Consider the following 141855-nt stretch of genomic DNA (forward strand, 5'->3'; position numbering starts at 1 on the left):
TAATCTTTTCTTTCATTTACACATAAAAATGGTTTTAAAGAAGACAAATCTGACAAATACAGGACATTTCTGACTTGGTAAAAATGAGGCTGATCAGGTGTGAATGTGGAAAACTAGTTACACACTGATTGTTAACTGAAAATGAATTAATTGTTTGGAGGTTTGATGGATTTTATCAAACCAAACATCAACTGGCCCTTAAAATCCCAGTGGAGCGACCGTAGTCCTGCAGATCAGAGACGTATGAGGAGGTGATGAAGACGAGTTCTTTGACTGGTTGTAAATACTGAATAATATTGTGGTCTTTAATATTTGGCACAGATGACTCTGAAAGAAGAGCGACCAGTACGTTTAAGAGCTCAGTTTACTCCAGCTGGATGTTTGTGCGTAAAACGTGAAACCTGTTGGAGGATTTCGGTGTTCGCTGAAGGACTCTGATCATAAGACCATCTGAAAACAAACTGATCAACACTTTGATGCTACAGTCAGACTGCTGAGTACTTGTTAGAAGCTGTGAAGCCATTTTTGACCAACAAACTGCGACATATTGTCCTATGAGCAGCTGATTTACAGATATTTGAAGAAATATTCTGTGCGCCTCTAAAAATCTCCCACATCCTGTCAGGATTTCAGAATTCATCTGGAAACAGGATCCAGTGGATGACTTACTGAGATGATAAGAGTTTGATAGAGATATTAAAAGATCTGGAACTGAAGGAAAGGGTATCAGCATCAGGATATCTTCTGTATCGACTCATCCTGCAGCACTTATTGATGAATTCTGATTTGATAACTTTGGATAATTGTTGCACAGTTCGTGGATTTTGGTTTAAAAACTTTCTGAGAATTTCCCATCCCATCTGCAACCAGCTTTGTCCTGGAAACACGTGCAGATTTCCTCACTGCTGGGTTTCGCCAGCAGATTCATCAGATTTCAGAGGTGTGATTCCGGTTCTTTATGATGGTGAATGAGGACCAGAACAAGTCTGGATACGTATCTTCCTCAAGGCGAAGAACTCTGAGCAGATAATGGATTGGAAGGAACTGTGAGTATAAATGTTTGTGTTTTCCGTCAGATAAAAAACAGACATTGAGGTTTAAACAGGTCACAGATGTAAAGATGAGGATGAAAACCTAAAGCATGACTGAGAAACGTGTATTAGAAGTCAGTTCTTTAGGGGGGGTGTTCATTACGTGCAGCTGAGGGAACATTAACGTTTATGATGGGCAGTAAAATCTGTCTCTTTGGTCTTTGTCGTGTTTAATGTTACAGTTTCGCCCTCTTCCTTCAAACATTACAGCCTCAAATAAAACATCAAACTCCACCACACAGCTGGTAAGTGAGTCAGCAGCTTACGAATGGGATTTTTGAAAGGCCATAAATTACACTGAAAGCATCAGCTTTATTTTACTAAAATGTCTTAATATCTATTGCACTAAATTCAGTCTTATGCATAGTTTAACTGAGCTGTTAATTTGTAGGATCAGTCAAACACAGCTGTTATAAAAACTGTTGGCTGTGGGGGGGGCTTAACAGGATATTGGCTCATTTTTTTAATACAATGATACTAACTGGCAGTTTTTGTTAATTTTATATATATATATATAAATATATATATATATTTATATATATATATATATATATTTTAAAGGCAATTTTGTTTACAGAGCAGACTTTATTATCCATCATACTTATTATCTTTGGTTGTGTTTGGTTTTCATTCATTGTTAATGAGACAGAGTCAATTTTATTTATTGTTTTGTTATTTAAAATGTCTTTGAGTTGCAGTGTAAAATGTTGTTTAGAAATGAAAGTTTACTGACCTTTGTAAGGGTGTACGTCCATTTTTATGGTATTGTCTTTAGTTGAAAATGGTCTCAAACTGTCAACATTATCACTTTGTGCAATATTATCGTTTATCGCGATAATTTCTAAGAAAAGTTATCGTCCAGCAAAATTTGTTATCGTGACAGGCCTATTGATTGATTTGTTTTGGAGTGTTTAGTGGTTTAAGTGTGTGGTTGTTTTTGATGTTTGGAGGATTGATGTGTTTGTGTTGGACATGTTTGGTGTGAAGGGTTTATTGTGTTTACAAAGTTTGGTGGTTCTGGTGTGTTTACAGTATTTGTTGGATGGATAGTTTGGTGTGTTTAGAGCAGGGAACATTAACTCCGGTCCTTAAGGCCAGTGGTACTGTAGGTTTTAGATGTTTTCCTGCTCCAACTCACCTGATTCATATGAAATGGATCCAACAGCTTGCTGTCATGTTCTGTAAAATGACCCATTGATTCAGTCGTGTATGTTAAAACTGGGAAACATCTAAAACCTGAACCAGAGCTGCCCATCCCTGCTTAAGAGTGTCGAGGTTTAATAGTTTTGGTGTGTTCGGAGTATGTGGAGGATTTTATTTGTTGTGTTTGCGGCGTGTCTGGTTTTGTGGGCTTGGTGTATGAGCAGCATCTGCAGACGTTCCTGCTGCTGCTTTTTGTTCTGATTGAAATTCTTCGCTACGCTGCTGCTGATACAGATAAACCCTGTTCTGCTGAGTCATGGTGTCGGCTTGATGGTTGCTTTTCCGAAGATTTTTAATCCTCTTTACTTCCTTCTCTTCACGTTCTACTTCCCACTGCTGCTTTCTTTCTCTCCTTTCTTGCTCCCCATCTTTGAGTTTTCTGCCTGATCTTCTCTTCACCATTGATTAATATATTGATTGATTCTACGTTTGAACTTGATCCAGACCCGAGCAGGTAAAGCTCAGCAAGTTATTTTCTGAGATTTACGCGTTTGGATTCGTTTCACATCTGATTCAGATGTTGATTGTTCTGGTGATTGTTTTCCTCTCGTGTTGATATTTCTCAGCACACGAGTTAGCATGTAAATGTCAGTGTGTTACCACCGCGCACACACACACGTGTAGCCTGCAGCACTGCAGTTTGTTGTGTGGCTCTGTTGTCCTTCATGGAGGCTGCGATTACACACTCTGTTTTCTGATTGGACTCACTGGGGATGAAGGGATGAAGAAGAGGAGTGCAAGGAGAGTCTCCTCTCTAATGATCAGGGACTGAGTCCCCTTCGACTCCCCCATTCCACTCCAGTAATCCAACACTCTTCCTCCTCTTCCTCTGTTATCCTCCAGAGCTGCAGAGGTAAATTCAGCTGTTACTAAAAACAAAATCTGCAGAAAAACAAGCAGAAACACAGTCGGAGTGGAATCTGTATTCCAGCCAGGCTAGAGTGAAATCCAGAGCCTCATTCTTAGAAACTGTCCTAAACTCCATCCTACGAATGAAATACAGAAAGTTTGTAAGTACAGAAACAAAATATGAAGGCCAGTCAAAAAATCAACCCCATGATCGTAAAGTTCCCGGTCGTTTGCATTCACAAACACCTGATATGGTGCCAACAGAGCTCTCTGGAAATCGCTTTGCTTCTCCTTGGAGTGATGGAGAGGAAGAAAAAGTCTATTTCTGCTGAGTCTGAAGCCAAATAAACATTTGTTTAGTTCATTCATTCAAGTTCAGGTAACATTTATAATGAAAATCCATCTGAAGCTCACATGTAAACATTTACGAACAGGAGATGAATATTATTTAACAATCTAATGCATAATAAATGTGAAACTAGCAAATAAATAAATAAATGCTGCAGAGCCAAAGTTTGTTTAGAGATATTTAGTTTTTCTTTGTCTTTGTTAAATGTCCAGTATCAAACTATTAATTAATAAAAAAGTGACTGCTGCAACACACAGATGAGACGTAGCTGCAGTTGGAGGACAAAACACAAAAACCTCCACCCTTTATATAGAATTTTAATTCTTCTGTTAACCTCGGTTAGTTTTTAAATGTCTGAAGCAATGAAGGTGATTTGATTTGATGTAACTTACATATTTCCAGCATCAGTACAGGACGACCCTTTGACTTCGCTTGATGTTAAAATTGTTCAAGAGAAATAAACGTGTTTTGGTCCAGAGAAAAAAACGCATCTGGCATGTATGTCGTCTGACCTGCCTACTATTCTGATTTTCACCAGAATAGTGGTCATTATGACTTCACTGTCAGCTGTTTGATGACGAGCTCACAAACTAACTTTTGTTATTGACCAAATACTTTTTTTCCACCATAATTTGCAATTAAATTAATTAAAAATCAAACAATGTGGTTTTCTGGAGTTTTTTTTTTTTTCTCTCATTTTGTCTCATAGTAATCGCTCATCTCTTTAAGCGGGAGAACTTGAACAATTTGTGGCTGACTAAATACTTTGTTGCCCTAGTGTATATATATATATATATATATATATATATATATATATATATATATATATATATATATATATATATTATAATACACCTTAATCAACATTTTAATTTAGATTTAAAAATGTAAATGCGCTAACTTCGTCTGTAGTCCCTTGGCAGTTTAACATAAACCGCATACTTTACAATTGAAGAAATAAATAAATAGATGTACTGGGTAATATAAAAACAGCGTATTAAAGTATTGTAAAAAACATGGTAGGCTTGTTTTTCGTGAGATTCGTGAGACAAACTAAAGCATGCAGGATGCTGAGATTGCTACCTGTAAATAAATAACATCTCCCTGTTGTTCCTCTGGATTCTGGTCCTGTCTGGTCAGAGCTGTTTTGAAATTTAAAAACATTTCTAAGTAGAAGTAAAAAATGTTAAATTCCACGTGCAAATGTTCTTGTGCACAAATTATGCACATAAATGTGTATAAAAGCAGATGGCCGTGGATTCTCCGTCCTATCTGGGATTAAATCCAAAAGCTTGGACTGTAAAGTAATTTATTTCTGAATCTGTGTGTCTCTGCTGTTTTAGGGCGGCTCAGAAACTCAGTCTGTCCCGCAGGAGGAAGTCTCAACCCTGCTCCCCGCCCAGCGAGGCCCCGGGGCCCCTTCCTCCCGTGCTGTACACCGGGGGCTTCAGTGGGGCCCTGCAGCTCTCGCCGCCAGCCATCCCACCATGTCTCCTTCGAGCCGGATCAAAGGTGAAGGACACACCTGGAATGGGGAAGGTAAGATGTCGTTATGGAAGGTTTGACCGCCTTTAATGACGTTCAGCACTTTTTATCCAGCCTCATTTCTCTCTATGCTCCCAGTAAATTAGGAAACAGCTGCAGAAATTTACTGAAACATGTTCAAACATAAATAATAACTCAGAAAATGAGGCAGAATTAGTTAGTAAGGAGCTTTAAAGTGAATATTTGGTCTGAGCTTTTTTTCATTCTTCATTACAGTCTGAACCCTCTTATGGATAAATTGGGGTCCTCAATTTGATTGGGCGGGAATCCAGAAAATTTTCCACTTCTCCTTTGGTTTGGTTTGCTTTCACATTGCACCAAACGGCCTGGACATCATGCAGTTATAACATCTGCTCACCAGGGGGCGATATTCCCCAAAACAACCCCTGACAAAGAAGAAGGAAGAACATAAATCGGGTTTATCTATTGGCCAGGACCGAAAACAGTTCATTCACTGCAACTAAACAATGGAGCAACAATAACCCAGATAACAACAGATGTTTGGCCCAAATATGGCCCACATCTGCAGTTTCATTTGGCCCGCATTTAGCCTGTGTCTGCTATCTGGGGCAGTCTTGTGGTTTCTGGTTTTACTTTCGCATTTAAACCTAACATGGTTTTCACTAGAATCTGTCCTGAGTTATCTGACATATTGCGCTACATCCATTAGTTCCTCTTTTTGGTTCACTGGATGGTCCCTTTGCATTCACACTGCAAACAAACTGCACCAGGGTTCACTTGGAAGGGAACAAGATGCCTGGTTTCCAAGCAGACCTGGTTTAATTTTTTTGGTCCAGAGTGTGAATGAGCGCTCACACTGCTCCAAATGGACCGTCCTATCCTGGACCAGGATTTGTGTTAAACAGTAAAAATGGTTTGTATCTATACAGCACTTTTACTGTAGCTGGAATGATACCCAAACCGCTTTACATTTATACATCCTGTTCACTCATTCACACACTGATGGTGGAAACTGCCATGCAAGGAGCTAACCACAACCCATCAGGAGCAGTTTGAAGGTTTGGTGTCTTGCTCATGGACACCTCGACATGAGCTCGACAGGCCAAGGTTCAAACCAGCAACCCTCAGGCTACAGGACGACTACTCCGCCCACTGAGCGATGCCGCCCAATTGGCGCTCCTAAGTGGACCAAACAGCGCCAGTGTGAACAAAAAAGCACCCTAAATGCACATTTTGGGTGTATTAGACCAACCTTACTGTCATTTCTTCAAGTATTCTTCAGGAATAGTTCTCCAGACTTCTTTAAGGACTTTCCAAAGCTCTTCTTTGGATGTTTCTACCTTTTGTTCCATTCTCTGTCCAGATAATCCCACACTGCTTCAGTAATAATATTAATGAGTTTCCAGGTTCTAGTTAGGGTCCATCCCTCCATCAGACTTGTTGTCACTGATCTTCAGTCCAGTTCTTGTGTCATGTGACACACCTCAGCCTTTTCTCCCTGCTTCTCTTCCCTAAGAACGCCTTCGTAACAGCAACATTCTTCAGGACATCACTTTCAGATCCTGTTCATCTGCTGTAGATGGTTTTCCCCCCTTTGTCCTTCACAGTTTCTGGTCAGAAATGCCAAGTTTCCAGCTAACAGCTCCTGGGAATCACCTTTCTGCTGATAAAATCCTGTTTTCTGTCTGTCAAACTGTCTGATCTTTGCTGGTTTTCACAGATGAAACAGTTTTTTTAATTAGCTGTTATGAGTTGACATGCCACTGGTTCATCTCTTGGGTTTTTAGTGTCTGAATGGTTTACAGACCACAGAGGGATCAGCATCACCCTGACCTGTTTCAGACCCCACAGCAGAAGTTTTCCAAACATTTTCAGAGTGCAGGCGTTTTCATGGAAACCAGTTTATCTGTGGGGTTTAAAACAGATTTTAAGATTTTAAGTTTTATCTTCAACATTTCCAAATGAACATGGAGCTTCTCAATTCTCCAGGTTTCACAGCCACGTAAAAAAAAACAAAAACAAAACAAAGCTTTAAACTGGCCTGGAACCAGACTCCACTACACCAGATGATGATGATGATAATGATGATGGTCTCTGTGTCATATCATACATATAAAACTCTCCAGCTGTCAGGCTGAACTGGGACAGCACGAGGACGGTGATTTTATTCATCATAAAACTGTATTTAAAGTGTTAAAGATACACTGAGAAGAAACATTTAGTTTTTATTGGATCAGCTGACATGATGTGATTGTGAACGTCGTCTCTGATCCATCCATATCTGCAGCTTCCATCCTCTTCCTCCAGCAGGACGTCTGGACTGAACGCTGACAGCAAGGCCTCAGCTGGGAGGGAATCCTCCTCATCATCCGGCTGTGGCTGTCAGACGGGTTTTATTGGCGCTTGTTGGTCATAAAGTGTGAAGCGGTTAGTATTTACAGCCGGGAAACGTCCCCCTGGGACTCGCTCGTAAACCCGCTGATGGACTGTTTGCTGCCGGCAGCAGAACCTGCTCCATGTTTCATGAAGGTTTCAGAAACCAGGAAGCGGAAGCTTCTCTCCTCCTTCCACAATTCTGCCTTCCTTCACTCCTTCCTCTCTTTCTTTCTTTCTGGAATCAGATCTGCTCCTCATCCCTGTAAAGTTCTGTTGGGCAGAGTGCTTTTCCTTCCATTCACACCTGTGGTTACCATGGTAACAGCGGCTATGTTTCCTGGGCCAGTCCGGTCACACCTGATCAGAAAAATTTGCTGGACTGTGACTTTATGTGGCGTCTTGTCGTCGTGGGCTGAGATCAGCTGTTTTCTGTCGCCAGGGGCGACCAAGGAGTCAATGATTCGCTCCAACGACTCGCAGCGACACGTTTAAAAGTTGCTGTGTCTCAGATCGCGGATCAGCGCCGACTCAGCAGCTCTGTGACGAGCCAATAAAAAGTCTTTATACACACACACTCAGACACACACGCCACTGCAGGTCAGAGGTCATGGACCAGCAGCTGGAACGTCCTCCAAATAAATTTATTCTGTACACAGACAAGACCCGAACCAGGACGGGTCCACCAGGTTCTGCTTTCGTCCAAACAATCATCACATAGCTTCTTCATCATGTTTACCATCTCTGTACTGATGTGGACTTCCTGTCTGTCCCCAGGTCCGAGTCATGGTCCGGATCTGCTCTGTCCACAGCAGCGAGTCTTCAGAGTCCATGTCCTTCCTGAAGGTGGACGGCAGAAAGAAGCAGCTGACTCTGTGCGAGCCAGCGGCCAACAGACGATCATCCACCTCCGCCCCCAAAACCTTCACCTTCGACGCCATCTTCCCACAGGACGCCTCCCAGGTGGGAAAAGTTCTGCGGAACCAGTTTCCCACCTTCATCCTCAGAGGGAACGAACCAGATCTAAATGTGGTCCCGGTCCAAACCTCTGAAGGACTTAACGAACATTCTCTGGTCATCTGGTTTCAGTTTGTTGTTCAGGCTCAACCTGCAGGTGAATCTTCAGGTTCAGTCATCCAGAAGCTTTTTAACATCATTCTCTCAAGATAATGATTTAATTACAGAGATCAGCTTCATTTTGAGGTGACAACATAAAAAATAAATGGTTGCATGAATGTCTGCTCTCAGATTCTTTACATTCATACATAAAAAATAAACAACTGTAACAAGAAACAAAACAAAAAGACAAACAAAAAGTGTTCAAAGCTTCACCAATAAATAAAACAAGCTGAATGAATAAATAGATGCATAAGTTAAAAATATTCTAAAAATAAATTAAATCAATATAAATATATAATAAGCAGCAGATAAATAAATAAAAAACAGACGAATAAATGATCAGCTAATAAATAAATAAATAATGGGAAACTAAATAAATGGATGAATAGATAATAAAATGTAAATAAATACATGATAAACAGATAAAAAAATTTTAAAAATATTAATTAATGGATAAATTTATGACCGCATCATGTCATCACACAGAAACTGATCAAACTGATTCCATTAAACATTCATTTGACGTGATCATTACAGTTGATAAACCGTAAACATACGGATTCTGTAGACGCCCCACACACACCGTCACACAGCTCTGAGCTCAACCTCATCGTTCTGTCACATGATTGGTGAGTTTACACGGATCTCTCTCCTGATAGGCCGAGGTGTGTTCAGGGACGGTGGCGGAGGTCATCCAGTCGGTGGTGAACGGCGCCGACGGCTGCATCTTCTGCTTCGGACACGCCAACCTGGGTAAGAACACAGTTCACTTCCTCCTCACACACGCCCACGTTTTAAATGCCTCACGACGTCCCTGTGTTGCCTCCGCCCCCTCAGGTAAGACCTACACCCTGATTGGTCGGGACTGCTCTACCCTGAGTCTGGGCGTGGCTCCAACAGCCATCTCTTGGCTCTTTAAGCTGATCGAGGAGCGCAGAGAGAAGTCCGGAGCTCGTTTCTCCATCAGGGTGTCGGCGGTGGAGATCTCCGGTCGGGAGGAGGTGCTCACTGACCTCCTGGCACAACTCTCCTCCTCAGCTGGGGGCCACCAGGAGGCCCCCGGGCCCGCGGTGTCACTGAGGGAAGATCCTGTGTGTGGATCCCAGGTAAAGAAAAAAAACTTCCACACCCAAAGAGGAGCAAATAGATGATTTGGATTATGTGATGGAGCAAAAAAGCCTTCCTCCCCCTTCCTGCTGCCTCCTCTTCATCACTTCTCTCCAGTCCAATTAGTCCTGACCTTCCTCGTTCTTATCCAGCGTTTTATCTCTCCTGGCTGTTCCTGACACTTTCATTTCTCCTCCTGTCTCCTCACCCTTTTATCAAACCTCATTCTGTCTTATTTCAGCTTTTATCTCTTTTTCTCCCAGAGGAGCCAAGGGAAGAAGAAGAGCATCATCCTGTTGTGCCGTTGTTATCAGAACACTTTCAGTCGGGTCAAACAAGAAACCAGCTGAACTTTTTATTCCTCCTGCCTTCTGATCAGTTGCAGAACCAGACGGAGCTTCGGGCCACCAGCGCCGAGCGGGCAGCGTTCATCCTGGACGCTGCTCTGGCGGAGAGGAGCAGCACCCGGATGCCGAGCGACCAGGAGGCTCAGAGGAACTCCCACTTCCTGTTTACTCTGCACCTCTACCAGGAGCGTCCGGATAAGAGCAGCAAGGCAACAGGTGGGTGTTCGATCCAAACTGAGACATTTTACCATTTTGTGGAAAATATGAGCTGATTGTGAGTTTGATGGCAGCAACACATATACAGGTTCAGCACAATATAAAAAGTAGTTCCAGGATGATGGTGTAAAAAGTAGTTCCAGGGTGATGTTCGGCACGGTGTAAAAAGTAGTTCCAGGGTGATGTTAGGCATGGTGTAAAAACTAGTTCCAGGATGATGGTATAAAAAGTAGTTCCAGGGTGATGTTCGGCACGATATAAAAAGTAGTTCCAGGATGATGGTGTAAAAAGTAGTTCCAGGGTGATGTTCAGCACGATATAAAAAGTAGTTCCAGGATGATGGTGTAAAAAGTAGTTCCAGGGTGATGTTCAGCACGATATAAAAAGTAGTTCCAGGATGATGATGTAAAAAGTAGTTCCAGGATGATGATGTAAAAAGTAGTTCCAGGATGATGATGTAAAAAGTAGTTCCAGGGTGACGTATGGCATGGTGTAAAAAGTAGTTCCAGGATGATGATGTAAAAAGTAGTTCCAGGATGATGATGTAAAAAGTAGTTCCAGGATGATGGTATAAAAAGTAGTTCCAGGGTGATGTACGGCATGGTGTAAAAAGTAGTTCCAGGGTGATGTTCGGCATGGTGTAAAAACTAGCTTCAGGGCGATGTTCAGCACGGTATAAAAAGTAGTTCCAGGATGATGGTGTAAAAAGTAGTTCCAGGGTGACGCACTGCATGGTGTAAAAAGTAGTTCCAGGGTGATGTTCAGCACGATATAAAAAGTAGTTCCAGGATGATGATGTAAAAAGTAGTTCCAGGGTGACGTACGGCATGGTGTAAAAAGTAGTTCCAGGGTGATGTTCGGCACGGTGTAAAAAGTAGTTCCAGGGTGACGTACGGCACGGTGTAAAAAGTAGTTCCAGGGTGATGTTCGGCATGGTGTAAAAAGTAGTTCCAGGGTGATGTTCGGCATGGTGTAAAAAGTAGTTCCAGGGTGACGTACGGCACGGTGTAAAAAGTAGTTCCAGTGTGATGTTCGGCATGGTGTAAAAAGTAGTTCCAGGGTGACGTACGGCATGGTGTAAAAAGTAGTTCCAGGGTGATGTTCGGCATGGTGTAAAAAGTAGTTCCAGTGTGATGTTTGGCATGGTGTAAAAAGTAGTTCCAGGGTGACGTACGGCATGGTGTAAAAAGTAGTTCCAGGGTGATGTTCAGCATGGTGTAAAAAGTAGTTCCAGGGTGATGTTCAGCATGGTGTAAAAAGTAGTTCCAGGGTGACGTACGGCACGGTGTAAAAAGTAGTTCCAGGGTGATGTTCGGCATGGTGTAAAAAGTAGTTCCAGGGTGATGTTTGGCATGGTGTAAAAAGTAGTTCCAGGGTGACGTACGGCATGGTGTAAAAAGTAGTTCCAGGGTGATGTTCGGCGTGGTGTAAAAAGTAGTTCCAGGGTGATGTTCGGCATGGTGTAAAAAGTAGTTCCAGGGTGATGTTTGGCATGGTGTAAAAAGTAGTTCCAGGGTGACGTACGGCATGGTGTAAAAAGTAGTTCCAGGTGATGTTCGGCATGGTGTAAAAAGTAGTTCCAGGGCGATGTTCAGCACGATATAAAAAGTAGTTCCAGGGTGACATACGGCACGGTGTAAAAAGTAGTTCCAGGGTGATGTTCAGCACGGCGTAGCATCCCCTCTTCTTCTAACATCTGTCTGGAAACATCTGGGAAGTGAGGAGACCAGTTGTTTACACAATGTCCCAACTTTTTTAATTAGGATTGTCCACACAGATCATCTCATTTGTTGAAGTCATGAAGCTCTGATGATCTTCCTCACTGTCAGGTCTCGGTGGATTAAGTCAGTATCTCCACAGAGATGCTATAACCCCAAAATGAACCCAGAAAACTGCAAATTAAAGTGGAAAAAGATCTTTTTGCTTATTTGGGTTGAAATATGTCTCGTCAGCAGTGAAGAAAGCATAAAAAAATCCTGCTGCAGCCGTTGTTGATTCTCCTCTACTTTAATTTCCAAACATGTAGCTGCTAATTAGCTTCATGTGGAATCACCAGCGTAAGATCGTTTCTCCTTCGCCCACATCCACCTGCCACAGCAGACATTTCCACGGTTTTACTGCCTCTGAGTCCACGGTTAATGAGGCCTGCAGCGTTCATGCAGTCAGCAGTTCCTGAATCTTGCTGATGTGGGCGGTTCTCATGCCACGCCATCATCACTCCAAATCACTGAAACGAGACGGTGGTTAAACCCACTCTGAATTTTCACCAGAGCAGCTCAGAGACGTCCTGAGAAAATGAAAACAAACTTCACACATGAATCAGTTTGGCCCATGCTTGATCAGTCCAGATTCATTCTTTAAATCTGACTTTGATTTTTCTTCAACCAGAGATGCTTACAAGTCATAACAAGTCATTTTTACAAGTCCAAGTCAAGTCTCAAGTCACTTTTTTTTTAGTAATGAGTAATTTGCCTCGAACACACATCACAATGCATCCCTCCTCTTTATCTACATTTTCTAACAGCACCAAGCTTTAATTTATTCTGACGAACCCATTTCTTTACTGAATTCGGAAAAACCTGAAGATGCACATGGAAATTTAGTTAATATACTTCTAACATAAAAAAAGTTTTTAATGTGTATCCAAATCCATCTGGACCCACAGTTGTAAGAGAGTGTTTCAGAGCTAACGATGTAGTTTGAAGCTTTTTTAATTATTTCTGAATGAATGGCTTGTTAAGTGGCTGCTTGGAGGACCTTTTGATATGAATCAGGTGTGTTGCATCATCTAAACCCTGCAGGACACTGGCCCGAAAGGTCCGGAGTTGGTGATCCTTGCTCTAGTGCATCACAAAATCATAATAATCAAATGAAAATAAAAGGTTGAAATGACTTTATGTAGAAGGAATACAGAAAATATTATCATTGAACTTTTTACCTGCAGATTAAATAAAGATTACTAACATGACTAAACAACAGCTGTAACTCAGTAAAACCAGTTGTTTCCAGTGGGTTTGATGATGTATTGGTCCCAGTTTAACATGATCTCATTCCTCTGAACATATTCAGTGAAGTTAATCAGAGTTAACATTGTTTTAGTACAAAGGTGTAGCAAGCTAACGTTGTGGCGCTAAGCTAGTTGCTAATATAGAGGCTAACATTTGGCTTTCACATCTCCAGGTGTGGGTGGATGATGAAGGTGGATCCGGCTTTCTGGATTTTTATAACACAGGGCTGCAGTTTCTTGTAAAAACATTGTCACTTTTTTATTGATTGTGACAGAGGCCTCAATATAGCCTCCGGTGGGCCAACTCTAGGTTCGTGAGGCAGTATAACGAGTGATAAAGAACTGGCGGGAGACAGGCGACTTAAAGAGAACGCTCTATATTAATAAAGGCAAAATACAATAATATAACAATACAATTAACAAATAGTTGGCAAGAAAAAAAAGAAAGATTTCACGTGGTAACTGGTACCATCCCAGGTAGCCTGATTCACTGTATTCCGCATCCAGTCAAGTCAATGGTCCAAGTGTCTCGAGTCCAAAGAGTCCAAAAAACTCATCGGATATTTGCTCTCCGACAAGAGAAAAAAATACATATATACATATTTGTCTCGGGTGCACCCTTAGTTTTCCTATAGTCAGTGTTTGTGTGGTCCAGGAAATTCCTACCACACCGTGGATCTTGAGGGAAAGGTGGTGTCTTTCTCTTCTTGGCTCGCCATCTCCTCAAAGAGGAGAAACTCCAAAATCATAAAGTCCATCCGGATCAACACCAACAGGAAGGGGGTAAAAAACCCAGCCTGCATGACAATAAACTCCTTTATTGCTACAGCTTTGATATTCAGCACATAAAACTCACATGTGAATATGTCTACATAAAAATATGGCCATAGCTTCGTCCTCATTCCAAGTTTAACACTTTTGAACTTATGCAGCATTACAAATCTGCATAGAAGGCCTTTAACATAATGGTCTGGTAAATTTTCACTTTCACAGTGCATTAAATGGGATGTTTTAAACCCAGCCTTGTTAATTCTAATCAATTAACCAAAAAAATTATTTTCCAAGTCTTCCTGAATCATGTATTAAACTCAGTGTACAATCAAAATTAAACAGTTTTTAATCAACTGAGTTTGTTTTAACTACAAATTTTTAACATTTTCAAATCAACATACAAAACTATGTTTAACAAAATGTTTTTACAGTACACTTGTAGCTGCAACTGCACAAATAATGTTCTTTGTTTTGTTTTGTGCTGGCAGCAGCGAGCAGCACTTCACCAGTGGCCAATTCAGTGATAAAGAAAAAAAAATACTTAATCGAGAGTTTTTGCTTAAGTTGTAACATTACACTATTGCGTTAATCATAAAATATGCCCTCTTAACCTTAATTAAATAACAGTTAAATCATCCAAAACATCACGTTTTGACAACTTCATCCCTGCATGTGTGACGCACACACACCAGGGAAATGAACGTGACTGCCATGCTTGCTACTTAAGCTAGCAGCGTTAACTTCCTCTTAACTCACCAGGACGGTCAGATTTAAGAAACTCGGGACCCAACGATCCCTGGTCGTCTTGCACGTTCCCCTTTTCTCCTCCTGAACCAAATCCTCGGTTACAGGACACCCTAGTTGCCTTTTTTTCTCGACAATCAGAGTGTGCTTGCTCAAGCTCACTCGATCTGCTGCGGCCTCGTCCGTGTGAGGAGGCGGGATCTACTTCCCCATCCAATCAGATGAGAGTACCCACAGTTTTTAACCAATAAGTGAAAGAATGGCAAAAACATACTTGACAGACAGGTAAATGAGCAAATAAGAAAAATGGCTCTGTAAAACAGAGCAAATAAATGATAATGAAATGTACAAAAATAAATTCTGCAGAAAGGAAGAAAGAAAAAAAAAATCAGGAAGCTTAGTTCCTCTGGGCTACAGACTGCAAACACATCAGTGTTTATGTGATGTTATGACAGTGGAAATGCTTCCCATCAAGCAGACAGCAGATCAGGAAGAAAACACTGAAATAAAAGATTGTTCACGAGTCCAAGTCGAGTCTGAAGTCTCTGTATATCTCACTTAAATGCAACTCGAGTCCCCATCTTTGTCTTCGCCAACCTCAGAAATCTCTTAAACTTCTGGACACATAAAACTGATGGATCTGAACCCCTCAGAGCGCCACTGCATGAGCCAGCCAATCAGGACCAGTGACCAAGTAGACTCCTGATTGGTCGCTGGTTAATGTTTGTGTCTATAGTATCAGGTACTTGGGTTTTTTTATGCTTGATGAAGACTTGTTATTTGTGACTCGGATTCAGGACTTGTCTGGAAGTACTCGCAGCATCCTGTCAGATCAGTCTGGGTTGAACGAACCTCATGTGTCCTGCAGAGGAATCATCAAACCTTAAATATCACACAATCCTAAAGCTCAACAGACTTTTTTTTTATTCATATCAAGGTTTGTTTACCTGAAGTCTGTCTTGAAGTAGCCAATCAGAAGTCAGACATCAATCATGTCTGTAAACTGATCGATCAGTTTACATCAGTCCGGTCTTTGAGCAGCAGTGAGCTGTTAAACATGTAAATGGTGTTCTGTGTGTCTCAGTGTCCGGTCGAAGTCGCCTCCACCTCCTGGATCTGGGCAGCTGTGAGACGGACATCAGTAAGACCAGAGAAGGGGGCGGAGCTCAGTGTCTGTCTCTGTCTGCGCTGGGAAACGTCATCCTCGCGCTCGCCAACGGGGCCAAACATGTCCCGTACAGGTGGGAGAAGACACCAACCGGCCCATGAATCAGTCTGTTCAAACTCTGATTTTCAGCCTGTTTTGAATGAGGTCCAGATAGTTGGTCCAGAATTGTTTGTCTTTGGTAACACAGAAAAATAAAAATAAAAAATTGACTGTATGTGAATTCAGTATCACATCCTTGTAGTTTTACTCCAGGTCTCTTCAAAGGCAGGATTTCGGATGTGTGAGTATGGCTCACGTGTGGCTTGTAGTTCAAAGTAGGTTCATGAATGTCTGATGAGGAATGGTTCCTTTCTCCCAATCTGAGCCCAACTGTTGGATGGTGTAATGAAGGGTCTCTGGGGTCCTGTGGGGTTTCTCCATCCAGCTTTCTTTCCCTCTTTCTTTGGGGCTAACGAGGGTCTCTTGATGTATTATTCAGAGACAGCAGGCTCACTATGCTGCTCAGCCAATCCCTGGGTAACATCAACTGTCGAACCACCATGATCGCCCACATCTCCGACTCACCAGCCAGCTACATGGAGACGCTGACCACGCTGCAGCTGGCCTCCCGCATCCACCGCATGAGGAAGAAGAAGTCCAAAGTACTCCTCCTTTTTTCATCTTTCATTCATCCAGTTGAGGCTGAGAGTAAAGTAGAAGAGTAAAATCATAAGCTGGATCAGGACAGGAAATCCTATTGATTCAGTAATAGTGATTCAATGATTATCACAAATTCTGCAACAATAAAAAAACAGCCATCAGTATGAGACAAAAACATGATATTTGACTGTATTTTATTTTATTCCGGTGTTTTTTTCATTTAGTTTGTTTTTCTTTTTTTACTGTATTGATTTTTATTTTATTTTTTTAAAATAAATTCCAACATTAAGGGATTAATACATTCACTACTATTTATATCAAATCACACATATTTTATATATATTACATATATTTTTGCTATTATAATGACAATTGTTATTATTATCATTATTTTTATTTCTTTAGGTCAATTCTGAGTCATGATTTTGTTTTTGAACTATATGTAGAAACTTTTTTCTTCACACTAGATGTTTGCAACCAAACATGGTGAAATATGTTGAGCTAAATCCGCAAATATATGTATATGTTTAACTTTCTGCAGAAAACCTTGTGAAGACAGTGCTACGATGGCTGTGACTGGTGGAACAGACATTAAGTCAGCTTTTAAGCCGGCCATGTCCAGATCAAAATAAAGACAAAATTCTTGTCAAAATGAAAATCAAAATATAAAATAAAATGAGAAATCAATATAATGTAAAACTATTGTATTTTATATAAATGTGCATTAAGAAAGATCTTGAAATGTATTTTTATGTAAAACAAGGTGATTATCGTCCTTGAACCATAATCTAGAAAAGGTAGAAAAGCTATTGCAGCAAATATTAATTGAAATGGTTAGTAAATAATAGAGATATTAAAACAATGTTTATTATTATTATTATTATTATTATTATTATTATTTGGTTTCTGAGACTTTTGGATCCAGTGTGATTTATTTATAAAGCACCAGAAACTCAACAATGTCGACCACAGTAGTTTATATTAAAACAAAGTCCAAATATTTAAATGTATATGTGTATCTAAATGCACTAAAACACAGGTAAAAACCATATTAAATGTAAAAATGGCCAAACACCAGGGCTCGGATTACACTGGGGCTTTCGGAGGAGCCTTATTTTCACACATGCATTTATATTAGTGCACAGTCAAAAATATGGCTACTATTAAAAAAAACTACTGAATGCAGTTTGTTTAATCAGAAACAGCGACAGAGAGTTCTTTAACCACAAAAAGGAGCACAACAGGTGGTTGTGTGGATGCTCACAGCAGACAACAGACAAACAATGCTGCTGGACACGATGCTGACGGAAACCAAACCTATCATCCGTGTCGTTTTTAGGGCTCCCCTGAACATATCAGCTGAATCTCTTCCGGGGAGCTCATCTGTCATTCAGTAATTCAAACGCTGCCAAACACAAACCTTAAAAGACATAAAAGCATCAACTGATTTAGAGTTAAAACCAAAGAAAATAAAAAGGTTTTCAACATTTTCAAAGTCGAATTGATCCAGGAACATCATTGCTGATCCTGAGAAACAAACTGTAAGGTTAAAAACATCTTACAAATGATTATTGTAGCTATGTTTGATCCTTATTCCTTGTTTGGGTCAAACTGTTGGTTTATTGATCATTAAATTGACATAAATCAGCCCCATATAAAGATGCGGCTGCAGGCTGACAGACCAAATATTAGTTTGTCCATATGATGATATGTATCTAGATGAGTGAGATAAAATATAGAAACTTCAAAATATAACTAAATATGCAAAGAAAGCAGCTGATTGTGGCGTACTCACAGTTATTTTTTACTTTCTGGTTCCACAATGTAACAGTGAATGAAACGTCTCGTGGTATTTGGATTGATTTCCGGAGGCCAGGGTTATGATACAGATCAGGTCAGGGATTCCTGCAGTCATAATTCAGTGAGTCATGATATGACAGATAATCATTGATGTTGTTTCTGTGTGGGAAGAGAAGCACTCTCCCCCTTATTCATCTACTTGACAGCTTGTATTTGTATTTCAGAGACTGAAAGCTACATAAACACAGGAGTTAATTTAATCTGACTGACATTAAATTTATTCAGGTCTACTCTGCACTTTTAACCTCAGACTGTACCAAGTTCTCCAACATGGGGGTTGCCTTTTAAATCTAAGTTGTTCCCTTTTACTTGCAGTATGCCTCCAGCTCCTCTGGAGGGGAGAGTTCCTGCGAGGAAGGCCCAACCCGTCGGCCCCCTCATCTTCGGCCCTTCCACCCTCGGACTGTGGCCCTGGACCCAGACATCCCCCTACTGCTCTCCAGTGATCCAGACTATTCCTCCAGCAGCGAACAGTCCTGTGACACCGTCATCTACGTTGGGCCTGGAGGGATGGCAGTATCCGACCGAGAGCTGAGCGACAATGAGGGCCCACCTTCCTTTGTCCCCATCATCCCCTCCCTGAACAAAAAGAGGGTCAAAGAAGCACCTAGGACTGATAGCAACCACCTTAAGTGCAACACATTTGCAGAGCTGCAGGAGAGACTGGATTGCATCGATGGCAGTGAGGGCCCGTCCACATTCAACTCAGAGACTGCAGTGGCACCAGCAGTGAAGACCGGATCTGCTAAACCTGTAGAGGAGATGCTGCCATCCACACATGACAAGAACTCCTCCCAGGGCCTCTCAGAAAGTATACCAACAACATTCGCACCAGATCAGAGGGAGTTCACGCTCCACTCAGGTGGATGCCTCGAGGACTCCTCCAAAAGGACAAGTGCAGACGGGGAAAAACTCTCAGCCACCCCCATTCAGCCATGCTTGATGGGGCCCAGCTGGGCTTCCAGCCAGGACTCAGAACCTGTGGTGCGTGAGAAGGTCTACCTTAGAGAAGGTGTGCCTAGGCCTTCAGCCTCACCATCCCTACACAGGACTTCCAGGGCAGCACCTAAGCCTGAAGAGGCTCTCAGCAGGATTCCCCCAGTAGGGATGAGCTATCAAGGCCTCCCTCTTCGGCCACCTGACATGGACAGGGCCCATCATACCAGCAGGTACCCTGCTGAAGTCAGCAACCTCCGGGCAGCTCTGTTGGGAAGATGCCTGGACAGGGATTTTTTGAGGACCACCGTCACACTGCAGCAGCCTGTGGAACTGAACGGGGAGGATGAGCTCGTGTTCACTGTCGTTGAGGAGCTTCCTCACGGTCTGGTTCCAGACAACGGCCGTCCCTCCAACCTCCTCAACTTTAATGCTGACCTATCTCTGCAGGCCTTAGCCTCTGGTTCTGGTCCAGTCAGCATCATTAGCAGCATCAACGATGAGTACGATGCATACACATCACAGCATGAAGCTGAGCCACTGGAGTGGCAGCCGTCAGTCAGTTCATGGCCGGTTGAGAGTGAAGGCAGCCGTTTGACAGGCAGGCCTTTCCTGAGTGATGAGACGGTTTCTGCAGAGAGTTCGTTCATGCTGACCTCACCAAGTTTATTCCACAGGCAGCCTTTTCTGCAGCATGGCCTGAAGAGCTCATTGAATGACAGCGGCATCTGTTTCTCAGAGCTGGACAGTGACCCCGCTACCCCAAACAAACCACCTTTTACCAAGTGCCCGCCATCCCCTGACTCAACCAAAGCCTCCCCCAAATGCTCCCCTAAGGTGAGAGCTAGCACCCTTAACACTGCAGTGTCAGCACAGATTCCCCATCACTCCAGCCTTCCCTGGAAAACCAAGCCTACCTCATCTGCAGCTGTGGGCTGCAGCCGGCAAGAAGGCAGACACGAAAATACTTTGCTTCAGGGAAGCAGTTACTTTGATCCCAGAGAGGCTGAATTCCTCTCTGCAGGTAAACCACCAAGAAGTGGCACAACTATCGTTTCCTCCAAGAAGTCTGGAGGGAACAGCAACAGTGTACCTCGGCCTCCAAAGGCACAAGCCTCCTCTTCAGCTCAGAGGGTCGTGGATGGATGTGAGAAGTCCAGCAGAAGAGGAGATACTCTCATCAAGCTGCCGAGGCTCACCCGAGGAGCAACAACTCTGGGAACCATTTCCACCCCTCAGAGCTTTGAATCTAAATGGAGTCATGAAGCCCCATCAGCGATCGGCACACTGAGGTTTTCATCGCTGGGAAAAAAGTCAAATGGACAAAAGAGCAGCACAATCTCCAAGTCTGGATCTGGAAATATCTCTCCTCCATCTCCACCTGTCCGACAGTCCAGTCAAGATCTAAAGACGAGGTCTCCAAGTGCCTTAAAAACCAGCGGCGACACTGGAAAGTTTGCGTTCCCTAAAGCCTCAGCTTCAGAGGAGGAATTCGGAGTCAGGCTTAGAGCTGATTCGTTCAGCCATAGGACATCCAGTTTAAAGACCGATCACGGTTCTACTAAGACATCTTCCAGCCTGAAGTCCAGAGGGGCCAAAGCAGATTCTTCCAGGTACTATGGGAGTCTGATGTCTCTGGAGAGATGTGAAAGTCCAACTTCAGCTGGTTCCAAATCTGAGGTGTTGAAGGAGAACAGTAGTGTCGTTTCAGGCGCCAGCACCAGGGCCACTAGATTAGTACCAAGACTTGGGCTTCCAGCCTCCACCTCAGTCTTGTCCTCTCAAGTCTCTCTTTCTGGTTTTGCGACCTCCAGTAAACTGGGTCAAGTCCGAGGCAGCGGAGGTTCCCGAACAGCTGCTTTAGGTGGGATAAAGGTTCGAACAATGTCTGCAAGCAGCTCCAAGAGCCCGAGCTCTTCCCCAAAACCTCCTGATCATGCAGCTGGACGCAATGTCAGCCTGCCTCCAACTGGCAAGTCCCCTGCTCGCTCTGGAACTGGAGCCAAGACTGGGAGAGGCACCATCATGGGCACAAAGCAGGCCATCAACAGGGCAGCCAACAGCCGGGTCAGTGAGCTGGCTGCTGGGAGCCCTAGAAAGCAGCTGAGTCAGGGGTCTGGACCTGACAGCACACCACTGCCATCGCCTTATAGCAAGATTACGGCACCTCGGAGGCCACAGCGCTACAGCAGTGGGCATGGCAGCGACAACAGTAGCATCCTCAGTGGGGAGCTGCCCCCTGCCATGGGCCGCACCGCCTTGTTTTACCACAGCGGAGGCAGCAGCGGCTACGAGAGCATGATCCGAGACAGCGAGACCACCGGCAGCACCTCATCAGCCCATGACTCTATGAGTGAGAGTGGAGCATCATTGTCCAACAGAGGCAGAGTTTCCAAATCACCCAAAAAGAGAGGAAATGGTGAGTCCATATCTTAGAGGCAGAAATGTTTTTTTCAGGTTAAAATGGTGATTTCGTTGGTGGAGATGAGACATAGCTGATCAGTTTAACACTTGAAAGAGGCACTACTGAACCCCCCTCATCTATCTTGCATCTTATATGTACTCTGAGCTCCTACCACATAGTAAAAGTCAGTTCTATATTTACTCTTGTTTTATCTTTTCTTCTGTCCCTTTCTCTCTTTTTTCTCTCCTTCTCCAATAATATCCTTGTACGTTTGTTGAATTAACCACTTTGCCATTAAACTAGTCAGGAATGCGAAGGAGTTTAAAGATCAGGGTTGCATGGTGCAACTTTAACTTGGAGATTTCACTCAGGATTCAAAGCAAACGGCCTCTGCAGGTTGCCATAAGAATATCTTTCACAGTTTTTAATATCATGTCCATGCTTACATCCTCCTAGAGAGGCGTGAAGATAAACTGTAATAATGGATGCTGTCACTCTTATGCTTCTCTCAGTTATTTTGTGGAGATAAAAATGTGGATCCTGATAATGGTCTAGGAGGAAAGAACATTGAGCCACTAAAATCAACAATTGGTGCCACAGATTTCAAAAATGACTGTCCATATTAAGTTCAGTTTATTTACATAACCCCTATTCACCACAAAAGTCATCTCATAGCAGATTATAGGTCTGAATAAGTAAATAATCTATTTCTAACCCAGGTATTCCACGGTGAGGAGAGGTGCATCATGGGACATCCTTCAATAGTTTTGGCTTATATAAGCATAACTAAAGGTTTGGGTTAGGGTCCCCAAGCCAGCCCTAGCTTTATCAAAAAAACAAAAAGGTTTAAAGCAGAGATAGGCAACGTCAGACCTTGAGGGCCACAGTGTTTTAGGTTTAATATGTTTCCTTGTTTTAAAACCCCTGTTTCAGTCACCCAGTCTTTGTGCTGAACTTCACAATAAGCTGCTGAATCCATTTGATTTGAATCAGGTGTGTTGGAACAGAGAAATATCTAAAATGGCAGGACAGTTGCCCTTGAGGACAGGAGTTTCCCATCCCTGGTTTGAAGGGTTCATGAATAAACAAATCAAAGTATCATCTGCGTAACTATAAACATTTCTTCCATCCTGTCTAATAATAATACCTAATGGACTCATGTGCAACTTAAAAAGTATCTGCCCAAGTAGAGAACCCCAAGGAACTCCATGACTTACTCTGCTGTAAAAAGAAGACTCATCGTTTACATGAACAAGCTGGACTTAAACCACCTGAATCCAGTTCTTTTAATCACAATAGCATGTTCAAGCTGCTCTAGCAGAATTTTCTGATCCCCTGAGATCCAACAGGACCAGAACAGACAGGAGTCCAATATTTTGGTTGATCTTGATATCATGATTTTAATATTTTTGCAAGTGTTATCAGCCTTGCTCATCTTTTCTTTCTGGGAGTTGTGCTCAGATTGTACAGACCTCAAAGTGTTTTTGTGACACAGAGAAGCATACAGCTCTCACCACGATGAACACTGCCCTCCTGCAGTCAAAGATGATGAACAAAGTTGGTTTATAAAAGCGTCTTTTAGATATTTAAAGAGGATGAGTCTGAGCTGATGGTGAATAAAAAGTAGTTTTCTCAACTCTCAGAGCAGCGTGGGAACCCACTGTTCCTCCTCCAAGGTGAAAGCAGAGCTAAGACATTATTGTTGCTGCTCTGTTTGTAACATAAGACACAAAAACCATAAAGATGAGTTATCTGAAGGTTTAAATTAACTTTTAATAGAGCAGAGGGCTTTTTGAAAAGGTCTGAAATATGAATGAAACATCAGCTCCTCTCAGAAAGCTGGTGTGCATTTCATCTGAGCGGGTTTGTTTTAAAATGAGGTTTAATGGTTAAAGTCTGCAAATGAGTCCGAAACTAAGAGCCATGAAACACATCTTCTCTGGAAGCCAAAGAGAGAAATTAACATATTGATGACTTTTACCAGATTGTGCTGCCATATCGGTGTGATGATAGGATGAACGCTGCTCTTCACAACAATATTATGGAACCTTTGAGAATGCAAGAAATCATGGCTGCACAATGAATCCATCTGTCTGCAGAGACGTCAACGCAGGGGCAGCGTCCTCCACCTCCAGCTGATTACGATTCATGCTGCAGATCCAGGAGTGCACGTTGGATCTGTGCTCGTGTGATCCTCCTACCGTCAGATCAACTCATTTCTGCATCATGAATGTTTCATGAGGCCGATTCCCAGAGTACATATCCAATTATCACACACACACTCCCTCCTCAGTCAGGATGTTAATCTTCAATGGTATCTGTTGTGTTGCTCTTTCTTCCTCCTGGTTAGTTTGTCAGATTACACCTCCAAGCCATTTTTGGCTATTTTTTGATTATCTGATATTTTTCTAAATGTTAAAATACACAGTATAAACCAGTCTATAGGAGGTGAAGCTTTTAATCCCAGTCAGCATGCAGACATGATGTTTCCAGCCTCAACTGGCAGATTCTGAGGCTAAAATGATGTAAAATCAATGTATCAATAGATAAAGCAGCATAAAGGCCGACCAGAAGAAGAAAGCAGAATTTATTACTAATTTATTTATTACTAACAGAACTTCCAGGAGAAAAAATATTGGCATTGAAACAAACACAAAACAAAAACTAATTACTTATTTACACTTTTGTCTCATTTCCAGTTATTCCTGCTACTATTTACCTGCTATCCTCACTAAACCAACTCCAGCTCAGCTGCTTTGTGGCGCCACCGTGCATCAGAAACATCTTCTTGGCTTTATTCCAGCCATAGAGGAGCATTATTTTTCTTCTTTTCACACACACATAGAACTTTCTGCTCACTGGTTGATCTTTGGCTGCTCCTGATTGGACGTTACCGTCAATTTAGGCTCTCTGATTGGTGGAAAGTCTGACAGGAAGTGGTTTTATCATAATTTCCGGGTCAAAATAGAGGTCTTGTAGCAACATAGTAGTGATAGTAATCTTTTTTAAGATGAATTTGTGATAGGTAATGGTGCTATCATGGATCATTGTGGATTTACCACAGAGTCTCTGAATAAAACTACATTTAGCAGCTGAATTGTAAACCTCCTGGATGGGATATAAATGCCTGGAAAACTTCCGTAGATCATCTAAAGCGTTATCTATCCATCACAATTTACCCCACAGAGCTGTACACTACCATTCCTGAGAAACTGCTGACCATCTTTGCGATAGTTCTTGGAGGTGCAGGAGATCTGGTGGAGTTTTAAGGGTTAAAGCAACCACTTAAATTAAGCCAACTGCTGCCGCAGGATAAGAAATCTAGAAGTGTAAATAAAGAGGTAAATGTGTGTGAGGCTTCCCTCACTCCTGAACAAGACCCTGAGATGCCTGAACTCCTCCACTTGGGGCAGGACCTCATTTCCAACCTGTAGAGACCATGAAAATATTTAGCAACATTAAAATGCTTAAGTTCTGATCAAAGTTCACATGCTGATAGGCTTCTCTGGAAACATCTTCCACTCGAGGCTCGAATGTCAGCTTGTTTGTTTGCAACTTGCATCACAAGTTAAACTCTTTGTTCGTTACTGTGACCAGATGCAGTATTTGAGTTGCTGCTAAACACCATCAACAATCTGATAACCACAGAAGGTTTGATTCTTCCAGAAATGATCTCCTGATCAATAAATTCTTCACATTCTCCCTAACATCCAGGAAGGATGTGCTGCAGTAGTCAGTAAATGAGTCTAAGTAGGCCTCAATTAAAATATACTAAACAAGATTAAAAAATACAGGAAAAATACAGAAATATAGAAGAAAATAGAATAAAGTGAAGCGACATCAGTGCAAATTTGAGTAAACTTTTGAAATAGAGCTCACAATATTTGTTTCCAGTCGATACTTTCTGGCCCTCAATGCATTCACATAAATGGAGCGTGTTGGACATCAGGCTCCTATGATGGCACACACGTGTCACGTGAAAGCAGCGTGGAGAATTTTAGCTCGCGACTGCACCTCGTTCATTTAAAAGAGCCGTTCAAAAGAATCTATTCGTTCATGAGAGTCACATCTCTAATTGATAAGTAGTGTAATAAATAGAATAAAAATGGATTAAATGTAATTTTTGTCCCACCTTTCAAACTTCCAGTTTCCAAGTTTGATCCAACCAGCCTTTATAAACACAGGCTGGATTTTATTCACATCCTGAATCCTCCTTTTTTTCCAGGAGGCTTCCTCCGGCGGCGGCTGATCCCAGCCCCCCTTCCGGACTCTTCCTCGCTGGGAAGGAAGGTGGGGGGTCAGTGGGTGGACCTTCCCTCGCTAGGCGGCGCCCTGAAGGAGCCGTTTGAGATAAAGGTGTATGAGATCGATGACCTGGAGCGTCTGCAGAGGAGGAGGGAGGCGGTGACGGGTTCAGAGGTGAGGACATGAAATGAGATGGGTTGAGTCTGGAGAAGAAGTCTGATCTTCACCTGAGCTGAGGAGGGTTGCAGTGATGAATGAAGCAGCTTGCTCTTTATGGCCTCCGCCTCTCGATGTTAACGGCTCATTGACCCTCAGCTGCAGAGCGCTGAACAGTGTCGGCGAGGAAGCAGCTCTGATTAATTTTCACTTAGAGGAAGATGATGATGAGTGAGGCATGTTTCCAGTAAATTCTCACTCTGCTTTCTCTCTCTGTTGTTCCCCAGCAGCTGTTCCACGATGTGAAAAAAGTGAGTTCCTCCAGAAACAAATGTTCCATCCACAGAGAAAGTTTTTCAACTCAGTTTTTTTGTGTCAGAAAGCAAAAACTGAACTGTCCGACTGGAGGTTGAACATCAGAATCCTCTTGGCCGAGCTAGACATGTCATGGGAAGAGAGGGTGGGTAAGACTTTATCAGGCTAGTTCCATGTTAGGGGCTGTCTGGCTGCTGATACTGGGGCTGGGGTCTGTCTCAGTCTGATCTGTGGCCTTCCTTACAAAAACGTTGGAAATATCTCAGTTTCTATTCATTCTTATATCTTCTCATACAAACTCAGACTGGTTACAGGATATATTTCTTCATATTTTCATGTTGTAGTTACTTTAAAACCAACTAGCAGCCTTGCTAGCCTCCTGTTTAAATTAAACTGGATTATGTAGCACTAGCTTAGTTAACGCTACGTGAATTCTTAGCTTAGATTCTTATTAGAGTCACTGGGTTATGGCAGGTTGATCCCTTACTGATTAGCAATGGAGCTCAGATTAACGAACTCAGTGCTGTAGGGCTGTAGGAACACTGTTCCATAGGTGCCCAAAGCCGCATTCGTTCTCCAACAGGAGGTTAAATCCGAATGTTTAAATGTGTTAGCTGCCCAGTTATAATACATGTAACTTGGCATGGCCAACCCTCCCAGCTCCCTCCGTCTTTCCAGGCACTCCTTCCTGATACACATTATCTTCTTATTCAAAACATACAGGGAGGTAGCTTTATCTAGTTCTTAAAAAAAACTATGCTATATATACAGGAATGCTTTGAAAAAGAAATAAAATTTTTGTCATTTTGACGTGACAGAATTTATGTATTGTGCCACTGACAAGGGAAGACTTGACCAACGGTCCATCTTTTTTGGGCTGCATCAGAGCTGGTTTGAAGTTATGTTTAAAGAGGTCCGTATAATGTTTGGTTATTGATACACCCAAATAAGTAAATTTGTCTTTGCTTATCTTGATTTGGGTAAGTGTCCATTGCTCTTTGATCAGCTTTATCATTGACTGGAAAAATTTGACTTTAACTTTATAACCTGAAAATGGACCAAAATCTGTGATAATTTTCATAGCAGTTGGAATGGAATCACAGGGATCAGACAGAAAAAGGAGAAGATCGTCAGCATACAATGCAAATTTGTGTATATATCCTCCTCTGCTAATTGCTATCCTCTCTCAGTGACACAGCCAGGGGTTTAATAGCAACATCAACAAGCAAAGGAGATAGGGGGCAGCCTTCCTTGCTCCTCTTAGTACAGAAAAATACTTAGATATATTGTTTGTCCTGACTGCAGCCTGTTGACGTGTGAAAATGTGCATGTTTAAGATGAGTTAATTATCTGTGGTCCAGGACACTGAAACAAACTTCAGGGTGGTGTCCAGATCTCATCCTTTTGTCCCGGAGATGGACAATGTTAATAAGGAAGTATTTTCCTTCTAGAGCTTCACAGTTGTGGTAAAGATCCATGCCAATCAGGCTCTAAGGGTTCAACTAAACACCTAACTGGTTTATTGTTAGTTAACATACATTACGTTAAATTTCACAACACTGAGACTTTGTGAGCTGAAAACCAACAGAAGTTCAGTCAGAAACAATTCATCACTTCCTGTTTGGATTTAAACAAACGGAAACTTCAGTGGAATAAGAAAAATATTTAGTTTGATGTAAACTACATTCTTCTTACGATGCAGCCGTCATGGAAAGCATTTTACCCTTCACATGCAGTTCCTCTCATGGCCACCGGAGGTCATTGTTTTATTTATTTGTTTTCTTTTTGTTTGTTTTTGTTTGGTTGTTTTCTGTTTGTTTTTTTTCATAGTCAATCATGTCTGGAAGCATGTAGAATACAATCCTGAACACATTTTGAGGAGAAGGCCAGTCTCAATTATTCATAACTTGCATTATGTGTCAGGGCACCATTTTGTTGGTTCCCAAAACCAAATCTGACATCTATCTGCTCACGAAAAATGTACATATTTTTCCAGCATAAATTTATGTTATAATTCCTTCTGAGTTTTTTATTTCTGCATGTCTGTCGGCAAAAATGAACGAAAACTACCAAACTGAATTTTATTAAACTGAGAGAAGCTGAACAAATTTTCCTGGGATTTTCAGGAATGTTTTTATTGTTGGGATTAACTTTAATTTCTAATGTTTATCTTTGAAAATATTCAATTTATTCTTAATTCAAACTTTTTAATATGCATGCTGACAACATCAAACAGTGGGAAAGAAAAATAAATCACATTAAATAATAAATTAAATTAACATTAGATAAAATATAGATTTAATAACTAAAATAATTAAACTAATGGATCTAATAATAAATGTTCAGACATTATAGTCTCACACACACCTCATCTGGTTATTATCAGTCCATAAATTAGATGGACGGGTTTTTTTTTTGCTGCTTATTCCAGCAGAACTCAGCTCCTCATCCTCCTCTGATGACGTTTGAGAACAGAAAATTTGTCAGTAACATTTTATGGGTCATTTTCCAGCTATGAAACCTGTTCTGGATTTCTGGCCGGTGGCTCGTCTATAGTCAGAGACATAAAGGAAGAAGAGTTTCATTTATGTTTTGGGGATTTTTCAGCAGCTTCCACAAATATTTGCGTGGAAGCTGAGTGATAGGATTCCCAGGTCCAGCAGGGTGAGGGTTGTTTTCCTGATGTTTGCAGGTGACATGAATCAGGTTTATATGAATTCACTCATTTTTCTTTGTAAAGCAAAAACAAAGGAGAACAAGAACTGACCCTGCTCAGAACTGAATCCCATTTATTCCTATTTATTTAATTTTAAGGTTATTTATGGACCGGGAGGCAGAACCTGGTCAGTTTCAGCTCTTTAAAACAGAACAAATGTTCATCTTTTAGAACCAAAGACAGAAATATTTTTTATTTTTATTTGCAGTGTTTTTAAAATAAAATGTAAATGCCTCCTGGTAAAAACACTTCCACTTCCACAGCTGTACCCGTGTGAAGCAGAAAGGCTTCCTGTGATCCACCTGCTGTCCTTAATCCTCCGTCTCCGTCCTGCAGATTAACTCTGCAGATTAATGCTAATTTTATCTCTGGCTGACTCTTAATTAAATCCATCTGTGGACACAGATTGAAGTCTCAGAGCAGGTTAGAGGCCCTCGTTCCGCTCTTCGTAATCCTCCTCCTCCCTTCTTTAAATCACCCGACACTCTGCAGCTTCGCAGCACAAAGACTCTGCAAGGTTCTGGATCTGACCCGGTTTCTGTTTGGTCCACAGGGTCTGCTCTACTTCAACGCCCGGCTGAGGATGCTGGAGAGGAGGCAGCAGCAGATCAGAGAGCTGAGGAGCAAACACGAGCAGCTGAAGGTGGAGCTGGAGGAGGCCAAAAACCGGCTGATGCTCCAACCGAGCAAGTGGAGCGGAGAGTGTGAGTAGAGCCGACAGACCCGGTTTACAGCAAACCGATGCAGCTTTACAGAGTTCTGCTTCACTGATGCAGCTCCAGGAGTTGAAGCAGAAATCTTACAAACATTTCTGAATTGTTCCGTTAGTTTTTTGGTTCTTTTTACTGTATTTGGCTCAGTGGGTAGAGCGGTTGTTCCGTCGCCCAAGGGTTGCCTGTTCGATCCCGGCCTGGACAGCTCATGTCGAAGTGTCCCTGAGCAAGACACCAAACCCCTAATTGCTCCTGATGGGTCATGGTTGAGAGCCTTGCATGGCAGCTCCCACCATCAGTGTGTGAATGTGTGTGAATGGGTGAATGTGACGTACATGTAAAGAGCTTTTTAAGTACAGACCATAACCGTATTTATTTAAATTTTATGTTTAAATATTTAGTTTTATTTTTTTAATGATATGTTTTTAAAAGATGTGGACCCCAGGAAGAGTAGTCTTCACTTTGGTGAAGATTAATGGGGATCCATAATAAATTAAACTAAAATTATTTATTAATTCATTTTCTATACCGCTTAGTCCAGTTCAGGGTTGTGGGGAAGCTGGAGTCTGTCCCAGCGATTAGCAGGTGAGGGGCAGGTACACCTGGACAGGTCACCAGTCCATCAAGGACAATACAGAGAGAGAAACAACCACTCACACCCACTCGTAGGGAGAATTTCCAGCAGTTTTTCTCAGTCCTGGTCCTCAGGACCCACCGCCCTGCATGCTTTAGATGTAGCTCTAACTAACACACCTGAATGAAAAGAATGGCTCGTTAGCAGGCTGCAAAGAACTCGACGAGAACGATCATTAATCTGATCGGATAAAATAGGAACACATCCACCATCCACCTGACCACCTGACCAACAGTTTTCCACTTTGCCTCAGAACATTTTAGCCCGTCGTTAACGGAGACGAGTTTCTGAACCTGGAGACTTTCCTACAGAAATAAAGCTGCTTGGTTTGCTGAGTTTGACTCGTGTTACAGACGAGGTTCCTTCTCCCGTATTTTTTTTTTTTTTTTTTAAACGTTGCATCATCTCCTGTCTGTTTCCTCTGCCTCCAGTTGACGTGGACCAGGACCTGGACCGGGACTCCCAGGAGTACCTGGATGCTCTGGTTCAGGTGACGTCAGAGCTGGAGTTCTGTGTCAATCTCTGCAAGTCCCGTGTGATGATGGAAACCTGCTTCGACGTCGCCGTGACAACCACTGCTGCGGTGCCGGGCGGCCAGCAGAGGATGGAGGCGTGACGTCCAATTGATTCATTCATCCACCCATTAACAGAGACGTGGAAGAAGAAGCATGTTTGTGACAGACTGATGGACTCTTTCTGGATCGCCATGGAAACGGATGTTTGTTGTGTTACAGCCGAGCAACCAGCTGCTGGTCCTGATCAGGTCAGAGAAGATAAACAGGACAGAAGCTCTGGAAGTGCCTTTCTATTTATTATCTACTGAAACTTATTTATTTAAGTCTTCTTTTCCTTATTTATCATATTTATGTTTCTATGGTGCTGATCTGATTAAATTTGTTATGCAACAGGATGTAGAAGATGAGAGTTTAGAAATAAAAGAGGCTTTAGGTTTAGAGAGATCAGAGGAAACATCAGAAGAGTTGATATTGTTATTAGAATAAAACGGATGGTTTAACTGCCTTTGACACCAACACAGTTTGAGTGAGGAAGATGAAATCATCCTCGCAGTCGAACATTAAACTAATTCATTCTCATGTGATAATAAAGATGCTCCTTTAGCTGCAGAACCAGCCTGAAATCTACCTGCTTTTTAGTTTTATTCCGGTTGTATCTGAGTAATAACCTGCACACAATGCTGCTGAAATCCACCTGAAACTGCAGGAGCAACGTAAACCCGGAATCACTCCGGGGGAGTCGCCGTTAGCCGAAGGAAAACTTCAGCTTTTATTCTGTTTGGCTGCAGTTTAGTTTTAATCCGATCTGCTGCTGATCAGCTGCTATCAAACATTCACCACGTTAAAAGTTCTAATTATTGCATTTTTCTTACAAACTTTAAACACAACTAAACCCACATCAGTTTCTTTTTTTTTTTTTTTTTTTTTTTTTTTTTTACTTGTCCTGTCCAGCATCATAGCAGTAAAATGATAATCTGGTTTCTGTATCGTGCTGAACAAATTTGCTCTGCCAAGGGGAGCCCTATGGGTAAGGCTCCTCTTGATAATGTGATTAATTAATTAATTTATTTACTTTGAATCACGGAATCTATGTAATCTTGCTGGATTGCATGTTTACATTCAGCCGGAGCGAAACTGGCCTGAGCGCTCTGAGCATGCTCCAGTTCCCATCCTGGACTTTCACCCAGCAACACACGAAGAAGTCAGTACCAACAGAAAATGATTAGATTAATAAAACCAGAAAAGCGTACGTCACCTCACAGCTGGATCCAGTTTGCCACCAGATAAACGGGTTGTTTTAATATAGGAGCAAAAAAAGCTTTAACCCTGAAAACTTCAAGCCATTGTTTTGCTGTTTTTTGACCATCTGCTTTTTTTTTAATGTATAACTACATGTAGAAGCTCAACCTCTTTAATCCCAGTCAGCATCAGACATGATGTTTCCAGCCTCAGCTGTCAGATTATGAGGGTAAAATGATGTAAAATGAATGTATGAATAGATATAGCAGCATAAAGGCCGACCAGAAGAAGAAAGCAGAATTTATTACTAACAGAACTTTGTAGAAATAACACACAGATCAACAGTGACCAAGCCTTTTCTCATCTGCCAAATTCTCTCAAGTCTTTGCTTTCAGGAGAAAAAATATTGTTATTGAAACAAACACACAACAGAAACTATTTCCATGTTTCCACTTTTTCCTCATTTCCAGTTATTCCTGCTACTATTTACCTGCTATCCTCACTAAACCAACTCCAGCTCAGCTGCTTTGTGGCGCCACCGTGCATCAGAAACGTCTTCTTGGCTTTATTCCAGCCATAGAGGAGCATTATTTTTCTTCTTTTCACACACACATAGAACTTTCTGCTCACTGGTTGATCTTTGGCTGCTCCTGATTGGACGTTACCGTCAATCTAAGCTCTCTGATTGGTGGAAAGTCTGACAGGAAGTGGCTTCATCATCATGTCCAGGTCTAAATAGAGGTCTCTTAGCAACATAGTAGTGATGGTGATGTTTTTATGGTGAAATGTGATAAAAAATGCTGTTATCATGGATCATTGTGGATTTGTGGACAAGCTCTGAGCTGGAGGCTTGTGTGTGACCTGCTGTAATCCAGCTGTGCAGAAACATGTCGACTTCGGTGTGTGTGCTGCTGTAATTTGGTTCTGGCTCAGAGACAAACAGAATCGTGATCATTATTCTGATCAATTAAACCTGATCGTGAGAAGAGGATAAAAGAGAAAAGGCGGAGCTGAAGCGGGAACTTGTATTTCTTTGCACCTCTGGAAGTCGCTCTGCGTTCAAACCTCAGGCTCTTTTTAAAGTTGCTGCATGAAAACTTTTCTCCTTTTTTATGTCGTTTATTTCCGGGGTTGTTTCACAAACTTTTTTTAGTTACTGATGTGAACCTTTAATAAAAGATCCAGATGTTTGGTTTTTATTTGGTTTTGTACTGTACAGTTTTCTAATAATTTCTAAAGAGAAGTGTGTGAAACATGGAAATGTACAAGTGGGTCGCCTCGTCTCATTCGTGTCAATAAAGATCAGAGTCTGATAAAAAGTTTTTCATTTGTGTTCACAGTTTGAGTTTAACCCCATCAAACCCATTGACCTCAGAACTGATACGAACATTGGTTCAAGGAGATACAGGATATCCAGCAGATTAACTGGTGACAGGTCAGGGTGTCAGGATTGGGTATAAAAGCAGCATCCACCAAATGTTTCCTTTTTCCAGGCAGAGACACATCGTGGTTCATCAGTTTGGTCCAAACACCATCAGAAAAATCATCAATAAGTCCAACAAATATTTCTCAATATGGCAGATTGTAAAGAACTTTGCTCTTTTAGCATCTACAGAGCAGAATATTAAAAAAGACAGAAACAACTCCAGATCACCACTGGGTCCAGAACCAGAACCTGGATTACACAAGGAGGAAGACGGATATGAACTCTGGACACCAACTCATCTCAGATGGAAGAAAGACAGTGGACACATGTCCTGTGGACACATGAGTCCATGTTTCAGCTGCATGTTTTATGTGCTCGGTGTCTTCCCCAAGAACACTATCACACATAATCAGGTGAAGCCAGGAATCGATCCACTAGATAGCTGCTCTTCCTCCTGAGCTCCAACCAAGCGTAGGCGACCCAAATACCATGTAAACATGTCTGAGGCTGAGAGGACATGTCGTGAGGACGTGTCTGCGTAAAAGAGGACGTCTGGTTACTCTAAGTTTACTCAAACGGACCAAACCGCCTGGACAACATCACGCAGTTACAACAATTGTTCACTAGGGGGCGATATTCCCCAAAACAACCGAGGAGTGAAACGACTTCCTCTTCAACTTGAACTTTTCTTCATCACTTAAGTTTTCGTTCTTAAATCTGTCAGATTTTATCTGATCTTTATTCTCAAGTGAAAACTATTTTAAAATGTGTTTCCCTTGACTTCTTTCCTCATAAACTCGCTGGTTTCCAGATTGTTATTTCTTTAATGGAGCATCTTCCTCCTGTTGCAGGTGCCTCTTGCAGCCACAGATCACTTGCTGTTTGATCACAGGTCTGTTTAAAGTGGAGACAGCTGGGTTCAGCTGGAGTTCAGCTCCTCCATCAGAGCTTTGATGAGAGAATTCAGCATGGCGCTGCTTCTGGCTGCATATCATCGCTGCAGTGTTCCTCCTTTTGTATAAATTAAGATGTCGCTTCATCAGATTCATGATAAATATTCTCACAAAGAGGGAGACTTCCAAACTCTGCAGCTTTTCTCTCCTGTTTTAAAATGTTCTGCGGCAGCTTTCATGAAGACTTAGGGATGCAAAAGAGGCATAAAAAACACAAAAACGACGAAGAAATGCATCATGAAGATAAAACTGAAAGAACAACGAACCATAAAGTGAAAAATGACTCCAGAGATGAAACCAGTTCAGATGAACTCGCTGTGATTAGTTTTGACTCCTTAAATTAGTTTAAGCTAAAGATCAATGAAGTTAGATGCAGGAAAAGTACGATTTGACATTCTTTGGGTGTTACACTGCAGCAGATTATTGGACTTAACTGGTCAACATGGAGGGAAAAACACCATCATGGCTGCAGAGTCAGGAGTCTAAACTCCTCCTCCTCCTCACTCTGACTGCGTGTATGGATCTGCATCGATACATCAATAAACCAACAGCATCGATCATCCAGGACTCATCTGTTAGACGTTCTGCAGAAAGAACGTGTGGATTTGTTTCATGAGGAATAACGATGAGATCGTCAGACGTGGTTCTTATAACCAGCTTCTATAAATGTTTACTTCCTCCATCCTTTGTCGGTTTGGACCGGGTCATGTCAAAAATGTTCGGTGACCACCGAACTCTTCCTCTTCCTCGTCCTCTTCCTCCAGCCAGAGCTCCACGCTGGATTCTGTCACTGTTTGCAGAGCAGTTCCTCATGTCAAGGCTTCCAGTTCATTAATAAGGAACTGATGATGTGATGCAGGCTGCCTCGGGACCCTGTGAGTTCTTCCCTGGATGTTCTGTGTGAACGAAGCCATGAGGAAGATTAACGACTGAATGACCTTCACACACTGATGAACGCATTAACTTTATTGTCTCCTGTGTATCTACTTTCAGTTGTGGAGCAGCAGAGTGTGAAGGTCTGCAGGCTATGGCACAAATTTCCATATTCATGGAGTTAAATCGGAGCGATTAGAAGGTGGGAAGGGGTCGTTTCCATGGAAAACCTCTTCATGAGTTAGACTGGACTGATTGGGGGGTTAACTGACGCCTGCAGAGACGCTTCCAGGTAAAAGCTCAGGTTCGTCCTGCAGAGAAGAAATAATGAAGCAGGTGTGTCTGAAATTCGTCTGAGGTTTTATTTCTTTCTCTGTGAGCATCAAACACACACACTTCACACACAGATTTAAATCAGCAAAACCAGGTTTTCTCCACCAACGTCTCAGTGATTAAACTTCTAGAAGATGAAAACGTCCGCCTGTAATTCTGACTGAACATCAGCAAAGTTCAAGTTTATTCTACAGCACGTTTCTATAGCAACGACCACAGTCGCACAAACAGGCACAACAATAAAACATTTTAAATAAATACAAGAAAAACCATATTTAAAAGATAAAAACACAAATAGAATATAATACTTAAAGGTAATTAGAGTACTTGCTAGGAATGAACATCTCTACAGAGCAAAAAAAAAGTGGGTTTGAAGCAAAGTTTTAAAATCAAACTGAAAATGTTCTAACATGTTCTGGTCCACGTCTGAGGAAACTCTCACCTCTGGAGACACGAACATCTGGTCTGAGGAACCCCAGAGGCAGCTGTGAGGACCTCAGAGCTCTAATCATCTGGTGTTTCTGTTTCTCCTAATTTAATTTTTATTCATGACGTCACTTCCTGCAGAGAAGAAATAATCTGGCAGGTTTAATAAACTCATGACAACTTCAGGATTAACAGTTTTTATCTGGAATAATCAAATACAAGAAGACGAAAACAACGTGTGAGAAACAATCATGTAGAATATAAACATGATGTATAAAGAAAAATAAACATAAACATGAACATGAGCATAAACTAAGCTAAAAGCTCTAAAATGAGTTTAGAGTTTAGCTCGTGCAGCAAACCATGACTCAGCAGATCCATGAAATCATTTAATCTGCTTTAATCTCTGATGAGTTTTAACAGGAAGGGTTTGGTTTCTTGGTCCGGTCTAATTCCTGGTTCCTGTCACCTCCAGCACATTTCCTCCTCGCTGTGAATCAGGTTTGGCTCTCTCTGTTCCACCTGGTTCCACATGAACCTCACATCTGATGTTCGTTAACATTCATGGAAGAGGTGATGAGTGGTTGATCAGCTGGGACGGGGGTTCAGAAACAGTCCGAGACCTTCAGGTTGATGACCTCCTCCTACCCTGCTCAGTTTCTGATCATGAACTGAGGCAACACTTTGTTTATGAGACGTAAATGTTTTCTGGTGAGACTCTGAACAATCTTTCTATCAAGTTAAAAATCACCATTTTTACAGAGATTTGTAAAATCTGGTTTTACAAACGGCCACAAAGAGAGAGATCTTGGTGGGATCAAACACAATCACCTGCATCTAAACTTTGACTTCTTTATGACACTTCTTCACATGGATCAGGGAATGTCAGCCATTTTGTTTTGTGATGCGTCCCGTCGACGGCTGATCCAGCATCCTGCATCCTGCCTGCACTGTGAGCTCCATCCAGCCAGAACAACTCAGTCTGATCTTCACTCTTATTTTTTGCTCTATCGGCCTTTTCCTCTCTGCCGCCAGCAATGTCTTCTTGCCTTTTTTTTAGCTGAATCAATCACAGTCCTCGTTGGTAAGCCATCTGCATAAAAGTAGTGTGTTGGGGGAGAACTAAAAATTATATATATATATATATATAACAAACATCTAAATAATATATAGATAATATATAAAACATCTAAATCACTGCTTTGGAAAGTTCTTCAAGAAGTGAAGAGACAGAAAGAATAAAGCTGCTTTGACCAAATATTCTCTTTCAAGCTTCTTAGAGTTAAATAAACTCTTTTTCTGAGATATATTTATTTTTCTTTTCAGTAAATCTCTGAATATCTACAGAAAGAAACGCGGCTGGATTAAGTGATTTAACTGGACTGTATTAAACCTCATTCAAACCATCTTAAAACTGAAAATTTAATTTTAATTACGTGGTGAACAGCTGTAGAGTTGTTTGTCTGTTTGGAAGTCGTGTTCCTTCAGATTTTCCTGTTAAAGCTGCTAAAAAAGAAGCGGTTGCTGTGACTGTAATTATGACTGTTCTCCAGCAGGTGGTGCTGTTTGATTAAAAGTTCACCTGTTTGGCGCTCAGCTCAGTCAGAATCAGACCAAGAACGTTACAGCAGCATGAAAGAATAAGACAAGAATCAGAATAAAATTAAATGAATTATATGAAAACAAACTTAACAAATATCCAGATTAAAAAATAGCAAAAAAATAAAATAAATAAATAAAATAAATAGTAACACAAACATGAAACATTCATGGGTTCAGCTTCACGTCATCTGACTCCAGTTTTATCATCTGGGATGAAACGTTACTGAAGGATACGTCTTCACTGCGTTTCATGACAGTCTCACATGAACCGGTTGTGGTTGTTAGATCAGATGCGTCCTTAACCTCCTGAAAACTTTTCATTTCAACACTTTTCATCATTTTGCATATGGCCGGAGACTCATTTTGTCCTGGTAAAAAAGAGTACTATGTTTACAGTGTAAATAATACTACTGGATTCAGATCCACATGGGTTTCAGTTTCCTACATACTGAGCAGGAATTTCTCCAGTCTGTGGACTTTTCCTGGTTCCAGAGACGGAGCTGAGATCAGGTCGACAAAGTCTTAAATTTCCACTTAATGTTTGTACTTGATTTAAACTGATTAAATTAATACAAAAACATATGAAGAATACAGAAGAAAACTTGGTAATTTCCTGTTAATTTGTTCCAGTGTGTCTGTATTTGTTTATAATCTATTTCTTTAGTATAATCTGTTCTTTATTACATAATCGCTGACATTCCTTATTAAAAATGAAGTATGTTGAGTTTTTCTCCAGATCTCAGAGTGTATCTGTGTCCTTGTCTTTGACCTTTTACTGTCGCCTAACTCACTTATAAACACTGAAACTGCTTCTTTTTTTATTTTTCATCTCTGAAATGTTGCATTAATGGGGAAGATTTAGGGAATTCTTGGGTTTGTTACTTCTAGATTAGATTACTTTAATTCTGTGTTGGTTTGTTGTTCTAAAGCTTCTCTAAACAGCCTCCAACTGATGGGGAGGAGCGATCACATTTCCCCAGTCCTGCTTCTCTTATTGAGTTCCAGGGTTGAAGTTCTGCTCCTACATATAAAGCTGGTGTTGATCTCGCTACATCTCCTTGGTCCACATGGCCCAACGACAACACCCTGTTGGTTCCCGTTGAAGGCAGAACCTTCAGCTATCAGACTCCTGAGGAACCAGCTACCAGTCGTGCTCCGGATCTGGACTCTGTCTCTACTTTTAAGATGAGGCTTTTAAGGAGGTTTAGCTCAGCTGGTTCAGAGTTTACTATGTGCAGCATGTTGTTAGTTTTATTTTTTTCTACAGTTCCACTTTTAAATGGAAGCTGAGTGGTAACAGATGTGGACTTGGGTCTGGAGAACCTGGGTTCTGGCAACAGAGGTGAACCACTGTGGGCCCCTGAGCAAGGCCCTTAACCCCCCAACTTCTGCCCAGGTGCTGGAAAATGGCAGGAAATCCTACAGTTACAAGGGATGGGTTAAGATATATGCTGACAAATAAAGATTTAATTTCATTATAACATTTTAATTTGCTTATCTTTGCTTCCTTATTCATTTTATTATATTTCATTTATATTTATTTACATTTATTGTATTTATTATTTAATTCTTCTATTTTCATTGATGTGAAGCACTGAGTTGCAGTTCTGGTGCTACATAAAGAGGTCATCTCTTTTCTGCTTTCTTCTATCATTACATTTCTCTTTAATTCACTTGGACGAGTATCAACAATATAACATGAGAAAATCTTTAGATGGAATTAATTGAGATTGTTTTGTTGTTGTTTCTGGCTCAGCTGCAGAGCATCTTGACTTTTTCCATCATAAAGATTTTCCTGTTAAATTCTGAGAAAAGATCATTGTGATGCGAGAGAGCTTCTGTCATGTTGGGCTAATTTCTGAATCTTGGATGATGTTTTACAAATTAAATGTGATGACAATTTCCACCAAAAATAAATCTGTCAAAAGGAGGAAACGTTATTTTCTCCAGCTGTTTATTTGAAGCATAAACAAACCTGCTAACACACAAACTTCATCGATAAGGAAAAAGAGCAGAAGTGGCTGAAAGCTGCAGAAATGATCTGAATGTTCATGTTCCAGACAGATCACGTGATCTTCCTCAGCTGAGTTTCTAATGTTTCTAATGTTCATCCAAACCGTGATTCAGTCATTTTTCCTTCCGCCCGCTGCAGCTCAGCCTCTGGATAAAAACTTGTGTTTAACACATTCACTTCCTGTGCTGGGATTCAACCCAGCAACCCCAGACAGGAACTAACAGCGAATTTCAAGCAGCAACAAAAAGGCACCGCGGCGGGAAGAAAACGATTCGAGTTTCTCCGGTTTTCTGTCTCAGTTCCGGTGTGTTTCATTGGTCCGGCTCAAAATGAGGACAAAGGGCACCAGGGCTCCTCTAGCCTCCGCGGGGGAGGGCAACACCTCCGACAGGAACCCCTCCCTCTCCTCCCGCACCTCGAATTGCCGCACGTGGCTCCTGTTGACGCAGTAGATCCGATCCTCCAGCACCGCGCAGCGGAACGGCAGCGGGTTCTCCAGCGGGAAGAACGCGCCGCCGAGCCACACCTTCACCACCGTGTTGTACCTATACACGCTCACTCCCGCGCGCTCCCGGTCCACGTCGAAGCGGTACGCGACGCTCCGGTGCGCCACCATGTCCGTTGAGCGGCGCCGGCTCTCGTTAAATGGACACTCCTCCCATTCGTCCCGGCGGCAGTCGTAGCGCAGCAGTCGGTAGAAGAGCGAGCCACCCGACACGAACAGGTCCCCGCCGCAGGAGGTCGCCTCGTGCGCTACGGCGAAGGAACCTTTGGGCAGCGGTGCCACCTGACTCCACCTGTCTGCGCGCGGATCGTAGCGCTCCACCGTGAACAGACACTCCCCCCCGATGGCGTAGAGGTATCCGTCCATGGAGACCAGCTGGAGCTGACAGCGCGGCTGCGTTAGCGGGCGGATCTGGCTCCACAGGCCGGTCAACGGGTTGTAGCAGAACACTCGGTCCGACGCTGCGGGGCGGCCGTCTCCGTGCATCTTCATGCCCCCCGCTACAAACAGGTAGTTGTACATGGTGCACATCCCGGAGCCTTTAGCTGGAACCTCCTTTGGCAGGCTGGTCAGTACCTCCCACCGCCGCGTGTCCGGGTGGAGGTAGAACACCCGCCGCGGGGCGTTGTCCTCCGGGACGGGCAGCTGCGGGCTCTGTGGTCGGCTGCCCTCTCGGCTCCCCCCGCGGTCGTACACCTCACAGGTTTCGGACACCGCCAGCACCTTCTTCCCTTCCAACCTCTGTGCCAAGATGAGCTCCCTCTCCCCCGCCGCCAGCCGTCCGTATGCGGCGGGGGTCCGCAGCACCTCCAGGTAGTGGTCGCTCATGTAGCGGAAGATTCGCCGCTTCTCCTCCTCCGCGCCTTCGCGCTTTGCTTTTGTCAGAAGCTCGCAGCAGTTTTCTGCGCTGATCCGCTGCGACATGTCCGCAGCTGCTGATCCGAGGTTTGAACAAAGATCCCCAGAGGACAAGTCTGCCTCCTGACCCCCACCAGCCTGCATCATGGCAGGTTGCGCCGATACGGGTCCGGTCAGCGCAGATTATGCATCTGAAGATCCAGACCTCTGTCTACTCTGTCTTTTCTCGCCACAGTCGACGCCCTGTTCGCTCCTCTTTATTCCTCCTGTTGCTAGAAGTTTTTCTTCCTGTTCACGCGCAGTTCTGACCCGCCTCTCTCGGAACAATAGTCTCCTCTAGGTTCTCCATCCTCCGCCCCTCCGCCGGGCCGCGGTGATTCCTGCTGCCCAACTTTCCCGCCTGCTGACCGGCTCGATTCGCTGCGTCTTCGGGCACAAAGACAACCAGTGTCCGCTGGACTTTTCCTCTTCCCGAAGCTCCACGCTGGACTCTGTCACGCCCTGTGACACGAAGGGTCCTCCCCGGAGAACACTCTGAGGAACAATGGATCTACACAGAACCGCAGCACGGTTCCAGAACCGCCGCAGAACCGCGCTGCGGAGTCACTGTACGAGCTTCTGTTTTTTTATTGATAATTTGAATAATGTTAATTAAAAACAGTGGCAGTGGTCACGTGGCACAGAAGGTTCGATACGTCCAGAACAGATTTACAACCCAATCAGCAAACACGAGCAGAATTAAAACCTCACATGGGCTGTAAATCTCTGTGTTTAGACCCGAGAGTTCAGGAACACCTGAACCTGAAGTCTGATGGATGGCTGAGCTGTCCGTGGTTCTGATCGTGGAGCAGCTGTCCAAAAGACCTGGAAAATAAAGTGATCAGAAACTGGTCAGAAGTTTCCACATGTTCCACAACGAGCAGAACCATTAACAGGACAAACTGTGTAACAAATTTATTTATTCATACAGAACTCATGTACTCCTCCACCTCCACCCACTCCGTCCTCCGTGATGCTGATCACATCCCAGCATACAAAGAGCTCAGTCAGTGAACAACTGGCATGAAATAAATCTGAGTATTTATCCCCAAACAGAAACAACACAACTGCAGCAGAACCCAAACATCGTCCAAAAGGTGGGGAGTTTTTCAGAGATGCAACAAGAAGTTAAATCAGTCATTTGTTCATTTTTGATTTTCTTCGGCCACCTGTGGGTCATAAAGAAAGTTTTCCTTTCAGATCATTTTTATGTCAAACGCCACCGTTTTGGTTTCACGGATTTTAGTGAGAAAGGATTTCTCTTTCCAATAATCCTCTGATGCATAAATTATTAAAAAAATAAAACCACACAGTTCACATACAATATTTTACTTCTTCAAACATGATGCCTTCTTTTAGTTTGAGTCTTATTTGACTTTATTTAGTTTATTTATTTTAATTTCAATTAATGAAAGAATACATTTATTCATTATCTTGACCACTTAGTGCATTACCAGTCGCAGGTAAGCTGGAGCCCATCCCAGCATTTTAACAGGTGAGAGGCAGGTACACCAGTCTGTCGCAAGACTGAAAGAATTCATATTATATTTAAATATTTTACAAAAATATAGCTGTGAGGTAAATTGGTAATGAATGTAAGTATTAAATTTTACACAATGAATGTATTGGATGACTCACTAATGTCCAGTGAAGTGGTTAAAATGCAAATATACCATCTTCACCCATGCATGTATTTTTTTTAAGAATGAAAGGTTCATTTTTCTAAAAAGTTAACAGGACATTGGGGACAAATTTACTACCCTTTCAGGACAGAGCAGTCCCCTCCCCAAGACAGCTATAAAATATACAGATTAATGTTTTTCTTTGTGAAAACAACCAAATATCCAATTATTCACATCTTTTTATTATGAATATTTTTTTGGTAATTTGACTTGTTTTGTCCTCCAAGGACCTGAAAGTGTGGTAAAATTTAAATCTGACACTGCTAACCAGTGATGCATCAAATCAAATATATATATATATTTAACTATATTTAACCCCTTGATCTCTGACAAACAACAAACCTGTTTTCTGTGCATGAGTGAGGACAGCATATTTGCAAATTAATGACTTTATTGGACATTAGTCATCCAACTCACGGTAACCTGCTGAAGAATAATGCATGTATAAAATTTAAAATCACACATTGTCTCATTGCCTTTCTCATGAAGGGTTTTTATTCAATATTTTTAAGTTTTTGTCCCTCTGGTTCATCCTGAAGAGTCCCGAAGCTGCAGAGGTGAGTCCGTTTACTGCAGCAGGATCAATAACTTCTCTTCACTTTGTCTGATTCTGAACCAGAATGAAATGCCAATAAATCTGAGTGTAGATTTGTTCATTTGTGAATAATCAGGTTGCAGCTGCAGCTTCCTGGTGTTGCAGCTACTCTGTGACTCTGCACCGATTTCTGCTGAGATCAGCTGCTTTTTCCCATGTCTGTGGATCAGAGCGTCCTGAATCCAGAACAAACTCTCAGCATTGCCTTCATCATAGCTTCGTCATTTCCCCACATCAAGCCTTCATGTTGCAGTTTTTTCTTTTTAAGGTTTGACCTGAACAAAATCAGAAAAACAAAACAATGTTTGGTTTCCAGTCTCACTTTATTCATCTTCTTGACAATCAGCTGAGCAACCATCAGGGACTCTGAGGAAATAAAACAGCTTCTTCTGCTGCTGCTCAGTGTTTAGCTGCAGCGATGCTGCAAAGCAGAGGAGCTTTAGCCACATTACAGCATCTGTAGCCTTAGAGATTCACATTTATAGACTATAGAAACACATGAGGAAGCATGCTAAAGCTGAATTTTGTTTTTACCAAAAGGATTGCAGATTTAGCCACAGAACACGGGCAAAAATGTATGATTATCAGCAGCTGAATTATGTTATACCGAGCAACATATTAGCCCAATCTCAGCAAGCCTCTTTAATGTGGCACAAGTCTTTAATTCTCATTAAACTGAGTTATTTTACACAATTTCTAGAATTTAACAGGAAATCTTTTTATTACATAGTTCTTCTGTGTTAAACAGCAGAAAGTCGAGTCTGTGAGAACAAATCAATGGACTACATTCTTGTGAGTATTCATGGTTTTGCTGCAAAATTCAGTTGGTCAGACAGCTGTGTGTGTGTGTGTGTGTGTGTGTGTGTGTGTGTGTGTGTGTGTGTGTGTGTGTGTGTGTGTGTGTGTTTGTATACAGGATGGACAAGACATGCCTGACTTCCTGCTTCAGGTGAGAGGAGACATGCAGAAACTCTGGGTTTCTTGACAGAGTCAGTTACCATGGCAACAGGCTCAGGCTCAAGTCCAAGTTTCACTCGACTCAGGGTCAACATACTTAGTAGCTGTGTCCCAATTCAGGGCCTAGACACTTTGGACTGCTCATAATAAGTAGGCTAGGGAGGGTCGTTGCACGAACGCTCGTACCATGAGACAGCCCACCTAGCCAATGAGAATTTCCCATAGCAGCAACATAGGATGTTGAATCACTTAAAACTCAGAATTTCCAAAGTTTTGCATATCATAGGATACTGTAGTCATCGTTAACACAGGTTGAGTGGGTTTTATCTTACCTTTTTAACTAAACAATATTTTAAAGTAATACATTTAAAAAAGCTATCTGAGGCTATCTGTTATTTTCCAGCAGGTACACTCTTCATTACCCCCTTAAAGATCCACAAATATCAAATATTACATGATTTTAATGCAACCATTAAATATGTGATTTAATGTATTTGGATTTGTTAGATTTCTACTAAAGTGAGGTAAACGAGAAAGGTCATCATCTTCAGAACATCATCTTCTGCAAAATTAATTCTGGGACAAAAGAGGCCACGAAGGATCCTCCACCAGTAGCCTTCGCTACAGGCCAAACAAAGGGAAGGTTTGCAAGGTGGATTCAGAGACGCCTTCCAAATGGGTCTGTGCTTGGCATGCCACTGTGATGTATATAGCAGACGAACCTGCACTTCGAATTGCGAAGACATAACCCACTTTCTGGAACTACCCCCATGTTAGAAAGAGAGTTAGCATACGGACAAATCTGATCACTGTTGGTGTCTTGTGGTTTTGTTTTCTTTCTATGGTGGAGCTGAAGTTGGGGCTGGAAGAGTTGGAGACAGTTGTGTTGGTTAATTATGAACAATAGGTAAAATTTAATAGTTTTATAAGAAGCAAAAGTAAATTGAAGAATCAGGTGTGGCTGAAAGTTCACTGCTGCCAAACTTTGAGTGGATATGCCCCCAAAATCTCTCAGACTTTGAATGATATTTGTAAAAAATTTGTTTTAACAATAAAATCTAACCAAAAATTAGAGACAAATAAGTAAAGGTCAGTTGTTTAGCTCTAAAGTTCCTTCTTCATAAAACATCCGAGCACCATTAGCTAACATTAGGTTAGCTTGATACCTGAAAGTAGAGCGGTAACCTAGCAACAAAATCCCGGATGCGGTTTTCAACCCCAGAGTTCATTTGTACAGATTAGGTTTGTGACTTTTCACTTTTCATGTTAAGTCTGTTAGTTTAAGTTAAATGTTTGGTAGCTTGCTAGCATCTGACTAGCTGTGTGTTTGAGGAGCTATGCTAACTGCTAGCTTAGCTTGCTAAATTATATTTGATTGACATATTTTTAAGCTGGTAACTGTGAAAATTAGCAGCTGTTTAGCAATACTTTTTGGTTTTAACGTCAAATAATTCAAATGACAAACTTCTATGGAGAAACATAATATCAGGTAGTAACATGCTCATTTTCTTTAAGATTCGCTAACCAGCTGCTCAGTTCAACAGATTCAGTTAGAATCAGATGTAAATACAAATGAAACACACGAACAATCTAGAAACCCAAGTCCAAATACTAGCGGAAAGACCTCTGAATCATCTGAGACTGAAGTCAGTGATGATGAAGATTCCAGTGATGAGGAATGGCAGAAACCTTTGTCACATTCTGGAGCTGAAACCGAAGACAATGACAGTGATTGTAAGCAGAGCGGGGCACCGATGTCGGGTGAAAATAATCATACAACATGTGACACTGTAAAAATCGTCTTTAGCTGCTTTGAATGTGGAGAAGAATTTCTCTCTAAGAGGTCTCTGCAGAGACACATGAGAAGCCATCCAGGAAACAGGTCATCCAGGTGTTTGGTAAAGAAAAAGTCCTTGAAAGAAAAAGAAAAAGTCCACACAGGAGAGAAACCATTTGCTTGTGATGTTTGTGGGAAAAGGTTTACAGTACATAGTAATCTTAAAAGACACCTGAGAGTCCACACAGGAGAGAAACCGACTTGATTGTGAATTTTGGGTGAAGTTTAAATATCTGTATGGTCTTTAAGCATACAGAAAACACAGACTAAGACGTGCATAGTAGCAGATAAGTGTGAAAATTAGCTGTGAGTGTTGAACAAAAGCAGAACTGAGTGAAAACAGAGAAAAAAGCTGTCAGCATTGCGTTTTATAAGAAGTGGTGGCTTCATTGTCTTGTGGTGTTTTAGTTTCTATCAGACTACTGCCTTTTATTTTTATCCCTGCTTTGTTTAACTAAAATATTTTTTTGTAATTACACTTTATATCAGTATCTTAAAGTAGCTGTTCTTAAAATCTTTTATGATGCACTTCCAGTTTTTGTGTTGCGTTCTCTTAAAGACAGAAAATTATTTAGTCAGTTAACCTATGTTTTATCTTTTGTTTGTTCATTAGAAGAGTGATGTTTAAATAAAGAAGTTCATGAAAACAGCTCATTGATGTGGCGTCATCCTTAAATGAAAGTAGAACTTTTTAAGAGAAACTGTTTCAGAATTTGTCACTTTCTGTACGTTAGATACAGCTGTTTAAATAAACGCTCACATTTCAACTTCTGAATGGACCAAAACAAAACATACATATTTAGGAATAACCATGGAAGCTGGAGGCAGGGCAACACCGTCTCAGATCTCCGGTGTGGAGAGTTGTTTTGGAGAAATATGAAGGAAAATAACGTGATGTGTGCACGACTGTTGACTGAGTTAATCTACCAATAGTGTGAGAGGAACGCAGCTTTGCTTTCAATCAAATGCACTGATAACCAATCAGAAGTTAAGATCGGAACTTGGTCTTGGAAAATGTGTGTTTGAGAGATGCAGCTTAGATGTATGCTACACCACAGATACAGCAGAGACGTTGGTGAATAGCTGTAAACGAAGGCTTTAGTAGGTAGGTTCAGTTTATTAGTGGGATGGAAGGTAAGTTTGTGAACCCTGGTTATTATCTGTTATTTACGCCACATGTTCTCAGCTGCATGTGCATGGACACTTTTCTGTCCACATTGGGGTGGAGAACTTTGATCGTGCAGCCATGTAGAGTCAGAAATATGATAAATGAAATGTGGTTGTTTAGTTTTTAAACACTGTCCCTCACTGTTTGTAGAGGAAGTGTTCAGAGACATCAGCTGAAGTTAGCTTCTGATCTGTGACATGCTAAAATGGGGATTTTAAGGCTTTTTAGGGGACCTTCACCACATTAGACCAAGTCCTGCTGAAAAACTGTAAGACTTTGGATGTTTATATTTGAACAGAATTTTTCTACAGAGCATGAAGATTCATTAACACACAGTTTCTGATTTGTCAAAACTTTATTCCATTTATAAAAATGCAAATGTACCCTTTTAAAAAAGCATTTATGTATTGTTTGTTTGTAAACCACATTAGACCTTCAGTCAGTTCCAGAAACCAGACCTCCCTGATGTGGGTGCAGAACAAAAAATACACCCTACTCTTATTCTGAATGATATATGAAGGTGATGATAATAAAATACTTTGATAGGACTAAACTGTTGGTGAGTGGTCATGAGTTTCCTTCGTTGGAGCACAAGCTTTTCCCTGCCTCTGGCTCACACCGCCTTCGGTCTCCTTCCAGTCATGGATGAGAGCGCCCCAGAAGAGAAGACACCTACTCTGCCTCTCATTATCTGCCTTACTGTCTGGCAGTAGTGGAGAACCACTGTTTCCTTCTTATCCATCACCCTCATACCATCTGCACTGTTCCCTCTAATCACAGAACTGGCTCTAATTGGTTGGTCTTACAAGCTGTTTTGTTCTAGGTGTGTGTTTAACCTTTGTGTCCTGTTTATTTGGTGATACAGTCAAACACAAGGCACATTATTGTATGCTCATTATTTGAAGCGATGAAATAAAAAAATATAACCCAACAATCCTTACTTTTACAACTTTTTAAGGTGTAAACACTTATAAGAGAATATTTCAAGTAAATACTCATAAAATGAATAGTCATCAGAGGCACTATGTGATTACTTATATTCTGGCATGAAACAACATTACATGGCAGTAGGGATCTTTGTAGGGTCCAATATTCTTTCTTTAGGGCAAATATCTCCACATCCAGACCTCTTGGGCCAATGTTCAATTTTCAATGTGTCCCTGCTGCAACACAGCTGACTCAAATTAATGAGTCATTAGCTACGTTTACATGGAGCATTTTTAATCTGATCAAAATTACAATCAGAATAAAGATGTGTCATGTAAACATGTCAGCTGATCCGATCGGCCTTGAGAGAGGTGGTTTAAACCTTTTCATGACCGGATCAGCAGGAAAAAATAACCATGTTTACACTTGTTCCGATTGTTTCTGTGGTGTATGTTGTTTCTGCTCGTGCTTGAACCACATGGGGCTTACGTGACGTGATGAGTTTCAGGGAAGATGTGAACAATGGCAACAGCAAAACAAAACAGGACTGGCAGATACAATATTTTTCTTAGAAACTGAACAAGTATTGTGCTTTTCGGCATTCAGAAGGCTCAAAATAAAAAAACACTTGTTCTAGACACTGCGTATGTCAAAAGCAACAGTCATATTAAATCTGTCCATCACGTAAATACAACTGGTCATTTTATCTAGCGCCATGTAAACATGTCTGCTGGAATCTGTGATCAGTTTGATTTCAGTCTGATAAATGAAATATTTGTCCATCTGAACGTAGCTACTGTGCAGAACCTTATAAGCTGTTGGGCCCATTTCATTTGAGTCAAGTGTGTTGGAGCAGGGAAACACTGAAACTCTACAAAACAACTAATTTAAAGAAAAACAATAAACGGAGCCTCCAGTTATTTATTTGTGCAAGACACTTAGGGTACATTCACACCTGGATGGTCTGGGGGACGTGGTTTGAAAAAAACAATGCACTTTACTCGAGTGGACCAAACCAACAGGAAAACGTCATGTGGTTACATCAACCCTGCCAGGAAACCCAGCCAGGATGTGTTCCTTAATACACAATTATGATATCAGTCTATGACGTCATGATAATGCTGTTAGTATTAATGATGATGATGATGGGTATTTTGCCTGTTTAAAGCAAGTTGTTGAGCATTAATTTTTGTATTGTATTGATTATCTTTTATTTAATTGTAGACAAGAAGAGGCAGTGATGGCGTTGGGCAGGTAGACATCTGTCATGGACCTTAGTCTTCTCGTTGAGAGCATAGGTAATGATGACCAGCATTTCTTTAAAGCAGACCAAACAGCGCCAGTGTGAATGCACACTTAGTGAAATTTTGTAAGGCATGCTAGTTTCTAGATTCTCAGATTATATTTTTATATTTGAGTATCATCTGCATATTTGTGGTAAAAAATTGTTTTTCATGATCTTGGATGCATGTAGATATTTTATAAAAGAGGTCCCAGAAAAGATCTCTGTGAGACTCCACGTATCAATTTTGTGAACTCAGACATATGATTGCCAATAACCACAAAGTAATTTCTATCTCTTAAATATGACTTGATCCAATTTAGTGCCATGTCAGAGAGTATCCCCCATCCAAATTTTACAGTTTCCAACGTGACGCTGCAGTACAATATTTACTAAAAACAATAAAAGAGAAGCAAATTAAATGAGAAGCATTTTATGGTCTTATTGGAACTTTTTTTTACATAGTCTGAGAACCCTGATTTTTATCTTGTGATTACTGCAATTGTTTAACAGACAAGAATCAGATTCAGACTTGAGTCTCTCAGGCCTCAAGCTCAGATCCATAGATCCACCAGCTGGGTGTCCTCACATGGTGAAGGATGAGCCGGTGTCGCTGGATACGTCCACTGAGCGACGGACTGAGGACATGTAGATCTCGGAAGTGACCCTGGAGAAGCGGCGTGGGGTGATGTACTTCTTACTGACACACCACAGATCCTGGAAGATCCTCCTGAAATGGTTCCTGAACTTCACCCCGATGAAGGCGTACAGCACCGGGTTCAGGCAGCAGTGCAGATATGCCACGGACTGCATCACCGCCAGCGCCGTCTTCCAAGCATCCAAAGCTGAACAGGCATCCAACTGGAACATCTTGACTGTGTCGCATAGTAGAACCAGATTGTAGGGCAGGTGGCAGACGATGAACACCACCACCACTGCCAGCACCACCCGAACCGCTTTGTGTCGCTGGAAGTTTTTGGCTTTCATCAGGGTGACTATGATGGAGGCATAACAGAAGATCATGATGAACAGCGGCAGGAAGAAGCCAACAGCCAGCTGGGTGCTGGGGATGGCCACTTTGGCTTTCAGGGCTGTGTCCCTGTCCTCAAACCTCAGCTCACAGACATATCGTGGAGGCGAGGAAGTCTGGTCCTCATCTTCATCATCAACCATCATGAAGGGACGGAAGTGCGTTGGCTGGTAAAACTGGTAGAAGTAGAAGGTGGGGACGGACACCAGTATGGCAAAGGTCCATATGACGGCACAGATAAGGCGGCTGTATGACAGCGAGCGCAGCCTGAAGCTACGACGAGCCTGGACAATGGCGATGTAGCGATCGGTGCTGATGCAGGCGAGCAGCAACATGCCGCTGTACAGGTTCACACTGTAGGAGCCACGCAACAGCTTACAGGCCACCGGCCCCATCGACCAGGAAGACCGTTCGTTGTAGACGAGGAAAGGCAGTGCTAGCACGAACAGGAGGTCAGCAATGGCGACGTTGAGCAGATAGACATCAGTCATGGACTTAGTCTTCTTGTAGAGAGCGTAAGTGATGATCACCAGACTGTTCCCCACAAAGCCCAGGATGCAGATGATGGGGTGAACATACAGGCCGAGAGCACTGCTCACACTGTGGCTCATACTGTAAAGACAAGGAGGAACTAACTCTCCTGGGTATTCGGTATAGTTATAGTAATCGGAAAAGTCACTGTATGACGTAGAGTCATTGAGTTTTGGGTCTTGTGTTGAGTCACTCATCTTCTTTCACTGTAAAAAAAAAAAAAAAAAAAAAGGTTATTCAAATTTGTGGAGGACTCATTCGGTAGTTTGATGTTAAAGTTGTTGAAGTTTAAAGCGAAGGTTTTGCTCTTAGGAGGAAAGAGAGGAGGACGTACAGGCACTACAGATAGGAAAAATTTGGTCAAAGTTTGTTCTTATAAGGACATTCTGTAGAGAAAGAAGTTCCATTTGTAATAGGTACAGTGTTGGGACTCCTTTTTTAAAACAACACACCACATCTTTGGGACCAGTCATCCTTTCTCATGGCTTCTCAGGTACACAGATGATACCAAACTCTACCCTTCAGTCCATCAGACGACCTCACAGGCTCAGCAGGAATCTCGTCTGTCAGAGATTTCCACATGAATGAAGGTACATCACCTTAAACTAAATACCTTTCACCAAGGACTCCAGCTCTGGATGGGATGGTTTGGTAAACCCTGGTCTCTGTTGCATTTTTACAACAGTCAACAGTACATTTACCTGGTAAGCCAAGTAGTTATAGGTGTGTCGGCTACGTTAAAGCGTGATGTGATGTCCACGCATATCCTTTCATTCTTTCATTCATTCATTGTCTGTACCTTTTCATCCAATTAAGGGTCACAGGGAAGCTGGAGGAATTAACAGGGGAAAGGGTACGTCCATCGCAGGGCCAACACAGAGAGACAAACAACCATTCACACTCACACCCAGGGAGAATTTAGAGTAATCAATTAACTTAGCATGCATGTCTTTGGATGGTGGGAGGAAGCCGGAGAACCCGGAGAGAACCCACACATACACGGGGATAACATGCAAACTCCACACAGAAAGGCCACAGTTTGAACCTCCCCCAAGCCAAGGCTCGAACCAGCAACCTTCTTGCTGTGAGGCTGTGGGACTAACCACCACACCACACCACCTGTATCCACGCAAATCCTTCCTGGTATTATAACAAAGGAGATCACGGACACAAAGGAGAATGAGGGACATCCAGCAGCTTGTGATCTTTTTTCTTGCCATGTGGCTTTAAAAAAAATCCATACTAAACATGGTTTTGTTCCTGCTTTTTTTCTCATTACAGAGTCGCACGGGAAGTGACTGTTCTTTTGACCAATCAGCTGATTATTATTTGTGAAGCTCCATCTTTTAGGGTTGGATTATTGAGATTAGGACCCCTATGGAAAAGTCCAATAAAACACAAGTAGGAAGGCTCAAATATTCTGGTAGCCTTCCCAGTTTTTGCTTGTGGAAATGCAAAAAACAAAGAAAAAAAGCATACTGACCCATCCTCTACCAAACTAGACCTAATGGTGGAAACAAGGATTATGACTGAATCTGACTTAGTTTCTCACCAGCTCCTGGTACAGACCATGGTTATCTTTTACACTGAAACAACAAACTGTCCAGAGACCATCTGCTTTTCCTTTGGAGTCACTGAATAATGATGTATTGAATCAATACATGATGGTAGATTCAAAAGACTTGATAATGAACCTTAGCTCCAGATACACAGTAGAAGAGCGCACCCCCAAGTCCCCACACTGCTTCCTCATCTTAACACGTTGGTGGGATTGAAGAACGTATTCCCTCCAAAGACCCACAATGTCTTGAGTCAAGATCAGCAGCGCCCACTGTACACAGTGGTGATAGTTCACAGCATCCCCCTCCTGAGCTGCCAGATGGTGGACCAGAATATCCATTAAATCCAATAACATTTTATAAATGACTACTTACATTATTTCATCATGTAAGTAGTAATTTATAAAATGTTATTACATATAAATATTGATATTGAATAGTGAAAACTTTATGTTAATATTTTATAATAAACCTGACATTTCCCTGGAAGGACGCCATCGATGAAGCGTTTGAGCAGAAGAAGCGGCGCTAAAGCAGCTGAGGCAGAGGGCAGATGCTGGAAGGTAGGGGTGCGCCGGGTGGAGGCGGGGTGGAGCTTCGTAGCCAGCACAACAACGAAGCTCCTTAGGGAGGTCGGTGTCAGGGACAGGCTGTCACAGAGCTGGCCACCACTGCCGAGAGGACCAGCCACTGGCTGTGGCTGAAGCGCAGCGACACCACCTGGGCCACCCGGCGGACACCCGGGCTTCATCCACCTGTGGTGGGCCTGCACTGTGATAAACACCCCGTGATACTGAGGTACACAACTGAACATGGGTCCTGTTGGTGAAGTCAAGTCAGATTTATTTATAAAACACATAAAAAAAAAACTCAGTTGACCAAAGTGCTGTACAAAGCAAAGCAGATAAAATGCCCATTAAAATAAAATGAACCAATTTATCTCATAAAACAAAGAATAAGAATAAAGTAAAATTACATCAAAATGACATAAAACACATTAGAACATAAATACAATAAAAACTCAATTAAAATGCTCAAGCTGGAGGAAAAGCCAGTGAGAAAAGGTGTTTTAATAATGATTTAAAAAGAAAAAGTTCTGTCACCTTCAGCCTTATAGCAGCCGTCCGGCGAGAGTGGGCCAAACATCAATCCTTTTAATACCAATATTTTTAATCATTTTTATTTGACTAGTTTTACCCTTTTAAATTAAAACACTTTCTAAATTTTAACTATAAAACAGTTTAAAGTTTGAAATTTGATGTGAATATTTTTATTGCTAGTATAACAGGTTTCACCCTGCAGAACAAAGATGGGAACTTCACTCACTAATCTTGATATTTTATGACCGTTTCTGATGTTTTTATGACTATTTATGTCATTATAAGAGGAAAATATGGTGAAACATGGAAAAGAAAAATGTTGACATTTATTCCCACACGTCACAGGAATGTTTTCAGTCACTCCTCTGGAGATGAATTTGGATCTTTCACATGTTTATAAACAGAAATACAGTAAAGACCCTGAAACCACGACCTCATTTACAACAGAGAAAAGAAGTTTCCTGTCATAGTGCAGAAGTTTTCATTACTGATGTTTCTTCATGTGAATTTCATCGTTTTCCCACAACAACAGAGCAGCACACGGTTTGAAAATTGTCACTAAATATTAAATATGTCGTCTCAGGTGCAGCTGCACCAACATTATTAGAACCAAAGCTACAGAAGATGTTTCTCAGTGGCATTTTTCAGCCTCCACACTTTGTTCATGACAGAAATTCTGTTTCTCACTTTGACTTTCTAACAGTTTCATTGAGTCTCGATGTAAGAAGCATCAAACTCTGACATTAGAAATGTAAATGATCTGAAAGGAGCTTCTGCGTTCGAAGGTTTGGTTCTGCTGATAAACACGGTGGTGGTTTCCCATGAAGATGTGCTAGTTGTGGTCCATCAGGGGGTGAAGCTGTGACTTGAGCTCGCTCTCAGGTGTGTCTCAGAGGAAGTTTGCAGAAAAGAGGTCAGCTGACTGCAGTGACCCAGTTCATGTGTGGTTTGTTATCTTCTCACACAAATCAGAAGAACCGAAACCTCGGATGACTCAGTTTCATGATTTCACCTCAGAGATGATCACTTTTTACACACTACCTTTAATAATAAATGATGTCTTTACTAACATTTTAATAAGTAATCTGAATATTATCACATTTTTATTGCTGAATTATTTGCTTTACTAAAATAAAACGGTATTTCCAGTCTATTTTTTCTGCTACACAGCAGATGTGTTTGTTTTTCATTATTATTACATTTATTTAACTGAATTTACCATAAATAAATCCTGTTTTAGTGAAATTTTAAGATTTAACTTAAAGAACAGTGTTTTGTGCACATGACCTAACTATAAATAAAACAGTCACTTAATGAGGGCAAAGTAGTGGTGGCAGCACAGCTGGACTTTAACAAACCTCTAATAGAGGGAATCATGAAATTTTTAAATAATTAGCTAAACCTGAATGTGTGAAATGATGCAGTAACGTGGTTTGGTTCATATCTGGAACAAAGCAAGCAGGGCGTCAGAATATCATCTTTTCAGACTGGTTCCACAAGACACAGTTTTAGTCCCTTTACTTTTTTAGTTTATATTTAAATGGTTTACCAGGAAGCTGGAAAAGGGCCCCATGCAGGATGTATGCAGATGATACAGTCATTTATGTGTCTGGAAAAATAAAAACCCCCAAAACAAATATCTGCTGTGTGACATTGGCTTTGATACGTTAAAACTTTGCACAACTGTCAAAACAAACTTAATTTTTTTCAATTTAATAAGACTACGCATACATATCTCTCAAAGCAGCACAACAGTTTATGCACACAATGATATTTTCTTTCTTATCGCATTGTGTGGCCTTTCGGGATCATTTAATAACAGGTATACTGGGGGAAAAAATCAGTCAGATAGCATCACCGTTTCATCCAGTGTTTTGACAGTTTTGTTAATTTCTTGCTCATGAGACAGAATTTTAAGAGTTCAAACAATCTTGCAGCAGAAACATGATGTGAACTGGTAAACAAACAAAGAGATTAAGGTGCATTTAAATTGAAACTGACTTTTCAATGAGGGTAAATATTACTACAGAAAACATTAAAACTGACTGAACACAAGGTTTTTACCATCAAAATGTAAAACATTTAGAAACTGAAGCTCGTGTTTAATAGAAAACCAGTTTCGTTAATGGTTCAGCTGCAGAAGCTGCAGTTCTGTTTTCAGAACTGAGTTTTATGAAGCGCAGCTAAAACCGGCACACATAAAATAATAAATCAGATATTAAGATTTGACTTCTGCTTTGTTTCAGCCTGACGTGTTTCTCATGGATGTCTCGCCTCGTTTAACTTCTGCAGCTGCAGAATCCTTCAAACATGTTGAGATCTGCATCATCAGCCTCCATCTGACTCTTCTTTTGTTTGAGGATCCAACAAACTGATCCAGAACCAGTGGAGTCCATCTCATCTTAGACCAGCTGGATATTTGAGGAAAGTTCTGGAGTCTGAGAGGAGGCTTTCCTGTGTGCCCGGTCAGGACAAACCGGTTCATAAAAATAGTTTTTTGTGACGTTAAACAAGGAGAAAGTCAGGGTCAGATGTTTATGTTTCTGTCTCTCTGCAGGTGACATTTAAAATACGGGAAGTTCAAACGAGCATCAACTGAGCAGAAGTTGTGAATAAGAACATGAGGAACTTTCTTTTTTAAACATCACCTCATTTCTTCTGTCTGAAATGTCACTGTTAGCATTTAAAGGATCAGCGTGTAGAACCATTTATTTATAACTTTGGCTGAAGTTTAAAGCAGGTTTGGATTTAAGTTTTAAAAATGTAAAACTCTGGATTGAAGGAGCGGGTTCAGAGGTCAGGATGCTCACCGAGTTCAGAGCGAATGTTTTACAACCTGGAATTAAAGAGCAAGTTTGGGGGCGAGGACTAAAATCCAAAGTTAAGAAATCCGGATTGAAATGTCAGATTTAAGCAGACAGACGGACGAACGCTCAAAATTTAAACCTGGGATTTACAACCACTGATTCATTTCTAAAACCGACATTTACATTTAGTCATTTATCCAATCTGAAGTATTTTAAAGTTTGGGGGGTTTAAAGATCAGGTTTAAAATGTTTCATTTAGAGGAAAAGACATGTAAAGTGTAAACGTGTAAAATGTTTAAGAGTTCAAAGTTAAAGATTTTTACAGCTTAAATTATTTTATTTTATAATCTGAACAGTTTGTTTTATTTCATTCATTCAGAAAAAGAGACTGCAGTTTAATAAACAAATAATTATGAATATGCAAGTTTAAAGTCAGAGAATATTTCTATCTTCAGACCATTAGCAGATGATGCAGCCACATAAAAACATCATCATCATCTTCATCTGCAGCAGCAGAAAGGGGTTAAAGTGCAAAATAATAAGAAATAAAGTTCATCTCAAAATACCACAATGACCAAGATTTTAATTAGAATATTAAAATGCAAAGTGAATAATTGAATAGTGTAATTGTGAACTTGTATATCTGCAGGAGGAGTTTCATAAAATAGATTAAATCCTAAAACAAATAAACCATGTTTCTGACTCGTCCTGATGTTTGAGGCTGAATTTAACGAGTATTTCTGACGTTTCTTTGTAACGTAGACGCTGCTGCTGCAGTTTTTATCTGAAACGTGGCTTTTCTGCCATTACTCTGTGGTTTCCTGATATTTAGGAGGAATAAATGGTGTTAATTTTACAGATTAAAGAGACTCTGTAGGCGGCGCGAGGTGTTATCAGATAAATGTGGTAGATCTTATCTTCCGTCTAAGCTCAAAGTTAAAAACTAAACTCGTTCAGCTATTGAATCTGAACACAACGCAAATGTTCAAATCGGCAAAAAAAAAGGCCAGAAAAAAAAGTTTTTCTCATGCACAGTAATGAAAGAAGAAGTAACAGTGAAAGAGAAAAAGAAGAAGTGTGATCAGGAGGTTAAAGACGGTTTCATTAAACAGAGCAGACTCACCGCGCGGTGCTGGTTCTGGTCGGTGCCGGAGATGCTGAGGTGCAGGTGTTGATGCTCCACATCGATGTCACTCTGACAATCAAAGGAAATACGAGTGTGCGGTTGCGCTACTTCTAATCACGTCTTCCACTTCCTCCTCCTCTGACTTCCATCAGAAGTTCTTCAGCCTCTCAGCTTCCTCTCAGCGGGTTTTCATCAGCTGACCGAAGCCTTTTTCTCTGGTCCTCTCTGATCATTACAGCCACATCCTTCCAGCATTTCTCTGAGGATAGGGCTGGAACAGTGTGACGGCGTGTTCGTGTGCAGTCTGAACTACCAGCAGCTGTTTAACACCTGCAGTGAACGCATCATTTAACCATCCAGGGTGATTTTTCTGTGGTGTGGTGGTGAAAGAGTGTTGATGCAGCTTCTCTGCATCAGTCTGCTGCTGAGGATTCACCTCTTTGACTCAAATGTCAAAAGTCGAGTTTGTTTATGATTTTTCTGCAGTTTTAAAAGTGCAAATATACAACCAGCAACAAGTTAATGAAAACATAAAAATATAAAAACCAACAACATATTAATAAACAGAAGAAAAATTTTAAAACTAGCTCTAAATTTAGATATCAGACTGCGCTCATTCCCTAATTTCTCTGTTATCTTTTGGTGGGTCCTAAAATACTGTCATCATTAAAAGTTTCTAGTGAGTGTTCTTTGTCTTGCAGCCCCACAGAAACCAACCCAGCCAGAGGACACCCTCCAGACCCTCCCTGCTCTTTATGGGTTTTTGCAGCAATCCCAACTGAAGCCACTGAGCTGACATACAGTTCAGTAACAGTGATCCTGGAGATGCTAGGCTACTGTATTGGTAATGTGAAGGGCAACATGGAGGCACCATGGTGGAGGAGGTTGGAGGCCAAAACCAAGGCAACACAGAGGGAAGTAAGCCAACTCTCAGAACTCCAGAGAGATGCAACCAGAAAGAGCACAGCTACCTTAGAAGTTACCTGAGCCTCTGAAACTGTCAAACTATAACTCCAAGCCTTGCCCACCGGACTGAGGAGAAACAAGAGAGAAATGGAGGCCAGTTCTCCACCAACACAGTTGTAGGAGAACACCACACGAGCTAACCCACCAAGGCAGGACGCTGGAGAAAGAAGCATCACATATCAGTTAAAAGATCTAAGAGCGGACCACAGGTCTGAACCAGGTCCAGTAGCCATCACTGTGGCAGATCTCCAATAAAGAATATCAGAACTGGACAGCATCTGGCCTGTACGCCATCCACCTAAAGGTTTCCTCCAGGTATTCATCTGCTATCCTCACTAAACCAACTCCAGCTCAGCTGCTTTGTGGAGCCACCGTGCATCAGAAACGTCTTCTTGGCTTTATTCCAGCCATAGAGGAGCATTATTTTTCTTCTTTTCACACACACATAGAGCTACAGAGCTACACACAGAGCTACACACCACCATAGAAACTTGGTAAAATGATAGCGATCGGGGAGCTGGAGATCTCTGAGTTTCAGAGGTTAATCGTGAAAATTGTCCTGATACTTGTTGAAGACAAAAAAGCACACCTGGGCGACCTTCACTGAGCTTTTTATTCAGTAAGATATTTATTTTTATTTTATACATTTTCAAATAAATTAGAGGGAAAAAAATGATGGAATCTTCCTGCAGAGTTTAATGAGCTGTTGACTGACAGGAAACATGGTGGAAACAACAGGAAGGATAAAAACTCCTTCAAGAATTCAGCACAGAGAAGAAAAAGATGTCAGCTGTGTCTAACACCTGGAACAAACAAAACCGCAAGTTTGGGAAGGAAACATACCGCCGGACCAACATCAGGGTAGAAAACTCAGAACAACGCGACTGAAAACAGAAAATGTCCCAAAAAGGAGTAAAAATTCTGTCTTAGAGGTTCAGTTTACATCCATACAGACTATGGCCTTACATCTCAGCCAAATACCTTCAGGGAGCGTATTTATCAATTCAACAGCGCGTTTCTTAATCAAGAGAGGGCATTGCTCTGATCGTAGGAGTTTTTAATCAATTGCGGGTGGTGAACGCAGCACAGCGAGCTTAAAACACGCCCCCCCCTCGTCTGGACAGTTGGGTGGGCGTGTCTGTCAGTGGGGGGAGGTAACTCTTTGATTAATCTGATTGGCAGGATTTTAAGCTCAAATCTGGTGACAGCGCAGGACTTCGCTTTATTTATTTCTTCTATTCATTATGTTTTAAGAGCTTGGTGCAACTTTATTGCATCAAGGTACAGAAACATTTACAAACATGACAGTTTAAACTGAAAATAAGCGAAAATCTTATGGGACCACCAGGAAGGTTTTAAATAACAGTTTAGGAAATAAAAACAACACAGAGGTGAAGGTTAATATGTATACATCAGGACCGGGACTCTGCGTAAAAACAGAAGAAGAACAGCCAACCGTAAAGATGAGTGGGGGGCGTGTTTTAAGCTCGCTGTGCTGCGTTCACGACCCACGATTGATTAAAAACTCCTGCGATCAGAGCAATGTGCTCTCTTGATTAAGAAAAGCACGGTTGAATTGATAAATACGCTCCCTCAAGCTATTTGGTAGAGATGTAACGCCATAGCAGAGCCGAGCAGACAGACCGATCTGCGCTGGACAGCAACAAACCGTTTATAGTCTCGTTAAACTGTACAGACTAACAATGTCAGACAGAGAGGTGCACGATGGGAGTTTCAGGCTACATCCTCCATGTAGTCTGCGCCGTGACTCTGACTAAGCTGAGAGATGCTCAGGTCCTGTGTGCTTCCATCATACTGCAACAAACAAACAAACAAACAAACATCGGTTTGATGTTAAACTGACCTGAGAGCAGCTCAGACTCAGACCGCCTCCTCACCTTATCGCTGTGGTCCGGACCCTCGATAGAAACCTCCTCGATCTCCTCTCCGATGCTCAGCTCGCTCTTCGAGAGGTCCGATCGGTGGCTGGAGCCAAAACAAACTCGTTAACTCTGCAGGCGTTAAGTTGGGTCGAACAAACGTCTCGTCATCGGTCTCACCTGTTAAAGTCGTCGTCATATTCCACGTCATCATCTGTGGAAGCAAAGTTCAACACGTTACAGAGTTCTGCTGATACCCGTTCACCAGTCTGGACTTTCAGAACTCCTACCTAAATGCAGCGATCCCATCCTGTCGCTCAGAGCTCGGAAACCTTTGTCTCTTGACGCTCCTGCAGGACAGAAAGAGGAGGATGTTGAAACGGGTCGTCTGAGTCAGACCGGTGACGGCGGAACTCCCATCAGATCAAAACTCGGAGCATCTTTAATCTTTTCTCAGAATCGACATGTAAACGATAACAGCTGGTTCCCTTGCTCCAGGTTAACCGGGTCATTTCAGAACCACAGGAACAAGAAGAGAGCTAACAGATCTCTGAACGTAAACACAGCTTTAGAGGATTTATTTAGCCTGCTACAGAAACGGACCGGTTTAAAATCCCTCAGAATTCCCATGAACAGAACAATGCTGAGGGCCAATCAGATGCTAATTAGCTGCTAGGCTAATTCTGTAGCACATTTGTGCTAATGTTCATTAATGTGCAAATGTCCCTTTTTTTTTATAAATAAATGAATAAATAAAAATAAAATTCGGCCTGTGATGATGCTCCACATGTTCCAGATGTTGTCCAGAGTCAAACTGACCATTTCTGCTGTGGCTCAGTTCTGAGGCACTGCTTCCTCCTCTTCCTGGTCTCTGAGCCTCAGACGCGGATCCTGCAGGACTCCCTCTGGTTCCAGGTGTGTCCACCTTCCTGTGGACCAGAACCAGTTCTCATTAGAAGACAAACTAACCAAAGAAGCGGATCAGTGACCAGAACAACTGAACCTCCTTGTGGGTCAGACCGGTCCAGAGAAATGTAGTTAAAACACACCGTCAGAAAACCAACCAAACATCTGATCAAACCTCAAATCTGAGTCCAGAACATTAAAGAATAAAATGTTCTGGTTCAGTTTCAGATTAACTGACTAGACTGGATTATTTGATCTGAGTGGACACGACAGAAACACCTCAGGTCATGTGACCACAGAGAAGCACCAGTGGCTTCATGAAGTCTGTAAATCTGCAGCTTCTATTCACATCAACAGGCTCAGCTTCAGTTTCTGTCCCCATGGTGATAAAAATAAACTCCCATCCTCATTACTGAGCTAACAAAGTCAAATTTTAATATTAAACTGGACCCAGCGTGATAATTTCCACTCGAACATCGGCTCGGCAGAATCAGACCACCAAAAAGGAAGTAGTTATTTCAGAAGGAGGAAGTGTCTTCTGATTGGCTGAACTCTGTACACAAACATCGAGTCTGGAAGTTACCATGACCCGTAAACAAACAAAAGCACAGCAAACTTTTGAACTATGGTGTCAGATCAGATCCTGAAGGTGAACAGCAGGATAAACTCCTGGAAGCATTTCAGGATCTTTGCAGATGTTTCTGTTGGAGTTGGACCAAACATCCCACATCTGGAACGTTTAACACGGAGGATGCTTGGAGCTGTTTGTTGTTGTTGTCTCGTGGCTGAACTGTTTTTTTACGTTTTTATTTCAGAGAAACGTTTTGTTGGTTGAAACTGAACGACAGTGAAAACCTGGGCAGGAACAGACCTGCGGGAAAACCACCAGACTTCCTGGAGGTTCTGGTGCTTTTCCAGCAGATCGGAACACAAAACCTCAGTGTCAGTCACCTGATAGAAGACGTCCAGAGATAGAGACAGGAAGACCTGCAGCTCACCTGGACTCAGAGCTGAGACCGGGATCAGAGCCAGGATCATCAGCAGAAGCCAGGACAGAGAGACTGACACCAGAGAGGAGGAGGAGGAGGAAGAAGAAGAGAGGACAGAGAAGACAGAGTCAGGTCTGTTCTTATGAGGACATCCGCTGTTCTGAACTTGAACAAGCTCAGATCCATCAGATCCAGAACCTGACCTGATGGATCTGCTTCACGTCTGAGCGGTTCTGGTCTGTCCTGCTTAAGCGAACCACTTTCAGCCAAACATCATTCAAGTTTCACGGAGCTGGCGGCAGAGCGATGCATGCTGGGAAATCCAAGACAGGCAGGTGTATGTGTGTGTGTGTTACAGACTGACACACAGAAACTCCACAACATGCAGGAAGCATCAGCTGATGGATCGATGATTCGGTCAGAGAGGAGGGTCAGGTCTGGCAACCATTGCCATGATGACGATGAAGGTTCAGCCGATTATCAGTCTCGTATTAATCGGCTATCTGATGGAATGTCTCCGTTTTCGTCTGACAGGACGTCACACGACCACGATCATATGATCAGCTGATCAACATGCAGATGTGTGTTGATGAAGCTCCGCCTCCCTATGACATCACAATGACAGGAAGAAACTCACTCGCTCAGACTTCTGCCTCGTCTCATGGAGGAGACGACCGGTCCAGAGACACCGTCCTCACTCAGCTGGACCGGTCTGCAGCAGGAAGACGGGGGGGAAAAGGAAAGGACAGGCCAGATGTGGACAGGAAAGGACAAGACAGGTGTGGAAGACGTGGACAAGAAAAGACAGGTCAGGTGTGAAGGACATAAACAGACCAGGACAGGTGTGAAGGACATGGACAGGTGTGAAGGATGTGGACAGGTCAGGTATGAAGGACGTGGACAGATGTGAAGGACGTGGACAGTTCAGGTGTGAAGGACATGGATAGGTGTGAAGGACATGGACAGGTGTGAAGGACATAAACAGACCAGGACAGGTGTGAAGGATGTGGACAGGAAAGGTGTAAAGGACATGAACAGGACAGATAAGGACAGGTGTAAAGGATGTGGACAAAAAGGCATGGAGGACATTGACAGGACAGATGTGAAGGATGCGGACAGGTCAGGTGTGAAGGACGTGGACAGGTGAGGTATGAAGGACATGGACAGATGTGAAGGATGTGGACAGGTCAGGTATGAAGGACACTGACAGATGTGGAGGACGTGGACAGGTCAGGTGTGAAGGACGTGGACAGATGTGAAGGACGTGGACAGGTCAGGTGTGAATGACGTGGACAGGTCAGGTTTGAAGGACGTGGACAGGTCAGGTGTGAAGGACGTGGACAGGTCAAGTTTGAAGGATGTGGACAGTTCAGGTGTGAAGGACGTGGACAGGTCAAGTGTGAAGGACGTGGACAGTTCAGGTGTGAAGGATGTGGACAGTTCAGGTGTGAAAGATGTGGACAGTTCAGGTGTGAAGGACGTGGACAGTTCAGGTGTGAAGGATGTGGACAGGTAAAACCACAGGATAGAACCCCAGAATTTTCTTTAACTTTAGAGGACATCTCAGAAGACAAAAGCTTTGTGTCTCATTTTGTCCTCCATGTGATGGACGGACATTTGAGCATCTTCCTGTAGGATGATACTCACTCCTCGGGAACGTCCGTCCTCTCTGCGGAGTCCTTTTTTCCGACCGGACAGTTCTGACTTCAGAGGCAGCAGAGACAGAAGACAGCAGAGACACAACATTCAGGACTCATTTGGTTCCGAGTCCATTCGGGGACACATCAGAGACGTTCCTACAGAACCTCTGATCTGCTCGGGTCATGGTTCAAAGACGGAGGAAGAAACGTGAAGCTTCATCATCATCAGTTTTACTGTTAAAATCAGCTGCTTTTAAATCTGAAGGAAATTTCTCTTTTATTTTCTTAAAACTTTATCAGCACTTAGTGTCTTTGACGTGGACAGTTTAACTTTATTTAAAACGTTGGTTCTTTTCGGGCAGATTTCAGTGACTTTTTTTTGAGAATTTGTCATTTCCTTGACCTTCTCTTCAGAAATGGACTAATCTAACTTATGAAAACATTTTGTAGGAATTGGGGAAAAAATAATTTTATGACATGAAAAGGTATTTTTTATTATATTATATTATATTTTAATAATGAATCCCTGTTAAAATATCATCAGACAACATAAGGAATTTTGAAAGGGTTTAATTATTAAAATTATGTTAATATAATGATAGTACAGAATAAATAAATATTTTTATATTTTGGAAACATTTTTTTATGTTTGTTTTGTTTAAATTGTATTTTTAAGAATCTTTTAAACATTATTCTTTGTGTTTTCATTTTATTATTATATTTAATTAATACATTGTCATTATAATTTCCATTTGATGGAGAATTAATTTTTTTATTTAACCTTACTTCATTATTCTAAGAGATCATTTTTCTCACATTTATTAAATTAATTTGTCTGAATTTGATGAATAATGTTCCCATCGGAGGATGAGCAGTAATGACGGGAACACAGATCAGAGCTGAATCTTTAATCCTGGTGGATGATAGAAAGCTGACACCTGCTCAGAACACGGTAAAAAGCAGCAGCTCGGACCGGGTCGTCTTACAGAACCAACGTCTCACCCGCCATACGTCTTCTGCGGTTTGGGCAGCGGGTCATCGAAGAACGAGTCTCCCTCATCAAGGTCCTCCTCCGCCTCCAGGTCCAGGTCCAGATGCTCCTTGCTCACAGCTGAGGTGGAGGTTCTGTTGTTGGACGTCTGCTGCTGAAGGTCGTCTTTACCCAGAGAGGGCACTGGAGCTGAGTCCTGAACGGAGACAAGTTCAGGGACGAGCAGGAAAACGTGGATCAGCTGCAGATCAGCTGACTGATCATTTATCATCTGCTTCACTGTGTTCGTCAGTTCTCAGATAAAAGCTGCTGGTTTAAATCTTCACATTTTAAAAATATTTCTGCCTCTTTGGCATCATATTTATTCACTTTGTTCATTTATCATCAGTTTTCTGGAACTTTTCAGAAACGCCTCTGAGTCCGAACCTGCAGGTAAAAATGTCGGATGTTACGATCTGAGCAGCTTTTATCTGAGAATTCGCAGATCCGATGTGAAGCTCCGGCTCCGTTCAGATGGGATTTATGGTTCTGGGAGACTAACCGAACCAGGAAGTGGTTAAACCTGCTCAGAAATTAATCAAACCCCATCTGAACGTGAACAGGTGAGTTAGTGGATCAGGTGACTTTCAGGTGGAAGTTTTTCTTCCTCACAGCCGGACTGCATACCGAGTTTTTTCCACCCTGACCGACACAAGTGGTGGCATTAGAGTCAATCTGAAGTGGGTGTGGCCAATCACAGCAGAGTGGAGAACGGATCACTTCCTGTCAGAGCTCCCTCATACTTTACAGTCAGTCTGTGAGGGATGAATCAGGTTGTCATGGTAACACTTTATTCTTGATCTGGTCTTGGTCTCCTCTAACAGAACTTATGATCAACAGTCTGTGGCAGGATTTTAACATCCTGTGTCTCAGCTTCCTGTTTGGTTTGGATTTTAAAAAGTTCAAAGCTGCACCATGCTGGACCTCCTGCAGGAACCAGGAAGTAAACAGAGTACCAGGAGGACCTAGAGTACTGGCAGTTTCAGGGCGGGGCTTGGTCAAGTCTTCACAGCATCAAACATAAGCTCCCTGAAAAAGTTGCTGAGAACAAAAGAGCCAGAAACTTTGGTTTAAACTACATGTCTGGGCTCATTTTAACAAAAGTTCCTGGAACTTATACAGTTCTGAAAGGCGATGTCCGGTCTGGGTCTGTTTCTGGCTTGAGGTTCAGGTTTGTGCTGCTGACCCCGTTCATTGAGTTCCTGATTCCTGTGGAAAAGACTCAGTGGATCATAAAAGAACCCTCTAAAAGTTCCTCATCTCTCAGGAAAGTTCCAGCCGTTGATGTCCTACCGTTCTGGGTTCTTTGTGTCAAAACGAGGCAAAATGAATAGCGGTTCTACAGACTTCTGCACTCCAGATTCAGATTTCATCCCATCAACAGGAACTAGAGCTGAAGTTTAATCAGTTCTGTCTCTGAAATAAGACCTGATAGAGGAGAGACCAGAGACCAGAGACCAGATGGAAACAGATCTGACCCTCAGAGTTAGTGAACTCAGCTGCTGATCATTGTGATGTTAGCATGAAGATCCTGGTTCTGGTTACCTTCACTGCTGTCTGACTCCTCTGGCCTTTATATCTGGGAATCTGTGCAGGACAGGGACACAAACCATCAGATCTGGACCTAAAACTGATCTCAGCTCAGACCTGGACTTGAAACTGAGCCCAGATCAGATCTTTACACCGCATCTCTTCAGAGAATACTTAGTCCAGATTTCTGTCTCCACGGCAACACAGAGCGTTCTGTCTGATCTCAGCAGAGGAAGGTGATGAAGAGGAGGGGATCAGTCAGAAACCAGCTGTTTGAACAGAGCTGTAAGATGTGGCTGAACATCAGCTGATGTGGACGTCTGGAAGTTCTCCAAAAAGAACGAATCTTCCTCCAGTAAAAACCGATCTGGATGAAGTCATACTGACTTAGAGACGTTACAGAGTCTAAGCTGCTGGATCTGAACGCACCTTGCTGACAGGTGAAGCGGTGAGTTTGTCTTCAGGAAACTGGTGTTGAGGTCCGCTAACATCCGAGTCCTGAACCACCTACACACAGAACAGGACAAGGTTTCTATTCAGCAACATCCCACAGGACAGACCTCAGCATCACATCTGGACCGGAACCACCTGTTCTCCTGTTTCCGCATCAATCAGATAACCCAAAAGGAAAATCCATCCCGATTTCTTTCATCTCTAAATCTAAATCTCTTTCCTGAGGAAAACCAGCTTGTGTTTGGACTTTTTCTACAGCTGCATACTTCAACCCAACATACAGGGACTCACCACAGATCTGCACTGAGAGAAGAGACGTCTGTACATCTCCAGGAACATCTGGAAGTCCACCACTGCAGACAAACAGGAAACAGTTGGTCAGCTCAGACAGCGTCTCATCGTCTTCGAGACGAAGAGCAGCAGGTAAACATGCGGACAGGTGAGCTGCAGGTGTGAGGACGAGTCTTACGTCTGTCTGCAGCTCGTAGCTCATCGGTGATGAACCTCTCCAACATGTTCCTGCAGAAACAAACTTCAGTCAAACATCTTTTTCCTTCTCATCTTCAGAGTTTTGCTTCTGTTTGTTTGGTCAGTGCCATTTTATTTTTTCATTATCGCTGAGGAGGTTTTTGTCCTTTCAGGTCATTTTTCTTCGAATCTTTGCCGTGTTCCACTCTTACTTTAAGGTTGACCGGACACTACGGACAGATTTCCTACCATTCTGGGTCCAAAGATCTGCTTTAAAAACATTACAAATTAATATTTTCCCACTTTTTTTTGCTTAAATCTTTCAATCAACATTATTTCAAGTTACACTACAAAATCTGTGAACCCTTAAAATGTTAATCTGATTACACGTCACTGTTTATAAGAAAATAAAACACATAAAAGTGGTTATTTCAGGCTTTTTCTTTATGCTCTGTAATGATTTTGTTATGGTTCTGAGGATTTTTCTTTCTTTAAAAAAATAACTTTAGTACATTTTTGTCCTCTAAGGACCTGAAGGAGTAGTAAATTTTACATCTGAATGCATTAAAATCAGTGTATTAACTAACTTCTAGTAGATTTAACCCCTTCATGCCTGCTGTAGTAAATTTGTGACAAATCACTTCTGGCCTTGAAAAAAAAAAATAAACTAGTTTATTTATTTGCTTTAATTAATTCTCATTTCTTCATTTTTAAATAATTCATCTGCCATCTTTATTTTGCTATTCATTTATTTAAATGTATTTTTTTATTCCAGTGTTTTTCTTTGTTATTTCTTTCCAGAAAACACAGTTGATTGGCTTATACTGGTTTTCTTAACATGCAAGCACTGGTTAATACCTCAGCTATTTATGTATTAATTTTATTTTTATAACTTCATCTTTTTCTTTAAAATATTTACTCTTTATTTTAATATTTTGATATTTTGCTTATGCTGCTTCTTCATATCCAGAACTGTGCAGCACTTTGGTCAAACTGAGGTTGTTTTTAAATGTGCTTCAGAAATAAACTTGAGTGACTCTGTTCTCATCTTCAGGAAACAGTCTGGACTCAGACTCACGTCAGCTGCCATCTGTAACACAAACCAGCCGACTCCTCCGTTCTGACTGGAGTTAACGGACGGGTGAGGAGCAGTCAGAGCGCCGCTGTGTTGGATCATTTGGATTCTGAACCAGACTCGTTATCATGCACTTCTTACTTGTTTAATGTTGGAAACAAATCACTGAAGACGTTCTTTAGATCGTCTCTTCTAACTGAGCCGCTCTGGTCCTGCAGGTGGAGATTAAACTGTGATTGTGATTGGTCAAACTTGTTACCTGCCTGTATGATGTCATCAGACGTCACACTCACCTTGTCGTAGAGATCAAACCTCTTGCGGGCATGTGTGATCTGTTTCTGAGACAGTTCCTGTCATGAAAGGGACAGAAGAAGAGTCCAGTCAGAGGATGGAGGGTTTCCTGCATCAGACAGTGAAGAAGCTGAGGATTCAGGCCGGATTAAGCGTCTGGACTGATCCTTCACACCGTTTGACATTTAGCTAATTTCTCCTAGAAGGACGTTTAAACATGTTTGTGTTTTTGCTCAGAAACAGGGAGACAGATTCTGTGAATCAGAAACTGAATGAGGACCCAAACTCAATGAATGAACCAGTGTCGACACATAACAAACAACTTAGCAAAGAAGCTGCTTTAACACTAGAAGTCCCAGGAATTTTGATGTCTCCCTAAAGTCCCAGAGAAGGGTCGAAAGACCTTTAGTCCAAACTGACGACTCTGCTGGCAAAAATTAGCATCTCTTCATTTGTAAATGCAGCCATTACCTGAGGAATGCACCCATTGCATCCAGCCCCTCCTTGTTACCTTGAAACGTCTGGTAAATTCTGTGGCAGTGGGGGATGGTGGGCTGAGGGGGATAAATAGTAGCTAGCTTCACCTCGAACAAATAGAAGGAAGCAAAATGCAGAGGCGGCTTACAACTCAGCAGGCATTGGACCTGATCCTCAGCGATACAAACCCTTGTGACTCAGATGGAGAAGAGATACAAATTCAGCTGGATTCGGACTCTGACTCTGAGCAGTCTTCAGGTAAGATTTGAAACTATTATTGAACTTTTTGGTATGACAAATTTCTTTCTTTCTGCTTTGTCCTGTACTGTGAGTTGCAACACTGGAATTTCTCCATTTTGGTACAAATAAAGGATTTTTTTAATCTTATTTCCAAAACATCCTATTTTCGTCCTCTGAAATTGTGAAATTGTTTACCTTGCAGATGATGAGACTGCTCCACTGCCAGAAAAGAGGGCTCGGTTGGGAAGTGAGAGGACAGAGATGGCTAAAGATGGCACAGTGTGGCATGAAGAACAGCTGGGGACATGTCTCAATTTCACCCCAATAGAACCATACGGCACAGATGGAGAGCCAACTGCTAAGGCCAGAAGAAGTATCCGGACTCGTCTTCAAAGCTTCTTCTGTTTTATAACACTTGAAATGCTTCGTAGCATTCAAGAATGGACCATTCAGCATGCACGGCAAAAGGAGCAGGCAGATTGGTTCATGAACCTCCCAGAACTAATGGCATTTATTGCAATTATTATCTTGCGGGGGGTGAAGAAAGTTCCATCACTACGTGACAATTGGTCAGCAGAGCTGGGAAACCCACGAATCATTGCTACTATGGCCCGAAACCGCTTCCAAAACATCATGCAACACCTACGCTTTGATAACATGTTCACACGCAGTGAGCGAGTGGAGACAAATAAGTTTGCTGCAATTTCTAATCTGTGGGAATCTTTTGTCAATAACTGCATCAGATCTTATAACCCTGGTCGACACATCACTATTTATGCACAGCTTTTCCCGACAAAGACTCGCTGCAGTTTTCTGCAGTACATTGCAACAAAACCGGACAAATTTGGCATTAAGTTTTGGCTGGCTTGTGACTTGAAATCAAAGTACATTTGCAATATCCTGCCATATCTTGGCAAGGACCCCAGTCGTCCCAGTGGAGAGAGACTCTCTGAGAGTGTAGTGATGAGGCTGATGGAGCCGTTCATGGATAAGGGCAGAACTGTAACAACAGACAATTTTTTTACATCGCTGTCCCTTGCGCAACGACTGCTTAGCCGGAAAACCACCATCCTTGGCACAGTCAACAAGATTCGCCGGGAAATTCCTCAGTCAACTAGACTGAAGGACCACACTAAATTCACCACTCGAGTGTTTTCCACCACTGGTGCAACACTCACAGTATATGCGCCGAAACGGAAAAAGACTGTCTATCTTCTCAGCAGCATGCACAATGTGGTTGAGACTGAGAATACCACCAAAAGGAAGCCAAACACTGTCACACAATACAACACCACAAAGTGTGGTGTGGATGTGATGGACCAGATGGTGCGGGAGTACAGCGTGCGTGCAGGAACACGGAGATGGCCAGTCGCCGTGTTCTACAACATGATCGACATGGCGGCACGGAACGCTCATGTTCTTCATAAGGAATGCACCGGAGTGCAGGAGAGAAGAGTGGACTTCCTGGTTGAGCTCGCGAAAGAGTTGGCCAACTCTCATGTGAGTCAGAAGAAGGCACATAAGGAGCAACTGCTTCAGCAGCAACCTCCCACACCTAGCCCTGGGAAAAGGGCAAAATGTCAGGTCAACCATCGATGCAAGAACAATTGCGCAACTGTAAGATGTGTTGACTGCTACAAATACACATGTGGCAAATGCAGGATGGAGATACCATGGAAGTGCCAAGCATGTTTGGACTTAGCACAGACGGACTGCTGAAAGAGCAGAAAAGCCATTCACACAAGGGCATGCCACTGTAGCCTTGTGTAAATATTTGTGAAATTGTTTCATTACTTGCATTATTTTAACTGTTTTGTTGTTTTTTTTATGACAAAAATAAAAAGCATTGGAAAAAATTCACAGTTGTTCTTTTATATCTTTGTCATGTTGACATTTATGCCCTCTTGACTTAGACACTAATGCTTCTGGACATTTTACTCACAGACCCTGCCTGTACCACCACAATCAAAAAATGTTCATTTTAAATATTCAAAATTGTTCATTGCTTGGGCTTTTTGGACATAAGGTACATGAACATTGGGTTAGAAAGTTTGAAAAATTGGTAAAAAATTCTGAAAAATTTGTATTTTTTCATTTGTATGAAAAGAGGAGAGCTGGACCTTTTAAAGTGATTTTTAAAAAAAATATGAATTCATCATTTTGTCATATCATTCTAAATTGTTTGCTTTTTTATTGAAGGCCCACAATGATTATCTTTTTTTTTTCTTCTAAAAGCACACAAATGTGTCGAGGAGGTATATATCATATATCATATCAAATATATTTTTAATTATTTGAAATATACTAGAATGCAGGAAAACCTTTCTGAATCTGTTTGAGGTCTACTCCAATCTCATACTCAGGGGACCAAGCAGTGTCTCAAGCCAAGCTTTGGGCAAAAGTTGACAGTCCAGTTTCAAGAGTCTACAGTGTCTCCCCTAAGTATGCGCCCTCCTGGGGTGTGCCAGTAATTGACTCGTCTACAAACAAAAGAAGCTGTTCGCAGCTTAAGACAGGATTTTAGCTAAAATCCTACTGGTCAATTGACCCCTCTCTGGGACTTCTAGTGTTAAACTGGATCTTTGGGCTCTTTGTTACTAGCAGCCTGTCACAAAGACAGATTGTGTGGTGCATTTGGTCTCAGAATAATCCTGAAACCAGGACACGATGAAATCAACAGGAAACCAACGCTCCTCCTTCTTCATCTATAGACAGTCCGTGACCCAGATCACTGCGAACATGCACACACAAACACGTCACGCGTGAAGGAACACAAGCACAACGTGGGTTGAGGTTGATCTGAGTTGGCAGAACCGCCTCCAAACATGAGGTGATTAATGGACTTTTTCAGATGAAACAGAGGAAAATAAAAATGACATCAGCTGCCGTCTAATAAATATGTAAATGAAGGAGCTGCTGAATCATTCGACATGGAGCCGACCAGAGATCTGTCATGGGGAACATCAGACCTCATTCACCAGCAAAGTCATTCTTAACGAAGCCCGAACTCTGGCAGAATGTCTCAGTGAGGCGCCCCCTAACAACGGCTAATTCAGCATCCATCCTGCATCCTGTCTCTTCTCTGAGATCTTTCCAGCCAATAAAAGTTAGTCTTATTTTAACTAGTCTTATCTCTGTCTCTATTTCTTTTCCTTTCTTCCTCCATTAATGTCCTCCTGGGTTTCTTTGCTGAATCAGCCATTGTGCGCATTTAAAACAGTGTGTTGATATCCAGCTGTTCGCATGTGATGCGGTGTGCAGAAGGTGATGCAGCCTCCTGGGGAAAAAAAGTTGTAAAGTGGTTTCTCAGCATTGGAAAATTGCAGGGTAACAGCTCCAGGAACGTACATAATAAACGTCTCTGTGCCATCAAAACGAGTCAGAAACACAGAGTTTTAAAGGTCAGAGAGACGTACATACTGCAACTTTAAATTCAACCCACGATGCACTCACACTCATTAACGTGCATACTTGTACAGTCACTGTGTTGTAGCTCCAGTTTTGTTTTCAGTCATATTGTTGGTGCTGTTATTTGTGTTTTTCTTATAGGTGCTCGTCATGATTGTCTGCTTTGTTTCTTAAAGAGGCCATTAACACTACGTTCAGACTAATAATGCTCAATTTGGATTTTTTTGTGAAATCTGATTTTTTGAGAGTTCGTTCACATTTCCAATTAAATGTGACTTGTGTGTGATCTCCTGTATAAACCAAGAGTGTCCCACATGCGTAGAAGACACGACGACGTGACAGGTGAGCGTGCGTGTGACGTTTCGTGTTTACAGAGGTTAACATAGACGGTAACAGCGGAGCGTATGTTGCAGTTTTTAAGGTTATTGTCCAGCACATTTTTAATGGCATCGTTTTAGGGAGGAGATTACAAAAGAGGAGAGCCAGATTTGTGGCCATGGCATTTTGTGGAGCAGCGGCAGCAACGTCTGAACAGAGAAACGTGGGTACAAAGTCACGGCCAGGAGTGGTGGAGAGTGGTGTGAGGCCTTTACAGATAAGGAGTTTATATGATGAGCATTAATCCGACTTGTAGACTTTTTGGTGGATTTAGTTCACAGCTGTGACAAAGCACCCACATGCCAAAAATAAGCTTCTCTTGCTGAAATAATGCCACATTCTGGTTTTCATATGCTCTGAGTAATAACTGTTGTTTATGTCATAACATGTAAAATAATTACATGTTAATTTCAAACATTAATCTCTTTGCATTAAAGTGTTTATTTTGACAGCCCTAATTCAAGATTTAGAAGAAGCATTCATGTGATTTTACACATTTGTAGTGTTGGGAAATTAATTAATGCATCACAATCAAGATAATCGTAAAATCTTTTTTTTTCTTGGACAATAATCACACTAAGAAAATCTGTGATGGCGACATCTCTGATCTGAAACTGAAAAGACAAGAACGTTTCTCACGTTTGTGAATCTGACGTCACGATTTCTGAATAAATTTTCAGAAAGAATTTAGGAAGATTTTAGTGAATGAGGTCCAATGAAAGGACACGTCTGATCCAGACGTCCCACTAGGACACGGTGTCCGGACTCACCTTCGGGACGTTTCCACCTCTGTGGCCCTGCAGACACAAACACAGGCATCAGGTTGAGGTATCATCACCGGCTCAGAACCAGCCCGAGCAGAGGCGTCTCACCTCAGCAGCGTCGGACCGTTTGTCTTGCTGTCGTCCTCGCCTGACGAGCTCCAGCAGCAGCGGAGAATTCTGGTTCAGGTTCGACTCGCTCAGACCCAGCTCCCTGGAGACCAGGTCCCGGCTGTCCAGACCGTTCAGCTGCGGACGGACGAAGATGCTTTTACTCTGAAAATCATTTCCATCCATCACGTCTCTGAAGATGTTTGTAAAAGTCGGACCAGGTTTAGAAAAGACCCGCTTTGTTTGTAATTAAATGAAACTGCATGTAAGGAAACAGTCTGGGTTCTGGAAAACCTGAACCAGCAGAAAGAATAAAGACAGGATCCTGGATTAAACTGCTCCTGCTTCTGGTTTTCTCTGCAGTTAAGAGACTGAAAGCACAAAGCTCAGATCAGAGTCCCTGAACGCAACACAGCAGTCTCCACAGTGTGTCAAAAATCAGGTGACCTGGACAAAACACAAGCCACAAACCACAGAGACGGATCTCTAAGTCAGACTGTGGTCACGTGACATCTCTCGATGATCTAATCTGATCTCAGAGTCTGTTTCACCACCTCATCATGTTCTGATGCAGAAAACACACACGGATTTCCTGATGAAAGCGTCTTAACTCGGACGAGAGTCTGTTCGCCGTCTCGTCGAGGTTGGAATATTTTTAACAAGACATTTTTTTTTAGTAATCTTATTTTATTAGTGCTGAACCTGACAGAGGAGATGGAGGAAGAGAAAAAAAAAAGAAGAACAGAAAGATAAAACAGAGAGAGGCGAAGAGAAAAGGACAGAATTGAAATGTGGAAGTAAAAGTTGTCTAGGATGCCTAAATCACATCAATACAGTATTCACAAAAAAATATAAGCTGCCACAGTACTACACGATACATAAAGAAAATAAGATAATGATGGTATGAAAAAGTACAACAGTCATCAAACGTACCTGCAGAGAAACGTACCAACACACAAACATCAGCAACATCTAGGCGAAAGCAGATGGAGAGACGAGCATGTTTGTGAGCATGCACGTGTGAACGTGCACATATGAAGATGCAACCAGGATGAAATGTGTGCTAGTGAGGGGATTGTGACAACACCACATCCCGAAGCATCAGGGGGAGACAGGAAGGAGCCCGAGACCCCAAAGGCCCGGAAGGCCCACGGAGCACAGAGCCCAGGACAGCCAAAGCGGAGAGAGCAGCGGCCTCAGCCAGCCCAGAGCAAACCGGAGCCCCCCGACCGGAGCCCCCCGACCGGTGCCCCCCGACCGGTGCCCCCCGAGCGGAGCCCCCCGGGGCACCGAGCAGCAAAGGGCGACGATGAGCAGGCCCAGCGGGCACCGGGTGCTGAGGTGCGGGACGCAAAGAGAACAAGCACCCCACAGACCCAAGGACGGTCGCCGACACGTCCCGGCTGTTCCAGTCATGTGATCTGAGGTTGGAATATTTTGACCACATGCACCTTATCGTCTCTGCAGCTATGATTTTGCCTTATTATAAAGATTTATTTGATCTTAATTGCATTACTTTTTATTCATTCGCTCACTCATCCTTAGTTGTTCTTATTGTTTCTTAAGGTTATTTAATCTTCGTTTTAACTCAAGCGTTTTCCTCGTGGGGATAAAATCTATTTTGATGTGTGTGAAGGCTTGTTTTATTTTTAATTTGAATTAATTGCTTTTTTATCATGTATGCACTTCGGTTGCCTTCAGCGTTAAAGGACTTTATAAATAAAGTTTGAGTTGATTTTATTTATTGAACATGCACATTCCTTGTATATATTTTATAATGTGTACATCTCAGTGTTACTTATTATTTTGTTTTCTTACGTTATGTACATTTGTTTGCTCTTCCCGTAGTTGTCTTTGCTTTAAAGTTTATTGAACTGAATTGAATAATCTGCTGCTGTGAAAAACTTTATAAATAAAGCTTTATATTAATGTGACTCACTCCACCTGGAACTACATGATTCTCCATCAGGAAGTTCTGAAACCTTCTCAGCGAGCTCAGACAAAGAGGACGGGTGTGTCCCAAACACTCAGAAACTCACCGAGTTGATCTCCGGCTGGAACACGGCCAGACTAAAGTCCAGGTTGAAGACCTGCAGGAAGTCCACGATCAGACTGGCCACCAGCCGGCCTGCAGGGAAACATAACTGGTTCAGTTTCAGGTTTAGGAGCTGAGCTGTGACCTCTCTGTAGGCCAGTAGCACCCCTCTGTGGTGACAAACAGGAACTACAGGACCGAAGACGGAGACAAACTCACCATCCTTGGTGTCGAGACATTTCCTCAGGTTTTCATTGACGAGAGGGGTTTTGTTCTGAAGACAACAGATACTGTTAGACAGACGATGATCTGAAATGTGGATGAAAACAGAATAAGACTCACCTCCAGCCGGTCCTGGTCCTCCATGGCCAGAAACACAGCTGCCCTCATCTCTGCCTGCAGGAGACAGAAACAGAAATCCTCTCTCATCACTTCAGGTTTATAAACTTGTCGCTCTCTTCACCTTCAGCTGAGAATCAACCTGAAGTTCAAAACATTTGTTATTTTAAACAGGATGTGATGCTTCATGTTTCATCATAAGAAAAATACTTTTAGTTTCCGAAGTTCAATGCTATGAGCTTCCAGCAAGATCAGTGCGTTACTTCCTCCAGAGGGTTGGGCTGGATCAGAAACAACTAAGAAAGCACCGGAGACATGCAGTAGCCGCAGCAGCTGAGTCCAGCTCAAGATGGCTGTGTCTGCGCCCACACTGGGAACCCTTCTGCAGGTGAAGTCTAATCAGTCTTTCCTGCCCCACTCAGGCGATGAGTACAGGTCAGGAGGGGAAACACCTGCAAGGTCCCTGCTGACGATGCAGAAGGGTTTCCACTGATGCGGTTGCTCAAAGACCACCGTAGCGTAGTTCCTGCAACTGCTGCTTGTAGCAAAGCATCTCCCATGTTTGTTTCGCCCTACAAATTATTACATTGTTTTTATTTCATGAAATAAATTATTTCTTTTTTCTATTGTTTTTATTTATTTTTACCCAAATATGGAGGACTGAAACTGCCTAAATTGAAAATAAATACAGAAACATAAAAATGTCTCAACAAACTAATTAATATGCATTAATAAATAATGCAAAAAATATTGAAATATTCATTTTTCCATCAAGTAATTTACAGTAATGCCACATTCATTCATTATCTGTACCACTTAGTCCATGAGACACCAGACCGCTGGCCTGCCCTGCTGCAGCTTCTTAATCAGTCAACTAAGAGCACCAACCCTCATGACAGACAGGCTGGCCTCCTGAATAAGGTGATAGAGTCCAACCCTGAACCTTTCAAGCCTCATTACTGTGAACTGCTACAGCTGTTCCCTACTGTGTTGCAGGACCTCAACAACCCAACAGCTTTGTACTACTGCATCCTCATGATTACAGCTACACTGGCACAGATGAAATTAAGCTGATGGAGTCTATCATCCTAAATTTGATTGTTGCTCTAAAGCACCTCATCAAGGCCGATCAGGATCAAGCCAGTGAGGCTATGGAGGTGTTTATAGAGCTCATGGAGATTGAGGTGTCCATTATCATGCCTCATGTGGCGTACATTGTCCTTTCCTGCCTGGAGGTGGGCAGCAACACGGAATAGAGCGACTACTGAAAGTGCTCTCCTGCATCACTTTCCTTATCAAGCTAGAGAGTAAGACGGTGTAGTAATGCCACATGAACTGATAATTCTGTTTTAATTTTAAAATGTTTTAATTTAACTCTGTATAAACACAACTATTTATATACTTTGCCATTTGATTTTAGTTGTATTTATTTTTTAACAGATTTTTTTTAAACTTTCTTCTTTTATTTTTCTCCCTAAAATGATGTAAGTTGTGTAAGTTGCATTTCTTCCCGCTTGCATTTATTTCTCGAAGTGTATTTATTTCTGTCTACATTTGTGTATGCATTTACCCATTGTTATGTAAAGGGGGGTTAAGGCGTGTCCTGCGGTCAGGAATGTCACATTCTTATAAATCACTTGAAGGAACAACTTCCAAACTAAACTAATTTAGGCATTTTAACTCATAACACAACATTTTGGGATTTTGTATTGTAAGTAATAATCATGAAGCACATGTCTGAAAATAACAGTATCAGGTAACATCATCGTCCATCCAGTCATCCTAAACAAAAAACCGAATCTGACACCGCTGCTGAGGAAACAGCTCAGACAACGCTGCAGACAACTCGTCAGATGTCTGCATTGATGAACATGAAGTCATTCTGAAGAGCAGCATGAACCAGTAACTAACCACAACTAGCTGACACTGTTATCTCTCGGTGAGATAAACTAAACCTCTGACACTTCCACATAAAAAGTTAGCAGAAACTTCGCCATCCGTTAGCAATCAGGAGCTAAGCCATGCTAACTAAGAAGCTAACATGAACCTATCAAAGCTATTCGGAACAAAGTTCTGGCGTCGGTTCGGACCTTCAGCTTGTTAAGAACTCCGCTGTTCTCCAGGTTCTGGATCAGCAGGTCCCTCAGCTCCGTGTCGTCCTCAGCGGCTGACATGATTAGTTGAAGCTAAGATAGTAAGCTAACCTCTGCTACCAGGACAACAGACCAAAACAAACAGACCGGAAACGCTTCTTCTTCTGCTGCTGCTTCTCATCCGGGTCTTATCAGCGTGTTACCGCCATCTACAGGAGAAAAGACGGTAGTCGACGTGGAAATAAAACTGTTCTGTTTATTAATTAATTTAATTTATAACAGCGCTTTCTTTATCCACATGACGTTAATCAACACTGATTATTTTCCTCTTCAAAAACTCAAGTGTTTTTAATTCTACTACCTTTGTTCAGTTGTTTCGTCTTATTTAATCTTATCTGCCCTGAATTTGAATAAGTTGAGAAAGTACAAAAAAATCACTTAAAGAACAAGAAGCAGTTATTCTTCAATTTCCTTTGACTTTTATTTCACTGCACAGACAATGAACTTAACATTTTTCATTGTGTGTCTTTTCATCTTCATTTTTTTAAATTCATCCATTTTTAGCCAACATCGCAGACCTGCAGTGCATACCAGAAAAAGCTGGTTCAGTCAATCTTTTATCTTCAATTCCATTTCTCCTCCCAACACTATGACATTTTGAGAATGAGGAAACCAGGTGATGAAAAGTTTCAAGTGGTTTTGTCCCATTCCTAAAAACACATCTTTAGGTGTTCAGCAGGGTCAAGGTAGTTTTAAAATTCTCCAACACTCTCTAGGGACAGGTTGTGACTGCAGTATCCTCTTTTTCCTCAGTAATACTGCTATAATGAATGTGGTTCTTCATGGTCTCGTTGGATGTCTCTGAAAAAGCTGTGGGGTGCTGATGACATGCTGTAAATTCTTGGTGAACCTTTCAAAGCTGCAGAATACTGACTCAATATCAGAACTTGGTTTTTGGACGTGATGCTGATCAGTGTTTTTGTTCTTTGCTCAAGGATTAAGTTAGCAAAGTATTTAGAAAAAAGAGGCATTAATGATAAATTTAAATCAGAAAATCTTAAAAATTTGAATTTGGGGGTTCTCTCTCTCTCTCTCTCTTTGTTAAATTGTTAAATACTGGTAAATCTAAGGTCTGAGCAATCCAGTTTAATGCAGAGCATCAGATCTTCACCTCTGAGCCAAAAAGTACAAATGAATATGGAGGCCTTAAATGTGTGGACGTCCAAATACCGATAACAAGAAACCGAGAAGTCTGTGACGTCATACAACCGCCAAAAATCCAGAGAAGAGGAGGAGGAGGGCGAAGGGTGGAGGTCACAGGGATAAAAGCATAAAAAGCCGGAGAAAGGGTAATTGTGAGGGGAGAGTGAGAATAAAAGCTGGAGGAGGGACCTAAAGAGATGGATGAGGGGGAGGAGAGAGAGAGAGAGTGATTCAGAGGGAGGAGGGGGAGACAGCCAGACTGGGTGGAGGAGGAAGAGGACGACGCATAGATAGACAAACAGACTGAGGACCAGACTCCTGGAGGATCCGCCGCCGCCTCACAGCTGCTGCTGCCGCCGGATACACGCGCAGCTCACCCGGAGCCATGGCCGACGAAAGCGCCCAATTTACGGCCTGCACCGGCTCCAGCCTCCTGCAGCCGGTCAGCGAGATCACCAACCTGCCGCTGGACCAGGTAAGACTTGCCGGCGCATCTTCCCCAGCATCAGCCCGGGGCCGAGCCTCGGAGCCCGGCAGCGGCCGCTCCGGAGCTCCGTGGCGGGGACCGGATCTCCGATCCGAGGCAAGGCGGTCTGTTATGGATGGAGGCCGCGCGCAGAATCCAGGTCTGTGATGTAATGATGTTTTCTAATGACAAACAAAAAGTGTGTGCATATGTGTGGATGTGCGCGTGCGCGGCAGAGAAGACGTGCGTCTTTGTGCCGCTTCTTTGGAGGCGATAATCGGAATAAACGCGAGCATCTGACTGAAAGCAAAAGGTTTACACAACAGCGATCCGAATTCAGGAAGAGGAGGAGGAGGAAGAGCTCATCAATAATCGGACCGTTTATTATCTGACACTTGGTCCAGTCAAATGAATCTAACACGCTGAAACCGACTGGTTGGAAATTGAAAGAAATACTCGCTACAAATAAACAAAATATTTTCTGAATCTTAGCTGCTTCAGTCCTGTGGGCCCCTCCACAGGGTCAGCAGGAAGAAGCTGCAAGAGACTCATTTGATTAAATCCTCAATCTCGAGCTGCAGCATCGTGTTACTGATGTTAAACTGAGCCACATATTTACAGATCACTCAGTTTAATCAGCGCACCGATGATCAGATCATTAAATTATCTGCTGTTAGCTGATCAATCATGTGGAGGAAACTTCTGGAAACGTGCTGGCCTGTTTGCTAGAAACAGTAAAATTGCATAACTGGACATCAGAAACTCAAAGAGAAGTTGTGACACGAGGAGAAGAAAAAGAAGCTTTAAACGTTGCTTTGAGAGACAGAAAAGCAACAAATGAGCTGTTTTTTATTATCAAACAAGTGAAGCTGTTGATTATTGATTGAATTCTGATTGTCAGTAAGAATACTCTTCTCTTCTTGACTAGAGCCTCCTGTACAGGGGTCAGCATGATATACGTGCAGTACAGAAGATGTTTGCACACACTAGGAAGCAGCAATGCTAACACGTAGCATAGCAAAAAGACAGAGAAACTCAGCTAAAATACTCTACCACAAACCACACACAGTTCAAACTTCAAGCAGTTACATGGGGATGTTAGAAAACATGATAATAGCACTGTCCACTCTAGAGCTTCTGCTAATTTCTCCACACAAACAAGGAGTCACATCAAGATGTCTCATCACTGCCGACAGAGAGCTAGCAGCCTCGTGCATCATGTCTCACTTTGTGGTGAAAAGTTTGATTCCAGCTCTAAAAAAAACTCTGCTAATGTGTTTTCATCTGACTCTGCCTTTGCTTGGGATGAATCATGAAGGTCCTGCTAGTTTCCATGGAGATGAAGGAGGTTTTATAGTGAAGCATTCAATCTTCCTATCAGACTATCTTGGGCTTCTCTTCTTTCTGGGTCCTCGTGGTGTTTCTAGGGTGAATTTAGATCTCTGAATTCTCCTAAATCTGAACTGTTCAGGTTCACTTTTTAACTTTTTACTAATTTCTCATCAGATATCACTTTACTAACCTGCAAAGTACACAGTAACACATATTGTGATTCTGATACGTCTGTAGTAATACCACATACCACATTTCTTTTTAGACCTTTTACTTTATTTGTTTTGGGTATATCGTTTCAGACAGGAGAAATAGACCTCTTTTAAAAGAGGTTAATTGTGTGAGATATTTAATAAATATATTTAATAAAAACACCTCTCTGAGTAATAAAAGAAATAAAAATTATGATATATGTTGTATATTTTATATAATTTAAAAAAAAGTCTAAGACAGAAGTTTAAACTGGATCCACTTCAGGTTCCACCTCCGGATGGAGTAAATTCTTAACAGGTGATCCACCTGCAGGGTCACAGGTACTGTGCTCTGATTGGCTGAGAGCCAGGTCTGAACCTGCTCGGCTCCGGTTCTGTTTGGGCTGAAGTCCATGTGTCTGTGGTTTCTCTGCGGAGCTTCGGCTGAGTAATCGCTCAATTTACACGCCGTCCATTATTCATGACACGCACTGACACTCAGATTACAGACGCATCAGATGCTCCTGAACGCAGCGTGGAGTGTGATGGAGAGCCTCCTCAGCAGCTGGTGACTGGCGGTGTGTTCGGATGTTGTAGTAAATCTCCCACCTGCAGTCTGATCCTGATCATAGCGAAGTGAGCTGCAGTTATTGATCATGAAGGTCTGGACGATCAGGTTCCTCCCCGGTCTGGAGCACCTTGTGGACTGGACTCTTTAACGGGTCTGAAATGAGATTAAATGGTTTCTGATGTGTAACTGAGAGCATCGTGGTGAGGCACTTTGGATGAGAGCTCTGTTCATGTTTCCAGCCAGATGACGCCTCCTCCTCTTCCTCCTCCTCGTCTGGACTTCAGCTTTCGGTCTGTAAATTGATCATTTCATGCCTCCTCCTCCTCTTCCTCACACACCTGATCTGTTCCCTCTGCAGGTGAACTTCGTGGTGTGCCAGCTCTGCGCTTTGATCTCGGCCTTCTGGTTCCGGCTCTTCCTCCATCCCAGTAAAACCAGTCCCTTCATCAGGCATGTGGTGGCGACTGTGCTAGGAATATACTTCGCTCTGTTCTGCTTCGGCTGGTAAGACTGAGGAAGACTCCGATCTTCAGCGCAGGCATCAGAAATTCTCACCAGACCACAAAACAACAAACTCAGGAAAATGTCTTCTTCCTCTGAGCCTCAGAGCTTTAGAAGACTGAAACTCTTCATCTTCATCATCATAAACCCTCACACCATTCTGTTTGCATCCCCTTAACAGACAGAAGGTCCAAATTTAAGCCCATCAGCCAGAAAACTTTGGTGAAAATAAGTCATCATCCTCCTCTCTTCATTTTTATATTCTCCCTATAACCTTCTTTAACCCTTTTACACACAGTGTCCACTACAGTGAAACTTATTTAAACACTGTAAAGGATGGTATATTTGCACATTAATATCTTCATTGGACATTTGTCAGTCATTCAGCGTCCTGCCACTCTCTCAAAATAAATAAATATAAAATTTAATGTACATATATTGTAATTACCAAGTTTGCCTCGGTGATAAACAGGAAAAGGAAATGATCCAGCTATATGTTTCTAGAATAGTTATATCATGTAAAAATGGCAGAATACTATGTTTTAAATATTTTTATAGAATAACAAAAAGTTAGAATAAATGAAAAGTAAAGAAAAGCATCAGTGTGCTTGTCTGCAGAAGTAAAATTTGCAGGAATTTTTTTTATTAACAGCTTTACAGATTCTTGCTGCTTAACAGTTGTTTTGATGTCTGTCAGTCAGGATTTGGACATCACAGCACTGAAACTGTCCTCGTCAAAGTCTTAAACAACATTTAAACAACAGCCATCTAAGCACAGACAGCAGCAGAAGTCTCAGTTCTGCTTTAGACACAGTCGACCAGAATATCCTGTTAGACAGGAAGTATTTCGTACCATCTGGTAACTATAGATCTACTCAAAAAATGACGTGGAGTTCCCCAAGGCTCCATGTTGGCCCCCCTATTGTTCAGCATCTACATGCTCCCACTAGCTCAGATCATGGAAACAAACCAAATATGTGATCATAGTTATGTTGACGACACTCAGTTTTATATCACTGTCTCGCCAGGGGACTCTGGTCCCAGGCAAAGCTTGGATGTTTTAGACTTTTATTCAGCTAAATAAAGAAGCAACATTTTTTATTTTGTTTCGAACCAAAGATGAGCATCTGAACATTAGTACCCAGTTTCAGTCATGTTAAAACCAACAGCTCAATCCAAAAAATCTCATTTATCAGCTTTTTACCAGCTGAAGAATAAATCCAGAATAAGTGGCCTGATGGCTCACCGTGATTTAGAAAAAACCTCTTCAACTTCTATTGTAAGTTGTCTTAACTACTGTCACAGAGTTTACGGTACTTCTGAGATCATCTGGGCCAAGTTTTCTTTCCACCCTGAGTTCAAACTAAACATTTAGTTTTTCTGCTTTTGATATCTGGAACAAACTACCAGAAACCATGAATTCTGATCCAAACTTTAGTTCTTTTAAATCGAGTCCTAAACTTTTATTTTCAGCCGCTTTTATTTGAGAGTTTTTATTTGTGTTTTTAAGATAATATCTTGCATAATATCTTGTACAATAACAGTGATGATGATGATGATGATGATGATCCTGCAGAATATGTACCTCACTGTATATATTTTGTTAACAGTTTCTCTCTGTTTTACCTTTTTCTGTTTCTATTTTATTTCTTTTATTCTGTTTTAGTTTGCTCTAAAGCGTTTAATGATTTATGTAAAGCGAATTGTCTTATACATGAAATTTTCCTTCATCATGTAGGACTTTTTGTTTCTGTTATGTTCTGCAGGTACGCGCTTCACTTCCTGGTTCAGAGTGGACTCACCTACGGCATCATGATCCTGACCGGAGTGGAGCACATGCACAAGTGAGCTTCATATAGTTTTTACAGATCAGTGTGGAGTCTGAAGGTTTGATGGCGTCTTTGTTTGCAGGATCTGAAGGACCCATGAAAAAGAACCTCAGTTAGATCCTTTTTAATCTCCCAGGTGGACAGAAAAGGAGTTGGAACCCTAAAACATGCTGGGATGGCTTGAAAAACACACAAACAAAAAAACAATATAATTATTTTTTTCCTCTTTTCCTTCATTACGGCCATGAAGCTACAGTTCATATCACTTCATTTGTAAATATTCATTATTTTTTACATTTCAGACCTAAAACACCCCACACATGTTTGGATGGGAGCAGTTCAGAGTGATAACACTGTTATTCCAAACAGGTGGTTTGAGGACCAGAGATGTTCAGAAGATCTGTAGTTTGCCTCCAAAAGTGAGGAAATCATTGAACAATAAAACAAAGTTCCTCAAAGAAAGACCAAAGAGATTTCCATATTTCTCCCTCTACAGTCAGAATATTATTAAAGCATTCAAACAATCTGGGAGATTTTCAGTGTTTAAAGGACAAGGAAGCAAGTTCAAGCTGGACACCGTGATCTCTGATCCCTCAGATGAACCAGCATCCAGAACCATCATCATCATCAGCGGATAGAAGCTCATGAACAAGGATTACTGTGGAAACCTTCATCAAACTTTACAATATAGATGCTACTTCAGACTTTATTGAGCCAGGAGCAGCGTTGACTTCTCTGGACTCGGAGGAATCTGGGATGGACCATCACACAGTGGATACCTGGATTGTGGTCAGACAAATCAGTGTTCCAGATCTTTGTTGGAAAAATGGAGCAAAGAGGAAAAGAAATGTCCAGACTGTTCGGAAAAAGTCTAAAAGACCGGTTCTGTGATGGTGTGGGGCTGGATCAGGGTTCTGTGATGGTTAGGGGTCAGGTCAGGGTTCTGTGATGGTTAGGGGTCAGGTCAGGGTTCTGTGATGGTTAAGGGTCAGGTCTGGGTTCTGTGATGGTTAAGGGTCAGGTCTAGGTTCTGTGATGTTAGGGGTCAGGTCAGGGTTCTGTGATGGTTAAGGGTCAGGTCAGGGTTCTGTGATGGTTAAGGGTCAGGGTTCTGTGATGGTTAAGGGTCAGGGTTCTGTGGTGGTTAAGGGTCAGGGTTCTGTGATGGTTAGGGGTCAGGTCTGGGTTCTGTGATGGTTAAGGGTCAGGTCAGGGTTCTGTGATGTTTAAGGGTCAGGTCAGGGTTCTGTGATGGTTAAGGGTCAGGTCAGGGTTCTGTGATGGTTAAGGGTCAGGTCTAGGTTCTGTGATGTTAGGGGTCAGGTCAGGGTTCTGTGATGGTTAAGGGTCAGGTCAGGGTTCTGTGATGGTTAAGGGTCAGGTTACGGTTCTGTGATGGTTAGGGGTCAGGTCTGGGTTCTGTGATGGTTAAGGGTCAGGTCAGGGTTCTGTGATGGTTAAGGGTCAGGGTTCTGTGATGGTTAAGGGTCAGGGTTCTGTGATGGTTAAGGGTCAGGGTTCTGTGATGGTTAAGGGTCAGGGTTCTGTGATGGTTAAGGGTCAGGGTTCTGTGGTGGTTAAGGGTCGGGGTTCTGTGATGGTGTGGGTAGAAATGAACTACTGGAGAAATAAGGAATGTCGTTGACGGTGATGATGATGATGATGATGGTCTGACAGTCATGTCTGTGGCTTGCTGCAGGTACTGCCTCGTGGTGGCTCTCAGCTATCTGAGTCTGTGTCAGATCACCCGGGTCTACGTCTTCGACTATGGCATGTATTCTGCAGACTTCACCGGGTAAGACAGCTACACCTGAAATAGGTTTGCATCATGTTGGTGGAGTCTGACTCACTGCTGCTCTTCTCTTTCAGCCCCATGATGGTGATCACTCAGAAAATCACCAGCCTGGCGTTTGAAATCCATGACGGTAAGCTGGGACTGTAGTTTTTGGCTGGTGGAGGTTTGATGTTCAGACTTCCATTTTACTCTTAAATTTTCTGTTTTTCTGACAGGAATGGCTCGGAAGGAGGAGCACCTGACTGCAGGACAGAAGATTTTGGCCATAAGGTTTGTCTCCATGAGTTCTGGCGCAGCATCAGGAACCTGGTCTGAAGGTACAGAAGAACCAGTTTGTTCTTGTTTTCAGGCGGATGCCCAGTCTGCTCGAGTACTTTAGCTACAACTGTAACTTCATGGGGATCCTGGCTGGACCCACCTGTTCCTACAACGACTACATCGCCTTTATCGAAGGAGACCCACGCCGCCACAGAGACCAGACCACCGACGGGAAGTCAAAGAGCAAGATGAGCCAGAGCGAACCATCACCAAACGTAGGTCACATGGTTGTTTTCATGTCACTAATACAGTTAAATTCAGATCAAGCTGCAGTAATTGTTTTAACTCCAAACACCTTAGAAACAATCTGACCATGTAGTCAATCTGATGGCATCTCCCTGGCTACCTAAGTTAACTAGAACAGCTTGGAAAGAAATGATCATGTGGACCCCTTCTTACCTCTGACTTTATTAACCCTTTAACACCCAAAGTCTCATATCTGATGTAGTTTCTGAAACTTATTGCATCACTTTATGGTAAAAACCCTGTTGTAAACAATCTGATACTCATCTTCTGCCCCCTGGTGGGTACCTTTTGTACTACAATAATTCAGACATCACACAGTAATAGTGGTACGTATAAAATTTTATTTATTTATTTTTTTTTTTTTTAGTTAGTTACCTTTTGCTAATGAACCAAATAAAGACTCAGACTTGGAAGATTAAAACATTACTTTCCTCCCTGTGGAGTCCCCCTCAGCTCTTTGTTGAAAAATTAACCTGTGTAGGAGCTGCTAATTAACATCGTAGAGGATTAAAATAAAAACATATTTAACTTAGCTAAAATTACGCGGTGAGATGAGTATGTTGAGTCGTTAAGGGAGCGTTTAGCCTAGGGTTTATGACTGATGCTATAACTGGCCACCAGGGTGCACTGCAGATACAGGACTTTGGCTTGTTGACTTGCAGGTTTGTTTCCTCCCTGGATTTAGAAGGTAGAGAAAACTAAACCAGAACAAATGTGTGTCTCCTCAGATGGAAGTTGTCCGTAAAGTGGCCACCTCCTTCTTCTGCCTCCTGGTCTTCCTGTCGGTGTGTAAGGTTTTCCCCGTGGAGCGGAACATCGAGGACGACTTCATTGCCAACACACCTTTCTACGCTCAGGTGGTTTACCTGTATCTGTCCATGGTGACCACCAGACCCAAGTACTATTTTGTGTGGACGCTCGGTGGGTGACTGAAACCTTTGTCCTGTTTGTTGTTAAGACAACAGTTTGTTGATAGTTTCTAAAACTGTTAGAAAGTCTAATGAATCTCTCACCTGAATAACAGCTGATGCCATCAACAATGCTGCCGGTTTCGGCTTCAACGGCTACGACAGTAATGGTTCTCCTCGCTGGGACCTCATCTCCAACCTGAGGATCCTCAACATAGAGGTGAGAATTGCCTCTAACACCTAAACAATGTTTATTACCAGTGTAACATCTGAAACAGCAGGGAGTCTGATCAGATGTTTTCTCCAGTTTGCCACCAGCTTCAAAGTTTTCCTGGACAACTGGAACATTCAGACGGCACACTGGCTCAAAAGGTCCGTCTGAAAATTTAATCCACTCTGAATGTTAACATGTGTCATGCTGTATAGAATATCAAGCATGTTTCTGTTTGACTTCTGATCTTTGGTAAACAGGGTGTGTTATGAGCGATGTCCCTACCACCCGACAGCCGCCACCTTCATCCTGTCTGCCATGTGGCACGGAGCCTATCCAGGATACTACCTCACCTTCCTCACCGGAATCGTCATAACGCTAGCTGCTAGAGCGGTGAGCTGCCCCTGCTAGCTGTTAGCTTAGCTTACTAACAGCCACACAGTTATATCTACACACTCCTCATGTATGAGATTACCACCACTAAACGGTAAAGTAAAAAACCTTGGTCATCTCATTACAACAGCCCAGCCTGCTGCTGAGGCTTCGGTTAATGTTCTCCTGGAAAACCTCTGGTCCTCCAATCCATATGAATGTTGAGCCCTTTTCACATGAGACACGTGACATTACTGGCTTCAGAACTCAGTTAAAGCAAAGCCATTCAGCCGTTCATATGTTGGTCACTTTTTGGTTCTTGTTTCTCACTATTCCTTCAGTAATGGCTGAAAAAGTGATAGAAAAACTACGGTATGCTGGCGATGAAGTTCGGTATAACAGATTAGTAGCCATGTTTATTTCATCAATCCCATCAGAGTCCAGCTGACATGTTTACATGGACGCTGGATAAAATGATCCCATCAGTTGTGTTTGCAAGATTTAATATGATCGTAACGCTTTTGACGTGTGTGTGCATAGTAATTTGGAAGAAGATGAAGAAGGTTTGCTTTTTTTAATTTTGAACCTTTTAACTGTCGTGATGCTCAGTAATCCTCAACTTTTTTAGTTTCAACCTAAACGTATCCACCACAGGCCCGTTCTGTTTACCTGCTGCCATCTGTCCTTAAACTCAGCCCAACGTGGTTCAAGCAAGCACAGAAACAACATCCACCACAGAAACCATCAGAATGACACATGGTTATATTTTCCTGCTGATCCCATCGTGAAACGTTTAAAACCCCTATTTTGTTCGGATTGAAAATTCTTTCCAGTTGAGGTCACTTGGATCAGCTGTTGTGTTTACATGACTCATTTTTATTCTAATTCAATAAAGTGTCTATAATTCTCTACAGCTGATTTATTTATGTTAGCAGACAGTTTTGTCATAAGTCTACCTGACATGTTTCGACAGCGGTCTTCCGTCTTCATCAGTGATGTCACTGGATGGTGTGTGACATGTACAAATCAGCTGATGTTCATTGAGGCCGCACGACCCCCTGATACGGCTCATCTGAACAACAGGTTGATGCCGCCCCCTGCTGATGGCTTGCTGCTGGAGGATTTTGCTCCAGGTGTGTGAAAGCAGGAAAGCCCCCTCATCCCGGTTCATGGCTGTGTGGGTTCACTTTCTGATCTCCACTGCTTCCATGATCCAACGCTAAAGTCTGGATCAATTCTGTTCACCGCAGGATTTCTTTTCTTTTGTTTTGGTCGGCGTCTACATCCCTCCTTGTGTAACACAAGTTCCCAAAATACAGACAGCGTATAAAGTGTCCCACCAGTGACACAAACACACTGGACCACTGCTGCATTGTTTTAAAAGACGCCTATCGCTCTGTCCTTCATCTCATCCCGACCTACAGGCGGAAATTAAAAACTTCTAAAGGCCCATTTATGCTCAACGCAGAAGACAGTTTCGTCCGTCTTCTGCGTAGGTTACGCGCGTAATTTGGTCCGTTTTCAGGGAGCTGAGCTATCCGTCTCTTGAGGCAGAAAAAAAACCTGGTTTTACCCTGTAGGGGGCATTATGAGCCATTTTTGACCCACAAAATCCCATTTTTTAAATAAAAAAAAAAATTATACATTTTATCAACAGTATAGATGGTTTTCATCACATGTTGTTTACAACTGAAACAACACATTTTAGGGTGCACTAGCCCTTTAAAGACAGGTGATGAGTTTATTAAATGACACTGGGTGCGACAATCACTGAAAAAAATAAATGTGATAAAGTTTGTAACATTCAGTCCAAGTGTGGAGCTGCAGAGTGAATGTGAATGAATGAGCTCCCTTCCGATGCCTCTGCCGATGTAGACATCCCTCACACATATGGAGTGAATCTTACGTAGTAACTTAAAGAACACACACAGGAGACATGTTGCAATGAGCTCTGACTGCGACGCTCAAACAACGCGACACGTACATGCAAAGATTGTCTATTAGTGACAGACATCACACTCTAACATAAACCAATATTATTCAGTCCGAGACTCCAGCAGCAGGTGCGTTAGACTCTCAGAAACTGAATAACTACATCAGTAGTGACAGTAGGGGCAAATGCTACTTCAGGCCACTTACTATAATAGTCTGTAAGAGTTATGGCATAGCAGCATTCCCATGCAGAATGCTTAAAAGGACCTGTAATGTCAATGTCCACCTTTTCCCATGGACCATTAGGAAGATCCACAAGTATAAGTGGTGCAGGTGCAGTTTTTGCAGTTTTGTCAGTGTACTGGTTCCTGGTGGTCAGTACGCAGCATGCAGTAACTACTGAGTCTACTGCCCAAACACAAGCAAGTGCTTCACGTTCAATAGTAGAATACTTATGTTCACCAGGGGAGAGTGTCCTGGATGCAAAGGCAGCTGTTCCCTCTGTGTTGTCTTGATGGGTCTGTGTGAGTACGGCTAAGCAGGGTCATATAGTGCCAGGGCAGGACTCTCCAGTATCAGTCTTTTGATTTCAGCAAAGCTGTACTCAGTCTCAGTGGTCCAGCTGAACTTCGGGTCAGTATAGTCTTTGAGTGGCACGTAGTGGTTCAACAGCAGTAGCTAAATTAGGGATGAACATCCTGTACCCTAAAGCTAGACCAAGAAATGATCTCAAGGAGCTTGTGTCATATGGGACAGGCACATGAGCCACTGCGCTGACTCTGTCTTTGTTGGGATAGAGTCCATCTTTTGCAATGGTGTGTCCTAGGAAAGACAAAGATGCCCGACTGAACTTAAATTTACTCATATTCAGTTTGAGTCCCGCTTCATTCAAAGCATCCAGCACTCCGTAGGTTGGCAATGTGATCCTGCTGGGTGGTGCCATAGCATCAATTGGTGGTGCCAGCTTCAGTTTGTAAAGCAAGTCGGATTCCAGAAACAGTCTGGCTCGTTTTCATGTAATGGTAATGGATCATGAAGCATCTGGTCCTCCAGAAAACTCACAAGCAGCAGCAAGCTCACGTAGTGCAACCAGAAACTCATTAACTGACTCACCACGTCTCTGTGTTCTGTCAAAATTTCTGCAATCACGTTTACTTTAGGAACAAAATGCTTTATCAGTTCCTCCACCGCAGAGGCGTAAGATGTACCTGTATCCGGCAAAGTATAAAACAGTCTCTGCCCTTCAGTGCCAAGCACATGGAGAACAATGGTGTGTCCTGGCGTCATGGCCAACTGTCCCTGGTAGCACCAACAACTAGCATGTACTTCTCAAACATCTTCAACCACGTAGTGAAGACGATAGCAGGTTGGACTGGACAGGACATAAAGGTACGGAAATGGCCATCCTCGTCGCCAAAATGTGGTGTTTAGTAGCACGTGTACAAGAACTAACAGGAGACTGTTACTATGCTTCACTCCCAACTTTATTCTTCACCTCTGTCTCACAGCATGCAGTCCCCTAGCGCCCTCTGTTGGTGCTCATCTATGTAACAGAACACAGCACATGAAGATGGCATCATGCTAAATTGTAAGATACCTAAGTAACTACAGACAGTAATTGCAGTGCTTTGTCCTCACAGGTCAGACACAACGTTCGGCCATACTTCCTACAGTCCACCACCCACAAACTGGTTTATGATGTCATCACGTGGGCAGCCACTCAGATCGCCATCTGCTACACAGTGGTCCCTTTCGTCCTGTTGTCCGTGGGCCCGTCATTAAAGTTTTACAGGTCGGTATGTTTGTCACGTTTGTTTTGTGTCATTCAGGTTGAACTCTGACTCATTTAGACTTAATTCATGTTGTGTGAAACTGAAGTAATTAACTTTTAAAACTCTGCTAGATTGTCATCGCCCCAGAGAACTATTTCTTATATTGTCAACAGTTTCTCAGGAACAGTAGTGTGTAACTTTGTGGGGTAAATTGTGATGGATAGCTTACCCTTTAGGTGATCTACAGAAATTTTACAGACATTTATAAGGTTTATAATCGAGCTGCAAAATGAAGTGTTTATTCAGAGTAATCCATGAATGATCCATGATAACATTATTTACCACATTTTCATTATAAAAAAGCTCGATATCACTACTATGTTGCCAAGAGATGTCTATCTTGACCAGGAAAGGATGATGAAGCCACTTCCTGTCAAACTTTCCACCAATCAGAGAGCTTAAATTGACAGTAATGTCCAATCAGGAGCAGCCAAAGATAAACAAGTGAGAGGAAAGCTCTGTGTCTGAAAAGAAAACCAATAATGCTCTGGAATAAATGGCGCCAAAAGCAGTGGAGTGGCAGTTGGTTTTGTGAGAATAGTAGGTAAATAGTAGCATAAATGCAGCATAATAAATTATGCTGCTATATTTATTGATACGTTCATCTTACATCATTTTAGCCTCATCATCTGACAACTGAGGCTGAAAACACAATGTCTGTATGTTAATTAAAAGAGTTGATGGTCAATTCATTTCTTATCATTCAGTTGGTGGATCAATTAATTTAGGATGACCCACTCCCCACGTTCTCTCCAGGTCCTGGTGCTTCAGCCTCCACATCGGCTGCGTTCTCCTCGCTGTGATGTTACCTGTCAAACCGAGACATCTGCGCCTCAAAGACCAGAAGACCTGCCACCAAGGTCAAGTCCAGAGCCCCCTGGAGGCAGCAGACTCCACCTACAGCCAGAAGGAAAAAACTACATGAGACAGGACAAAGACTAATCCTGTACGTCACATTTCCATGGAGTTGTTTAGAAGGAGTCAAACAGGCCCAGGGACCTTATTGCTGGACTGGATTTGGATCAATACCCAAAACTGTATTATTTGGATTCAGTCGGAGATGTACATGAAAGCAGGTCGTGGGTTGTATTGTCTTTGAAAGGAAGTCCGACTGCCAGAACTATAAGCTGGAAGGTTGAAACCAACGGTCAGTGTTGGAGGACATAAATACATAATGTGAGTTTTTATGAAGCAGCTGTGTGTAATCAGCCATGGTATTAAACCAATTCTTTATTGTCACAGGAAGAAAGTATTTGAATGAATGAAGTCACAAATTTTGAGTGATACACCAAACAACTACATAAATGTAAATGAGTAGGATGAACAAAAGTCAGCCTGATTAAACCACAGCATCATAGTGTTAAAAGAAGAAGGTAGTTTTGGAGAAAGTGCCAATAATCATTTCACTCAGTCGCCTTAGTTGTTTGGATTTGTACAAGAAAAAGGAAAAAAAAAGTATTAACTATCTCAATGTGTTTACATTTGTAGATGTCAGTTTTGGTTGAAGTTGTTTCATTTCTTCCAAAACAGAGAGAAAACTTTAAGAAATGTGCTGAAACTCGAAAAAAAACTCTCAAGATGTGAACTAAAATGTTAGGATCACGTTTTATATCACATCCTTTATAAAAGGAAATTTCTTAAAGTTTACTTTTCATTCAGCTAATGGTTTAGTTTTGAAGTTTAGTAGTGAAAACAGTCGCCAACATTTTAACTACCTGTATGAACTGCCTGTATGAAAGTAAGACAGAGAAAAGAGGTCAAAATGTTTAACCATAGCTATCACAATGAAACTCACCAACTTTACTTACATTAAGACAGTTCTTTATATTGTTAGGGTTATTTCTGAAACTGTTTTACATAATGAAACTTGATTTTTACATGTACAATTAAAATCACATCCATACAGTCTCACAGTAGTTCCTGAAACTGTCACAGGAGGATTAGTTTTAACAAATAGAAAAACTGTAGTTGGATACGTCCGCCATGAAACATAACTTTTAGAAAAAATGCAGTTAACATGGATCCAGTTTTTATTTCTTAGCTGTTTCCTGTTATTCCGACCGTTGGTTGAAATTAAAACACATCTGTCTGATTTGGACATTTTCTTGCCAATAGTCTGAAATGTTATGGAAACAAAGAAGCCCCATGTCCCGCCTCAAACACTGACATCATGTTAGCTAATGGTTCAGTTTAGATAGAAACAGTTGTTAGCAAACAGTTCATCTTGGAAACTTAAACAGTCAAATTCAAACAGTTTGGATTCATTTTATCTAAGTTTAATTCAGTTAACATTGACTGTGATAAAAACTAACAAGTTCATGTTGATTAACTCAATGTAGGTTAGTTAACAGGATGACTCGGCTCAACAGATTAGCCAAAGGGAAGGCTCAGCTCTTAAAGTTAGCAACGGGAAGGCTTGGCTCAGCAGATTAGCTAGCAGGAAGGTTTGGCTTAGAAGGTTAGCTAATGGGAAGGCTTGGCTTAGCACTTTAACTAACATGAAGGCTTGGCTCAGCAGATTAGCTAGCAGGAAGGTTTGGCTCAGCAGGTTAGCTAAAGGGAAGGTTAGCAAACAGGACTCAACAGCCCTAAATATGATTTTCAGACAAGCTCGAGTTTTGGTTTAATTTAAACAGTTTAATTCAGTTTGTCTTTTAACCACTGAACACAGTTCTGTAGCCCAGTATTTTACCTTCCATAAGTAACTGCCATGTTTTGTCTTTCAAAATAAAGCTGTATGTTTTACTGTTTGCATGTCTTGTGGGTTATTTTATGACACTGGTTGGAGAGATAAGGTTGCTAATGATAATAATGGACAACCAACCAGACAACAATCCACAGGTTTGATGTGTTTGTTTGGACCACATGGTGGTAAGAAACACATGCTCCAACTGTTTGGGGAATTTTGTCGGCAGATTGCAGGTAATGTCTGTCTTGCCTTTGAGATGTTCATATAATCCATATACAAAATACAAAACCCATAAGTAAATTAAAGGTATGCTGAAGCAATATGTAAACTGAAATATTCTGTGTAATACAGAATATCTCAGTCACTCCCCTAAAATACCATTTTCTCTAACATCTTGATAAGAAAACTGCACCTTATACTTAACAAACAAGTTATAATTGAACTAATTTGTTTGCTGTAGAAAATACATCTTCTGCTCACCCTGGTGTTCCCATATTAATCCACACAATCACAGTAAGTACTGCTAGAAAAAAATATAATCCTCATCACTTCGAAAGAAATTGTGAGACACACGTATCTCCTTTCTTTAATAAGGCAAGTTCTGGTGTTTCTGTCTATCCCGTCTGTCTGCTTGTTTTGTGATGTGACTTGATCATCCCATTTTTAATCTGCATTTGAAGTAATGTGAGCAGTAGAAAAAAAAACTGATGATTTGGTTTGTCAGTTATTTTCAGTTTTGTACCAACTGGTTTCAATCAATGGGTGGAGGCGATGGACTGATACTCACTGTGGACTTTATTAAGACTTGACTTCCTGCCAATTCACTGCACTTTACACCCTCATTAACTGATATGGAGAAGATTTCTGCTGATGCTCTGCATTCTTGTTATTATCAGATAAACTAATGTTGTGGCTCTACGAAAGTTCAGCTAACTGCAGACATGAACAAATGTTACACATGAAACATCAAGACTAAACATTTTAGACAACCAGTTTTCTATGCAGATTTGGTTGAGTTAATATTAATGAATGCACTCCAATTTAATCTATGGTTGAAATAAAAACAATAAATTTAAAATATATATTTATTTAATTTATTAAGAACACAACAGCAACAGTTACTCTTGAGATGCTTGGCTATAAAATGAACAGCACAAGGAGGCTCAAGAATACATGCCAGTGATCCTAAATCCTGGTTTTAGAGTTTCCCTGCAGCTACATTTTAATTTAAGATTATATTATGGATAATAATGTGTCTGCTGATTACAGTTTAGTGCCAACACTAGAAAATATCTCTATTACCCAGAAAGAGCAGTTTTTTCACTTTACATCTGCAGTATTTTAACTATTTTTGTCATGATATTTTACTGAATGCGTTACTTTACTCAGTCTGTCTGCCTGGGGTTCAGGAGCTATTGCAGTTGGGTTTATTTTGTAACTCGCCGGAAACTGTTTTCCCTGGCTTTTAATTTTGCAGCTTAAACCGGAAAAGAAAGCCTCGTTTTGGCGCACTTGACGCAGGGCGTGTCGTGATTGGCTGCGTTGTTGTCTTGGTTGTTATTCAGATCAAAGATGGCTGCTGTTGTCGGGGATGGAGAATAAGACAGGCTGTCTTCCGAACGCAGGCCGAGGAAACGCATCGAAACTCGCTGAACAATCGACATCGAAACCCACCCGGACCGAAGCCAAACCAATTAAACTCAATCTAATTATCTTCTAAAGGTAAAATAAAAGCTGTCTTCCTCCTTTTCAGCGGTAGCATCCTTTTGCTTTCATCGATTAATTATTGATAGGCATTTGACACTTTGCCGAATCATTAAAATAAATCTGGACAAATTGCTAATGTGTCTATTTTAGTACAATACATAATATAAAACGGTAAAATGTTGGTTAAATTTCAGGTTTTCCGCATATCAGAGCCTGAAATGAAGGTTATTCCGGTTACTGCAGCCATATAACAGCGTTACTATCCTGTAATTATTTCCATCGGTTCATTAGTGACAAGGAAAACTGTTGATATTCAGTTTCATGAAGTTCGGAAAATAAACGGTGTTAAATTAATGTTAAAGTTTAAGCAGTGGTTTTAATAATGTTTGACTAGGATCCTTTAAAATGAGGACTTTTCAATGATATTACAGGTGATAAAAACAGGTGCAGCGCTGCAGAGACAGGTGGGAGGAATGAAAAGGTTTAAATATTGATTGATTGATATCTTTATATCGAACAGGTAGTTAAAACTGCGAAAGTTAAATTAAATCATACATCTGTACATTAGAGTGATTAATAGAGGTATTAATACACCAATTAAACCTCCATACAAAGCTGATTGGAAACCAGCATCTAGGATTCATGTTACCCCGCAGTTTACAAACTCGGACTTTCTCTAGCTGAGGAAAACCAGAACAGTTTTTTAAAGAACCAGTATGTACCCGGTTCCAGCTCTGGACCTGAACCAGAACTGGAAGCGTTCTGATCTGATGTGAGTCAGTTTAAAGTCACACGTTTATTTTATTTCATTTCAATACACAAACCTTCCTGCAGTCTCTCGTCTCTCTGGTGGACTGCGTGGCATGGAGGCTGTTGTCATGGCGACAGCTGCACATCTTAGCTGTCTTTGAGGAGAATGTCTTCCTTCGTGAGTGAAATGAGACGGAGCCTCTGTCAGCTCTCGGTTTGAAGTCTTATCTGTGGACAGCAGCGTCTGAACGCTGACCTGAGGTCAGTCCTAGACCTCATCTCTGAGACGTGATGGACATCAGACTTCAGTCAGACCACATTCTACTAAATCTGCAGCAGCAGGACGTAAATGTCAGGCAGATTTGGAAAAATGTGGAATAAATGATAAAACACACATTTATTTTATCATTCTATTTCTGATAATATTTATTTGACAGTTTGAACTTTCCTGCTGATTTCCTCTTTTTCTGTCCTCGTCCGTTTTCTTTTTCTGTGGTGGATTTGTGGTTTTTCCTGTGATCCTGGTCTGAAACACTTCCTCCGTCAGCAGGGGGCGCTGTGACCGACCGCAGACATGGACACCACCACGTCCATCAAGATGACCACGCTGGCCATCCAGAACCTGTTCAGCTACGTGGAGGAGGAGAACCTGGCCGCCATGAAGGCTCACCTGGACCGCTTCAAGGAGGTGGACGGACGCAGCGACGTACGTGCACTTCCTGTTTCCTGCTTCCTGTTTGTTCACTCACCGTCTCCTTGTTGTGTTCATGAATTAGATCTGTTTGCATTTATTTATTTGTTTTAGGTGTTTTTAATTTTGTTTACATCTTTATTTTGAGTTTCTCCTTGACTTGATGATACTTGTTTTATTTGTTTTAGAATTTTTAATTGTTTTTTGTTGTGTATGTTTTTTTATCTGTTGTTTTTTTATTAGTGTTAGTCAATTGTTGTTTATTGTGTTTGTTTAGTCCATCACTCTGCAGACAAACTTTTTAAACTCTTCCCGTCTGGTAGGTGCTACAAAGCATCGTACCCCAAACAGACCACCCTGATGAACAATAAGCCACGCTGATGCATAGTTTTACATACATGCACTACCTCAACCTGTAAATACGATGTTAATGTTATCTTTTTATTTATATCCATATTGCTTCTATTTTTTCTTTGCTTTTTTTTTTTATTATTTTTTTACTTTTTGTTCTGATCGTACAATGAGAGCAAAATTCCCGGAGTCAGATTCATGTTTTCTGTGTACAGACTTGACAAAATAAAATGATTCTGATTGTTATTTGTTTACGTGTCATCTGCTCGTCGTGTTTGTGAATCAGATTTAGTTCTGTTCATGTGTTTTATGCCTTGTTGTATTTCTTGTTTACATTTTTAGATTGCGTTTCTTTGTTTTCTTTTTTTGGTTTGATGCTTTTGTTTGTTTGTTTCCATGCCTCAGGCTTTTTTTACTTGTGTTTTTCGTTTACATTTTGCTTACTTTGTTTCCTCCTCTGTTTATTTGTTTCTCTGTGTTTTGCATGCAGAACGGTCAGACGCCTCTCATGCTGGCGGCGGAGCAGGGCAGTCTGGAGATCGTCCAGGAGCTCATCAGGAGAGGAGCCAACGTCAACCTGGACGATGTGGTGGGCAGAACAAGCGCTCCCTCACCCTTCATTTTGTTTGTGTTTGTGTTTGTGTGAAACAAAAAAGATTATCTCAAACAATTAAAGCTAACCTCTCTCTGCCTTCCTCACTCGGATTCTTTGGTTGCTAGGGAGACGGGCAGGGTGAGTAGCTGCTGTTTCCATGGTAACGTGGCTTCTCTGTGCGTTGGCAGGACTGCTGGTCGGCTCTAATCTCTGCTGCTAAAGAGGGTCACGTGGATGTGGTGAAGGAACTGCTGGAGAACAGCGCCTACATTGAGCACAGAGACATGGTGGGAGCAAAGGCTGATGGGAAATGTAGTTCAGTCAGTGGTTACAGCCCGTGCAGAGACAACATGCGGAATAACTGTTGTTGTTGTGTGTCAGGGCGGCTGGACGGCTCTGATGTGGGCGGCTTACAAAGGACGTGTGGAGGTATCGAAGCTGCTGCTGGAGCACGGAGCCAACCCCAACACCACCGGACAGGTAACACACACACACGCAGGAGGAGTGTGTGTTCACTGAAGGGCGCCTTATTGTTATGCTTTGTATTCTGACCTCCTCCTCCTCTTCCTCCTCCTTCACCGCAGCAGTACAGTGTGTATCCTATCATCTGGGCTGCAGGTCGAGGACATGCAGACATCGTTAAACTGCTGCTGGACAACGGCGCCAAAGTCAACTGTTCGGACAAGGTGACGCGCAACGACACAAAACAACACACACCAACATCAGACTGAGAACAACTCCACATGAAACTGGACAATTTAAAAAAACTTTATTTTACCCTGAGGGGCAGTTAATTGCACACAGTAGTTTTACTTTTCACCGTGTTTAAAGTTTAAAACAAAAACAAGAAGAAACAAGCTGAAAAGCATAAGCAGCCGTTAAAGTAGAATACACACGAAAGACACACAAAGCAAAGGTACAAAAAGGGTAAATGTAAACAGCAAATTTAATAAGATAAAATGCAACAGTAAAACAGTTTAACTTTGTATGTGGACGTCACATTTTTGGTTGTTTGAGCCATAAAACTGAATTCTGTTTAACTGGAACCTGTGTACACGAGCGTGGTCATTTACACTGCCATCTGGTGGTAACAGAAGAGATTTCTTTCAATTATATTTATATCTAGATCAAATATCTATCTGTATATGATAAAACAATAACAATAATTATTGGTTATAAAACTATACAGAGTAATGATATACAGAGTATGAAAATGTTAAGTAAACAGTTGGTTAATGATTGTACATGATTTAACATAAAGTGAAATAATCTCATAAACTGTGAAATCTGCAGAAACACTCTGTAAACTCTGTGTGTGTGTGTGTGTGTGTGTGTGTGTGTGTGTGTGTGTGTGTGTGTGTGTGTGTGTGTGTGTGTGTACAGTATGGTACCACCCCTCTGATCTGGGCCGCCAGGAAAGGACACTTTGACTGCGTGATGCACCTGCTGGAGAACGGAGCCGACGTGGACCAGGAGGGGGCGGTACGACCACACACACCGATGGTTACTGCACCATAGAACCAGAACCAGCTAGTGTGTTAGCTTCATCCAGCAGGACGTCCTAGCAGTCTGTCTGATGAAAACGACATCGACTGGACTCCTATGAAGAATCTAGACCATGACAGATTGAAACAGCCAAACACACGTAGCAGCGACGTTATAAAACACCACGATGTGTACTTCCAGGAGCAGAAACAATGCAGGATTTGTCATGAAGGGTCTTAAATCCCAACAGCTTTCACCACCCACACACCAGGAAGTTCTAGACTTCCCAGATCTTCCATGTTGCCATCTGCTTGGCCGCGTAGAAGCTGGTCTGATGCAGCAGATAGTTCCAGATGAACTGATTCAGTGATGAGTCTGTCCTGGATACCGTAGAAAGGATCTGTGACGTCACATAGATCAGCTTTTTAAGGAATCTAGAACTCATCTCACATGTAAACGGTGGAAGTCTCACATCTTCCTGAACATCAGTTATTTTGGTTTGTTTGACACCACAGGAAGTCACGATTAAACACCAACGACGACTTCTGCTACATAAAATCCAGAAGAAACAGAAAAAACAGACGAAAATCCTTAAACTGTGTTTGGTGTCCTCAGAACTCCATGACGGCTCTGATCGTAGCCGTGAAGGGCGGGTACACCGAGGTGGTGAAGGAGCTGCTGAAGAGGAACCCCAACGTCAACATGACCGACAAGGACGGAAACACGGCGCTGATGATCGCTGCCAAGGAGGGCTACACCGAGATCGTCCAGGACCTGCTGGACGCTGGGACGTACGTCAACATCCCCGACCGGGTGAGACGTCGACCAGAAAGAGTCCCGTTTCTGTCCAGCAGGGGACAACGTCCCTGAACTCTGTCCCTTGTGTTTCAGAGTGGGGACACGGTGCTGATTGGGGCGGTGAGGGGCGGCCACGTGGAGATCGTCAGAGCTCTGCTGTCAAAGTACGCCGACATCGACATCAGAGGGCAGGTGAGCTCGCGGGAGGAGACACCTTGTCTCCGTCAGCAGGTGGCGCTGTAACAGAGCTGACGCTGTTCTGTGTGGTTCTGTCTCCAGGAGAATAAGACGGCTCTGTACTGGGCTGTGGAGAAAGGAAACGCCACCATGGTGAGAGACATCCTGCAGTGTAACCCCGACACGGAGACCTGCACCAAGGTGAGACAGTTCCTGAAAAACAGCCTGAAGCAGCAGTTTTCCACAGAAACAGGAAGTGTGACGATGTGTGTGTTGTCAGGATGGAGAAACTCCTCTGATCAAAGCCACGAAGATGAGGAACATAGAGATCGTGGAGCTGATGCTTGATAAAGGAGCCAAAGTGTCGGCCGTGGACAAGGTGAGACGTACAGGGCGGGGCTTTCAGCCCTGAACGTTTCTGATTTGGTCACGATACTAAAATTTCAAACTTGCTGATACCAAGGATGTTGCTCAATACTCGATACTGTTTTCCATTCTGTTTAGGGAAAATTTTCTTTCCAAAGTCAGAACACCACAAAAACAACAATCTAAACAACAAAAATGTTAATAAATAAAAGACTAACAATGTAAAACGAGTACATTATTTTAAAGCTCTATTAGTTTATGAGTCTTCATACAGTCTCCGTGTTCTCAGGCTGTTTACTGTGGTGCAAAGTACAAAACTAAAGTAAAAACAGTTAGTGTACTTATTCACAGTACTTTAAATGAGATCATGTAAACAACAGAACAAACAAACAAGTTAAGATTATTTATTTTTAAAAACTAGATTAGATGATTAACAAACATTTAAAAAGGTTAGTCTACGGTCTACATTAGAAGGCATTAATATCTGACCGTATCTGTAAGTCATTTTCAGGCTGGTTATGGAGCAGAAGAGGTCGCGTCCTCCTGCAGCGCGAGGACGAGCCTCTGGATGGGGCGGGGCCTGTGGTAGCGCCTGAAGAGTAAACATCAGGGTTTTCAGTCAGTCTCAAAGTCTCCAGTAACACCAGAAAACTTCGCTGAGTTTGTTGCTAGTCGCTGTTTTTTTAGAGTCGATAGAGGGGTCTAAAACTCGCTAATTATAGCGACAAGTTGCTAAGATGACAACACTGTAAACAATGTGTCCTCCAGGCAGACGCGTCATCACGTCCAGGTTTCTTCTATGTGTAAAAACTTTGTAATTTCTGTTTCATGTAAAGTGAAACAGCTGCTGGAAACATGATTAGTTCAAATCAATAAAACAGGTTTGACTGTTTTTCATTGTTTTCAGTCACGTTTTAAAACCACATCTGCAGCGTTCAGACTTCTGGCAGCTTAAAAAGCTGAAAGTCAGCGAGTTTATAGAAGTTTAAAAGAAATCTTTTATTATGAGATTATTTATTCCAACAGTCCGTCGACTTCCTGCTGCTGTCTGTCCCACTCAGTCCTTGCTGTGTTTTTCCAGAGAGGCGACACGCCCCTCCACATCGCCATCCGCGGCCGGAGTCGCCGCCTGGCCGAACTCCTCCTCAGGAACCCCAAAGATGGCCGCTTGCTGTACCGCCCCAACAAGGCCGGAGAAACGCCGTACAACGTGGACTGCAGCCACCAGAAGAGCATCCTCACCCAGATCTTTGGAGCGCGTACGCTGGTTTCTTCTTCCTGGTTTCTGCCTGTTTTCTCTCCATTTCTTTCCAGATCAGCTCAGAAACTTTTAAGTCAGAAACAGAAGAACATGGCTCTGATAAATAAAACAAAAATAATCCGCTATTAGTTTACTGCTACAGTTTAAATGTATTTTTACATCTTATTACATGGAAATGGGACTGAAATAGATTAAAACAATACAAACACTTAAAAAAAAAACAAAGATACAAACAAAAAACAGATTAGAAACTATTAAACCTTTTTTTTTTTATATAAAAACATTTTTTAGCTTCAAAATGAAACCAGGATCAGTCTGTTGCCACGTTTACTCAACTTGTTAAACAAAGTAAAAACAGGAATGCAGTTTTCTTGTAGATGCCTCCCTCTCTGCTCTGCTTCAGCCCTGCCTTTGAAGCCTCTTTCTACAAACACTGGTAGCCATGGCAACTGCAGGCTTCACATTTGTCTTGTATTTAATGCCAGTGGGTTTTAATTTAATTAATGAGTTCTGATTGGAACAAGTTCTAATTGTGATTTTAAAAAAACAGATATTTTACATGAAAAGAATTAAAAAAAATATACATTTGAATCTTAAAATATAAAATATTTGAAAATATTTCATTGATTTTTTATTGTATAATGCATTTTTAAAAATCTAAAAAAATGGATAATAAACTGATTTATAAAAATACAGAATGGATTTTTAGAAGGAAAAGTTTGTTTTATCATATTTCATATACAAGACAAATGCTTTACATAAAACATGGTAGAACAGCAGCTTTTCAGTCCACGTTATTTATAGAGCATTTTAAAGACAAAACTGTTGAACAAAGCGCTGAACAATAAAACAACAAATCATTTACAAAACATGTTTATCTATAAATACACTAAAACATCAAAGAAATTATAAATATATATATTAATAATAATAAAAATATTATTGATAAGTTATGAATTATAAATATATATATAAACTATTTAAATTGCAAAATGGGTTTCTGAAAATATTAAATGGTGTTTTACAATATTAAAAAATAAATAAATACATAAAATGTTTAAATGAAACTTTTTGAAAATATTAAACTGACTTTTAACAGTAAAAATGAGGTTTTAAAAATAAGGGCCCAATTTCTAAAAGTATGACATTTTAGAAATATCTAGCAGATTTTATTTAAAACTGTTTAATTAGACTAAAACTAAAAATAAAAGAGTAAACAACCGTCTGGTAGTTAAATATGTTCAACATCAGTAAATCAGTGTGTTGCAGCTCAAAGTCGTAAAGAAAGTAAAGACTCACCTGCACCATGTGGTCAGTAAACACCTGTCCTTGGCTGTGACTCCGCCCCCTGCAGGTCACCTGTCCCCCACAGAGACAGACGGGGACATGCTGGGTTACGACCTGTACAGCTCTGCATTGGCCGACATCCTGAGCGAGCCCACCATGCAGCCCCCCATCTGCGTGGGCCTGTACGCTCAGTGGGGCAGCGGGAAGTCTTTCCTGCTGAAAAAGCTGGAAGGTGAGTCTGACACGCCGCCAGACTGAGCGCAAACTCCTGTTAACACCTGTTCACGCCCTCCTCCTCCTCCTCAGATGAGATGAAGACGTTTGCCGGGCAGCAGATCGAGCCGTTGTTTCAGTTCTCCTGGCTCGTCGTCTTCCTGTCTCTGCTCCTCTGCGGCTCCATCGCCATCGTCCTCGGCTTCACCGTCGACCCGAAACTCGCCATGGCGGTCTCCCTCAGCTTGTTGGCTCTGCTCTACCTTCTCTTCGGTGAGACGACTTTGCTTTCGCTCTTGTGGCTTGTTAAATGTTCTTGTTTGTCAGCGCTGCTGGATAAATAAAGTTACGTTCCCTCAGTGGTGGTGTACTTCGGTGGGCGTAGGGAGGGCGACAGCTGGACCTGGGCGTGGCTGCTCAGCACCCGCCTGGCCCGTCACATCGGGTATCTGGAGCTGCTGCTGAAGCTGATGTTCGTCAACCCGCCAGAGCTGCCGGAGCAGAGCACCAGAGCTCTTCCTGTCAGGTAACGCTGCAGACGATCTGCTCACCTGTGAAGACAAACCAGGGCAGATAAGATGTCACCCCCGTGTCTCCCACAGGTTCCTGTTCACAGACTACAACCGTCTGTCCAGCGTGGGAGGAGAGACATCCATGGCGGAGATGATCGCGACGCTGTCGGACGCCTGCGAGAGAGAGTTCGGCTTCCTGGCAACGCGTCTGTTCCGAGTGTTCAAGACTGAGGAGACGCAAGGTACCTCGACCTGCCACCAGGGGGCGATCCAGCTGCATGTAACTTGTTTACATAAAGTCCAATTTCATAGGGTCTAATGGTGCGTTCCAGATGTCTTGGAATTCCAAGAAAATGTGATGTCATTACCAGGTTGTTGGAAAAAATGGACGCCTCCAAAACACAACACAACATCTGTGAGCATCTACAAAGCTCTATAAAACTAGAAAATCACAAACCCGTTAAAAAATGTCACCATGAGAAAAGCAGCCGGATTTGGTGACAATGGCTAACAACGCGATCATCAATAACAACGACTTACTGCTGTTTACACTGGAAACTTAGCACACACAAAATATATTTTAAAGGATTTTAACAGAGAGAGCAGTGGTCTACAAGTGGTACTGGGCGCAGCCATCTTTAAATCTGCGATCTCAGGGTCCTCTGAAACTTACGAGTTCACTGCTTGGAAAAGCAGGATCACTTCATCGAAACTGGAACGAATAATAACTGATATGCAAATATATGCATGTGTGGTTCCTGCTGAAAGCTCATTAAAACCTTTCCAATCACGACCAAACAGTTCATTTAAGTCCCTGAAATGATTCCCCTTATCAGGACATTAGCGTTCCCACAATGGAGGTAACACAAACACATGAAATTCTGCAGTTTTTCTTCTTCTCTTTATCTCAGGTAAGAGGAAGTGGAAGAAGACGTGCTGCATCCCGTCCTTCGTCCTCTTCGTCCTGGTGCTGGCCTGCCTGATTACCGGCATGGCGCTTCTGGCCATCTTTAAGGTGGACGGCGAGAACCAGACGGTGAACGCCGTTCTGATCGCCATCGCCAGCGTGGTGGGTCTGGCCGTGCTGCTGAACTGCAAGACGTGGTGGCAGGTGACGGACTCGGTGCTGAATTCTCAGAGGAAGAGGCTGCACAGCGCCGCCAACAGGATGCACAAACTGAAGAGCGAGGGCTTCATGAAGGTGAGCGACGCTTCGAAGCGGAAGTTACAGCACATCTACAGGAAGTGAACGTTCGCCAACGTGCTGCTGGAGTTTTTTCAGCTTTTTATAATGAAACGATCTCAAAGCTGTTAGTTTCATGTATGGTTCTTCTGCAGGTGCTGAAAAACGAGGTGGAGCTGATGGCGAGGATGGCGAAGACCATCGACGGCTTCACACAGCATCAGACGCGGCTGGTGGTCGTCATTGACGGTCTGGACTCCTGCGAACAGGACAGAGTCCTGCAGATGCTCGACACGGTGAGGACGCGGGACTAAATACAGCTCTTGAATCGCTCTGTCGATTTCAGGTGAAAACAGTAAACTCATGTAGGCGTTCTGGTCCTGCAGGTCCGGGTTTTATTCTCCAAAGGTCCGTTCATCTCCATCTTTGCCAGCGACCCTCACATCATCATCAAAGCCATCAACCAGAATCTTAACAGCGTCCTCAGAGACTCCAACATCAACGGACACGACTACATGAGGAACATTGTCCACCTGCCCGTCTTCCTCAACAGCCGAGGACTCTCCAGCGCCAGGAAGATGTGTGCTGCCGCGCCGACCAACGGGGATGCCACCAACTCTGAAGGTAACCATGATGATGGTTTTCACTGTGACAGGAAAACCTGAAACTTATAAAGTCACATTTTTAAAACTATTTAATTATAATTATTATTAAGATCTGAAATGTCTACAAAGATAAACATGAAAAAGACCGACTTCTGCATGCTTCTCTATTTAAACTCTTCATCAACAAAGTAAACAAATGTGTTTTTGTGTCTCAGCGGGTTGGCACGAGGAGCTGGACAGGAAGCTGTCTCAGCACAGTTTGGGAGAATTAACGAAGTTTGGAAGCAAAACGACGCTAAATCGCCGGGTGAGGCTGGATGTGTGTTTGTGTGAAAGAAAATATTTTTGTATAATTATCTTTCTGGTCTGTAGTTCTTCCAATATTTATGGTCATGTGACCTTTGTTATGCTCAGGACACGTACCGGCGACGTCAGGTGCAGCGCTCTGTGACTCGTCAGATGTCCTTCGACCTGACGAAACTGATGGTGACGGAGGATTGGTTCAATGACATCAGCCCACAGACCATGAGGAGGCTGCTCAACATCGTCTCTGTCACCGGTGATTCCAGTCTTCATCCTCTTCGGCACCCAGTTACTCCTGGATACGTTTTAGTAGCTTTCAATCAACCCGCCTCTTCCTGTTGGTGTGTTCAGGTCGTCTACTGCGAGCCAATCAGATCAGCTTCAACTGGGACCGCCTGGCGTCATGGATCAACCTAACCGAACAGTGGCCCTACAGGACTTCCTGGCTCATCCTGTACCTGGAGGAGACCGATGGAGTTCCAGACCAGGTCACCCTCAAGACCATCTATGAGAGGTGAGACGTCACACTGGCTTGTGTCTGTAACAGATCCAGAACCGATCCACCAGCAAGTGCTCATATTTCAGAGTGTCAAAGAACATCCCGACCACCAAGGACGTGGAGCCGCTGCTGGAGATTGACGGAGATGTCCGCAGCTTTGAGGTCTTCCTGTCGTCACGGACACCGGTCCTGACAGCCAGAGACATCCGGACCTTCCTGCCCTGTACGGTCAACCTGGACCCAAAACTCAGAGAGATCATTGCAGGTAAGACAGATGGTCCCCCTGGGTCAGTGATACCACACCTGCATCTAATCCAGATGTTTTTCATCTCTGATCCAGATGTGTGTCTCTCAGATCCAGAGGTTTTAGGCTCTGATAAGATTTTTAGGCCTCAGATCCAGATGTTACTCCTCATCCAGATATTCTTCACCCAGATCCAAATGTTTCCTTCTCAAAATCAGATGGTTTTTCCCAGCTGAAAAAGTTCCTGTCTGATACAGATGTTTGTCTCAAAACCAGGTGTTTGTTTTAGATCTAGATGTTTCTGTCTGAGATCCGTTCTGTTCCAGATGTTCTTCACGCAGATCTAGAAGTTTGTCCGAAAACCAGATGCCTCTGTCTCAGATCTAGATTATTCTGTTTCAAAGCCAGATGTTTTGAAACATCTCAGTTCTAAATGTTCCTCTCTGTTCCAGATGTTTCTTGTCCCAACGTATCCAGAAATTTCTTTCTTTTTCGTCTGATCCTGATGTTTGTCTAAATTTCTCATCCAGATGTTCGTGCAGCTCGGGAGCAGATGAACATGGGCGGAGTCCCGTATCCAGCCGTCCCCCTACCTGAAGCTCAGCCCCGCCCCACCTCGGTCTACAGTCAGGTGTCTTCCACCTGTTCGCCGTCTGCCTCCTTTAGCGGACCTTTCAACCAGCCACCAGGGAGCATCATCTCCCCACAGCCTCACAGCAGCTACTACAGTGGCATGGTCGGCCCGCAGCACCCCTTCTACAACAGGGTGAGTACAGACTCCGCCCACTGGCCTCACCTGATGCCTACCTGGTGGAGCAGGCGGTCTTGTGATGTCATCACGTCATGTAATCTCCTGGTTATGTTCATCATTCATGTGTCATTATGATTTGATTTTAAAGTGAGTCTCTGCTTTCACATGATCAGCTGACAGGAAATCAACCAGTCATCTGTGAGCTCCACAGTCAGAGCCAATCAGCTGCTCAGATTTAAACCCAACCTCCTGCAGGGTCATGTGACAGCAGTGATTTGTGTTGTGGTTTAAGTTTTTTACTCCATGAACATTATTTTGATTTTCTGCGCCCCCCCAGCCATATTTCCCCCACCACCTTTACCAGCTGCCACGCCCACTCGTGGCCTCCTTTCCACCACACCTTCATCCATGTCTGCCTCCTAAAATCTCCGTCAGCAGGGCCGCCGCCACAGCCGTAAGTATGAGCAGGAAGTTGAACACGTATCTGAGAGGATGGAGATTTTCTCTTCATGATAAATACGTCGATTATCGAACGTGATGCAGATGATTTGAAGTTTTGGTGCAGCTCAGTGGCTTTTAATGACTCTCCAGAGGAACAGTTTGTGGTTTCTCCTTTTCTTCTTCTGCTATCCTGTACCTCCTGCACTCTTCTTCTGTGCTTGTCAAAGAGCCAAACAGCTGCTGTTGTTTGTTGTCAATCAGCTTCATTTCCTGTCTGTGTCTCATCTGTTCTCCTGATGGTTTCATCCCGTCTGTCTGTTTGCAGTGTCAGAGTTCATCTTTGAAAAGGAAGCAGGTACTGAACTTTCCCTCCATCCCCTCTTTCTCTATAATGTCCACAGCAAATGGCGAATTTCAGCTCCGTCACCTTGAACTGGTGTTCATCAAGTTACTTCTCTAAAGTATCTCCAGATGTTGTCAACCATCTGAGCAGGATAACCACTCAGCTTCAGGTTTTTACTGCAGTCATGTGACATGTTGGTCCAGTTTACCCAGAACAAGCTGCAGACGTGTTTCTGGCAAACTGGAAACACGTCTGCAAACAGAGCCAGAGCTTAGCAGGAGCACAGCCGGATGCTGTGGACATAAAGGGGTAGTGATCCATCTCCCAGCATGCATCTTTAGCTACTTGAGTTAGCTTCCTCACCCCTCACCATCTCTGCACTGAGAAACAAAAATCTGCTTTGATTTTACATAAGAAATTATAAAGTTTCACGGGTGCCTAAAATGCTGCATGTTGGAGCACAAACAGCTTCACACTTTTATCCAGGAAACAAAACAGGTTTCAACCATCAGCTTGGAAACTAAAATCCAGTCACAGATAAAAAGAGATCCTGAATTTAAACATTTAACACATCACTTCCTGTTCAGATTTATGACATCACTTTCTGTAAAAGGTTTCTTACACATCTTTCTTTCGAAATATATGACATCACTTCTTGCTCAAGTTTATGACATCACTTCCTCTTTAGATTTATAACATCACTTCCTATGTAAGTTTATGACATCATGACCTGTTCAGGTTTAGTTAAACAGCGATGAAGATCAATAAGTTAGTTTGTAGAACTACGTAGAACTCATCTTCATCACTATCGTCTCAGATGCTGGACCCGTCCTGAGCTCATTAATGTTTATGCATGTGTGTGTGTGTTCAGGGCTCGGCCTCCGTCGTGTCTGGAGCTCCGCCCATCCTCCTCAGCTCCATGACGACGGACGGCGTGTGTGAGCGTGTGCGGCAGATTGAAGGCATGGATCAGAACATGGTGGCTCAGTACACCGCCACCATAAGGAAGGTCAGTGTCTGAACACAGAAACCCGACCGAACCGGCTGCAGACCGGATTCTAACTGGGTTCTTCTGGTTTCCAGGCGAATGTGAACGGCCGGGTTCTATCTCAGTGTAACATCGACGAGCTGAAGAAGGAGATGAACATGAACTTCGGAGACTGGCAGCTGTTCCGAGCCACGGTGAGTCCTCTGAGATTGAAAACTGGTTCAAACTTACAACCGGATCCAGTTCTGACCTGGTTCCTCCTTCCCACTGCAGGTTCTGGACATGCGCCACATAGAGAGCCAGGTGCTTCATGAAGAAGCTGCCAGCGAGCAAGGCAGCGTAATAGGAGGTCATGCCGAGGCCCCGAGACGAGCAGCGGCTCCCCCCCATGCCGGCGCCGCCAACCCAGACGCCATGTACAGCTTCAACCTGAGCTTCGAGGAGCTGAGCGGTGTGGGACTGGACGAAGCGCCGCGACACGGAAACATGCCATGGATGGTAAGTTCTCCTCTTGCACAGTCGCCAGGACGATAACTTGAACTATTTCCTGTTAGCGTCCATCTTTCTATCCTCAGGGCCCCGCCCACCGGACCGCCAGCATGACCAGCCTGAACTCTCAGGAATCATCCAACGACATCTCCAAGCTGACGGACAAGCAGCAGGCCGAGTACCGCTCTGCCTACCAGGAGTACATCGCCCAGATGGCCCAGCTGGAGATGGGCGGCGGTGGCGGGGAGAAGCCTGTCCAACCACAGCCGGAGCAGTTCATGACATCATCATCATCATCTGATGACAAAAGCAAAGACGGCAGTGAGCAAGACGGACGCAAGTCTTTCAACAAGAAGAGTGCCACCAAGCCGGCAGCCGACGGCACCGACTTCGCCTCCAACAGCGACACTCTGGACCCAATCACAGAGGAGGACGAGAAGGGCGAGCACGGATCCTCCAAGTCTCTGCTGACCCGCAAAACGTCAGGCGAGAGAGGCGGGCTGTTCCAGGGTGCCGCCGACCTGAAGCTAAAGGCCGGCGGCGGGCTGCGTTACCAGAAGCTGACCAGCGACGACGAGGAGTCCGAAGAGTCCGACAATGCTCCCCTGCTGAAAGACGGCAAGAAGACGGCGGACCCGAAGCTGCCAGGCGGCTCTCTGGCGCTGAAGGGGAAGGACTACCTGTCAGACGCCATGCTGGACAAGAAGGACTCGTCCGATTCCGGCGTGCGCTCCAACGAGAGCTCGCCCAACCACTCGCTGCAGGATGAGGAGGCAGACCTGTCGCAGCTGGACAGAAGCAACCTGATCGAGCTGGACGAGGAGAGCTTGGCCCGGAAGCGTGGCCTTCCAAGCAGCCTGAGCGGTCTTCAGGACCCGGCGGTGGCCCGGATGTCCATCTGTTCCGAGGACCAGTGCAGCCTGCTGGCCAGCAGCCCCGAGGAGAGCTGGCCATCCTCCAGGAGCTACAACCTGAACCGCACTCCCAGTAACGTCACCCTGAACAACAACACCAACGCCCAGCAGGGCAACCGGCCCCGCCCCCCAACAGAGGGTCCCACATCCTCCTCCTCCACTGCTGACGTCATCATCCCCCCGAGCTCCACCTCCACCCGGCCGGGCCCCAACAATGAGAACGTCCGAGTGGTTCACCTGAAGAGGGGCCTGAAGCCTGGGGACCCGCCAGAGATCTGCACCGTGTCATCCGACACTGTCACCTTCGGCGAGGAGCGCGAGAGCATCCTGTGAGCTGGTGATGAAGAGCTGCCTCCCACTGCCACCGCCTCGACCAATTAGAAGCAGCTGACGAGAAATTTGATTTGAAGTAAAAAATAAGTATTTGTGGCTGTAACATCTGAAGGAGGAAGAGCAGGAGAAGAGGAGGGTGGCTGCTAGTAGACGTGTAGTCGTATCTGTGATGTCCTTGTGACTTAGCTGTGATGTCATCAGTAGTGCTCCTTGCATGCTCTGTAGTCAGTAGATGAAGCTCAGTGGTGTTCAGGTTTTGTTGTGACTAGAAGCTTCTGCATGTTGCTGTTGTGACATCGTGTTACCATGACGCCAGGGGAGGAGCTAGCCAGGTGGCCAGGTTGACACCTCCGACATCTGATTGGACACCCCAGGTGCCACCTCAGATGACTGACAAGTCACTGGAGGAGGACAGAAACTCCTTTCCGGAGACACATCTCAGATAGCACAACATGTTTGGCCCAAATGTGGCCCACATCTGGCGCCGTATTTGGCCTTGACTTTCGGTGTTGATTCCTTGTAATTGTGGCTGTCAAAACTCAACGTCCACCACAAAGAAACTGTTGTAATCTATTAGGCCCAAATGTGCCTGCTATCTGGGATGGATCACTAGTATCACTACACCAGTTTGAGGTACATTTTAAAGTAGTTTACTAATGGGTCATCATCTAAAAATATTTACATTTCTAGAAGACATTTAGTCCCTGTGCAGGTACAACTACTAATGTCATGTAAGGCTATGATGTTAGCTTGAAGCTACGCAGCAGTGCTAACCTAGTTCTAGCACTAAATTAGTTTTCAGATAATGTGGGGGAACCAGGTCATATTTAGTTTTCAGTGAGTGTATTTAGGGACTACACATCTACTCAGTCAAGGTTTTTACATTGGAGCTGAAAATAAAGTATAAAGATGCTCAAACAGTACCTTGGTATCCAGGTTACTTAGCGCTACCTATGCTAGCGCTACATGATCCAGTTTAAACAGGAGGCTAGCAAGCCTTCTAGCTGGTTTAAAGTATTGAACATGTTGCAAATATTTCTACTTGGTGATCCAGATTATTAATGTAAAGGTGTTATTATTTCTCATGTCTCTTCTTACCCCATGACCCCCTGATATGCACCCCCCTGCATGATGATGTGATTGGTCAGCACCGCCAGTTCCAGGTGTTTGTTGTTTGTGTCGTCAGGTTGAAGCTGCCAGTTTGATGTTTCTGGTGATTGATCAGTGTTAACCAGCCAGTCGGTGTTTATTGAAAGAACAGAGTCCTGATGATGTTTGTGTGTAAACATCTGTGATCATGTGACTTGTTGTTCACTAAAGAACAAATAAAATCTAGATGTTAATTCTGCTTTCTTTATTTCTTTTCTGGTCCTTTTTTCAGTTAAATGAATTTTTATTCAATTAAAATTATTGATTAAGATTATATTGAATCCACATTAGTTCAATTTATATTGACTGTATTCATTTAAAAAGATAAGAAACCAACAGACTGCATCAAATCTTCTCTTCACAAATCCATAGACTCCATAGACAGGGTCCACAACCACAACTAATTTGTGTGTGTGTGTATATCTATCTATCTATCTATCTATATATATATATATATATATTTTTTTTTTTTTTTTTTTTACTTTGAAAACCATTAAAGTTTTCACAAAAAAACTGAAAATTCTTTTGAATTTTATGTGTCTCAAATAAATTTAATAAAGATGAAATTGTTTCTTACATTAATAAATTTAATAAATTAAAGCAAAAATATATTAATATTTACTTTTAGTGATAGAAAAATAAATAATACATAGACTAGTTTTCAAGAGTGGACTGATTTCATAACGGAAAACATACCAAATTGCTGATATTTTAACAAGAAATCCAAAAATAATTTCTTCACATAGTTTTTATCTGAACTGTTTCCAAACTAAACTTCATGTAAAAACTTCTGATTAGAAACCAGATAATCAGAGGAGCTGAAGGACCGGATGGAGACCAGAACCTTCCCTGAGTTCTGGTTTCAGTCTCATCAGGTCCAAATAAAGACGTCAGAGTCTTTAACGGTGGAGCGATGAGAAGGAAAACCAGACTCTGATCTATCAGCAGCATCAGGACCAGGTTCTACGTGGTTCCACCTGAATGAGACTGGAAAGGTAAAGTCCAGATCCAGGTCCAGGTCTGTCTCAGGTGGAAGACACCTGCTCCTCTGTCAGCAGATCTACAGAAAACACACACAGGTCCATGTTGGAGGGATGGAGGGAGGAAGGAAAATAAAATGTTTCAGTCTTTTACTTGTTTTAAAACGTTTGTTTTTACGTCATATTTTCGGTGTAGAAATAAAGTGGTGTAAAAAGTAAAAGTTTGTGTTTGGTGGATTATTTCTTTTCATGAGGGTGCGTTTGTTTCTCTCACCTTGTGAGCCACCCGTTTTCCTCCACTTCAGTGTTACCCGTCACACCCTGCATGGACAAAAACAGTCCTCATGTCACTCAGATCTGCTCTAATTGGGGGTTTCCACCCGACTTTTGCCAACCTATGTAAAATTTTCTAGATCCTCTCCTGGCTCGGAGGCTCAGGTTCCACCTCAGTCTACTTTATCTTTTATTCATTCTTGATTTTTATGTGAATGTGTGAAACTTTCAGCTCCTCTCGTTATTTTCTGCTCATATGAACACAGAACATAAAAATACTTTTACTTTTACTCTTAACAAACTTTCTTTCTTGTTGAGTTTTTAGTCCTAAAACAGCAGAAACCTGAAAACTCATTAAATGAGCTGATCAGTCATGAAGTCCGGATCAGTCTCCTACCTGCAGGTGTGGGCGTTGACAGGGGCTCCTGCTGCTCTGCGGCCGCGGTGGAGGCGTCCAGCTCGGACTGCAGGTCCAGGATGTAGTCGATGACTCGCTGCAGGACCTCCAACCTGCTGACGGATCCAGATCGGTACGGACCAGGAACCAGGTGCAGCAGCAGCCGGTAATACAGCCTCATGTCCGGCTGCAGTAGTACCGGCGGCTCCTCCCTGATGTTGAGTAGGCCGCCGCTGCTCCTCTGTCTGTCCGTAGGCAACACCATCAACCCGGCTCTCATCACTGGTGGACGGAGTCCCGGTTCTGATCAGCTGGCCAACACCTGCGTGTCGGGCTGTGCTCTCATTGGCTCCGATTGTACGTCAATAAAGGCTTTAGGACAGCTGATTGGTGCAGAAACACACCTGTTACCTGTCTGTGTAAACAGCTGCTGAGACTGAAAATGCAGAAAATATTATTATTATTTTATGTTTAATCTTTCAGACAGAAACAAACTGAAGATGCTCAATGTTCTAAACTCAGAAGATTATTGATTACTGATCAAATTAAAACGGAATAGATGTCTGTTGATGAACCTGCAGCTCTGGTCAGGTTTACAGCGTTAGAGTAAAACTTCACATACATGATGGAGGAAGTTCCCCTTCCCCCGTCTGTGGGACATTTGCAAGACAAACAGCAGCAGGTTGTGTCACGTTGTGCCGACGTGTCATCGGGTATGAAAATATCCTCACAGTAACGGAAACTCTCCTCACATTTGAATAAGTCCAGATTATTTTTACAGGAAAGCTGCAGGTGTCCACACAGTGATAAGAAAACCACAGACTGATCCAGCACCGGCAGCATCAGGACCAGGTTAATGTGGTTCCACCTGAAACTGAAACCAGCTCAGCTCCACAGATCTGCCTCTCTGAGTAAGCAGCTCCCAGTTCGGTTTCAGGAAGCAGAAACTCCTCTTTCTGCCTCTAAGATCACCTTCAAACTTTCCTTCCTGATAAATCTTATAGTAGGTCTGACTTGGTGACCCTTATCCATCCCTTTAGTTCTGCTGCTATAGGCCGAGGCCGCTGGGGGACGTCCCATGATGCACTGGGCTCCTCTCTGCTCTCCTAAATCTCCAAGTAGAAATATCTGATGCTGTTGTCATTAATCTGTGTTTCTTTTCTTCCTTCTCAGCAGGTATTCCTGGCTTAGAGTGATTGCTCTTTCCTGTCCTCTCCACCCCCAACCGGTCCAGTCAGATGGCCGTTCTTGCTGGTTCTGGTCCTGATGGAGGTTTTCCTTCCGGGTTCTGATGGAGATTTTCCTGTCCATTGTCTTCTCATACAGTTCAGGATTCTGTCACACATTTTGATGGCTATCAGAAATGGTGATGTATGTTTCCCCTTTAGTCTGGACTCTTCTAACATAAGGTGACGCTCACATAGCGGGAATACAGAGGTCACCATTTCTAAGCTATGAGAGTGTGTGAATTAACTGTATCTGCATTATAATGAACTCAGACTTCAATAAAAGCGTTTTCAAGACTCTTTTTCTAAGACATACATGCAGAGAAATGTACACTATCACGGTCACGGGTTCTGATAGGTCACAGATTTTGGTGTAACACCGGCTGGGTCATATCTTTGTAATTGTGTTTCTTGAACTTATAAGTGTTTCTGTAAAAATGTGAAAGTGTTTTGCAAGATATAAAACCATCTTTTCACATCAGTGTAAAGTTGCTTTGTTGTTGGTAGTATTTCCTCAGTGTATTCAGAACTTTGTAAAATGTTTTGCAGTTGCAAATGTATGTTTTGCATCAAGGACTGTAAAAGTGTTTCACGTTTTGTAATTGTTTTATTCTGAAACGTGACGTTGTTTAGCACCTGTTAGAAGATTTTCAGCATTGTACTTTAGTTTTGTAAATGTAAACATGGTTTCTATGATGTAAATGTGTGTCACAAACATGTAAAAGTGTTTCACTTAATGTAATATAGTTTTGCAATTCACAGCCACTGTAAATATCCTGGTTTATTTCTTTTTGTGTTGCAGCGTATGTTCAACAGTAAACGTTTATGTCTTCTGTCTGCAAACTGATTGGTTTAATAAATATAAATAAACAAAACATTTTTTAATTTCCAAGTACATTTACTTTGATTCTTTAGGTCGACAGACTGAACGATGAGTTGTGATGAAGAATGTTTTCTGTAGTTTTACTGTTGTCTCTGCAGGTGACGGAAACAGAGGGGATGATGGGGGTGGATGTCCAGCAGGTGGCGCCACAGACCACAGACATGAATCCACAGACGCCGAGTGAGCAGGCGCGAGACGTGCCGACAGAGCGGCCATCTTGGTACGGTGCCAGTGACAGTAGAGGAAAGTGTTACACAATATTAATCTCTATTAAATAATCAAATTTTCAACTGATTTCCAGGCAAACTGGTTGACTGAAAACTTCACCCCTTTGAACGGGACTATTTGATTTGATTAAATGTTTAACTACAAATCTAAAATGCTGACAAATAAAGTTAAATTAGATTTCAGTCAGTTCAAGTAGTTTAAATAAATATATAATCCATATGGTTTATTATACATTGTCTTTGGGTCATTAGAGCTTTAAGTAGAAGTTTTATATATATATATATATATATATATATATATTATACATTAGCCTTAATCAGAAATACTCGGGACCAGAAATGCTCTATTGATCCCTTTGGAAGCTAACTTATTGGTTTTTATACATTTATATATAATTTTATAGGATTTCACTTTATCTGTGAATATATTTACAGTGAGATGGCATTATAAAGGTTATTTATTTATTTCTCTGCAAAGTAATTCGTCCAAGAAGAACTTAGGCCTGTATTTAATAACATTTAAAGAATAAGTAGACAGTTGAACGATTTGTAATAATTTTAACAGTTAATGTGATTCCTTCACATGTAATGTAATAAATGGAGGAGACGCACTGCACCAAGATAGCCACCTAATCTGCACGTTGCTAGCGGCCAGCAGGATTGGAGCAGCATCTATATATGTCTGCCACAGACCAGCTGACATCCAGGGAAGAAATGTTTCATAAGAAATAAAAAAAACATATGATGGAATATTCTGTCCCAAATCCAGAACCTGCTAAAAAAAAAAAAAGCATGTAAACAATATTTGTGAAGTTCTAGATGAAGTTTTGTTTATACGTTTATTCATATAAAAGATACAATAAACTGAAAACAAAACAGAAGTCTAGTTTCCTTCTTCTCAGGTGGACAGGATGTGAAAGGCATGATGGGAAATGCAGGAAGCTACATGGAGGAGACAAAAACCAAATTTTTACTTCACCACAGTTCAGAAGCAGCCAGTAAAGGTGTCAGTGTTTAAATGTCAGAGAATGCATCACATGAATAGTAAAGCTGCTGCTTTTAAGGCTCTCAGATCTAAAAATAAAAACCTGCTGCTGTTTGGAAAAGATGATCCAGATAAAAATGACGTGTGACGGTTCTCCTGACCTGCTGTGTATCTGCAGATAAAAGCGCTTTGAGGTACAGTGAAAATATGCAAATAGCAGCGAGAGGAAGCTGATAAGAAGCTGAGGTAAACTGCAGCACAGCTCGGGGATGCAGCTGCACATTGCTCCCAGTTCTGACTCAAACCAGCGACTTAGGATTAAACTTCTGACATGAAAACACATCTTTACATGCAGCCAAATCAAAGCTAAGCATGCTAACTTTAGCATGACTGTGTTTGGGAGGTAAAATGTTCACCTGATTGGAGCCTCTTCGTCGCTGTAGGTGGAAAAACACGTTGACCTCATGGTAACAATAAAAACATTAATGTAGAATAAATCTAGAGTTGATTGAGTCAGGGTCTGCAGGTGGCAGTACCGGATGTATACCACCGCACGTGAAATCTGGGGCCCGTTCCAGAAAGCAGGTTATGTTGAAACTCTAAGTTTGTTAACCCAGAGTTGTGTTTTCTGTTTCAGAAATCGAGGTAAGTCTGTTACTATGGTAACTGACTCTGTGAAGCAAACCTACTCGCTGGCAGGTTCATCATACAGAAACCCTGAGTTTGTCCTGAAGCAGCTGTCAGACATGGGTTGTCACTAGGGTTGCCACCTTGGATTTGTGGAAAAAAGGGACACTGGACATAAACTTTGGGGCAGAGGAATCGGGGATTATTATCAGTTCAAACTAAATTAACATGAAATTCAGACATAGGAGACAGAGACAAAGTCCTGTTAATATTTTTAATTTTTTACGGATCAAAATCTCTCATACACAATGCTGACTGCTAGGCAAAACAGAGTAGATATCAGCTGATAATTTTGATGAGTCACCCTATATTTGAGACGTCCGAGTTGAGCAGCCATGCCAACACACTAGAACACAGAGAGAGACATGACAGGAGAGATATGCAGTGGAAGATCTAACAGAAGCATATTTGCTTTGACAATGATAGGTAAACTATACTACATTGATTTAGTAATCTAGGCTATACAAAGTTGTAAGACTCCTTGTTGCCCCTTATTGTACCTTTGCTTTTTTCTTGACACAGACTGTCTCTCTGACACAGATGTTCTTGAATCTGCTGCTCTTGATCTGGAGTCCCTTGGCCTGCTGCTGCCATCTTCTACATTACATATAAATAGATAAACATACCTATTAAAACATGATTAAATGTGAAGATATACTAACGTCACAGTGGAACAACTAATTTCTTTGCTTACCTCTTTGTTGTGAACCAGGTTGTCTCTCTGACACAGATGTTATGTTGAGGATTGTAACGAGTATATCGTTTTTTCTTGCCGGTGGCTTACATGAATTTGCTCCTTCTCCTTCCTCGTCCGTTGTCTCTCCTCCCATTTTAATTAAAGACTCCAAAACTTGGCGAAAATAAGACGGACGCCTGATTCAGCTTGCTGTCTGTCTTCCATCAAGTTTCCCTCCCTGGCCTGCTTGGCTTGCGCGGGCCACTTTCAGCGCTTGGGCACGTCACTTGCGTGTGACGTACAGCCACATTAACACAGAGGACATCTGTAGACTACAGAACGAAGGAAATCAAATAAGGTTTTTGCATTTTCCCCGAAAAACCGGGACAAATTGTGTCCCGGGAGAGATTTTATTTTTCCCGGGACAGCTTGTAAAAAAAGAGAACAATTCTGGGAAAAACGGGACTGGTGGCAACTCTAGTTGTCACACAGTTCCTGAGATTTACAAGTTTTTAAATCATATTTTAAAAGAGAAAAAAAGTTGATTATGGACCAGAGTTAATGTTGGCTGTAAAATAGCTGGATCAGGACTCTAGATCAGGATTCTGGATCAGGACTTTACAGGACAGAACTTTGTTAAAAACTGTTGTTTTTATTCATTGCTTGTATTCATATGATGTCACATCCTCCTCATCAGTGGTCAGCCAGGTCATAGTGAAGGTGTTCTTGATCTCTGACAAATTCCTCATGTTTTTGTTGTTTCTCGTTGTTTCCATCATGAAACTGATGGAGGTTCCTTCAGAGTTCCTCATTAAGTCATAAAAAGGGAAAGTAACCCGAGGGTTTTACTAAAAGACGTAGAGAAAAGCGTCTTGTGAACCTTTGGTTGGGATGAAAAGGAGCTGAGTTAGATCTTTACTTCAGCTGGTCAGCATCCGTCCCTGTAAGCTGACCAGATGTTGGAGATAAATTAAAGGACAAAAAAGCCGTAGCTACTTCCTAGTTTAACTCTTCAAGACTGAGCTAACTATTAACATGAGCTAATATGTTAGCTTCATCTACCTAGATGGCCTAGCAAGCTTTCTGAGGAAGACGACTTCGACTAGACTCCTACGAAGATTCTAGGCTATGATAGATGAAACAGCCAAACACACGTAGCAATGATGCCATAAAACATCACGTGTACTTCCAGGAGCAGAAACAGTACAGGATTTGTCATGAAGGGTCTTAATTCAGACAACTTTCCACACAAAGGTCTAGATTTCCAAGATTTTCCATGTTTCCATCTGTTTGGTGCAGCATGTGCGTCACAAGCTCAGGGAGCGTGTTTAAAACACGAGACAGTAGCTGCAGAGAGCAATAAGTGTATTTCACAGTGTACCAAGTCAAATTTACAGTATATACAACAATTTAGTCACACTAAATAATCCAGTAACAGTAAGAGGTTGTTTCAGTTCTCGGGTTCGGGTTTCTTCGTGTCTGTTTGGGAACAGACACGAAGAAACTGTGAAGTTCAGAGAAGAAGGCAGGATATCGAGCCTCCTACCGCACAGGCAGAGTTTCCAAATAAACATAGTTAAACCCTAAATCAATAAATCAACATAAACATTACATGTACCCGACATTAAAGATTCATCAGTTAAATCCAGGTCATAGAACTCATTCTCCAATAAAAATACAAGATACATAAACAGGGCTTTTCCGTTTAAGTGCATATTAGCCAGCACTAACACAAACCAGCAAAACCGGAGGCTAGCATCAGTATCCAGGCCAACAAACGTCTCACTCACCAGTTCCCTCCTTGTTTGTACAACTTGAAATGATCCGACACTTTGGATACTGAAAGGTTTATCAGTCAGTCACACTGAAAAGCAAAACATCTACATAAGATTTTCCTACCCCACGCTGGATAGATCGATCCAAATATCGACGTCATCGTTTGGTAATAAAAAGTTTTATTTGACAATAATACTTATACTGTGTTTGATTATGAAAATAATAATTAAAGACAAAATCATTAAATGATTGTGAAATTTCAAGCAAAAAACATCGGTATCAGCGATACTTGGATTTACTTGGTATCGGATTGATACCATAATTTGAATATTGCCCAGCCCTACATGCAAACCCGTGTGAGAAGTGGATACAAACCCGTGTGGGAAGTGGATGCAAACCCGTGTGGGAAGTGGATGCAAACCCGTGTGGGAAATGGATGCAAACCCGTGTGGGAAGTGGATGCAAACCCGTGTGGGAAATGGATGCAAACCCGTGTGGGAAATGGATGCAAACCCGTGTGGGAAGTGGATGCAAACCCGTGTGGGAAATGGATGCAAACCCGTGTGGGAAATGGATGCAAACCTGTGTGGGAAGTGGATGCAAACCCGTGTGGGAAATGGATGCAAACCTGTGTGGGAAGTGGATGCAAACCCGTGTGGGAAATGGATGCAAACCTGTGTGGGAAGTGGATGAAAACCCGTGTGGGAAATGGATGCAAACCTGTGTGGGAAGTGGATGAAAACCCGTGTGGGAAATGGATGCAAACCTGTGTGGGAAGTGGATGAAAACCCGTGTGGGAAGTGGATACAAACCCGTGTGGGAAGTGGATGCAAACCCGTGTGGGAAGTGGATGCAAACCCGTGTGGGAAATGGATGCAAACCCGTGTGGGAAGTGGATGCAAACCCGTGTGGGAAGTGGATGCAAACCCGTGTGGGAAATGGATGCAAACCTGTGTGGGAAGTGGATGAAAACCCGTGTGGGAAATGGATGCAAACCTGTGTGGGAAGTGGATGAAAACCCGTGTGGGAAATGGATGCAAACCTGTGTGGGAAGTGGATGAAAACCCGTGTGGGAAGTGGATGCAAACCCGTGTGGGAAATGGATGCAAACCTGTGTGGGAAGTGGATGCAAACCCGTGTGGGAAGTGGATGCAAACCCGTGTGGGAAGTGGATGCAAACCCGTGTGGGAAATGGATGCAAACCTGTGTGGGAAGTGGATGAAAACCCGTGTGGGAAATGGATGCAAACCTGTGTGGGAAGTGGATGAAAACCCGTGTGGGAAGTGGATGCAAACCCGTGTGGGAAATGGATGCAAACCTGTGTGGGAAGTGGATGCAAACCCGTGTGGGAAGTGGATGCAAACCCGTGTGGGAAATGGATGCAAACCTGTGTGGGAAGTGGATGCAAACCCGTGTGGGAAGTGGATGCAAACCCGTGTGGGAAATGGATGCAAACCTGTGTGGGAAGTGGATGAAAACCCGTGTGGGAAATGGATGCAAACCTGTGTGGGAAGTGGATGCAAACCCGTGTGGGAAGTGGATGCAAACCCGTGTGGGAAGTGGATGCAAACCCGTGTGGGAAATGGATGCAAACCTGTGTGGGAAGTGGATGAAAACCCGTGTGGGAAATGGATGCAAACCTGTGTGGGAAGTGGATGAAAACCCGTGTGGGAAGTGGATGCAAACCCGTGTGGGAAATGGATGCAAACCTGTGTGGGAAGTGGATGCAAACCCGTGTGGGAAGTGGATGCAAACCCGTGTGGGAAGTGGCGTACCAATGCCCAATGCGACCGGAAGCTGGGATTAATACAGCAGAGTGGGATGCAAACAGGGAAAATACAGCAGGGTTACGCTGGTCGTGTAGAAGCTGGTCTGAAGCAGCAGACAGATCCAGATATCAGGACCTGGACTGACGGCTCTCTGATTCTGTCCCGAGGTTCTGCTTCAGATCTGGTCAGTACCTCATGGACCGGTTCAGTGATTGTAATAAATTAGTTCTCTGAGCCAGCTGGGGGTCTGGTCTGATTTGTGAGGAGGTAGGGAGGGGGGTCCTGCTCCTGCTGTCCGGCTTTGTTCTGTTAATCTGAGCCTCGCCAGCTTTCATTTCCATATGTTAAGAAAAGTTTAGTGTTTTACAGGCAGGAAAACAGCCGAGTTAAACATCTGATCAGAGAGCAGAGATGGAAAACTGAGCAGATCTGATCGCTTCAGCGTTTCCTCTGATATGAGAGCAGCTGACTGCTCACCCCGGACGGAAAAACCAGGAAGAAAACATGTTGGCAGCGTCCACCGATGGGCCCACACAAACGCTGCAAACAAGAGAAGAGTCACACTGATTTCATGGTGCTGCGTTCACTGACCGTCTGAGGAAGCAGGAAAACTGATGCTGTTCTTACACATCTGTCATGTTGATTTTCTGAGTTTTAACAGCTGATGATTTCTATTATGTTCAGATGTCTAAATACTGAGAATTTACCCAGTTTGTAAGATTAATATTAAATAAAAATTTTAGCTTTATTACAGAATCTTATGCTTCATGTTTGAGGTTGTAAATTCTTGTGGTGAGTTTTGTAGAACTTTTTATATTTCCTGTTTTTGGGTGCCATATGAATGAAGCTGAACTGATTTTTTTTATTTTACTTGTTTATTTGTCAGGGACAGAGCAAATTAAAACAGAACATTTCTGTAAATATGCCAGATTTAGCCAAAGAGCTAGTTCTCATTGGTGGTCCCAGGTCTTAAAAACAGAGTTCAAATAACCTAAAAAAATGTGTCTGTCTTTCAAGCCTGAATAAAGTTTTTCTGCTGAACCAAAGAGCTTCATATGAAACAGGAGGAAGTGATCATTCAACACACTCACTGAGCAGGAAATTCACTGGTTGTGTTTTCCCATGAACATGTCCGCAGACCTTGAACACACCAGCAGTAAACACTGAACCTCTTCTGTCTGGGCCTGAAGATCCCGGTGAGTTTGGACCACGTGGGAATGATCAGTTTAGTGCCAGTCGGACCTGTTGGAGCTTCAGATAAGAATCACGCTGCAATGAAGCCTTTCAGCTGTGTGCTTATTCAGATCGTAGAACACAATGTAAACATCATCTCTGTAAAGATAAACCCTGATTAAGTGAAGCAGAATTTAATGGAAGACCTTTAGTTCAGGCATTTCAGAGGCATTTTGGCACCATCTGTTCTCAAAGTCCCTCAGCTGGGGGACCTCAGGCATTAGAAGTTGACTGATACCCTCTTTGCAACCAAAGTGCTTCCAGTGCTGGTTATGGAGCCAGTTCTGCCGGATATGACGAATAAATATGTATTTTAATTAGTCTACTTTCCAAGTACCTACACATTATACACCATTGGAAAGCTAAGATTCTTGATATGTGAATGATCTATACCATTCCAGGCTACAATCATTACTAGTTTCAGTAAACACTTCAGTAAACAGACCAGTTGCAAGTGCAGTTTACCTTTGAAGCCATACTGTCGTCCAGTAGCAGATGATGCTGCAACTAAAACACTCCTGTTACATCAGAAACGGCCCAGTTAGAGTAGTCCAGTAAAATAGCTGCTCCATAAGTTTTTTTTTTATCAAAAAACAATCTCTTGGTGAAAATTGCAGGATTTCTAAGATGCACTACAAGACTTGCAGATTTCCTCAGTGATGCATCCCCTATCGACCAGCATCCCACCTGCACTGTAAGATCTCTACAGACAGTAAGAGACAGTCTTATCTTGACTCTTGTGTTATCTCTTGCACTGTCCCTTTCGCTCTTTCTCTTCCTCTCTTCCTCCCCTGCATTCAAACGGCTGGTGTGTTTATGTCCACTTGCTAGCGTGTGATGTGGTGCATAAAGTGAAACTCAGTTGAAATAATTTTGAAGTGCGTTTTCTCAGCCTTGAGATGCTGCGGGGCAACGATGGCTCCAGACATCTGCATTATAAATACCACCGTGCCATCAAACCAGTCAGGAATGCTGTGTTTTAAAGTATGAAAGTTATGTAATGCGTCTTAAAGGGGTTAACGTCAGATGTACTCTGACATGATTTCTCTCCATTCTCACCAAAGTTAGCTTCCTGTTAGAGAACTACTTCTTCTAGCAGCACTGAAGCCTGCACCGCCTGTCATGGTGTAGCCATGCCTTCTAATAAGTATGGGGCACCCAGTTTGCACGCAGAGTAAAAATAATTAGCATTTCTTTTTTTCTTCTCCATCTAGCTGGCTTTTTGAATTGAATGACTTAGGCCATGTTATGTTTCTGGGACTTTGCACCATTTCTGTTAGCATCTGTGTAGCATTAACTTATCAAGCTAAAGTTAGCTACCAGCTAAGTTATGTCATGTGGTCATACTGGTGATGTTCTGCTTGACTCATCTTATGAAACGGAAGTGTTATCAACATTGTTTTTAAAAGTCACATGGCCACACCAACCAAGGCCTCATTATGTCATCGATGCCTGTCAAGCTGCTCTTTAAAAGGGACTAAGCTTTGCTATCACTGAACTAAAATGAGTTTAACATCCCAGGCTGAAACAAAAAAAAACATAAACACCAAACAAAATAACAAAAACAGCTGAAATGGAAACTGGACGAAACTGAGAATTATCAACAAAAAACACCAAACTTGTGTCTGACTGTTTGTTCATCATCACAGTGTAACAGATGGAGGATGGTCCAATGTGTCAGAGGAGCCGGAGAACACACGAGAACGTCCGAGAACATAAAAGAACGTACAAGAACAGAGGAGAACATAAAAGAATGTATGAAAATGTATGAGAATCTATCTATCTATCTATCTATCTATCTATCTATCTATCTATCTATCTATCTATCTATCTATCTATCTATCTATCTATCTATCTATATATGTGTGTGTGTGTGTGTGTGTGTGTGTGTGTGTGTGTGTGTGTGTGTGTGTGTGTGTGTGTGAGTGTGTATGTATGTATGTATGAAGGCCGTGGTGAAATGGGAGAACTGGTCCTCAGACTCCAGACGGGGTCAGATGGGGCCAGGCGCCTGCTTCCTGTCCCGCCCCTCCCCCCATGGCTGCCTCAGGCTGTGGGAACGAGTCATGAACTTCTGCCTCTCTGAAGACGTTTTCCTCTCAGACTCACAGCTGACTCAGACCTGGTTTAGACCTGGTTCAGGGTCTAGGTTAGAGGTGCTGTCTACGAGTGACCAGAAAAATGGAAGACTTGCGCTTCTTTACAAACGGTTTGAACTTTTGTTTCCAGCTGTTAATGAAGATGTGAGAACACTGTTTCAGCTCTGAAAACTGAAAAATAATATGTAAGTCCGATCAAACTAAAAACCTGAGCCCAGTCTGGAGGGCAGACATGATCAACGTGATGAGTTCACTGTCTCTGAACAGTGGTCCAGGGTCAACCCGGTTGGTTCCCTGTGACTGGGACCAGTCTCAGCTCTCTGAGTGGTCCTGTCCCAGCAGCTGTGTTTCCATGTGGGATCCTCACCGTGTCATCACCGAGGGGATGGTACCGGCTGGTTTCTGCTGTCAGCTGATATTTCTGATGTGGTTTCTGCTCTGTGACCTCACCGCAGTCAGACACTAAGTCTTTGTCTTCCTCAGCAGGTAAAATGAGCCTCTCCGTCATCGAGCCCTTAAAGAGGCTTTTAAACGGGTCCAGAACCGGCTCATATCGACCCGTCAGTCAGGCAGAGAAGTTTCACTGCTGCTCACCGTGAAAACCTTCAGGCTCTGAGAAACTTCCCCTGAAACTGAGCTGCTAAAACTTCCAGCCAAAGATCTGGATTTCTGTGTCTCACCTTTAATTATTTGTCTCTTATTGAGTCTTTTTCATTTATAGATTAATTTCTGAATCATTTTGTTTGTGAAATATTAATAAAATTATTAACTAAAAACAGGAAGGATATTATTTTAAAACAGAAAGAACAATAATGGTAATGTTAACTCATATCAAACTCCACCTTGAACAGATGGTTCAGTTACTAAAAAAAGAATATTGCTGTAACAGGAAGTCTAAAACACAGGAAACAGGAAACAACAGAAGCTAAAACAACAAACCACTTTTCATCAATTCATTGAGGTTTGCAGCTCTCGGAAGGTCCCACCACAGCACCTCAACCTGGTTGAGGTCTGGACTTTGACAGGACCAGGTCAACACCTGGTTCTGTTGTAGATCTGCTGCTGTGTTTGGGATCATTGTCCTGCTGCATGAACCAGTTTCAGCCAAGCTTTAGCTGCTGGACAGATGGACTCACTTCTGACTCTTTGGTATCCAGAGGAGTTCACGGCCCACTCAGTGACTACAGAACAAGCCCAGATCATCATCCCTCCACCCCTGTCTTTTGTTCTTGTCGATGAATGTTTTACACAAACTGCTTGTTGCTGTTTGGATGCAGATATTATCTATTTACTTCTTTATTTACATGCTCTTGTGCAATACTTTGAATATTCTTTGGTGTACACCCTTTTAATATAGAAACATAAAAATAGTAATGGGTTGGCCTTGAAAAGTTATTTCTTCTGTCTATTCCTGTTTTTGAACCACAATAATTGAAAGAAAATACCTTCTTCCATTATTTTAAAAAAAACTTGATAAACAAACAACAAACAAAACCAGGAGTCTTTGCAAGTGAACCCTGGTGCGGTTTGCTTACAGTGTGAAAGCAAACATCCAGTGAACCAAAGAGAGGGAATGACGTAGGACAAATTACTGGATATCTCGCTGCCTCTCCTGCGGCTCATTCTAGACAGATTATTAACCAAAAATAAAAACAGAAACTCCTAGTCTGCAGATATTTATTGTTGTTCTATTCTTCACTGGCGGTGAACAAGCAGTTTTCGATCCTGGCCAATCAATTAGCCTGATTTTCTTCTTCCTTCTGCTTTTCTTCTTTTTGGTCAGTGGACATTTTAGGAAATATCGCCCCTAGTGAGCAGTTGTTGTAACTGTGTGACGGTTCAGTACAGCACAGTGTGAAAGCAAACCAAACCAAAGAAAGGTGCAGCATTTCTCTGCTTTCCTTACCCAACTGAACCGAGCCACCCGGACCATCCTGGTTTGAATGTAACCTTAAGATCCATTTTCGACATCAGTTTCAGAAACAGAAATACTTTGGCAAAGCAAATTTGTTTGGTACAACACAGCAGCTACACCATCATTCTGCTGCTATGAAGCTGGACAGGAAGAGTTAAAAAAAAATAGTTTATCAATCCCGGAGGGAAACTGAAAAAAATCAAACATGGCGGTGTCACACCTGCATCAGATCCTGCCACGCTCCGCCGAAGCAAGTCCCCTGAATACTGATTGTCCACAGCTGTTACCTGTCACTGGGAGGTCCTTTTAAACCACGGTTGGTGGATCACTCGCCGTCGGACCTCGTTAAGCTTCGGATGGACTATCCTGCTTCCCTATCCTTTTCTAAGGAATCCCAGCCGACTCCTGGACTCTGTCTGTGTAAGACTGTTTTCCGTTGATTTAGCTTCTTTCCCTTGATCATGTTTGGGAGTGAATAAACCTGCTGTCATCCTGATCTGTCTCCGGGAGGTCTATTCATAACAGGCGGCAGTGAAGAAGATCATGATAATGTTCATTCTCAGAAAGAGACACAGAAAGAGGCAGCACAGTGACGCTGTGTCTATGTGGCCATTAAATGCATCCCGACTTCTTTTTTGTTCCTTCTTTCAGTTGCTATTCAGCTATACAGCAACACACTGCCCCTCATGGTTTCTGGTGGTACTACTTTATTTGCTCCGCCAGGGTATTCAATCACAAAATGCTCTGTATCCGTCTTTAGCGTAGAGCACAAATGGGCCTTTAGAGAGAAAGGGCTTTCTCCTGCAACCCTTCCAAATAAATCACTGGTTCAACCTTTTTCTAATTAGACTTACAGGAAATTTAACATTTAACATGCTAACTGAGGCCTGGAGACTCTGATATGTAGCTCTTGGGTTTCTCTCAGCATTGCAGAGACAAATCTTGGGCTGAAACTGCTAAGACATCCACATTTTGGAAGATTGGCAGCTGCTTCATTGTAATCAAATGACTCCAAATAATTTGTAAATAAATTTTCACCCTTACCTTCTTATTTCATGGAAGCAGTAAGGACAAACAGACTTTTTCAGATGGATTCTGGCTTTTAGTTTCTGCTCAGTAAATAATGAGCCAGTCTGACCTGCCATGTTCATCTGAGGCTGGAGTTTCTGTCTCTAGCCTCAGATCAGGTGGATGTCTGGTTCTTTTCTTTTAAAAAGCTCAACTTAAAGTTGCTCCGTCGGCACTTTCTGTTTAGCCTGATTAAACCTGGAGGTCGGATTAAGTGGTGGAACGGCCAGCTCACCTGACTCCTGAACTGGGTTTGCTGGTTGAAGCCGTTCCCTCTGACTCGCTCTGAATATTTAGCTCAAGTGTTTCCAAATGTGTGTAAATGTCTCTGTGGGTCTCAGGGGAACCTGAGATCTGCAGCAGGAACAAGAAAACATCAGATGAAGCTGGAAAATTTATTCTACAAGAAGACAGAAACAGAATTAATGTCGAGCTGTTTGTGAGGCTTCGGAGGATTCCCTGAGTTTGAACTCGTTTAACTGCTGAGCTGCAGCTTTCCCGTCAGCTTTATTAAAACAGAAAGAGCAGCTTCTCCTGCGATGAAGGCTCTCTGCTGGTCTTCCTCAGACATGGCTCCGTCTCCTGATAATCAGCTGCAGTTGTTCAAACAGACTGAGATCGCTGCGGTGACCCCTCGACTCCTCAGACTTAACTCCGGCTGCAGCATTGCATTGTGGGTAACATTGGCTGCAGACTGTTTTTTGCAGACCTGTTTTTCAGAAAGGTCTTCATCAGAGGAGGAAGAGGATGGAAACACAGACATTCCTCCATCAACATTTAACACCTGATTATTTATTTTATTTTTTATTTTTTTAAATGTTGAGTCAAAATTGTTTTTTGAGAAAAGAAATGAAAACTGATGAAAACATCTTGAATTCTGCTCATTCTTTCCTCCCAAAGATACTCCTCTTCCTCTCTGTGAGCTGACGGGTGTGATGAAGAGCAGGTAGTCTGCCTCCACCCGTCAGAAACACCCCAGTTTGTAAAGATGATCACAGAGATTCAATTCAACTTATCTTTATTTGTGCAGCCAGAGATCAACCAGTGAGCAGAAAGTTCTATGTGTGTGTGAAAAGAAGAAAAATAATGCTCCTCTATGGCTGGAATAAAGCCAAGAAGACGTTTCTGATGCACGGTGGCGCCACAAAGCAGCTGAGCTGGAGTTGGTTTAGTGAGGATAGCAGGTAAATAGTAGCAGGAATAACTGGAAATGAGGAAAAAGTGGAAACATGGAAATAGTTTCTGTTGTGTGTTTGTTTCAATAACAATATTTTTTCTCCTGAAAGCCAAGACTTGAGAGAACGATGAGATGAGAAAAGGTTTGGTCACTGTTGATCTGTGTGTTATTTCTACAAAGTTCTGTTAGTAATAAATTCTGCTTTCTTCTTCTGGTCGACCTTTATGCTGCTATATCTATTCATACATTCATTTTACATCATTTTAGCCTCATAATCTGACATCTGAGGCTGGAAACATGTCTGATGCTGACTGGGATTAAAACGGTTGAGCTTCTACATCAGTTTTACATAAAAAACAAACACAAACCAAAAACAGAAAAAAATGGTTGAGGTTTTAAGGGTTGAGCCAAGGATTCCTGCTGAGAAAGAGAAAGCAGGACTACAGGGATGGTCTCCTGCAGAGAGAAGGTACGTTTGGTTGGAGATCATGTGATCAGGCTGGAAAAGAAAGCTCCAGATCTGTCAGAGAACTTTCAGTAGATTTGTTTTCTTCCTTTGAATAAAAAAAAAAGAAGAAGGAAAAAAAAAAAAAAAAAAACTTCAAACTTCTTCTTCCTGTTTTTGTTTCCTAAACAAAAATAAAAAATTCTGGTAAAGATTCATTATTTGAGTTTTGTTCATGCTCAAACCAAAAATGTAAAAAAATAGATTTAAAATTTATCTTATTTTCTTATTTAAAATTTTATTTTAATCAACAACTTTACTGAACTCATTCAATTATCACCATAAATAAAATAAGTGGCTCTGGTTGCCGTGGTAACGGAAAAACATATTAGCATAAACAGAATATATTTAACATAACTTCATTTTAATCTAGTTATTATTAATCTTAAATAACTTAAATGAATGACGTGTGAAAAGTTGGATAAATGAATGTCCTGGAGGGAGATCAGACGTCAGCTTTTACTTTGGGAGCTGAAATGACCCAGTACTTTATTTTTTTTTACTTTTTCTTATCAATCATTCAAATACATCAAAAGGTTGCTGAAACTGAATAAAAACATCTTCTCATGTCACCCTGGATGATCTCCAGCTCCAAACCTGCTGGTGTGAGGAAACCAGTTCTCAGGAAAACGTTCTTCTGGTCTCCATCATGAAAACTCCACCTTTCACCATCGGTTCAGTAGCAACATGTTCTAGACCTAAAAATCCACTTTACTGTTAGAATAATGATTGATGACGAAGATAAAAACTCTTTAAATGAATGTTGGTGTCATGTGACTGCTCTCCAGTTACTGGTCACCTCTGGAGTTTCAGCTAAAACCACATCCACAGCTCCAGCTGCAAAGAAACAACAGTTTAGAGTTCAAGTCAGGAGGACCAGAAGTCATCTAATTTATCTGGAATTTACCCCATCAAACTCAGATTTATCAGGTTCATTTACATTCTGCAACAAAAACTTAATTTTCTGAGATGTGTTTGTGTTTTTTTTTTAGTAAAGCCAATTTGTTGGAATTTACGGTGTAAATGAAGCAGTTAATAAACCCTCATTTGTTTCCTCATGGCCTCGGATCGTCATCCAGTTTCTTACAGACCCAAATCTAAGACTCAGTAAAAATGAGCCCAAATAAATCAGTTTTATATTGAAGATGAAAGGCCTACCTTGCCCTTTAAGGAGGCACTAGGCAGCCAATTAGAGCCCAGGATGAAGCAGCCAATCATCTGTGGTGTACAAAGGATCAATAATCAGACTCAGTTCCAGCTGATTTATTCACTCACATCCAGACTTTATCATAAAGGACAAGTTCAGCAGTTTCTCATCTGCTACAAACAAACTCAGAACGAATCTTTCACTTTTTTCCCCTTTTTTCTTTTATATTGCACAAAAATAATGAGCAAAAACAAACGTGCTGCTGATGAAGTGATACTAAAATAAACAGAAAACCCAGGTTCTCTCTGCTGTCACCGACTCATTCACATCCAAATACATTAAGTCCTAAGCTTGACCTATCTGACACAACACACACAGTCTGACCAGTCCTCCCAGTAAACATCTGTCTGTACACTCTTTAAAACAACTGCAAGGCATTAAAGCAAGGCAGGCTGGCGGGGGTTGGACCCTCACATGCTCAGTAACAAAAAATATCCGTGGTAACAGTGGAAGAAGAAGTGCCTGACATTCCCTTTGACTGTACAAAAATAAGCCTGAAAATAGTTTTATTCTGAATATTTTTAAAAAGATGAGGTATGTTTGGTTCTGGAAATATAAAAAACTGCTTCTTGTCACACCTGTGCTCACTTTGGGTTTTTACACGAGCTGCAGCAAAACCCAAAAATATGACATTAAAAAAACAGAAAATCCTCAAGTCCTGCTAACAGTTCGGTGTGGGTCTGTGTGGGAATGCATAGTCCGGGTGCTGGTTCAGACCCAACAACACAAAAAGGAAATCCATAAAACCCTGTTGGCGTCATTTTATTTTCTTAATCTTTGCAGTAAATCCGAGTCCAGGCTGAAAGTAACCCACCCTCCCGCGTGCGCTGAGCCCGGACAGCAGCGGCCACGCCTCCCCGCCCCCTGACTGACTCTGGATCTCCGTGACCCTCCAGAACCGGCTCCGGGGCAGGCGGGTGAAAATGATAACCCCCCCCCCAGTGAGTGGTTCAGTAAGTGAACACCAGGTCCGAGAAGTTGGCCTCCAGCCAGTCCCCGGCGATCATCTCGCTGAGCTCCGGGGTGCAGTAATCCGGGAAGTCGAAGTGGGAGCCGAGGCTGCCCTCGCTGCCGCACGAGTCCAAGTCTTTATCCACCAGAGACAGGCTCAGGTTCCCCGTGGCTGCGCTGGAGGAGCAGTTCCACGGGTCGGACGAAGAGCTGAAGCCGCCCACGAAGCTCAGGGCGAGGTCCGCCCCCTCAGCGGGGATGTCGTCCAAATCCTCCCCGCAGCAGGACGAGGTGGAGCCGGACCGGGACGAGGATGCTGGTGAGAGGGAGGCCGGGTAGGAGGAGGTGCTGGCGCCCTGCCGGGTGATGTTTTTGAAGCTGTAGAAGAGCCGACCGGACATGCTGGTCCCGTCCGGCTCGGTGGAGCTCGGATTCCGAGTGGACGGCACTTTGGCGAGACTGTACCGGGACGGTTCATCATCCTCCTCCACTTTGAATTCCTCCTCCTCCTCCTCCTCCTCCTCAGAGGAGTCGTCTTCGTCGTCCTCCTCCTCTTCGTCGTCAGTGAAATCCCGTTTAACGCTTTTAAAGCTGGTGGTCAACACGTACCGGTACCGGGGGTCCGGATGCTGGTGTTGCGGGAGGTGGCCGCCTGCCCTGCCGGACCCGACCACCGGTTTGCTGGGTTTCAACTTGGAGAATTTCTTGGCGGCGGCGGGATTTTTACTGACCGGTCTGATGCTGGCCTTCTCCGGGGACTGAGCGGATGACTTCCCTGCAGGAAAGGCACACCCGTCCGTCTTGGGTTTCTTCTTGGGCCGGTACTTGTAGTCAGGGTAATCGGCCATGTGCTTTAGCCGAAGCCGCTCCGCCTCCCGGATAAAAGGAATCTTCTCGGTGTCTTTTAACATTTTCCAGCGCTTCCCGAGACGCTTAGAGATCTCCGCGTTGTGCATATCCGGAGATTGCTCCATAATCTTCCTCCTCTCGATTTTGGACCACACCATGAACGCATTCATGGGTCGTTTTATGTGACCAGAGGCTGTTTTACACCAGTCCGGCTTCAGCGGCGCTGGACTGCAGGCTGAAGCTGCTAACGGCTCGCTTTCCTCGAGATCAGTCGCCTCGCGGGACCCGGTGTGAATCCCCGCCCCCGCAGGATTGGTGTGCTGAACCATGATCTGAGACTGACTGTGTCAAACTGTGATAACAATCCACCGCGACCTTCAAGTTGTTCTGGTTTTTCTACTTTCTCTGTTGTCCCTTTTTTCCAGCCACGTTGCTCCTCTCAGCACCGCAGCAGATCTTCACTGTGTTTGAATCTTCAAACCGGTGTCTAATTAACCGGCTGATCATGCGCGCGACCCTCAACCAATCACCGTTATCATTCTTCAAGACTTTCCCGCCTCCCAAGAGCTTTCAGCCAATCACAGCTTCAGATCGCGCGCTCTCTCTCTCTCTCTCTCTCTCTCTAGCGCTCTCTGCGTGCCCGCCCACAGGCGTCTGGCTCTTACTTCTATTTCACCAGTAAAGCCATTACAGTCAAACTGATCCATATTTAACGGTTTTTATTGTTGTTTAAAGACCCTCAATCACAAAATCGATACTTGTCTCTGGATCAAAGTAAACACAAATTAGCATAAATGTTCTAATTTTTATCTGTTTAGTTCAGGCTGTGTGAACACTCACGGTGCGAACAAATGTACAAATAATGATAATTTTAATTTATTTTCATGAATTTCATTCATTCTTTAGAAAAAAACTATCCAAATACGATAATGAAAAGGCGATTCCACGAGTTCCTGTGCAGTAAAGTGAAGCCAGCAGATGTTTGGTCCCATCAGATGTGATGATGTTGAAAACGTCCTGCAGCTGTTGGTGGTCAGAGAGCATCCAGCCACCCAAAGATGCTGCAGCATCACATAGTTTACATGTACAGTTTCTGACATCATGTCTCCCACCATGAATGAATCTGTCAAACTTTTACTGAGTTTTACTGAACGTACATGTAAGTGATAACAATGTAAATAAAATCAATAAAAATAAATGATAAAATATTTTATTATGAATACTTTAGAAGAAAACTCAGAAGTGTCTAGTATTTTTTATATGGAAATAAAAATTTCTCTGGCTTCTAGGTGAGGTCACAGGGCGTCACCTGCAGGTTTTCCAGAGAAGAAAATTAAAACTTCATGTTGTCAATCCCTGGTTGTTTACATGTTTACATATTTGCCCTAAATTAGTAAATATATATTTTAACACAAGTTAAACATACATTCAGTATTGATCTGCACTAGTTTGCCATTAATCTGCTGCTGCAGCAGTAAAATCAGGTTTTTACATGTGAAAATAAACTGCAGCTGCTGAGACAATCACTGCTGTCAGAGCTGCCATTGTTCAGTGTTTGTGTGTGTGTGTATGTGTGTGTGTGTGTGTGTCCATTCATATTGATGAGCCGAGCCGTTCTACAGGAATGTGCTGGTTTTTGTAGGGGCCGTCAGAGGTCAGAGGTCGAGCTGCTGCAGAGGTGAGAACTCTTCAGGTGGAAACAGGAAGCTAAAAAAAAGAAAAGAAAAGCTGTCACTGATCAATTATTGGATACCATGGCAACAGAGAGCTTCATGCTGATTGGCTGCTGCAGGTGCAGGGTCTGATCTGAGATGGAGGAGGAAGGTCAGCAGGATTCAGAGTAAATGTTTTTCAGCGTTGTTCTGAAGACGTACAGCAGCCTAGACTGGTGTTAAAGTGCTTTATAAATAAAGTGATGATGATGATGATCAGACTGAAGTGAAAAGAATCACACGACATATGAAATACGCACACCATCCCAAACATAAACAGAGGTTTAATTAATCAGGTTTAATTAATTATTGAACTCACCAGCACAGAAAAACACCAACGTAACATTAAATCATACCAATATTAATAAAAATAATTAAACTGTCAGTATTATTAAATTAACTTCTTTTAAAAAGTCAAATATGTGACAAAAATGCATTCCAATGAAAACTGTGTGGAAGCTGCAAGTCAGATTGTTTTCTGTTGCTATCGAGGTTTACAGATGTTTAAAGGATTGGGGAATTTATTGTCATGGTAAAAATGAATTTTCATGGCTTCCATGTGTGGACAAATGGACCAAAAGCATCCGGACGAACAGGCCAGGGTTCGTTGCATGTGTGCTTGAATATTGTGAAAGGGTTTCTATGAATATATAATAGTATTCAACTTCAAATGTGTGTGGATTTGGTCATAATGACATCAGAAACATGACTGCTGTTGTAAAAATGACCAAACATTTGGTCGTTTTTACAGCATCGTTGTTTACCTGCTTGTTGGCTGATGTAGACATACAGAACATCCGCGCTATCAGGCACGTTTCTCTGTATGTCATGCAGAAGACAACTCAAAGTGCTTTTTATAGAACATTAAAAGCATCACAGCAGGGTGAAGAAGCATTACAAACAAAGAGAAATATAATCATTTTAAACATGACGTGCAAAAATCATAATAAAATCACATAAAATCATGTAAAATAACTCAAAGCAAAATGATTAAAAGCAACAAGAGTCCAGACCAGTTGAAAGATACGATGCAGATTTCATGCTTAGGTGCATTAGAAAAGAAATGATTTAAACGTGTCCACATCTGGGGAAAGTTTCATCTCTACTGGCAGCTGCTTCTCCATGTTTAGTCTGGACTCTGGACTCTGGTCTGGACAAGCTGAACCTCCGGCAGCAGCATCTGGATGAGCTGCAGATGTTTAATACAGTAGTACAGTAATCCAGTCTACTGGAGGTGAAGGCATGGATGAGTTTCTCCTGGTCATTTTTGGGAGACTAAACCTTTGATTCGGTTGTTTTTGAGTTGGTGAAAAGCTGCCTTGGTGACAGCTTTGAAAATCAGATCAGATCTGGATCTCCTTTGGAACAGTTTTCCTTTTATCTTACTGAATGTTTTTCCTCTTCCTCATCCCTTACTTATGGTGTTCTGCAAGGGTCTGTTTTGGGACCTTTCTTTTTACTTTTATCTTCTCCCTCTTCAGCATATTTTAAGCTCTCTTATCACCACTATGCTGATGACATCCCGATGTATATTTATTTTAAACCCCATAATGTTCATGAGGTTTAAATCTTGCTCAGATACTTGGACTCTGTCAGAAACTGGATGGTTAAAAATTCTTTTTCAACTTAATGATCAGAAAACTGAAGTACTCGCCTGTGCCCCTGATAGATCAGTAGAGTCTCTCAATATTCGTGTAAAATTGCTGCTTCGCTCATGTTTTAAAATTAAATAAAATGTAATTTAATTTAATTTAATTTAATTTAATTTAATTTAATTACTTTATTTCTCCCCAAGGGGCAATTAAAAATGGGGCATGGCAGTAGCTTTAAAAACAATAAAAGTAACTGTAAATAAATAAATAAATAAATAAATAGTGATAAAATCAACATGCACACAGTGCACATCAAAATTAAAAATACAAGAATAGTTTTTCAAGTAGAAAGTTCTGGACAAAGTGTGTTTTTTGGGTTCTTTTAAGCTTGTTCACCTTTGAAAAGAAGGAAAATACTTTGACAGTTTTGTTAGGATCTTTGCAGCATTGTATAAAATTATATTTAAAGCTGAGTCACATTGTGTCTCACCCTGAGTTGGAAATGATCCTGCATGCTCTTATTTCACCATGTCTAGATTTCTGCAATTCATTGTTAACTTGTCCGATTAAAAAAATCCCAGGATCGTCTACAAGTTGTTCAGAAGGCTGCTGCAAGGCTTCTAACGAAATCATCAAACTGTTGTCGTGTCACACTGCTGTTTGTTCACCTGCACTGGCTCCTCATCCACTGCAGAGTTCAGGTAAAATACAAGTTTTAACACACAGAGCCTTACATGCCATGTGCCCCCAGGTCCATGAGATCATGTGATCAGGGTCTTTGTCACAGTCGGTCCTACTCTCTGGACTTCCCGTCCTCTGAGCCTGAGATCCGAGGACTCAATGATCGATTTAAAAAAACAGCTGAAAACCATCTTTTAAAACGAGCTTTTTTAGTTGTTTTTCTAAGATTTCCTTGTGTCTTGTACGTCTTCATGAAGAACTTTGTGATTTTTATCTTGACGGTGCTATATAAATAAAATTTTACGTTACTTTTATTTTAAAAATAGCACCAGTTTTTGATAAGGAGCTGACTAAAGCAGACCTGGAACTGCTAAAAATGTATATATGTCTTCATTCTGATCATTTACAGTCACATGACTCCAACATGGTGACTGAGGTGACTTTATGATCCAGACCAACAAAGATTGTGATGTTTTAGATCAGATGGAACAGCAGTCAGGAAATCCCTCCAAACTCTTGAAGTCTTTTAACAGGTTTGTAAATAAGCTGATTCAGTCTTTCAGAACTTAGAAGCTGAGGGGTTCAGAACCGGCCCAACGTTACACTGCTGGAATTTCTGATAATCATGACTCTCCGACACCAGTTTAATGTTCTGATCGAACCCTCGTTCTCGTGTCTTCTGGTCTGTGCGTTGTTGTTAGTTTCAGAACCTCCGTGTGAAACCTGCTCTGAAAATGTTACCTGAACTCATCGTGAATCTCAGCTTAGAATCAAAACACATCAGACTTTGAGGAGCTTCAACTGAGCCTCGAACCAGCAGCAGGTGCTTCCGATTCTCCACCACAGAAGAAGAAATGAGTCGACAAACATCTCCACCTGCTGCACCTGAGGCAGCACCTCATGCAGATAACTGTGACATCATCGCTGATGGAGACAAACATTTCACTCTGGAAGCTTCAAACAAACTTTTCTGAACGTGAATCAGAAACATGAAGACCTGCTTCATGTCGCTAATCAGCCAATCAGAGAGATCCTTCCTACCTGCTACATGGAAACACCTGGAGATCTGACCTCTGGTCTGTTACCTGCAGGGTCAATAAGGGTCTGACCTCTGCAGCAGCCTGAGGGGGAGGTGGGCATGGCCAGAAACACCTGAGGAGGAGGAGCTAAGATTGGATTAATACTAGTGAACAGCTGATCCGCCTGCAGGTAAAGGATCAGATTTTCTGACCTCACACACACAAGTCAGTGATGTTCTGGTTATTTACCAGTGAAAAGACTGAGCGGTTCTGTCGGGTTCTGATGGAAAACAGAGACATATGTAAAAAATATGGAAATATTTCAGAAAATATAGAGATGTTTGAAGATTTGCGACAGCAGGATGAAAGCTTCTTCATCGAGGAACAAGAGGGTCGCTCATGGCAAACAGGTGTCCAGGTAAGGTACCAGACAAAGTTCAGCTCAACAGATCCCTAAGACAAAAAACAGCATTGGACCTAGGTTTTCCTTGCCCAGACGCGGGCCACCACGACGCCCCTCTAGAACTAGGTCTGGAGGTGGTGCATGTTGGCCGGGCCTATGCCCATGGGGCCTGGTTGGGGTCACCCTGAAAGGATGACAGGATGACTGTAAACCCAACATTGATTAAGTGGCAGTAAATGGATGGATGGACGGACGGATGGACGGATGGACGGATGGATGGATGGATGGACGGATGGATGGACGGATGGACGGATGGGTGGATGGATGGATGGATGGACGAACGGACGGACGGATGGACGGATGGACGGATGGATGGATGGATGGACGGACGGACGGATGGATGGATGGATGGATGGATGGACGGACGGACGGACGGACGGATGGATGGATGGATGGATGGATGGATGGATGGACGGACGAATGGATGGATGGATGGATGGACGGACGGACGGACGGATGGATGGATGGATGGACGGACGGACGGATGGATGGATGGATGGATGGATGGACGGATGGACAGACGGACGGACGGATGGATGGATGGATGGATCAAGAGAAAACCTCAGACCAGAACTTGGGAGGAAAACAGGTTTTAATATTCTTTAAATCTTGAGAATATCTGAAAGTGACAAATGTGTTTAATAATGATTAAAATATGAAATCTGAAATAAAGATAGAATAAGAAATGGAAACAGAAACCAGGAGTCATCAGGAATCAGAATTTATGGAGAAATTTCACATTGAAACCTGATTCTCCTCCCACTCCTCCCAGGATCACACTGGGAGCAAGGGGCTGATTAGAGGTGGGGGTGGGGGTGACGGTGTGTGTAGGGGGGGTGTCTGATAGATGCATCCCCTCCATGAGGAGAATTCAGAACAACCCAGTTTCCGTGACGACCAATTATGTCTCAGGACGGGTTGGGGGTTGGGTTCGGTTTGGTGTAACCTTGGATTTATGTTGCCACGGCAACGGATCCCATCATGCATTATGGATGTTCATTGAAATTCAACACCAGCTACAAGATGACGGGACGGGGGGGGTCCATATGTGTGAAAGTGTGTGTGTTTACTGTACATGTGATTTGTTTTTTATTTATGTCCTGATGTTTGTTGGCATGAGTGCATTCATGTAACGAGAGTTTTTTTTGTTGTGTCATTAAATGTTTAGTATATTTTATAACATACAAATCAAAATTTCATATATATAAGTTTGTTTTTTATTTTTATGGATATGAACAGATGGAAACTTGACTGTGTGATGACGTATATCTGAACAGGGCTTCCTGTTGACAATAAGAAGGCTGGTTTCTACACCCAGGGGATGATGGGTAATGAGGGGCAGCTGTTGTTACAGCAGATGGGACCGCTGGTTAAATCAGTTTGTCTTTTTAAGGAGAATTTAAAGACATCAGTGAAGTTTCCTTTTTATAGAACAATATGCTTTGGCGTCATTAGAGCTCAGCTTGCTTGGTTTCCTGAGCTCAGAGCAGCATGAGATGCTAATGGTTGATCACATGAACTAAACACCAGAAAAAAACTGTAAACATCTGTGAAAAGTCATAATTAACTGGCCCATATCATGTTAGTCCATGTTTTATATCTCGCTCTGCAGCATTATAGTCACCTGAAACATCACCCAAGGCTAAAACAAAGTAACTAAAAGTCTCAAACTCTCAGTTACATAATTTTTTTATCAACTTGGTCACTATAACGTCATTGTTCCTGGATTTTCTGGTATGGTGAAATTTTGTA

At 42.4% G+C, this 141855-nt stretch overlaps 8 protein-coding genes and 1 long non-coding RNA gene across 21 annotated transcripts; 3 read left to right on the forward strand and 6 right to left on the reverse strand.

Annotated features, from left to right (window-relative positions):
• Positions 1–344: 344 nt before the first annotated feature.
• Positions 345–31392, forward strand: kif26aa (kinesin family member 26Aa). 2 transcript variants are annotated; one of them, XM_041975424.1, is made up of 12 exons: positions 345–1046; positions 4836–5031; positions 8149–8334; positions 9150–9243; positions 9328–9596; positions 9977–10160; positions 15767–15923; positions 16329–16491; positions 18665–21704; positions 25915–26108; positions 29675–29825; positions 30900–31392. In XM_041975424.1, the coding sequence occupies exons 1-12, from the start codon at positions 1030–1032 to the stop codon at positions 31082–31084; spliced, it is 4836 nt and encodes a 1611-aa protein (XP_041831358.1). In that variant the 5' UTR covers positions 345–1029; the 3' UTR covers positions 31085–31392. The 2 variants fall into 2 exon arrangements, with proteins under 2 accessions (XP_041831358.1, XP_041831357.1); XM_041975423.1 differs by having other exon boundaries at positions 9150–9596.
• An 8388-nt stretch (positions 31393–39780) lies between these two features.
• LOC121633480 (kelch repeat and BTB domain-containing protein 11-like) lies at positions 39781–41979 on the reverse strand. Its single transcript, XM_041975554.1, has one exon. The coding sequence runs from the start codon at positions 41357–41359 to the stop codon at positions 40145–40147; it is 1215 nt and encodes a 404-aa protein (XP_041831488.1). The 5' UTR covers positions 41360–41979; the 3' UTR covers positions 39781–40144.
• Positions 41980–49324: 7345 nt separating this feature from the next.
• Positions 49325–58375, reverse strand: ccr6a (chemokine (C-C motif) receptor 6a). The gene is made up of 2 exons (XM_041975559.1): positions 57850–58375; positions 49325–51466 (listed from the first exon to the last, which is right to left on the reverse strand). Exon 2 carries the CDS (start codon positions 51455–51457, stop codon positions 50285–50287), a length of 1173 nt encoding a protein of 390 aa, XP_041831493.1. The 5' UTR covers positions 51458–51466; positions 57850–58375; the 3' UTR covers positions 49325–50284.
• Positions 58376–59422: 1047 nt separating this feature from the next.
• On the reverse strand, positions 59423–80669 carry cep43 (centrosomal protein 43). Of its 7 annotated transcripts, none has more exons than XM_041975520.1 (21): positions 80586–80669; positions 76833–76886; positions 76710–76764; positions 76495–76583; positions 74456–74593; positions 74354–74380; positions 69083–69139; positions 68931–69001; positions 67716–67765; positions 67538–67599; positions 67223–67300; positions 66809–66850; positions 65236–65420; positions 64241–64297; positions 63231–63305; positions 62603–62665; positions 61518–61627; positions 60989–61048; positions 60879–60912; positions 60717–60804; positions 59423–60633 (listed from the first exon to the last, which is right to left on the reverse strand). In XM_041975520.1, the coding sequence occupies exons 2-21, from the start codon at positions 76878–76880 to the stop codon at positions 60553–60555; spliced, it is 1470 nt and encodes a 489-aa protein (XP_041831454.1). In that variant the 5' UTR covers positions 76881–76886; positions 80586–80669; the 3' UTR covers positions 59423–60552. The 7 variants fall into 7 exon arrangements, with proteins under 7 accessions (XP_041831454.1, XP_041831451.1, XP_041831452.1 ...); XM_041975517.1 differs by lacking the exon at positions 80586–80669 and adding an exon at positions 78920–79698; XM_041975518.1 differs by lacking the exons at positions 66809–66850; positions 80586–80669 and adding an exon at positions 78920–79697.
• Positions 80386–95379, forward strand: mboat2b (membrane bound O-acyltransferase domain containing 2b). Of its 3 annotated transcripts, XR_006009058.1 has the most exons (14): positions 80386–80600; positions 83044–83189; positions 84953–85030; positions 86715–86810; positions 86885–86940; positions 87026–87080; positions 87160–87343; positions 88103–88295; positions 88399–88502; positions 88590–88654; positions 88754–88886; positions 92438–92589; positions 93386–95073; positions 95164–95379. XR_006009058.1 is itself a non-coding variant. In XM_041975527.1 (13 exons), exons 1-13 carry the CDS (start codon positions 80511–80513, stop codon positions 93552–93554), a joined length of 1521 nt encoding a protein of 506 aa, XP_041831461.1. In that variant the 5' UTR covers positions 80386–80510; the 3' UTR covers positions 93555–95379. The 3 variants fall into 3 exon arrangements, 2 of the variants coding, with proteins under 2 accessions (XP_041831461.1, XP_041831462.1); XM_041975527.1 differs by having other exon boundaries at positions 93386–95379; XM_041975528.1 differs by lacking the exon at positions 80386–80600 and adding an exon at positions 80669–80751 and having other exon boundaries at positions 93386–95379.
• Positions 95380–96865: 1486 nt separating this feature from the next.
• On the forward strand, positions 96866–113945 carry kidins220b (kinase D-interacting substrate 220b). Of its 4 annotated transcripts, none has more exons than XM_041975420.1 (30): positions 96866–97040; positions 98323–98481; positions 99308–99406; positions 99601–99699; positions 99794–99892; positions 99997–100098; positions 100796–100894; positions 101513–101710; positions 101789–101887; positions 101975–102073; positions 102153–102251; positions 103320–103497; positions 104854–105018; positions 105093–105272; positions 105360–105525; positions 105602–105753; positions 106423–106712; positions 106850–106990; positions 107081–107318; positions 107515–107606; positions 107714–107858; positions 107954–108116; positions 108188–108366; positions 108876–109111; positions 109434–109550; positions 109863–109892; positions 110752–110889; positions 110964–111062; positions 111142–111366; positions 111444–113945. In XM_041975420.1, exons 2-30 carry the CDS (start codon positions 98350–98352, stop codon positions 112602–112604), a joined length of 5220 nt encoding a protein of 1739 aa, XP_041831354.1. In that variant the 5' UTR covers positions 96866–97040; positions 98323–98349; the 3' UTR covers positions 112605–113945. The 4 variants fall into 4 exon arrangements, with proteins under 4 accessions (XP_041831354.1, XP_041831353.1, XP_041831355.1 ...); XM_041975419.1 differs by having other exon boundaries at positions 98326–98481; XM_041975421.1 differs by lacking the exon at positions 109863–109892 and having other exon boundaries at positions 98326–98481.
• Positions 113946–114335: 390 nt separating this feature from the next.
• On the reverse strand, positions 114336–116042 carry id2b (inhibitor of DNA binding 2b). Its single transcript, XM_041975654.1, has 3 exons — positions 115404–116042; positions 115008–115054; positions 114336–114813 (listed from the first exon to the last, which is right to left on the reverse strand). The coding sequence occupies exons 1-2, from the start codon at positions 115681–115683 to the stop codon at positions 115041–115043; spliced, it is 294 nt and encodes a 97-aa protein (XP_041831588.1). The 5' UTR covers positions 115684–116042; the 3' UTR covers positions 114336–114813; positions 115008–115040.
• Positions 116043–119611: 3569 nt separating this feature from the next.
• On the reverse strand, positions 119612–120442 carry LOC121633547. Its single transcript, XR_006009075.1, has 3 exons — positions 120106–120442; positions 119912–120008; positions 119612–119757 (listed from the first exon to the last, which is right to left on the reverse strand). It is a non-coding gene; the product is annotated as an uncharacterized LOC121633547 (long non-coding RNA).
• Positions 120443–132888: 12446 nt separating this feature from the next.
• Positions 132889–135132, reverse strand: sox11b (SRY-box transcription factor 11b). Its single transcript, XM_041975557.1, has one exon. The coding sequence runs from the start codon at positions 134963–134965 to the stop codon at positions 133787–133789; it is 1179 nt and encodes a 392-aa protein (XP_041831491.1). The 5' UTR covers positions 134966–135132; the 3' UTR covers positions 132889–133786.
• Between the last annotated feature and the right edge of the window lie 6723 nt (positions 135133–141855).

The sequence above is a fragment of the Melanotaenia boesemani genome, chromosome 22, assembly GCF_017639745.1.
Source record: "Melanotaenia boesemani isolate fMelBoe1 chromosome 22, fMelBoe1.pri, whole genome shotgun sequence".
Lineage (NCBI taxonomy): Eukaryota > Metazoa > Chordata > Actinopteri > Atheriniformes > Melanotaeniidae > Melanotaenia > Melanotaenia boesemani.

Bases quoted from the DNA above. Each gene is read 5' to 3' on its own strand.
- kidins220b (XM_041975420.1), top strand. From the start codon at position 98,350: ATGGACACCACCACGTCCATCAAGATGACCACGCTGGCCATCCAGAAC. The intron at 107,607-107,713 runs GTGAGGCTGGAT...TGTTATGCTCAG, and splicing joins AAACGACGCTAAATCGCCGG to GACACGTACCGGCGACGTCA. The intron at 107,859-107,953 runs GTGATTCCAGTC...TGGTGTGTTCAG, and splicing joins CAACATCGTCTCTGTCACCG to GTCGTCTACTGCGAGCCAAT.
- kif26aa (XM_041975423.1), top strand. The intron at 9,597-9,976 runs GTAAAGAAAAAA...CCTTCTGATCAG, and splicing joins ATCCTGTGTGTGGATCCCAG to TTGCAGAACCAGACGGAGCT. The intron at 26,109-29,674 runs GTGAGGACATGA...TTTGGTCCACAG, and splicing joins AGGCGGTGACGGGTTCAGAG to GGTCTGCTCTACTTCAACGC.
- id2b (XM_041975654.1), bottom strand. From the start codon at position 115,683: ATGAGAGCCGGGTTGATGGTGTTGCCTACGGACAGACAGAGGAGCAGC.
- ccr6a (XM_041975559.1), bottom strand. From the start codon at position 51,457: ATGAGTGACTCAACACAAGACCCAAAACTCAATGACTCTACGTCATAC.
- sox11b (XM_041975557.1), bottom strand. From the start codon at position 134,965: ATGGTTCAGCACACCAATCCTGCGGGGGCGGGGATTCACACCGGGTCC.
- mboat2b (XM_041975527.1), top strand. From the start codon at position 80,511: ATGGCCGACGAAAGCGCCCAATTTACGGCCTGCACCGGCTCCAGCCTC. The intron at 87,344-88,102 runs GTAGGTCACATG...GTGTCTCCTCAG, and splicing joins AGAGCGAACCATCACCAAAC to ATGGAAGTTGTCCGTAAAGT. The intron at 88,296-88,398 runs GTGGGTGACTGA...CCTGAATAACAG, and splicing joins CTATTTTGTGTGGACGCTCG to CTGATGCCATCAACAATGCT.
- LOC121633480 (XM_041975554.1), bottom strand. From the start codon at position 41,359: ATGATGCAGGCTGGTGGGGGTCAGGAGGCAGACTTGTCCTCTGGGGAT.
- cep43 (XM_041975517.1), bottom strand. From the start codon at position 79,003: ATGTCAGCCGCTGAGGACGACACGGAGCTGAGGGACCTGCTGATCCAG. The intron at 63,306-64,240 runs GTGAGTATCATC...TTCCTGCTGCAG, and splicing joins AGGACGGACGTTCCCGAGGA to ACCGGTCCAGCTGAGTGAGG. The intron at 60,913-60,988 runs GTAGGAGTTCTG...TTGCTTCCACAG, and splicing joins GATGGGATCGCTGCATTTAG to ATGATGACGTGGAATATGAC.